The sequence below is a fragment of the Hyperoodon ampullatus genome (genome assembly GCF_949752795.1).
Source record: "Hyperoodon ampullatus genome assembly, chromosome: 13".
NCBI lineage: Eukaryota > Metazoa > Chordata > Mammalia > Artiodactyla > Ziphiidae > Hyperoodon > Hyperoodon ampullatus.
The window spans coordinates 5888578-6032756 of record NC_136926.1 but is presented as its reverse complement, the minus strand read 5'-3'; the positions used below and the strand labels follow the sequence as shown (position 1 = coordinate 6032756).

Genomic DNA, 144179 nt, shown 5'->3' with positions numbered 1-144179 from the left:
TCTCTGCCTGGACGCTGACCTACACCCCCCGCAGCCCGCTGCTCTCTGCCTTCTGTATGCACTTGGCCGGTGCGGAGCCCCTGCAGGACTCTTGGGGAGAGGGAGGTCAAGGGCTCCCTAGGGCTGGCTGTTTGCTTCCACTGAGGGGCACCAGGCCTCTCAAGGCAGCAGATGCTACATCCTCTCTCCTGCTGGTTTCTGCAATTTTCCCTCCTCTCCTCCCTTCCAGCCCCGGGTGATAACAGCTCCTCCATTTCTAATCCAGGATTTCCCCCGGGCGTGCCCACACCTTTGCAAATAGGCCCTTTATTCACCCCTCCTGGAATTACCCTTCTGTGACTGCGCCTCCATTTCCTGAAGCCTGGCTCCCAGAAAAGATGCCGAGAGGAAATCCAGTCCCGGCCGGGACACCTGCCTTCTCCCGTGATCCTCGTGCCCCGGCCCCGCCCCCAGGCACCCCGACCCCACCTGACCTTCCCCAAATCCGGAAAGCCAGTGAGTTGGGGAAGACGAAAAAGTTCTGATGCTGGCACAACAATGTGAGTGTAACAATGCCGCTGAAGTGCACACTTAAATACGGTGAAAATGGTACATTTTATGTTATGTCTATTTTACCACAATTTATTTAAATGCTTGGGCGGGGGAGAGCCAATACACACGAAGCCTTCTCCACCCAGGGGCCCATTTCTGACCTCTCTCCCCAAAGGGGGCGGTTCTAGAGACTCCTGCTGGGAGGCACTTGATGAGGGAGGCGGTCTCCTCTGAATCAATGCCGTATTGATTCTTGTTTTGTGGAGAGAACAAGGCACAGGCTGATTTCCTTCCAGTGGATCTGAACTTCAGATGCCCACAGGCCTCGGGTACGAAATGATGCAAACCATTTCCGCAGCCAACAGGGAGGCGTCCCGGCAACCCGGCCGTGGCCGTCCAGAGGGCGGGAGGGCAGGGAGAAAGGCGTTTGGCAAACCCGACCTGGGAAGGAGCCATGGTGACACGGTCCCATGCGAAGCCCAATTCCCCTTCCCGGCGCGGGAGCTGAGTCACCCTGCCCGGGCCCCCTCCCCCCCCCCCAGCAGCTGCTCTTCCTCCTGTGGGCTGGGAATGCCCTGGTTCTGAGGACAGATGCCCACGGTCAGCAAATGAAGGATGATCCCTTCCGCTGGGAGAAACGAGGAGGCAGACCACACGGCAGCCCAGGTTCTAGATGCTGGTGATAAAGAAGTGAGTCCAGAGACCAGTGGCTGCCTTCACCCAGCTGGCATTCCAGAGCAGCTCGGAAATATAAGTGAGCCACATGCAGAATTAAAAATTCCCTGTAGCCACGTTAAGAAAAAAGGAAAAAGAAAAAAAAAAAAAAAAAAAAGGCAAAAGAAACAGATGAAATTGTATAGCACAGGGAACTCTACTCAATATTCAGTGATAACCTATGAAAAAAGAATCTTAAAGAGAATGAATATATGGGACTTCCCTGGTGGTGCAGTGGTTAAGAATCCACCTGCCAATGCAGGGAACACGGGTTCGAGCCCTGGTCCGGGAAGATCCCACATGCCGCAGAGCAACTAAGCCCGTGTGCCACAACTCCTGAGCCTGTGCTCTAGAGTCCACAAGCCACAACTGCTGAGCCCCTGGGCCACAACTACTGAAGCCCGTGCTCCTAGAGCCCATGCTCCACAACAAGGGAAGCCACCACAATAAGAAGCCCGCGCACCGCCGCGAAGAGAAGCCTCGGCTCTCCATAACTAGAGAAAGCCTGGGTGCAGCAAGGAAGACCCAGTGCAGCCAAAAATAAATAAATAAATAAATAAATTTATTTTTTAAAAAAAGAATGCATATATGTATAACTGAATCACTTTGCTGTACACCTGAAATAACCCAACATTGTAAATCAACTATACTCCAATAAAATTAAATTATAAAAATTTATTTTAAAAAAAGAAACAGATGAAATTAAGTTTAATGTTTTATTTAACCTAATCGATCGAAAATATTATTATTTCAGCATCCAATCCACATGAAAAACTATCAGTGAGATATTTACATTCCCTTTTTTCATGTGAACACTTTGGAATCCACTGTATATTCTACATTTGCAGCCCATCCCAATGTGGATGGTCAGTTCTCCTCGGAAATACTTGATCTATAGTTTGATTTCATAAAATGGACAGTTAGAAAGGTAGATGGACCCACCTGAGTTGCTCTGCAGAGACTGAAGACTTCCAAGCACTGCATATCCAAAAATCCTTTTGTTTTAATATTTGCGTCCACATTTGTCAAAACCAGCTGGGTTTTTCATTTTAAATTTAAATTGATTAAAATTAAGTAGAATTTAAAATTGTTTTGCAGTCTCACCAACCACATTTCAGGTGCTCCATAGCCACATGCAGCTATTGTTTTGGGGCAAGGCAGGAGAGAGATGATTAAAATATATATAAATAGAATCATTTCATGTACATGGAATCACAGAGTAGGTCCTCCTTTTGTATCTAACTTTTTTCATTTAGCATAATTATTTTGAGAGTCAGCCATGTTGCTCCTTTGTGTGTTTATATACCTATAATTTTAACCAAATGGAGGTTAGTGCTAACAAAGAAATAAAGCACAAAAGGCAAGGCTGAAGAGGGGTCTGGAGTTCTTTTAGACAGAGAAGAGACCTGGGCAGGCCTCTCCGTGGAGGTGACATTTGGGCAAAGACTAGAAAGCAATAAGGGTCTGAGCCATGTTTGGATCTAGGGGAATAGGGACTAGGCAGTGCAAAGGTCCTGAGGCAGGAGTATGCCTGGTGGGTCCAGGAAGCAGGGCAGAGGTGGGGGGGGCTGGAGTGGATGGATGAGGGGGAGAAATGAAATCAGAGGGGTCTCAGGGCCAGATCTTGTGGATCCTGTGGGACTTTGTAAGGACTTGGGCTCCCACTCTGAGAGTATGGGTCTCCTCACTGGTCTCCACTGCCCCTTCCCCAGTCCATTCTCAGCCCACTTTGCCCTCTTCCTGTCTCGTTTCTTTCATGCTGCATAGTTATGCTGAGAATCATCCATATTGTTATGTATATCAATAGTTCATTTCTTATTGTTGCAGAAGAGCATTCCATTGTGTGGATGAACCACCGTACGTTTCTCCATTCACCTATTGATGGACGATTGTTCTATTTCCAGTTTTTGGTTATCCCAAAAAAAGCAACTCTGAACATTCACGTACAAGTCTCCTTGTGAACATACGCTTTCATTTCTCTTAGGTAAGTACCTAGAAGTGGGATTGCTTGGTCCTATGGTATATCAGGTATATGTTTAACCTCTTAAGAAACTCCCAGACTGTTTTCCAAAGCAGTCGCACCATCTTCCATTCCTTCCAGCTGTGGATGAGAGTTCCCGTACCTCCACGTCCTCATCAACCCTGGATACTGTCTGTCTTTTTAAGTTTAGTCATTCTAGTTGGTGTGCAGTGGTATCTCACTATGATTTTGGACTACGAGATCTTTCAGGTCCAGACATTCACTCATGCATTCAACAAATATTTGCTGAGCACTCAGAAAGCCCCAGGCACTGCACTATGCACAGTTATGAATGAAAGGAAGCACAATCTTGTGGCATGCTTTGTGTAAGAGACTGAAATTTACCAATTGTTGAACCACAGGAGCTTTAAAGGCACGTGACGCTAGGAGAGTGTGAAGCGGGAAAGCATGATCTGCTCTTGGGGGGAGGGAATCGGGGCAGGCTCCTCTGAGGAAAGGGCATAGGAGTTGAGCTCTGCATAATGAGGAAGAACTACCTAGTTGAGGGGGAAGGAGGCAGGGAAGAGAACTCCACATACAAAAACCATGAATGAACTGGGATGCCTTCAGCTGCCAGTAACGGCTATGAAGAAATTTAATTATCTCATATAATAAATAAGAAGCCTGGAGAGCATCAGTTTCAGGATGATTTTGGCTCCACAGTCAAGGAACTTCCCTGGTGGTCCAGCAGTTAAGACGCCATGCTCCCAATGCAAGGGGCCCAGGTTCGATCCCTGGTCGGGGAACTAGATCGCACATGCTGCAACTAAAAGATCCCGCGTGCCACAACTAAGACCCAGCACAACTAAATAAATAAATAAATATTAAAAAAAAAAAAAAGAACCTAGGAGCTTACCGACTTTCTGCCCTACCAAACTCAGTGGGTCAGCCATGTTTAGACTCATAGCCATAAAAAGGTTGCTGTGGCTCCAGGCAACACTCTCTCACACAACAGTGAACAGAGCAGGAAAGAAGGGTGTGGTAACAAGAAGAGCTTTCTTCTCATGTGCTTCTCTCTTATTAAGGGGGGAAGTCTGTCCCCAGCAGAGTTCCCCTAACATCTCATTGGCTAGACCTGATTCTCATGCCCACCTCAGATCAACAAGAAATAGGATTTCCTTGGACCTATCTGATTAATCTCCTGGGAGAGGGCAGCTCATCCCCCAAATAAAATCCAGGCTCTGTTGGAAAAGAAAAACAGGGAAGAGTTGCTGGCACCTGGGCCTGCCTGGCTCATAGATTACTATTTAACTGAATTGGCTGCCATCTTAGGAATGTTTAGGTTGCTGGCCTGAGGGAATTCACCTAAGGCAACATGGCAAAAACTGAAGGACAGTCCAGGTGGCCTCATTTCATACGCCAAGACTTGTTTCTCCCAAGAGGGCCCAGTGGGAGGCACAGCTGGAAGCAAGGGGTGAGTTACATGAGCCCACCCCGAGGCTTTCTTTCTTTTTTTTTTTTTTTCGGTACGCGGGCCTCTCACTGTTGTGGCCTCTCCCGTTGCGGAGCACAGGCTCCGGATGCGCAGGCTCAGCGGCCATGGCTCACAGGCCCAGCAGCTCCGCGGCATGTGGCATCTTCCCGGACTGGGGCACGAACCCGTGTCCCCTGCATCTGCAGGCGGACTCTCAACCACTGCGCCATCAGGGAAGCCCCACCCCGAGGCTTTCTGAGTGAGGGTCCAGGACCACCCTCTCCATGCACCGCTGAAACATCTGGAGTGGACCTTGGGGCTGGGCTTGGTGGCAGCTCAAATCCTCCTTGGCACTGACCCCAGCCCAGCCAGCCACTGGCACTCAGCCAGTCCCCTCTCTTTCTCTCTTGCAAAACTCTTTGTTTTTTCACTTCCCTGTGGGAAACATCTCAGCGATTCCAGAATGCAGCTCTGAAGAGGAAGGTCAACCTGCAACAGGACTCGTCGAATGTCGGCCCTAACTGCATCCCACCCCCTCCCAGGTGAGGGGAGCCCAGCTGGGTTTGTGTACAAGAGTCTGTCCCCATCTGCCATTATGTGTTCTCAGGGGGAGTGGGTGAAGCGTGTGTGAGTGGGTCTGTGTTTGCAGGGGGCGTGGACAGCCCCTGACAGGTGTGTGCTGCTCTTTTCATGCATTCGGCCAGGATTGACAAACAACCAACCTGGTGCCTGGTGCTTCTGAGTTTCCAAGAAAATAGCAGGAACAAGATTACCCCCAGCTAGCAGGCTTACATTCTCCTGGGGAAAGAGATAACAATAAATAAGAAAAAAAAAAAAAAAAAAAGGGTCATTTTAGATAACACTTCTCCATGCTGGGATGCAAAGAGAGCCTGATGAGGCCTTAGATTCTTGCGTAAGAGGTCAGAGCAGGCCTCTCTGCACAGTTGACATCTGAGCCAAAAACTAGGTAAGAAGGAGCCAGCTGTGCTAAGACCTTGGGGAGGCTGGTTCCAGGTAGAAAGTGCATGAACACAAAAGCCCCGAGGTGGGAAAGTAACCAAGGAAAAGAAAGGCAAGTCTGTGAGTGTGGGGGGCAGCGTGTGTGCCGCCGAGGCTGTGTGTGAATATGATTGGAGGGCCTGGATATTAAGTCAAATCAGACCAGGAGGACTCTGTGGGCTTTGTTAGAGAAGATTTACTCTTTCTGGAAACCCTGGAGGCAGCTGGAGAAGTTAAGAAGCTGTCTTTGACTCTTGGGGCTGGGGGGCCGTGGGTGGTGTGCTCCTGGCTGAAGATTTCCTTTTCCAGCCTCCCTTGCAGACATAGGTGGTCGATGAGTGGTGAGCAGTTGTTAGGACAGACTTCTTGGAAACCGTTCTGTTTTTGTGCTTTTTTATTGTCAGATTTATTGAGGCATAATTTATACACAGTGTTCAGTGGCATTCCAGCAGTTTTCAGGAATTTTGTGCAGAGGTTAAACTGTCGGCATCTTGAAATCGGCAGTGCTGGGAGTATTTACACCACGGAAATGGGCAAGGCCTACACATCAGGACTTCCGGTTACCTGTTCCTACTCCCCCCAACCCAAACTAAAAAACTGACTTAAAAGATGCAACTGGTATACATTTTAGCCTTTTTATGAACAGTTCAATGAATGTTGGCAAATGCATAGAGTTTGTGTATCCATCACAATCAAAATACAGAACCTGTATCATCACCCCCCAAATTCTCTCGTTCCTTTGTAGTCAAGCCTTCCCTCACCCTAGTCCCTACCAACCACTGATCTGTCTGCTGTTCTTCTAGTGTCGTCTTTTCCAGAATGTCATGTAGGTGAAATCACACATCTTCTTTCACTTAGCAAAATGAATCTGAGACGTACCCATGTTGTTGAATGAATCAGTGGCTCATTCTTATCTCACTGTATGGGTACGTTACAGTTTATTTATCCCTTCACCTACTGAACCTGCCCTTGCCCCTGTCCCCTCCTTCCCACCTACATGTGGACATGATGACTGGAGCTACAGCAGCCATATTGTCACCATGAGACAAACAGAGGCCACAATAAGAATGGTAGTGTAAAATGGAAGGAGACACCTGAAGACAGCAGCCCTCAACTGTCTACCTGCCTCCAGACTTCTTATAGTAAAAGAAAAAGCTCTTTTACCTAATCAACTCTTCAATGGATTTTCTCTTACTCAGCCAAATCTAATCCTAACTCAAACACTAAGCAAAGTCTAAACTTCTTTCCTCTCTCTCGCCTTGTGGGTTTCTCCAGGAGAAGGAAGGGATGTTGGAGGGCTATACACTTTAGACAGGGAGGGGAGACCATTACATGAGACAGATTCATGGGTCAGGGTACAAAGGACCCTCCAAGCCAAGTGGCCATTTCCTTCTCACTCCTTCCAAACTGGGATTCTCCCAGAATTCAAAGAGTGTATTCGTTTCCAATGCTGGGTAACAAATCACCACAAATTTATCAGCTGACAACACAGATTTATTATCTCACAGTTTCTGTGGGGCAGGAATGCAGGCCCAGGCTAGCTTGGTCCTCCACTCAGGGTCTCACCAGGCTGGAATCCAGGTGTCAGCGGAGTTGTCATCCCATCTGAGGCTCCGGTTTCTCTTGCAAACCCCCTTCAGTTGTTGGCAGAATTCGCTAGGACTGAGAGCCCCACCTTCTTGCTGGTGGTCAGCTGGGGCTGGCTCTTGGCTCTCAGAGACCAGTTAAGCTGCGCCCAGCGTACAGCTTAATTCCTCAAAGCCAGTGGGGCGGGGCGGTGGGGGGGAGGGGGGGTGGTCTCGCTCCCATCCGCTAATACGAACTTTTGTATAACGTAACCAGGGGGGCGACTATACATTTATTTATTTATTTATTTATTTATTTATTTATTTTGAACGTTTAACATAAGCTAATCAAGGGAACACCCATCCCATCATACACACACCCCAGCAGTGGGGATTGCACAAGGCTCGCACACAAGAGGAGGGAGGGTCTTGGGGCTGTTTTAGGATTCTGCCTACCGCAGAGGACAAAGCTTTTGGTGGAGGCCTGGCCTGATACAGATGCCAAACCCCAAGTCTCGGGAGGGCACAGAGACAGCCCCCCCCCCAGGGTGGTGTCCATAGTCTCACTGGGAATCCCCCACTGGCCGATCTTGAGCAACAAATTGCTGATTCCTCACCCTGCGTGACCCAGATGCTCTTGAAAAATCCAGGAGAAGTGAAGGAAAGCAGGGACAAGCCTGGAGAAAGCCAGACTCAAGACGGAGGCTTAGGACTTCCCTGGTGGCGCAGTGGTTAAGAATCTGCCTGCCAATGCAGGGGACACGGGTTCGAGCCCCGGTCCGGGAAGATCTCACGTGCCACAGAGCAACTAAGCCCGCACGCCACAACTACTGAGCCTGCGCCCTAGAGCCCACGAGCCACATCTACTGAGCCCGCGTGCCACAGCTACTGAAGCCCGCGCGCCTAGAGCCCGTGCTCCGCAACAAGAGAAGCCACCGTAATGAGAAGCCCGTGCACCACAACGAAGTGTAGTCCCTGCTCGCCGCAACTAGAGAGAGCCCACGCACAGCAACGGAGACCCAATGCAGCCAAAAATAAAATAAATTTTAAAAAATAAAATAAATAAAAGACAGAGCCTCAAGAGGGTTAGATAGAGGAGGCACCACCACCACAACCAGAGGACAAAGGGCCAGAGAAATGTAAAGTTAAGAGGTTGTGTGTAATAGAAAATCCATTTACTGAGCAGGGCGTGGATCCACAGGGAATTTCTAGTGGCTGCAGTCTGTAAATACAAAACAAAGCCAGCTGCCCACAGAAGGTTACCTCCATTTTACAGGTTAAGAAACTGACACTCAGAGAGGTCAAGTGACTTGCCCAGGGTCACACAGCTAGTTAGTGGCAGCACTAGGATTTGAACACATTGGATTTGGCTGTTTTTTTAATCAGCCAGTAAGTCCTACTTAGTAGATCGTGCAACCCTTGACACCCACTCTGAGTCAAACCAGGGGGTGAGCTGGCCCTCAATGAGCCCATCCCTTCTCAACAAATGGGCCGAAGTCCCAGCCTTCCTCTGACAGGAACCCCTGACACACAAAGATGGCTGGCGCCCACGCCAGCAAAAGAAGCATGCAGATGGGGTCAGGAGTCACTAGACCACAGACGGAAGGAGCCACATTTCCTTCTCCCATGCCACCAACAGGCCAGGGAGGATTTGCCGAGAAGCTCAATCTCCTTTGAAGTCTGAGTCACCAGATGAAGATTCTATTTTAAAGCCCCGATAAAGCAAAACCACTGAAACCGCTGAAGCTTGAGCACGCACACCCCCCAGGACCCTGGGGTTGGTTTGACGGTAACTGAGGATGAGTCAGAGCTGGCCTGTTACTCGAGAATGATCCAGCCTGAGGCAGTCACAGGGCTGTGGCCATCAGGCTCCTCTTACAGGTGAGAAAACAGGCGACAAGAGAGGTTGCACCACCTACCCGAGGTCACACAGCTCATGAGACAGAAAATTGGGAATAAAACCCCAGTCTCCCAATGCCCCCCCAACGCTCTTTCCTCTTACCTTAGAACCAGGGGAGGATTCTCCCTCCTCTGTTGTAGAGAATGGCTGCTATTTTTAGCTACACTCCCCTTTCTAATAGGAGCAGAACCCTGGATTTCCCTCACCTGCCAAGACTCTTCAGTACAGGATGGTCCTGTGAGGCTCCACCCCCTCAAGGGGCAGAGCCTTGACCCACACCTGGCCAATCAGAGCATTGTTAGCCAGGTGATTGGCTCAGGGATGGGCATGTGACCTAAGCTGGTCCAATGAGAGTAATGACTAGGATTGTTTAGGAGTTACAGGGGAGAAAGTGTTGCATCTTTTCCACTGGACTTGAACCAAGGCAGACGTGAGTTAAAACAACACAGATTTACTACTGTAGAGCACGGGGAACTCTACTCAATATTCTGTAATAATCTATGTGGGCAAAGCATCTGAAAAAGGGGCTTCCCTGGTGGCGCAGTGGTTAAGAATCCGCCTGCCAATGCAGGGGACACGGGTTCGAGCCCTGGTCTGGGAAGATCCCACATGCCTCGGAGCAGCTAAGCCTGTGCACCACAACTACTGAGCCTGTGCTCTAGAGCTCGCGTGCCGTAACTACTGAAGCCCGCGTGCCTAGAGCCCGTGCTCCACAACAAGAGAAGCCATTGCAATGAGAAGCCCGCGCACTGCAACGAACAGTAGCTCCCACTCGCCACAGCTAGAGAAAGCCCATGTGCAGCAACGAAGACCCAACGCAGCCAAAAATAAAATTAAATTAAATTTTTAAAAAAATCTGAAAAAGAATGGATATATGGAGATGTATAACTGAATCACTTTGCTGTACACCTGAAACTAACACAACATTGTAAATCAACTATAGTCCAATATAAAATAAAAATTAAATTAAAAAATAAAGTTGCAAAAACCTAAAAAAACACACAGATTTATTATCTTATGGTTCTGGAGCTCAGAAGTCTGAAATGAGCCTCACTGGGCTAAAATCAAGATGTCAGCAAGGCTGTGTTCTTTCTGGCCATCCTAGGAGAGAAGCCATGCCTTGCCTTTCCCAGCCCCTTCTAGAGGCTGCCCACCTTCCGTGCCTCGTGACCCCTTCCAGCAATGGCATCGCTCTGATGTCTACTTCCGTAGAGTCGCACCTCCTCTCTCTGACTGGTTCTCCTTCCTCTCTTTCACTGATAAGGACCCTTGTGATCATGTTACCCATATGATAATCCAGGGTAATCTGCCCATCTCAAGATCCTAAACTGAATCACATCTGCAAAGTCCCTTTTATCATGTAAGGTACCACAGTCACAGGTTCCCTGGGATGAGGACATGGACATCTTTGGAGGGGTCCATTATTCAGCCTACCACAGAAATCAAAACCATGAGTTCTGAGCTGGAGAGAAAGTAAATCCTGGTCAATGTTTTGAGCCCCTGAGTCAAGCTGTACCTGAACCTTTCAGTTACATGATGACTATCGCATCCCTTTTTTGCCTAACGAAGTTTGAGGGTTTTGCTTTGTTTTATCACTTGCAAACAGAGGCTGACTAATACAATCCTGAACCCATAAGAATGTCACAATGAGTAAGAGTCTTGAGAGTCTCTCTCACGTGAGGCGGAAGTTCTCTGACAGCAGGGACAATACCTTATTTAACTTTGCATCTTCGGACCACGCACAGTCCTGGCATAACAGGCGGTACTGAACAAGTGTTTGCTGATTGAATAACAATTTGCTGATTGAACAACCGTATAAACACCCTCCCATGTGCCCTCCATCAGCGCCATCGCTAGAACAAGAGGGCAGAGAGAAGCCTCAGCAGAATTTTCCAGGGGTGAATTGCAGGCCAGTGCTTTCCTCTCTGGAGGTGGCAGCTTGCTCAGAGAGAGGCCCTGAGAGTGACCCAGACAGAAGGCTCAGAGAAGACCTGACCTTCGTGGGCAGCCAGCAGCCCTGCCATCCTGAGCCAGCACTTCCAAATTACTCCAGGAATGGCAGCTGCAGCCCTCCACCGACAAATCTATCTGAGTCATTTCTGGTCAGGAAGCGCCTCGCTCTTAAATGAGAATCACAGCAGGTCCCTTTGTGCACCCGGAAAAGACAGACTCCTCATGTTCCGTGGCTGCAGGGCCAGCCAGCCAAGGCCTGGGGAGGAGGGTTTTCACGGAGCAAGAAGAGGAAATGAGAGAAGAAAAATCTCCCTGGAAAACCTCAGTCTCTGTCCTCAGAACTGAGCTATCATTTTCATCAACAAAGTCCCTGCAATGTTTGTTCCCACACACGTCTGAGAAATGAGGTCTGAGGGAGTGTGCCTTCTCTCTTTCCTGCATCCCACCCCAAACACACCTGCCTGAACCTTTCCCATCCCACACTAGAGGGTCTCATGTCTCCTCTGTGAACTCCGAAGGGCAGGGCTCAGCCTTTGCCACAACTGCACTGAGCCTTGCACTCAGCTCATAGTGCATTTAGGTGTAGCAACAATGCAAGTCTTTGCACATGCTGTTCCTTCTACCTGGAACACCCTTCCCCACACTGGCTATACCTTTGACTGGCTACTGTCTCCCACTGATGCTCAAAGAATAAGTAGATGTGTCACTTTTGTTTAATCAACTGAGATTGATACAAAGAATTAATGACATATATATATGGCACTTAGGGTGTACCAGACTCCGCTCCATCTATTATAGATACACATAACTTACTTAATCTTCACCAGAAGTCTAAGAGATGAGAAAACTGGCACAACTGGTGAGTGGCAGACAGGCAGAGCTGTCCACAGGGCTGGTTGTTTAACCCCTGAGCTGTACCAAGCTGGGGACTTGTGATCCTCGGGGCAGACTCCCTGGACCCCTGCATTTTAGTCAAGTCCTCTGCTGTGTCCGCCACCAGCCCCCAACAGACCCTGTGCTCCATGAGGACAGGAACTGCCTCATTCAACTCTGAACCCAGCACCATCACTGAATGGATGTGTAAATACATAAATAATTGAGGATGCAGTCAAGCCATGTGACCTTGGGCACTTGACCTTTTTGTGCCTCAGTTTCTCCTTTGTGAAATGGGGAGGATCAGAGCAGCCACCTTGTCAAGGGTGGACCTAAGTCCCTCCTCTTATAGGACACAGGGGGTTCTCAAAAGTGATTCCAACAAGAGACGGGGAGGTGGTCTCAAAACACAACTTTAAGTTTGTGATTGAGGTCACACTGCCCCATAGAGGCCCAAAGCGGTGATGTTATAAATATTAACAGGCTTGCCGGCCTAGGCACCCACCATCAGAACGAAACCGGCCATAACCTTCACCCAGGACAGTGGACTGGCGTGGATCCAGGTAACTGGGCCCCCCGGGCACCTGCCAGGGGATGCAGCTCTGCCAGGTGGGTGCTCCAACCAGCCCACACCTGCATTGTGACAAGCCAGGGGGATCTTAGAGGAGCAGGAACGGTGCCCAGGATGAGTGAGTCACTGGGGCCCCCTGCAGATTCCAGGGGCAGCAGCCAAGCCTGGGAAAAATGGGGTGGGGGGGCACCCTCCACTCTCCACCCAGGTTGTCCTCCCCACACCCAGGGGAGACTCTGAGGCCTGCCTGGTCCTGATACCCGCCAGGCAGAGCTTCTCCCTTGGCTCAGGCAAGCGGCTAGAGGGGTCCCATGGATGGTTCGGGACTTTAGAAGTCCAGGCTGCTGAAATTCACCAAGCCAGGAGTCCCCCAGAGAGCTGGGCTCAGAGAGAGCCTCTGAACCCATGTGTCTCTCTGATTCTGCTCAACAAGTGTAAGATCGTAGGATGACTCCTGGCAGCTCCCTAATCCTAAAGAAGCCAAATCTGGATCTTGACAAATTATAGCCAGGGGTTCTCAAGCAAGCTAGCATGTGTGGGCATACTCTGGCAGAGGAGCGACCTATCTTTGGGGACAGGAATCACAATTGCAAGCTGGCCCCAGCGGGCAGCAGACTTCCACTTGCACACCCCCAGGGACGGGGAGCTCACTCCTTTCTGAGTTCCTGACTCAGGACCATGAATTGAGTTCACCTCTGCAGAGAGGAGTCCAGCAGCCACCCGCTAGCCCAGCTCTGCTCACACAGCTGCAAGTGCATCTCTGTACTTTGTCAAGTTCACCGCTCATCCTCCCCCAGCCCCACAGCCATTGAAATCAGTCCCAAATTGCCAGGAACCCCAGACCCTGGGCCTCCTAGGGCTTTCCTTCTTCATGGAGCTTATATTCTAGAATGAGGAGGCAGACACCCCCAAACAATCAAAGAAAGAAATCTATAGTTACAAATTGTGATAAGTTCCACAGAAAGAAATGGCAGGCAAAGGAGACAGTGGTTACTTGTAAATATGAGTTTTGACACCAAAATATTAGAACTTCCAGGATATTTCCTGGGTTTGGGGGAATGAGGATTTTTGTCCCAAAAAAGAAAGAAAAGAAAAAAGGAAGGAGGGAAGGAGAGAGGGAGGAAGAGGGAGGGAGGGAAAAGAAAAAAATAAGGAGAGAAGAAAGAAGAGATGTTCGGTCCCCATAACTATAATCTAATCCAGGAGTCAGCAAACTATAGCTGCAAGCCAAACCCAGCCTGTTTCTGTGCAGCCTGAGAACTAAGAATGATTTTTCTTTTTTTTTTTTACATTTTTAAAGGGTCGTAAAAAAAAAATCAACCAAACAAAGAAGAACATGCAACAGACCTTACGGCACACAAAGCCTAAAACATTTACCATTTGGCCCTTTTCAGAAAAAGTCTGCCGCCTCTGTATCCCACCCGTTTAAGCTCTAGAACAACTTTCCCAGCCTGGACAAGCTGGGAAATGCAGAACAGACCAGACAGCAGGGACAGACCAGACAGCAGAGAATTTTCCATTTCTGCCCACGAGGCCAAGCATGATCCATCATAAACCTTTCAAAGCCAAGGCCCAGGAGGTTAAGTGATTTCTGCTCCAGCTCCGTGAGGCGAGGTCAGGGGCCGCGGGAAAATGGATGTCCTCACACACCAAAGAAAAAGGAGTGGTCATGCGGCCTCTCTCATTATCCATTTCTCATCAGCTTTTTAGAAAGCAAGGGAATTAATTTTACCTGTTCCGCACATGGTGAGGTAGCATTTCTGTTTTATGAAATGAAGGAAGAGAAAAGACCTAGTTATGAGTCAGGGTTCTTGGTTCCAAGTGATAAAATCCCAATTCAAAAGGATTGAAGCAACAAAGAGAATTTATTGGACCATGTTATTGAAAAGTCCAGGAGTTGCACAAGCTTCAGGCATAGCTGGATCTAGGGACACCATCAGTATTCATCCTCTCCTTTTGTTCCGGGTTAGTTTCATTCTCGGGGAGGCTCTCCCCTCATGAGGCAAGATGGCAGCACCACATCCCTTCCACTTGCCAAGCCCAGTCTAAAGCGGTTCTCTCGTTAATGTTCCAGAACTGAATCTCATTGAATGCTGTCTGGATCATGTGACCCCTCCCAACCAATGACTGTGGTCAGGGGATGGAATGAGCTGATTGGCCAGGTTTGCTCATGTGTTTCTCCAGGAGTGTGGTGGGAGGGACCAGCCCCACCTGAACCACAGCCGCGGAGAGGAGAGGAGAGAAGGGAATCGTTTCCCCAAACAAGTTCAGGGGTCCGTTCTCAGAAGGAGGAACAGGTGCTGAGCCGTCAAAAGCAACTTCTGTTCCCTACAGAAGCCAACTGATATTTCTGTTATCTTTCTTTTCTTTGTTTTTGGCCACGCCGCGTGACTTGTGGGATCTTAGCTCCCCGACCAGGGATCAAACCCAGGAGCCCCGCAGTGGAAGCCCCGAGTCTTAACCACTGGACCGCCAGGGAAATCCCCCAACTCATATTTCCCAGGCACCTTTGCTAAGTTTCACTACCACCCATTTTATAGTTGAGTAAACTGAGATCCTGGAGGTAAAGTCAGTCTCTCAAGGTGACAAACTTAGTTCATGAGGGAGGCAGGGTTCTAATCATCTGAGTCTGACTCATACTCCTGCTGCCAACACTGACCGTCACGCATCACCAATCCTGCCCTCAAAGAGCCTGAGGACCCTGTACACAGTCAGTGTGCAATGAACGCACATCACATCGAATCGTCTTTGAGTGACTGCCCCCCACTGGACCATAAGATGCCTGAGGGTAGAGCACATGTCTGTCTTGTTCACCGCAGCATTCCCACCACCTGTACACAGTAGGTGCTCCAAAGACACTTGGCAAATCAATGCACATGGCCTTCGCATTTAGCACCTAGTAGGTGTTGCACAAATCGTTGGTGAATAAATGAATGAATCTCAATGGAAGTCAAGCTGCCTGGCTGTTCAAACCTTTCTAGATCATTAACAAGACAGATGGAGATAGGGAGATGGAGGAGGGGGGAGGGATGAATGAATGAATGAAGAACAGAAGGCTTTTCTAGAGTCTGAAGCACTCAGAGCAGAATCCATAGATCTTGTCCTAGACAGTAAGAGTGCCAAGGTTACTTGGAGAGCAAACCCCAGTTTTGGAAAGGGACACGGGGTCTTTGTGAGCCAGGAGGGGGTGGGTGGAGCTGGCAGGAGGAAGCCAGGTCAGCCAGAGCCCAACCAACCGGCTGTGCCAGGGACACGGCGCCCCGCCCCACTGCCCCTGACCTTGCTTCATCCCACAATAGAGCATCCATTGTAAGTGGGTAATTGGGTTCCGGCGCATCCCCTCCCCCGGCTGGGGGTGGAAGCGAAGGGAAACACAATCTGTTTTCTATTTGTCACAGCTGCCAAGATGCCACTCCCTCCTCTGTCCCCCACGCCCGCCCCCTGAGCGACAGCCGCGGTGACATTCCTTGGCTGGGGCTGAGCATGGATTAGAGCTGCCGCCCAGGCTGGCTAACCCGGGAGGATCATGACAAAAACCTAAAAACAGCCTAACAGGCCTCCCAGGCTTTGTTCGTACCCTTACCTACGGGGAACCTAAAATATTGTCCTAATTGGACAAAGGAGGGGTTCACGTCCTGGCGCCTTCTCTTTGTAGCTGTGTGACCTTGAGCCAGTCACCTAACTTCTCTGTGCCACAGTTTCCTCATTTGTAAAATGGGGATGATGATAATCCTAGGAAAGGCTATAGGTTGTCTTTTTTATTTTTATTTTTTGTCTGTCTACAGGAAATCCTCTTTCTCTTTTTAAAAAATTTTTATTGGAGTACAGTTGATTTACAATATTGTGTTAGTTTCTGCTGTACAGCAAAATGAGTCAGTTATACATACACATATATTCACTCTTTTTTAGATTCTACTCCCATATAGGTCATTACAGATTACTGAGTAGAGTTCCCTGTGCTATACAGTTAGGTCCTTATTAGTTATCTATTTTATATATAGTGGTGTGTACATGTCAATCCCAGTCTCCCAATTTATCCCTCCCCCACCCAGCCCCCCACAGTTTGTCTTGAATGTGTTCATCCAGGCAGGGTGCTGGGCATGTAGTGTTTGGTAACAGCTGGTGATCGTTGGATTTACTGTTTAGGGAGCTGGCGCTTCCCTGTTTCAGTTTGCAGACTTGAATGTCTTTGCCTCAGACCACTCTGAGGTGGGGGAGTAAAGGGCAAATGCTCAGAGAGGGTCCTCTGTGTGAGCCCCGGGGTTGCCTTCTTGCCCTGAGCACTCACATCCAGAGGACCTACTGGGTGTCTGGTGTGTGCCCATCTTAGGTCGATGGGAGAAAAACAGGGAGGTAAGAGAAGGTACATAAAAAGAACTGCAAGGTTTGGGCTCTGCTCTAACCAACTGAGTTGGGTTTGAAGACAAACAGGCTCTGGGAATGCATCCCCAGGCCCCCAAGTTCTGTAGGAGTTGAGGGAATGCAGCAGGCATGGAGGGCTTCCTGGAGGAGGTGAGCCAGGTTTGAATCCTGCCTCTGCTGGGGATCTTAGGCAATATGTTCACCTCTCCGGGCCTTGTCATCTTTTGGGGACTTCAAGAAAAACAGTCCAAGTGAGCCAAGCCTGAATAGACAGGATTAAGGCCATTTATGAGGAAACCAAGACATCTTGAACTTGGCTTTTGCTGGAGGAAATCCCAGCAAGGCCTTGGCCTGGATGTTCAGAGTGACCCTGCCCCAGCCCCTGAAGGTCCAGCCATAGACAGACCTGCACTGAGGTCTGGCTCCATTCCCAAGCCACTGAACACCTCAGGCAAATCACTTAATCTCTGAGACTCAGTTTCCTCGTCTGTAAAATGGGACACCATGCCCACCAGCGTGACTGGGAGGGCTTAAGCTAATATAGACTTGGCACACAGTAACAGCTCAATAAATCACAGCCAATACTCCTAATTTCTAGGGCCAAGGGATGTCTGAAAAAAGGGGGGAGGGATAACCAACAGGCAGCAGAAGCCAGGGCTTATTTGTGGGACTCATCAAGACGCCCTCCTCCCCTTTTGATGAATAAACTCGGATGTAGCAGTAATAGCCAGCATTAGTTCTGAATGACCTCAGGTGCACAAAACAGGGTGAATCATAATCTCCTGGCTCACTCCCATTGTTGGTGGGTACCTGGCCTGTTTTTATTTTATGGGTTTGTCTATTTCTTTATTACTTTCTGTACCATTTAATTTATTATTCCATAATATAGCGGACACTCATGTGAGTCACTCCCCAATGCAAGAACAAGGTTACGACTCCTACAGGTACCCATGTGTTCCCTCATCTCTCCCCAGGAGTGAGCACCATTCCTTGATGTAATAAGTATTTATTTTGTCCTCACTCCGGGCCAGGCACACAATCCTGAATTTGTGTTTGTCATTCCCTTGATTTTATTTTCTTTTTCCGCATCACGCAGCTTGTGGGATCTTAGTTCCCCAACCAGGGACTGAATCCACGCCTCCTGCATTGGAAGCGTGGAATCTTAACCACTGGACAGCCAGGGAAGTCCCCATTCCCTTGCTTCTTTGGATCAAGGTCACTGGTTGCGGCTGTGGGTACATGTGCCCGCACCAGTGGTCCTCAGGCTTGAGTGTGTTCAGAATCACCCAGAGGGCTCTGAAAACAGATTCCGGGCCCCACCCCCAGAGTGTCTGATTCTGCAGGTCTGAAGCAGGGCCCAAGAATCTGCATTTCTAACACATTTCCAGGGGACGCTGATTCTGCTGCTCTGAGGACAACACTTTGAGAACCACGGCCCTAAATAATATAGTACGGAGTTTTAGTTGTTTACAAACTTCATAACAAGGATGTCATGTTATAGGTGGTCTTCTGTGGCTAGGTTTTGTCACTCAACTCCAGTGATTTTTCTACCAGGGGCAAATTTGCCTCCAGGGGCGGTTGCTCAATGTCTTGAGACATTTTTCTTATCAAGACTGGTTGGGCGGGGTGTGTTACTGGCATCTAGCGGGTCGGCTCCAGGTATGCTGCTAAAACATCCTACCACACCCAGGAAGCTCCCTCCGACAGGATGATCCTGCCCCAAATGTCAACAATCTCAGGAGGAATAAAAACAGTTGTCCACACAAAAATTTGTACACAAATATTCATCATAGCATTATTCACAATAGTCAAAAAGCGGGAGCAACCCAGATGTCCATCGATAGATGAATAAATAGCATACGGTCTATCCATACGAAGGAGTATGACTCAGCCATAGAAAGTAATGGAGTTGTGACACATGCCACAGTGTGGATGCACCTTGAAAACGTGATGCTGAGTGAGAGAAGCCAGACACAAAAGGTCACATATTGTATGATTCCATTTATGTGAAATGCCCAGAAAGGACAAATCCGTGGAGACAAAAAGTAGATTGGTGGTTTCCAGGAGCTGGGGACAAGGGGAAGGGGAGTGACTGATGATAGGGAGGGGGCTTCCTTTCAGGGATGATGCAAATGTTCTAAAACTGATGGTGGTGATAGTTGCACAACTCTGTGAATAGACTAGAATCCATCAAATTGTACGATTTAAGTGAGTGGGTTGCGTCGTATGTGAATTACATCTCAATAAAATTGCTATTAAAAACAATAATGAGGGCTTCCCTGGTGGCGCAGTGGTTGAGAGTCCACCTGCCGATGCAGGGGACGCGGGTTCGTGCCCCGGTCCGGGAAGATCCCACATGCCGCAGAGCGGCTGGGCCCGTGAGCCATGGCCGCTGAGCCTGCGCGTCCAGAGCCTGTGCTCCGCAACGGGAGAGGCCGCGGCAGTGAGAGGCCCGTGTAGCGAAAAAAAACAAAAAACAAAACAATAATGAGGGGCTTCCCTGGCAGTCCAATGGTTAAGGCTCTGCACCTCCACTGCAGGGGGCGCAGGTTCAATCCCTGGTTGGGGAACTAAGATCCCACATGCCACACGGCCAAAAAGAAGATAATAATAATAGTGAGAAAAATGTCAAGAGCGTCAAAGTTGAGAAATTCTGCAATACACTCTCTTACTAAGATTCACCCTGTGTGGGCCTGGAGCTGCTGCTTTTTCATTTTCACTGCTGTGTAATACTCCATGGTGTGAACATACCACGAGGTAGTTATCCATCTTCCTGCCAGTGAGTATTTGGTTTGGTCCCAGATTTTGCCACAGTGAACAGAGCTGCCGTGCACATTCTTGTACCCATCACTCAGGGCCCACATGCAAGAGTTTCACTTTGGCACGTACCGAAGAGAAAAATGACGGTGTCACAAGGAGCAGGAAGGTTTACTAGAAAATGCCAGCCGTTATATTAAGGACTTTCTACTCACGCCAGGCACTGGGCTAACTATCTACCTGTATTCTCACCCATTTTAAGAGATGAGGATGCTGAGGCTCAGAGAAGTGAATGAACTGGCCTGGCCCAGGAGGGGCAGACCAGACATAAGCTCTCAGCCACACATCCTACAGCAAACTCCCCTGCAAGCGTGAGTGACAGGCTTCCCCAGGCAGACGCACTGCAAGCAGCAAGGGCGTGGGGAGAGGGTCTTGCACAGAAGCCGCTTCCAGCCCAGCCTGGGTGCGGAGCTGACAGCAGGTGACAGCTTGTTTAGAAAACAGCCCATTGTTTCTGAGACATACATATGGAAGCGCCTCCAAGAGTCTTCCCAACCTGGGGCCTGATGAACTTTCTAGAACGTGAAGCCAAAACCCACATCACACATCACAGCCCTCTCCTCAGGCAACGAGAATCCTCCACCACCCCAACGCCTCCTTCCTGCCTTGTGTCTGAACTCCGAACGACACTTGCCCACCAAGCAGGGGCAGGAAGGTGCAGCAGTGATGCCCGCGGGGTCTACTAACCGCAGGCCTTGTTCCAAATCCCACTTTTACTACGGACTTGCTGTGTGACCGGGGGACGGTGACTTGACATCTCTGAGCCTATCTCCTCACTTAAAATGGGGACATCGATACAGCAGCTATACATCCCAGGCCCCAAATCCAGGTCTACAGGATAGAACCAATTTTGATTTCTTTCCAATCGACGCAGAGTCAATTCCAAGCCCTCATCCTTCCAATATGATAGAAAATTTAGTCTCAGTCTCAGGATTGTGGGTCCTCCATGCTGGTTCCGGTCAGAGACCAAATCTGAGAGGTCCCTCTGGCCACTGGTTCCCACTGAGGACCCGGGAGATGTTTGGGATCCCCGACCATGTGGCCCCTTCTGGTGGGAAATTCCTCAGCATCTGTGTGGTGGGGCTGGGGGGAGGGAGCTTGCCTGCCCTGGGACCTCTTCGGTCAGGGCACCCTCTTCCTGGTGCACGATGTAACTTCTAGATCCTGTCACCTCCCAGGAGCACCGCGACCAAATGAGGTCATCAGGCCTGCTTCCCTCCTGCCAACTCCAGCGTGTGCGAATCTCCCTCCCTCTCTCTCTCTCCCTCCAGAACCAAAAGCAACTTCACAGCCAGTTCCGGGCTGCCTCCTGTCCTACAGGAAGAGAACTTCCGCTGGGACCTGGCTGCTGAGCCAGAGACGCCCTCACCCAGCAGCTCTTGCTCCCCTGGGGTGCGATCGGGAATGGTTTGTGCAGCTTGCACACCACTTGCTTAACAGGAAGTTGCCTGCCTCCACTTTTTCTCTTTCTCCCCATTTCTGAGAGCACGTGGATCTGGTTTTGACTCTGCTTCAACCATGCCGTGAAAGATCATATCCTAGAGGTGCTGGAATAAGACAGAAGGATCTGGGTCCCCAAATGGCTGCAGAGCTGAACCTCTGGCCCTCCTGGGCATACTCCCCTCCCTCAGACCTCTTACTTCAGAGAGATACAAACTTCTCTCTTGTTTTAATCTATGTGGTTTTTCTCTTTTTTTGGCTTTTCTGGTGGGGGGGTGGGTTTTTGTTACAGCAGCTGAGCTTATACCCTGACTAATACGTGGGGTTTTCACAAAAGGCTTGTGATGGTTAATTTTATGTGTCAACCTGACTGGACCCTGGGCTGCCCAGATATTTGGTTAAACATTTTTCTGGGTATGTTCATGCGGATGCTTCTGGAGGAGACTGACATTTGAATCAGTAGACCAAGTAGAGCAGATTGCCCTCCTCAATGTGGGCGGGTCTCATTCAACCATGTGAAGGCTTGAGTAGAAGAAGAAGGTGAGGAAGGGAGAATTGACTCTCTCTGCCTGACTGTCTTCAAGCTGGGACATTGGTCTTCTCCTGCCTTGGAACTCAGACTCAAACTGGAGCTCCCACCATCAGCTCTCCTGGGTTTCCAGCTTGCAGATGGCAGACTGTGGGACTTCTCAGCCTCCAACACCATGTGTGCCAATTCCTTATTTATTAATTCCTTATAATAAATCTCTTTGGACTTCCCTGGCAGTCCAGTGGTTAAGACTCCACGCTCCCAATGCAGAGGGCATAGGTTTGATCCCCGGTCAGGGAACTAAAAGATCTCGAATGCCACACAGTGCAACCAGAAAAAAAAAAAAAAAAATCTCCTTATAAATAGATGGGTAGAGATGCTAGGGATAGAGGTATACAGTATCCTATGAGACTGTGTCTCTAAAGAGCCCAGATTAATACAAGGCAAATAGACTAGCTTCCAGAAACTTCTACCCTCTACTTGGAAAAAACCAGAAATCAAGAAAATACAAAGGGCTGAAGTCTGCCTTGGAATCCGGGAAAGAAAATTACAGGGTGAATAAACATGAGTGAGCAGCTCCATGAAGAGCCCTGCCAATAGTCCACAAAACCGTATCATATATTTGAAACTTGCTAAGAGAGTAGGCCTTAAAAGTTCTCATCACAAGAAAGAAAAAGTTGTCACTATGTGAGGGGGTGGATGTTAACTAAATTTATTGTGGTGAACATTTCACAATGTATAAATATGTCAAATCATCATGTGGAACTCCTAAAAGGGGAATACTATATTTTATGTCTATTATATCTCAATGAAACTGCGGGAGGGGAATTAAACTTGAAAAACGAAAGAATCCTGCTACAGCCATGCCTACTGTGGAGGGTTGTTTGAAGGATGAAGCGGGGAATGCGTGCACACAGGGCAGTTGGCTCATGAGGCCTGGCCTGCACTGAGTGCCCTGTAAGTGGCAATGAACCTTGGGGCAGGGGCACCGAGCACGTAGGATCCTGCCTTTGATGCTTTCCAGGACATGTGATGCCGGGTACATCATTTCACAATGGCAACAAGTAATTACTGAACACTTGCTGTGTGCCAGGCACTGTTCTAGATTCTGCGGATACAGTGGGGGGTAAGAAATACCTAGTCACAGTCCTCTGTGAGCTGGATTTGGGGGCCTTGAGAGGTGCCAGCCCAGGGGTTCTTAAATGCCAGGCTGACCAGCTTTAAGGCTCAGCAACAGACATGGACGTGCACAGCAGATGGAGTAGTGACGTGGCAGAGGTGGGGGGAGGGTGACGAAGCTGGCCAGGAAATGCATAATGGATTAGACTCAGATAATTAGCATCTCCAGAAGGGAGAAGAAAAACCCTGACTTCTATGATGGCTCAGCAGAACAGCTATCTCTAATAAATACTAACCCTTCTGGCTTTCCTGCTAATGGTCACATGGTAGGATTTTTCTTCTCTCCTCTCACCACCGCTCCAGAAGTCAGGCATGGCCATGTGACTTGCCTGGACCAACGTGATGTGAGTGGAAGTGATGTAAGTTGCTCCTGAGAAGAAGCTTTAAGAACCAGTGAACAATTTCCCCCATGCCCAGTGATGGTCCATGTTGCACAGGGCATGTTCCATCAGTCTGTGTCCCAGAATGAGGAGGCCATGGAGCATAGATGAGACACGAACTTTGGTTGTTTTAAGCCACAGGATTCCAGGGGTTGTTTGTTACTGCAACATAACTGAGCTGACGCTGACCTGTACACCTCCATTTCACAGATGAAGAAACAAAGTCGTACACCTCCATTTCACAGATGAAGAAACAAAGTCTGGAAGAGGTCGCATAGCTTACCCAAAGTCAAACGTGGAAGCACAGCCAAGACTCAAAGCCAGGCCTGCCCGTCTCTGCAACCTTTCCGGAGGTGGGGTGTCTCCACTCTCAACACATCCAGCCAAGCCCCTTGTTGCTAACCCCTTCAATTAAAGCCAATTTCAGGGTCTCCTGGTTTCTAAATGAACAGCCCCGATCATGTTCATTGGAGGCCCTGTCTGCTCAGGCTGCTCATTTTATCAGAAGCCGCCAACAAGATAAATGGCCCTGTAACTTATTGTTCTGCTGCAAAGCACCTCGCAGCCAGTGGCAGCACAGATGCCAGGAATAAATCACATCTGATCTTCCGAGAGTCAGGTCGAGCTCCCTTGAGGGACGTCAGAGGCAGGGGGGTGGCCTGGAGCAGCCACAGACACTGGGGGACTTCACTAAGGACCACAGAGCTGCTGGGAGGTCTTCCTCAGGACCCCAGAGGTCTGGGGTGAGCGTCATTGGTTTTTAATCTTCTCAGCATCTATTTCCCCTTCTTAAGGTTTAACAGCAACACTTTTTCTTTGGGGAAAATCATCTCTCCTCACTCTCAGTCAGTATGGGTCAGGTGGGGTCATGGCTTCCACCCAGCTACAGAGAGTGGACACATGATCTAGCCCAGCCACTCGCAGCCCCACGTCCTGTCACCGCCATGATTGGTTCAGGGTGGGGATATACCCTGGGATGATGGGACTCGATTCTCAGATTTCTGTTGAAACTCTAAGAAAAGAGAAGTTGTCTTTTTTTTTTTTTTTAAATAAGAGGAGTATATTTATTTATTTATTTATTTTCTTGACTATAGAATATTTTATTTATTAAAAAATTTTTTTTTTCACATCTTTATTGGAGTATAATTGCTTTACAACGTTGTGTTAACTGCTGCTGTATAACAAAGTGAATCAGCCATACGTATACATATATCTCCATATCCCCTCCCTCTTGCATCTCCCTCCCTCCCATCTTCCTTATCCCACCGCTCTAGGTGGTCACAAAGCACTGAGCTGATCTCCCTGTGTGATGCAGCTGCTTCCCACTAGCTATCTATTTTCATTTGGTAGTGTATGAGAAGTTCCCTTTTAACAGAGGTTGCTTGCAGAAGGAATGTCTTTTTCATTGTGCTGTCTCTAGCTGCTGGCACAATTACATGCATGTAGTAGGTGCTCAGTAAAAATGGGCTGAATGAATGAGTTAGCAAGGTGGAGTCAAGACAGCTGGGTTCTTGTTTGGACTCGGCTAAATCGACTCTGTAACATCAAGAATCTCTCCTCATCTCAGTTTCCTTGCCTATGGAAATGGAGTTAATAATAGCACTTACCAATAGCTGGTTATATCGGTGAGCTATTGCCACCAATATGCTGTGTAACAAATAACCCCCAAACTCAGTGGCTTAAAACAACAATGGTGCATTATCATTCACACATCTGTCAGTTGCATTTGAGGGGTCACCTGATCCAGGCTGGGGCTTGGCTGGTCAGCTTTGCTCCACCTGTGTCTCACCCTCTTGGATCAGCTGGCTAATCCAGGGTGTATTTGTCACATATCATGGCAAAGGTGCAGAAAAGTACAAAGCCCCTTCAGGGACAGAGCTAGCCCAGAATCACTTCCACTTCTTTTTTTGGCCAAAGCAAGTCACATGGCCACACCCAAAGTCAAAGGGTAGAGAAGTGCGCTCTATCCCTTTGGTGAGCAGAAGTGTCAAGTCACACAGCAAAGAGCATAGATGCAGGGAGGGGTGAAAAACAGAGCCCAAGCGTGCATTCCTCCACGCAGATGTGACCATCTTTGTTTATCTGTTTCTTTGCTCAGTGTCTGCTTCTCCACCGGAGTATAACCTCCTCCTGCGTGTGGCTCCTTACCTGTTCTGCTCCTGGCGGTGGTGGTATCTCCAGCCCCTAGAACAGGGCCTGGGACAGCAGTGGTGTTCAGTAAACACTTGTCAAAAGACGAGAAGCTGTCCCCAACCTCCCTACACTGTCGTGAAGACTAAACCAGGTCAGGCACGCAAGCAACACTCTGGGAGTTACAGAAGCCCTCCCAGAGTCACGATTCTGACCCCACCTCCACCTTAAATCTCTGCAGGGGACAGGGGTGACCGTCCCATCTCCAGGACGGGGTCCAGAGCCAGGGGTCCAGTTGTGGGTGGCGGCGTCACATCCACATCTTGGTCAGTCTGTGTCTCTCAGCCTGGCCCGGTGGTCCTGGAGAGGCCCCACGGTGCAGCTCAGACCCATTCCCTTGGATCGGGAAGTTCAGGTTCCACTGCACGCCGAGGACACAGATCTCTCTGGGGTAAGAAGGAAGTGCCCCGAAAAGCCCCAGGAGAGACAGCCCTCTGTGGCCGCTCGCTTGGCCCAGAGCCCCTGAGGCCACAGTGCCGCCTTGTGTGGTCTCCCTCGAGCCCGCCCTCCCGTCTGCTGGAAACAGCCAAGTCACGGACCCTCTGTGCCCCACCCTGTTTGCCCTTCCTGGGGGAGCTGCCCGCCCCTCACGTCCATCTGGCCCTCAGTGTCTCCGTCCCTCCAGGTGGACTGGGCTCCCACCAGCCCTGCACACAGGAAACATCTCCATTCTGCCCCCGCACTGCACACTTCAGCACAAAAACCTTCTCCAGGCCCAGCCCGAAAGAACCAAATGTTCCTCTATTATGCAAGCTCATTTCTCTCTTCCTGGCGGGCCCAAATTGCAATCTGCACCAGGGGAAGAGAAGGCGACGGAGGCCTGAATCGGGGAGCCGAACAGCTGTGGCAGGAAACCCTCCCCCCCAACCAAGGCTGCACTGTCCCCGGCCCCTCCCCTCCCCAGGACCCAGCCGGACACATCAGCAGAGGGGCAGTGTGTCAGTGCCTGTCACCAAGAACTAACCCAGCTGTCCCAGCTGGGGTTTGCCCAGGACAGATAACCCCTGGCTATGTTCAGAAAGAGAAGAGAAGCATCACTCTTAGCAGTACATCAGGGGTGGGGTCAAAGGCAGGAGCCAAGGCAAGAACTTTGCATAAAACAACACATGGGTGTCATTTACTCTGTGCCAGGCTTGGCTCTAAACACCTTCTCATTTAATCTTCATACTCTCTGAATAGATGCCCATATTATCCCCCTTTCACAGAGGAGGAAACTGAGGCTCAGAGTGGGTGACGCAGCTGAGAAAACACAATTAGGAAGCAGCAGAGCTGGGATCCGAACCAGACAGGCCCCAGGACAGAGCTTGTCCAATTAACTGCTGCTCTGTCAAATGTGTGGATCCGTTTTTATGTCCCAAAGGGTTTCCCTGCTAGGCTAAAAGCCACACCACTTGTGAGCCGGCAAAACTACTTCTGGGTATACAGTTGACCCCTGAACAACACAGGTTTGAACTGCATGGGTCCACTTTTATGCAGATTTTTAAAAAAAATAAATGTACCATGTACACTACGGGGTTGCACGGTCCAAGGCTGGTTGAACCCATGGACGCAGAACCTTGGATACAGACAGCTGACTACAAAGTTATACTCAGATTTCCAACTGGGGGGGGGTCCATACCCCTAACCTCCACATTGTTCAAGGATCAACTCTATACGCAAAAGGATTGAAAGCAGAGTCTCGAAGATATACTTGCACACCCGTGTTCATAGCAGCTTTATTCACAATAGCCAAAAGGTGGAAGCAACCCAGATTTCCATCAGTGGACGAATGGATAAGCAAAATGTGGTCTATCCATACAATGGAATATTATTGAACCTTGAAAAAGGGAAGGAAATCCTGCCACACTACAACATAGATAAACCTTGAGGGCATTATCCTAAGTGAAATAAGCCAGTCCCCAAAAGACAAATTCTGCATGATTCCACTCACATGAGGTCCCTGGAGGAGTCCAATTCATAGAGACAGAAGGTAGAAGAGTGGCTGCCAGGGCCTGAGGGAAGGGGATGGGGAGTCAGTGTTTCATGGGGACGGAGTTCCAGTTTTGCAAGATGCACAACTTCCTGCTCACCCTCCTGCACCTCCGCCATCACCGTGGATCACGTCCAGGCTAGCCTGCTGGTAGAGACACATGGAACACAGCAGAGCTCTCCCAGCAATCCACGCAGAGGCCACCCGAGATCAGCCAACAGCCAGCCACCTCCAGACATGTGCATGAGCCCAGCTGAGACAGAAGAAGCCCCAGCCAAGTCTAGCCCCAACTGCTGACCTGCAGACTCATGAGCCAAATAAATGCTTAGTGTTTGAGGTCATCAATATTTGGGGCGATTTGTTACACAGCATTATTCTGCCGATAGATGACTGATACAAACTCACATAAAAGGCCTCCAGCCCTTCAATCATTTATTCAGCTGCTCCAACACCTACGTTTGAAGCACCTACTCTGTATCCAGGACAGAACAGCTGGCAAGGCCCTCCTGGAGCCCACTGTCGAAAGGGGGGAGACAGACCAAGATCCAAGTACTTATGATGATGTGATTAAGTGAAGGTCTTAAGTATAGGGGCTGTGGGAGAAGCACATGGGAAGGGCACATATCTCAGGCTTGGGAGGTCAGGGGAGGCTTCCTGGAAGAGCAGTTGTTGAAATGAAGGCCTGAAGAAGTGGGAGACGGCCAGGTGACGTTTGTGTGTAGGTAGAATCGGGGAAGGGTGTCCCAGGCAGAAGAACAGGGGTAAAGGCCTTGGCCGGTTGCGGGGACAGAGCCTGGCTGCTTGGAAGAATGGCAAGGTCGTTGAGAAAGTTGTGCTGGAGCCATTTCTGAGCTCGGACTTTATCCTGAGGGCCCGGGGGCGGGTGGATTTCAACCGTATGCTGCATGATCAGATGTGCACTTGAGAAAGATCACTCGGGCAGCGGTGCGGAAGGGGTGTTAGCCCAGCATGCACTTAAGCCCAGCTGTGAAAGCTGCCTGGAGAGTCAGAGGTCCCTGTGCCAGAGTGCAGTGCGGACAGTGCCCGGCTCACCAGGAGTCGCCAGTGTCCCCGCTGTCTCGGCTGCCCTTTCCCGGGCTGGCTCCCTCTGGGGTAGCGATGCAGAAACTGAGGTTGTCCCCGGGCACCAATGAGGCGGCAGAGAGGAGGCCTTCAGCCACATGTCCGCCCTCTCGCCACCCAATCAGCAGGCCACGACCAGCTGCAGAAGTCGCCCAGCCCAATCGGGACCCAGGACACTCCCCACGGGCCACCTCCAGCGCGTGGGTGGAGAGTGAATTTGATGATTCTGGGCAGTGACAGGGCCAGAACCCTCCTGCCAACCCCATCCAAACGTGGCCACCTGGGCCTGCCCCCGGCGCCCCTGCCCCAGCTGGCCTCCCTCTGTATCCGCAAGACCCCGTCAAACACGACCATCCGCTGGCATCCATCACTCCAGAGAAAAGAAATAAAGACGTTGCCGTAGCGTTGTCCCAGGATTAATGTCCCTGCTGTGAAAACAAACGTCGCGTCTTCCCGCCAACATTTATTTTTGATAAATGCTGTGACTTTGCCTTGACATTTCGGAAGCAGCGGGAAACCATTACCCGGTGACAATGTTCTATTCCACTGACATTATCTCTTAATTATAATATGCAAGTAATGCTGAAAAAAATGGCCCATAAATAGCTCGTTTGGAGTTGCTGCATTCTGTCCTGTCGAGGAAATGCTGAACGATTTCATTCAGCGCTTGCAAATGAGGGGAGACAAATGAATCTCTGGGGGCTCCGTGTGTGTCCTGCCTCTTCAATGACAAGGCTGGCAGGGTGGCGGGACGTGGCAGGGAAGTGATGATGTCAGGGCATCAGCTGGGCTTGCACCCCAACCCCGTCCCATCCATCCCCATCCCCAAATCGGAGCGCACTTCACCCTGATCACAATTAATAAGGCTTCAACTCCAGTCCTGCAAAGCGGTTTGCTATGAGCATAGAGGAGAAAGGTAGTGCTTTTTTTTTTTTTTTTTCCCCCAGGAAATTAATTCCGTTCAGGGGCAAAGAGGTCGAGGGAAGAACGTCTGGAGGAAATCCCATTTTGCAACTCCTCTGGGTCCTCAAGAGCCGAAGAAACATCTGCCAAAGTTCAGAGGGAACAGGGCTCCGGGAGGGGGTGCTTGGGGACAGGGCAGGCAGAGGCTTTGGAACAACGCAGGAAAGAAACCTGGACACCCCTGTGGAACTGGTGGACAGCGGAAAGGGGTCAACCAGAAGTCAGACTCATAAGGCTAACATTATGGGAACCTGACACGTTGGAAGCAAAAAGAGTCAAGTGAATTCACGCTTTGGAAGTCTCAGCGCTCCAAACACAAACCAGTGAAAACTCAAACTCTCAACCAGCGGTTCTCAACCAGGGGTGGTTTTGCCCTCCCCCCGCAGGAGGGCATCTGGCACCATCTGGAAACGGCCTTGGTTGTTACAACCAAGGCTTGGGCACTACTGGCATCTAGTGGGTAGAGACCAGGGATGCTGATGCCCAGGATGGCCCCACCGCAAAGAACTGTCCAGTCCAAAGGTCAACAGTGATGGTTGTGAGAGGGGAGGCGTTGGTGAGTTTGTTGGAGACAAAGAGCCTCGATGGTGGTTGAGAAGAATCTAGAAAGAGCTGCCCACTTTGTGAAGAGAATGTACAAATACGTGGCTTAAACATCCAGGGGGAGCCTCTGAAGGGATGGAATACAACCTATAGTTTGTAGATGGCGGGGAAAGAGGAGCCTATGAAAGCCCATCCTGGGACTTCCCTGGCAGTCCGGTCGTTTAGACTCTGCGTTTCTACTGCAGGGAGCACGGGTTGGATCCCTGGTTGGGGAACTAAGATCCTGCGTGGTATGGCCAAAATAAGAAAAGAAGCAAGCAGCCTATCCTGGAGTATAAATACAAAAACCAACCCTGTCTCAGTTAAGTTTTCTCATCTGCCCTTTGAGACTGTTATTATGTTTTCTCTTTATTTTACAGACCAGGAAACGGAGGTTCCCCAGGTGGGCATGCCCAGTCACAACAGCAGTCAGGAAGACACAGGGGTCACGGGAAGAGGGTGGCCTGGGCTCAGATCCTGGTCACTTGCCCGCTGGTCACACTGGGTGAGCAACTTGACTTCTCAGGGCCTTTGTTTCCTCATCTGTAAAATGGGCTCATAAACCTGCCCCACGAGGTTGCCCCAGGAATGAGTTGAGATGGCCGTTATACATCAAGCAGGAACGAGAAGCCAGCTCCAGTGGTTTAAGAGATTTTAATCAAAGGAACCATGGACAGAGACGTGGGCAATGCTGGGCAGGGGTGGTGAGGCAGCCAGGGGCCGGCACCAGTGGGGAGCTGTTGCCAGGGGAACAGGGGAAGGGGCTGGGGAAGGAATATCATGCATGGAGGCGGGGGAGCGACCAAGCCAGGTTCTGGGAATCAGGACGTGGACGTTGTGAGGGAGGGGACACACAGTCATCATCGTCACCGTTGGCTCGGTCCCATGCCCCCCAATCTGGTTTGCTCCCCACCGTTCAATGCTGCTTCTCAAGAGAAAACCTGGAGCGTCGAGGGGTCGTTTTCAAGGTGGCAGCAGGATGGAAATGAGGCGCTGCCCTGCTTCTCAGAACGTGTCCCCGCAGCCTGGACAGCCCCCTGCCAGCTTCTAAAAGTCTGTTCCAAGAGTTCAGGTTCAGTGCAAGGTTGCGGGCTCAGATGCCACCAGGGTACGTCAGCATTTATCGAGCGCAGCTGGCCTGGGCAGTGACACGGAGAATGTCACTCTCAGCCACGACCCCAGGGGAGGGGGACGGGGACAGCTGCCAGGGAGGCATGAGGGCCCAGTGTGGCCAGATCCTTACTAGATTTTGCAAAAGTAGCTGAAATGCAGATTTTTCCATGAAGTCCCTTGCTTTTTAAGTATTGGCCCACTAATTCAGGTCCCACCCCCCTTAAACACTGCGTAAGCCAAAGACAACAAGCCTATAGGCCACGGGTTTGCACCCTCTGGTCTGGTCCACGGCCACTCCTCTCCCTTGGGAGATGACCTCACACTGGCCTGGAGTTACCCTAGAACTCACCTGCCCCGGGTCACGGCCAGAGACACAGCCATGGTGGCTCCCTGCCAATGGGCCCCAGTGAACATGCACCTGAAGCTCGCTGACCCTTTACCTGTCCCCAGAGCTCTGAGCCAAATCATCTCCACAAAGACGCCCCAAGCCAGCTGGCCACCTGGCTAAGTCAGGTCACCTCCCTGAGCCTCGGTGCCCTCATCTGTATAACGGGCCTCTGTGAGGCACTGTGATCATGGAATGAGGGTGTCCAGCAGGGCCCGGCACACAGCAGTTCTCAGTCACCAGGGCAAAAATCATCGAAACCAAAAGGAACAATAAAAGATGGCCTTGGCTGGATCCTCTGGGAGAAGAGAAGGGGCCCCAAGACTGTCTTGTCTGTGTTTTCCTCTTGTTCCCAAGAATATCATGAGAGGTTAGCATAGCACCTGAGGGTAGAAGACCTGGGTTTGAATCCCAGCTGCCCTACAACCCTGCTGTGCAGCTTTTGCCAGCTCACTCAACCTCTCTGAGCCTTGGTTTCCTCACCTGTAATCTGGGATGAATTTCTCCTTGTAGGAGGAATTTGTAGGGACTGAAAGGCATAAGATTAAGTAAGCACTAAGCACATGAAAAGGCACTTGGAATGTTAGCGTCCTCTTTTACCCACTTCCTGGTTTAGGTATCGAAGAGCTTGAACTAAAAGCTTCACACCTTTAGATTTTCTGAGATGTGCGGTGCCTTCCTCCCCAAGTTCGCGCAGATGTGTGTTGTACCAGCTCCGTGTCTCCTGCTCCCCAGGCAGTGTCAATACTGGCCTCTGCCCAAGGCCTGGTTGTTACTGACGTCACGGTGGGCAGCCTGGGGTAACCTGACCACAACCTGCCTGCTTCCTCCTCCAAGGGGAGGGGCTCCCCAATACCTGCTTCCCTGCATCTGTGGACCTTCCTTCAATCCACCTGGAGGAGACAGCCACCGGGTGGCTGGAAAGGAGACTCAGTGGGTCAGAGATTTTGGTCTCTTTTGCTCACTACTCTATCCCCCAGGGCCTGTTTCATTGAATCCTTGAACTACAGATGTAGCACTCACTTTCACACTTTAACATAATTTCACTGAAGTCTTAGCAATAATGGTGTCAACCGTGTACCTTTAAAAATGTTGAAAATGTGCCGGGAGGTGGGTTGTATCAGTCAGGATGGTCTAGGTTATGGTGCAGTAACAAACAATCCCCCATATCTCAGTAGTTTAAAAGAACAAAGGTTTATATCTTGCTCACATTAGAGAAGTCAACATAGGGCCATACTTTGTGGAGTCCTCATTCCAGGACCTGGGCTAGTGGGGCACCCAAAATCTCAGACATTGCCTGTCACAAGGGCAGAGAGAAAAGGAGTTCTGAAGGTTCTCAACCCCACAGTTAAATGCTGCAGCCCAAGAAGTGATACTCCACTCTCATCTCATTGGCCAGAATGAATCACATGATCCTACCCAACCATGCAGGGGCCAGGAAGTACCTTCCTCCCAGGTGCCCAGAAGGTGAAAGTAAAAAGATTTGGTGTACAGACTACCAATGGCTACCACATTGGTATTTTTATTATCCTCATTTTTATAGATGAGGATATTGAAGCTAAGAGAGGTTAAGTGACTTGCCCAAGATCACACAGCTAGTAAACAGCAGATCTGTGATTCAATACCCTCCTCTGTCTGACTCTAGAAACTAGTAACTTAGCCGTTACCATTTATAAACCCCAAAGTATGAGCTGTTCTACCCTGTTTGTACATAAGATAAACTCATTCTGGGAGTTCGCTGGTGGCCTAGTGGTTAGGATTCCGGGCTTTCAATGCCGTGGCCCGGGTTCAGTCCCTGGTCAGGGAACTGAGATCCCACAAGCTGTGCAACGCTGCCCAAAAAAAAGATTAAAATTCATTTCAGTGAATTGGGCTGATGCAAGACACCTACCTACACACCTCCAGAATGGGGTGTATCACCACAGTCACTTATACTTAAATTACACAACTAACAAGCAAAGGCAAATACTGCTCAAAAACAAATAGACGAAGTCCTGTTCAAGGCATGTTTGCTTCGGCCCACAGAGTATTTTATTTAATTGGAATATGTTGCCAATAATTAAAAATCAGGAGATTTCAGGTTTTTAAAAACCATCTTCTCTTGAAATTTAAAAAAAAAAAAAAAAAGTGGAAAGACCTGGCAGCAGTAGCCTGCATTCCCATAAGGCAGCCGTCAGCATGACTGAAGACAAAGCTAGGTTCTCAGATGACAGAAAGGCAGCCTGGACTGGAGTCTGGAAGGAGGGGTGTCAATTAGCCCAGAACCCAAGACACAAAATGCTGCTCTCTTTAACTACAGATGTAACAGCCTCACTTTCACACTTTAACATAATTTCATTGAAGTCTTAGCAATAATGGTGTCGGGCTACCCTGGTGGCGCAGTGGTTGAGAGTCCGCCTGCCGATGCAGGGGACACGGGTTCGTGCCCCGGTCCAGGAGGATCCCACATGCCACAGAGTGGCTGGGCCCGTGAGCCATGGCCGCTGAGCCTGCGCGTCCGGAGCCTGTGCTCGGCGACGGGAGAGGCCACAACAGTGAGAGGCCCGTGTACCGCAAAAAAAAAAAAAAAAAAAAAAAAATGGTGTCAACTGTGTACCTTTAAAAATGTTGAAAATGTGCCACTTTGGGGAGGGAAAGCATCAGCCGTCCCCACGCATACCCACCAGCTGTCTAGCTAAGCTCTGTGCAGGTAAAACCTTCCCCCACTAGCTACCCTACCGCTCAGAGACCAAACATATGGGCTTCTGGGCATATTGACACTGCTGCCTTGCTCTGTGGGCTGAACTCACCTCCACTGATCTACACACACCATTTAAAGAAGATAGTTCTTTGCAGTAGGATATCCACCGGATGATTCAAGTGTGAGAATGTCCATGCCGTGTGTGACAGTGACATCTCCTGATGATGTACAGTTTCACAGCTCGGCTCTACTAGACCGTGTAAATATTTAGATAAACTGAACCCTGAACGTTCGTGTTTGTTTCAAGAGTACTTTGTGACACATTTGAAAGTCTTTTCAGGACTTCCCTGGTGGTCCAGTGGTTAAGACTCTGTGCTTCCACTGCAGGGGACATGGGTTCAATGCCCAGTCAGGGAACTAAGATTCCTGCATATGTGGCTAAAAAAAATTCTTAAATCATAAATAAAATAAAATGTTTTCAAACTATTTTCATCTTGAAGTGCATAAAATGTCCTTCTGTGTGACCCCCATGAGGACCTGTGAAATCAACACAGCAGGAGTTAGAGTGCCTGTTGGAAAGAAGAGAGCAGGGGTGCCGAGGGGGCCAAAGTGACTTGCCTGCAGGACACAGCAGCATGTCCAGGCCTCTTTTGCAAACAGCTCTGGCTTCCCAACCCCACCACCTGCCTAATCTCTGGGGCTGATATCATGGGAGAAACCACATCCTTCCCCCAAACAGCTGCTGCTGCCACAGCCGGAGACCATAGGGCTGAGTATACCATGAACAGGACCAGAGATCTTAGTGTCTCCTCTGGGAGTTCCTGTCCCCTAAAATGGAAGAAATTCCAGCAGCCCAGGGAAGAGCAGATGGAAGAGCAGATGACACACACAGACAGAAGATCCCAGAGACCAGAAGAATGTTCCACAGCTCTGAAAGCCTGCCACAGGCTGGGCCGCCACATGAATGCTTTCCACACCGCCGTGTTCCAACACATCTGCTGAGATGTTTTCCCAGGGGAGTGGAAGTCCCATTTTGTACTGGAAGTTGAGGAGGTGAATGAGATCCAGTTTGCAGAAATGTGCATCGTGGCTAATGTTGCTCACACATCTGTCGCTTAAAGTCAAAAACAAACACCCCCGTCTCGAAGGCCCCCCTTCCCGCTTAGCCGAGGACCTCTGGATGTTGCCAAGTTTGCAGCAGCTCAGGCTTCATGGCAAATGTGTCCATAAAATCTGGAAACATTCATGACTCCAGACTCCAAGACGCAGCCATTTGGCTTTCCCGCCCTGGGAAGACACGCCAGACCTGGAATCCTCAGGAGCTGGCACCTGAGACAAGTCAGAGAAATGGCTCCTACCGAAGCAGTGGACTGTAGCCGCCCCTCTGGCAAAAGTCCTGGGTGGCTTCCTCCAGTCTCCCTTGCCCTCCCTTTGGAGTTTTGTTGTGGGTATGAGAGAGCCAAGCGCTATTTTTAGAAATGTTTATTCTTAATCCTCTCCTTCCCCTCCCATTCTCGACCTCTCTGGAATGAGCCTGGATGTTCCCTGCTGGAGGCTTTTCCGGAGGAGTCAGTCGCTGGTAACATGCTGGATGGAGCTGTTCGGAGTAAATGAGTTTTTCAATCTCAGATTGAATCAGGACCCGTCTGTACAGTTTGCTTTGAAATGACGTTCCTCGAAGCTGGTTTCCCCAGCGTGATTCCAGAGGGGATACAAGAGAGTAGGAGTCTCTGGTGGCCAGCAACAGTCACGAGTCCTGGTTAACTGGACCACGAGGAGATGAAGACTGCAGCCGCTGAGCACACGTGCCTTGGACCTGAGCTTCAAATCTGGACCCTGACATTTTCCAACCATAAGACCTTGGACGGGGACTTCCCTGGGGCTCCAATGGCTACAACTCCCAATGCAGGGGGCCCTGCATTGGGCCAGGGATCAAACCAGGGTTTGATCCCTGGTCAGGGAACTAGATCCCACATGCCGCAACTAAAGATCCACAGGCCGCAACTAAGACCCAATGCAAATAAATAAAAAACAAACAAACAAATATTTTTAAAAACAAACAAACAAAAACTTGGGCGTTTACGTTGCCTCTCTGCACCTGTTTCCTCATCTGTAAAAGGAGGACAGTGACGATAATAGCGTTTACCTGGGTTGTGAGGAAAATGAGATGCACTCAGATCAAGGATTTTAAAAAGTGCATGGCACATAGGAAGCACTCAATAAATGTTACCAGCGACCTGTTTTAGGAGAGGATGCCGGTCCACCAGGGCCAGATGACTGGGCCGAGATGTACCAGCATCAGAGAATTTTTTTTTTTTTTTTTTTTTTCCGTACGCGGGCCTCTCACTGTTATGGCCTCTCCCGTTGCGGAGCACAGGCTCCGGACGCGCAGGCTCAGCGGCCATGGCTCACGGGCCCAGCCGCTCCACAGCACGTGGGATCCTCCCGGACCGGGGCACGAACCCGTGTCCCCTGCATCGGCAGGCGGACTCTCAACCACTGCGCCACCAGGGAAGCCCCCATATCTGAGATTTTGATGGGGATCAAGCCCAGCCCTGGGGGACCAGCCCCGCGGCCTGGGCCCTGCATTCTCCAGGAGCCATTCTCCAGACTGAAAGAATCGTAGTCATTTCCCATCAGCTAATCCTGCCCTCTGTGGACATTGCTCATTAATAACTTTATAGACCCTATTTTTCACACGGGAATGCTACACATATTTTTATGTGTAGAGACTCTTAACATGTTCCATGGAAACATACAAGGAGCACAGGTCATGCAGCCCTGGTCTGTCAATTTTTCTTTTTCTTTCTTTCTTTTTTTTTTTTTACTTTTAATATACCCAGATTCTCAAAATATAGACGTGGCTCAGACGTGGCTCAGGCCCCCGGGCTGGCCAGACAGGCCCAAGGTGAGCCCAGGTCTTTGTACGCTAGACCAAGAGCTGCCTTTCGGAGGGCGAGCCCACAGCGCCCCCTGGTGACCAAAGCCTACACTTCCAGCATCTGGCGGCGCCCTGGGCGGGTTCTGAGGCCTGAATACAGGAGGGGGGTGAAGGGGGGAAAGGAGGGAGCGGTGCGGAGCGGGGCAGCTGCACGTGGGCGGGCCCTGCACTCTCTCCTCCGGCAGCCACACCCCCAACGCCACCACTCCCCAACGAGTCCTTCTTTAATTCCACAGAGACTTTGCACACACACCTTCCAGCCAGGCTCTTGGGGATGCAGCCGGGAGCCTCACAGACCCAGCACCGGCCCTCAGGGGCTTACAGTCTGGGGACGGGACGGGGTGGGGGGGCGGCGCGCAGAGCGTAACCAAATGCTTACACACAAATAAAGATCAAAGCCCAAAGGGCAGGGGCCTTGAGAGTGAAAAGCAAAGGGATGCAGCCTCCCCTAAAGGGACCACTTACGCAGCAAGAAGGACGGAGAAGCCAGGAAGGTGCCTCAGTTTCCCCACTTGTAAAACTGGCCTGATTCTCTTGCCCGCCATCTCACGGGGGCTCCGAGGGTCGCGTGGCAAGAGCAGGGGGCAAGAGAGACTTTGTAAACTGTAGAGTACCTCCTGCCGAGTGCCTCTGCATCCCGCCTGCCCCCCACCGCAATTCCCCACACAGCCAATCAGCGATCACGTTGCTGCCCAGCTTAAACCCTCCAGTGGCTCCCATTGTACTAAAATCCAAACTACAGACCCCTGCTGCGTTTAGCCCCTGCCTAGCTCTCCAATCTCGTCAGCCTCGCAGTTTACCACACTCCAGCCACGCCCCACTCATTTCTGGTCTGCGTGTCGCTACCCCAGGGTCTTTGCACGTGCAGTTCTCAGTTCCTAAACGGGCTCTTTTCCTGATCCCTTCAAAATCCTTCGGGAATCAGCATAAATGGCCCTCCTCAGAGGACACTTCTCTCATCTAAGTAGCACCTCCCTCCCCCAAACGCCTCCTCTCCTCACGCACCTGTTTTCTTTCTTTGCTTGCACCCATCACTCTCTGGAGTTATCTCATAAGTTATGAGATAACTTAATAAGTTATTCATTTACTTGTTCACTGTCTCCCCCACCCGAAGATAAACCCACGAGGGCAGGGACCTCTCCTGCTTTTTCCACCACTGTACTTCTGAGGCAGATAACACTGGTGCTCTAACAAATCCAAATAGACACCTTTTGACTGTTTCTGCGTCCCCCTGGTTTCCGGACACTTTGGCATTCAAAACCCAGTACCTGCTGGTCTTCCTCGGAAAACTGCCCTCTCTGGCTGCTGGAGCCGTTTGCCCTCCTGGGACAGCTCTTGGCCAGGAATCTATGTGTCAGCATCGCCAACCCAAGACAACTCCCAATATATACTCGAGAGTCTGACACATAGTGGGCACCCAGAAAACATTTGTTGAATGGATGGATGGATGGATGGATGGATGGATGGATGGATGGATGCGTCTACACAGCCCTCTGAGTTTGACTCTCTCTCAGTGCCCAGCCAGTGCTCAGCACCCAGTAGGCATCTAATACATGCTCGCTGGAGGCTCAGCATCTGAGATCTTTCACGATAGTCCTGGACCCCGTAGAGAATGCTCACACAGCCATTTCTATTCCACCCTCACAAGGCTTCTTGGGGATTCACAGAGCAGCGATCTTCACTCCCATGGGTGGGAAACCCGAGGCTCAGAGAGGTTACAGATTGCTGCAAGGCTGCCCAGCCGCTGGCACAACTGGATTAGCATGCAGGTAGCCTGCCTCCAAGGCCAGAGCCCTTTCCTTTACATGCTAAGGAAGCGCGAATATGCCATGACCCTGCTTTTATTTTAGGAGTGTCACTCTTGCCCACGGGACCCTTGGAGAGCGTCAAGGTCCCTTTGAAAATCTGAAGAATATTAAGAAAACGCTTCCCAGAAAAAAAAATGCTCAGACATAGGCATAAAATGAAATTTCTGGAGGTTGCAATTTCCTGAAGCCAGACTGTGACCCCAGGTAACACCCCCACCAATGTAAGGAACGTAAGAGGTGATCTCAGCGCCTCTGGGAACGCGGACCTCTGCACAACCTGTGTGCGCAGCTCGCCCCCAGTGGCCGAGCCCGGAATTGCCGGGAATTGCCCAGAAGCCCAGAATCGCAGCCAGAAACCGGGAAGGATTTTCCCAGCAGCCCGCGAGAAAGGAACTTGATCCTCCAGGTGCGGGAAAGCCGCACAAGGATTTAAACAAGGGATGAACCTGCTGATAGTTTACATTTCTGGAAGACCTCTCAGGCCGCTGCTTGGAGAACTGACCGCACAGGACCCTTATGGGAGCCAAGTGGGCCAGGCTGGCAGAGACCCCAGGGGCGTCAATCAGGACAGTTCTGGAACAGTTGGCTTGAATGCAGCGTCCCCAGTGCTGAACCCATCACGCGGGGCCGCCAACTCTTTTGAACTCCACACTGACCCTGCCAGGCAGGTATTAGATTATTCCCCCCCACCTTTTTTTTTTTTCAGACGAGAAAAGCCACCCTAGTAACTTTAGTCACAGTGCATAGCGAGCACTCGATAAATACTGGTGGAAAAAGTGACCATGTGACTTAGCGAAGGAATAGAGAGTAACCATCTCGGTTAAGCAATTTTCCAGTTTCCCGTGCGATTGCAGGTACCAGGGATTACATTACAGGCCCGTGGGGTTTAGGGGCTCCAGCAACTGGAGTTAGGACTTGTAGTATTCTAGAACATTCTAGTATCATCTAGGGTACAGACGCAGCAACCCAGGAATTCCAAGAGGGGGGAGAGCTGAGTGAGCAGAAGTGACCAGGGAGGCTTCCTGGAGGAGGGGGCGTGGTTGGAATTGAGTCTTTGATGACGGCCAGGACTGAGCCAGACAGAGGAGGGGAACCTTCCACACACTTATTCCACAGGCAGAGTGGAAAGATGAGGGAGTGCAGGACACGATAGGCACAGTGAAGTGTTCTCAAATAGGGCAGGTCTGGTAGCACCTGGAGGAACATCTTTAAGCTTTAACAGTTAAGTATTTTTTAAAATATTTTTTTCTTTTTTAATTGAGGTAAAGGATGTACAATATTATGTAAGGTGCAGGTGTACGACATAGTGGTTCACAATTTTTAAAGGTTATAGTCCATTTATAGTTGTTGTAAAATATTGGCTGTATTCCCTGTGCTGTATAGTATATTCTTATAGCTAATTTTTTAATACACAGTAGTTTGTACCTCTTAGTCCCCTACCCCTATCGTGCCCCTCCCCCTCCCCTCTCTCCACTGATAACCGCTACTTTGTTCTCTACATCTGTGAGTCTGTTTCTTTTTTGTTACATTCACTAGTGGTTTTTTTTTTTTTTTTTAATATTTATTTACTTATTTGGCTGCACCGGGTCTTAGTTGCAGCATGCGGGCTCTTAGTTGTGGCATGTGGGATGTAGTTCCCTGACCAGGGATTGAACCCAGACCCCCTGCATTGGGAGTGGGGAGCCTTAACCATTGGACCACCAGGGAAGTCCCACTAGTTTGTTTCATTGTTTAGATTCCGCATAGTTAAGTATTTATTTTCATGGATACCAGAAAAATATAACTTGCCGCTTGGACCCACAAGTTCAGATAAAACTGCTTTTTCAAAAGAAACAAACTTTTTACAGAAAATTTTTCTTTTAAAAGAAAATTTAAGTAAAAAGGTGGATCAAATTGAATAAAAAATATTGTTAGCAGAGTCACATAGTGGGTGGGGTTGCGGTGTAAAGTGAGAGGGTAGGAATCAAGCCTCAGGCTCAAAGACACCCCTGAGAATTCCTGAGGCCACGAGGAGACCTGATGCCATGTCCCTTAAGGTGGCCTCACAGCCCGTCCTTCCCATGTGGGACCAGAGGGCAGTTTCCCTCTGAGACCTGGATGAAGTCATTGTACCAAAAAACCCCCCACAAAAATCAGCTTGAACCTTGCCAAGATGTTCACAAGCAAGATGCTCACACAATGAGACATGTGGAGGGTAAATTCACCTCCCATGTTCCCTTGGGACACACACACACACACACACACACACACACACACACACACACACCAGAATGCTTTATGGAGATTGCCTCTTTTTTCTCTTTATGAGCAGGCAGGGCTGAATGCAAAAGTTGCAAGTGTCTGTGATGCGGCTTGGACACAGGAAAGTCAACAATCCTCTCAGTGGTCATCAGACTCAAGCTGGGGAACACTTTCCACCTTCGGGTCTCCCCGGGATCAGGGCCAGGCGGCAGGCGCCCTTCCCCAGGCCCCCGACCCCGCAGCAGGCAGGCGCAGCTCTCCCCAGCCCTCCAGCCCCGACCTGAGGGACACTCCCAAACACTGGTTTCGAGAACTGATCTAAAGATTGAGTAATCTTTTTGCAGTTCTTTTGCAAGTCTGTGGTTTCCACTTTGCTGCCTTCTACAAATGTGAAGAAAGGTCAGATGGACGTGTCAGCTGATAAATCAGTAAAAATACTTTTTGATGACAGATTGTCACCTGATTTTTGCCCATTACTCAGCAGTATAAGAATTGAGTGACTCTATCGGGATATTCCTTCCACTGCCAGCTATTTACTTATGTAAACAAGGCTTCTCTGCACTTATACAAAATAAGAATAGAATCGATGACAAAATTGGTCGCATCCTGGCAGTAACAGTCATTCATAGATACATAAATTCGTTGGGGGTGAAGAGGAAATCGACATCTCATTAGGAGATGTATTTCCATGCAAATAAAAAACACAGTGTGATACCACTACACATGACGACAGTTTTTTAAAAACTGGAAGTACCAAGGTATCAGCCTGTATGCAGAGCAGGTGAAACGATCATACCTTGCTGGTGGGAATGCAGAATGGTGCAGCTACTGTGAATATTGTTAAACACAGACCTATATCACGTGTTACCATATGACCTGGCACTCTCACCCCTAGGTATTTTACTTAAGAGAAATGAAAATTGGGAATTCCCTAGAGGTCCAGTGGTTAGGACTCGGGGCTTTTGCTGCCGTCAGCCCGCGTTCGATCCCTGGTCAGGGAACTAAGATCGAGGAAGCAAAACAAAAAAAAAAAAAAAGAAAAGGAAAAGAAAAGAAAATATATGTTCACACAAAAACCTGTACATTCATGTTTGTAGCAGCTTTATATTCATAATCGTCAAAAACTGGAAACATTTGAAATGTCCTTCAACTCATGAATGCTTGGAAACCTGTGGTACGTGCCTACGATGGAATTCTGCTCAACAATCAAAAGGGGGGTCGGGGTAGTGGTCCACGTGGATGCTATGCTTTCTAAACAAGAACTGAATTCACACAGAATTTATATAAAATGTTAAATATACACAAGTTTAAATTTTAGGGATTTCCTTGGTGGTGCAGTGGTTAAGAATCCGCCTGCCAATGCAGGAGACACTGGTTCGATCACTGGTCCAGGAAGATCCCACATGCCACAGAGCAACTAAGCCCGTGCGCCACAACTACTGAGCCTGCGCTCTAGAGCCCACGAGCCACAACTACTGAGCCCATGCGCCACAACTACTGAAGCCCACGCACGTAGAGCCTGTGCTCCGCAACAAGAGAAGCCGCTGCAAAGAGAAGTCCACGCACCGCAACGAAGAGTAGCCCTCGCTCACCACATCTAGGCCCGCGCACAGCAACGAAGGCCCAACGCAGCCCAAAATAAATAAATAAATAAATAAATAAATAAATTTTAAAACAAGGGAAAGGCAAGTCTGCAGTCCAGTCCCTGAGAGACACTCATGGCACTAACCAGAAAGGAGCTACTGGCTAAGAAAAGAAGAGCCCAGAACTTCCCAGGGAGCCCTCCCGTCCCCCCTCAAACAGGCTGTCACAGACTCAATCAGTCACTTTTTAAAAAGGTTTATTATTTCAACTGAGAATTATTTTTAAAAGATGATAAAATTCATTTCTCTTCCAGTAGAAAAGAGACAGAGGTTTGCCCCAGAGATCAGAAGCCCCGGGCAGACGGGTCACCCGACCAGACACCCAGGCTGATGGACCCAGGGCCTCTCCACCTCCTCCCCGGCACCGAAGAGCTGAGGACCCTGGTGGGGGGCGGCTCGGGGCACAGGCTCCCGCCACCCCGGCCAGGGAGTGGCCGGCTCAGCATACATGAGGATGTCAGTTCAGGCTGCAGGGAAGGGGCGCAGACACCCAAATCCGGCGCCTGTGTAGACTTCAGGGAGATCACGATCCTGCAGGGAGTTAAGGCTGCGGTCGGAGGCATCTCCGTTTTGAGGCCCAGATGGGTGTCCAGTGGCCACAGCTCTGGGTCCGGGCTGGGCGCTGAGCCACGGCCCACGGCCCACCTGGCTGGGGCACAAGCAGTCTGCACTCCTGGGCTAGGTTTCGGGACACTGGCCAGCCCCTCGGAGTAAAGGCCGTGTCCTGCCTGGGCGAGCCACCAGGTGGGGGCTGCAGTGTTTCAAGACTGATTGAGAAGACCGCTGGGGAGAGGTGACCTGAGTCCTTAAGAGCCCAGGCTTGCTCACCCAAGGGAGGGGACCCCGTGCCCACAACACCTGTGGTCGGGCCTGTGGATCACTTGGAGAGAAGGTTCCGGAACAGTCCTTGTTGACGAGCCTCTCCCCAAGTCCCCTCAGCAGCGGCTCCATCCCTGAGTGTCTGCACACACCTGTGCACACACGTGGACACGTGCTGGGGGTGTGTGCGGTGTGCAACAGGCATGTGGTAGCAGGGGGTGGCTCAGACTTTGGGATTAGTGGGCTGTCCGCTGAGAGAGTCCTGAAGAAGCGGGGTGTAGGGGCTGGAGAGCTGGTCTGGCTGAGTAGCCAGGCTGGGCTGGCTGGCGGCATCCTTGGGACCCTGTGGAGAGAAGGGGAGGGGCTGCATCACTAAGCCCCGCCCACCAAGCCCCACCCGGACCCCGGACCCGCCCCTATACATCCTCCAGCAGCATGGAAACCCCCTTTGGAGCCCCCATCTGCAGCGCCCCCCACTATCAAGCTCGAGATGAGAGAAGACTGGAGTGACCTACAGACTCCTGGGACTCCACTACAAAGGGTCTCCTCGTCTCACGAAACACCATCTTGCCCTGCTCTCACCCATCTTAGAGATGGGGAAACTGAGACCCTAAGAGACTTGCCTAATACAGTGAGAAGGTCAGAGCAAGGAGTCCAGGGCTTATATAAGTAATACCGTTAACACAGGAAAGCTGGAAACCACCTAAATGTCCACGGATATCCGAATGCATTGAAAAGACAGAGTCACGAGATGGTAGTCAACCTACACAGTTGTCACACAGAAAACTGAAGAGGGGAAATCCAGCTGCGCAGTGATTCATAGAGTTGGACACCACGGAGGTAAGCTTTTTAAAGATTATCTATCGTTCACGGATACATAGATACAGATTTAGAGGGGAAGAAACGTGCAAACACCAAATTCCTAGCGATGGATGTCTCTGGGGAGAGGGGGAGGGGCAGTGGGACTTGGTGAGAGGGCCAAGGACACACAGGGAGAAGGTGACACGGGACAAAGTGTTAGCAGGATCGCTGAGTCTGGGTGAGAGGGCGCTCAGAGCGCGCAGTTCATCTAGGTTTACATGTGTAAGTTTCTCAGTTGAAGGGAAATTTTAAAGGCAGCCATGATGATAAGAATTGGGGGCAACTTTTCATCCCCCCAAGCCCTCTGTCTTCCTTCCCCTCGAAGAATGGAGAGGCTTCCTTGCCCAGCAGCTGTGGTCGGGAAACCCCAGACGTCCCTACCCTCTTGGGCCTTGCTCACAACCCCCAGGGGCCTGCTTCACCGCGGGGTGGGGTAAATCAAACCCCACTCTGGGTGGGGAGGGCTGGAGGACTCCTGACTCCTTTCCTCGGGGACAGAGCTCAGGCTTCCCCGGACCGAGCCACATTCCAGCCAGGGGCAAGGCGGGGTGGCTGTGCGCCCCTGCCGACACACCCCCCGACACAGAGGCAGCATGGGACAGCGGGGGTCGGGGGGGATTCTTAGCGGATGTGGGCCCAGAGAGCCACGACTGGAGAAAGCCTCGCTCAAAAGTGCAAAGGGGAGGGCTTCCCTGGTGGCGCAGTGGTGGAGAGTCCGCCTGCCGATGCAGGGGACACGGGTTCGTGCCCCGGTCCGGGAAGATCCCACATGCCGCGGAGCGGCTGAGCCCGTGAGCCGTGGCCGCTGAGCCTGCGCGTCCGGAGCCTGTGCTCCGCAACGGGAGAGGCCACAGCAGTGAGAGGCCCGCGTACCGCAAAAAAAAAAAAAAAAAAGTGTAAAGGGGAAACTGCCTTCCCAAGAAAGACACATGTACAAACCCTCAAGGAATACACTTCCGTTTAACTGAGGAATGAGGACTTGGAATTAATGAGAGAAAGATTCATGAGACAGCAAGAGAGATCCTGGAACGTGTCCCTGAAGGGCTGCCCAGTACCATTGTCCAGGCTGTTCACTGCACAAGGGCACCCAGCCAAGTGGGTATAAATGGGTTGTACTCTGTTTGCCAAGCGCTCAGCCCTAAAGCAGGCCATGTCTGCACAGAGGGGCTGTTTTTTCTTATTCACATAAAAACACCCTTCTGGGCTGGTGGCGGCCCCATGTCCTCCCTTTCCTGGAGCAAAGCAGCCCCTCAAGGCCACCCCCATGCCCAGACGCGGGGCGAGGTATAGGACCTCCCCCAGGGACTCGGCACAGGCTGGAGGCCGAGCTGCAGGGATTCCAGGTCTCCAGGACCACTGCCGCTTCCCAGGTGCCTGGTCCCCTAAAGTAGACCCGACAGGACACTCCAGGACACTGCCTTCCCCAAGTACACGTGACCGGGGGTAGGGGTCTCATCCGGGCCGAAGGCTGACCTGCCTTCCAGAAGACAAGGCAGTAGCATCTCTTTAATCAAAACCTTCCCTACTAACTTGACATTTGGATTCTGTTGGTAAAATCACGAAGAGACTCCAGCTTTGGTTTTGTTTTGTTTTTATTTTGGGGGGGCGGGGTGCAGGACACCCTGGCTGTGTCCAGGGAGGTGCAGCCATGGGGCTGAGACCTCACAAACACCAGCTCTATCTGTGCTAAAAGCGAATAACCCCCATCTCTGTGCCCGAAGACCCCACCGCTGCACCGCAAGAACGCCACGCAAGTTTCTGCAGAAGGGAATCGTGGCTGCAAGGGGGCAGGGGTGCCAATGAGGCCAAATTGTACACAAGAAAGGCATCCCAAGAGGAATTCTGGGAGAGAGGAAGGCAACGGGGGCCTCGTCTCCAGCTAGGACACCCTGCCCCCCAAGCTCAGGAAGACACCCCCTTAACACCCAGCCCTGACGTGGTCGGGCTCTCTTATGCCCAGATCGGCAGGGGGAGCCCCCCAGAGCCTGGCTGGGGACACAGCAGTCCCTCCCTCCCACTCCTTGCAGGGCTGGCAGTACCTGCCAGCAAACACACCCACGCCCAGCGCCCATGTTCTATTTTATCTCCTCCTCCAGCCCTGGCAATCAAAGCAAACTGGAAGCAGCCAACTGGTCCCAAAGAGTAGGGCTGTCACCTCATCCCCAGCCTGTGGCTCTCAAGAAAGCTATTTAAACCCGAGCAGGCCCAGCCCCAGAAGCTGGAGAGGGTGGCACATTTTTCGGAAACCAAAATAACAGGTATAATCAGAGGTATAACCATAGAGCGACTCACCCCTGCCCAAACCTCAACTGTAGGGCCCAGAGCTCTGCCTGTCACATCCCCTGGGGGGACTCGGCTCTCCTAAGACCTCAGACCTAAAGGAACACAGCCCAGGAGGTGAACCCCCAAAGGCACTAGCCTCCGTCTTCCGCAGGTAGGCTGCCAGATGAAGGAGGGCTGCCAGTTAAATGTGAATTTCAGGTAAACAACAAACAGTTTTGCAGTATAAGCCTGTCCTGATCATTTCATGGGACACACTTAGGCTAAAAATCATTCACTGTTTACCTGAAATTCACACGTAACTGAGCATCCGTTTGTTGCTGTTGTTTCTTGGGGTTGTTTGCTTGTTTTTGCTCAGTCTGGCAACCATACCCTCAGACCGAGTCCTAGATCTACAGTTGGTGCCCAGGTGATGCCTAAATTCTTTTTTCTTGGCCAGTCATCCGGATTTATTTAAACGTATCTACATCAGAATCCTGTTAGGGGGCCATTAAAATACAGATTCCTGGGCCCCATCCATGATGCTATTCCAGGAGGTCTAGAAGGATGTCCGTGCATCTGCATTTTTTCACAGACTTTCCCAGAAGAGTCTATATGGCACCAGAGGTTTGAGAAGCAGCTGAGACCTAAACCTCGATCCTGCCTTTCTAAGACAACCCTGCAAATAAGACGCCAGCCCACTAGTCACGCTCCATCGCCTACCACGCCTGGGATCCCTCGGAACGTAAGAAGACAGCAAAATATACAAAGACGTATTTTCAATCTGTAGACACTCCAGGTGAAGCTCAGGCTGAAGAGATGTGTACGATCCAAAGCGTTTCAAGCCGCCAGAGTTCTACTCGCTGTGGGAGGGGATGGGGGGGCGAGAGGTGTTACCTGGTACCCACCTACAGTCTTGCTTCTTGCAGTACAGTCCCCTTGGGAGCTGATGTCATCAGGGATTCAGAATAGGCCTGAATGGCCTCCTTATCCTTTGAGCCCTTTTTACTACTATTCCAAAATAAATAGCACTTCTCCTAGAAGATAACCAAGCTAATTTATAGTTGACGTTGCAGCCGAACACACACGGTTTTTACACGGTTCTCCGATTTTCAAAAAGCAGAGGGTGGGGTACAGGATTGTAGAGTCCGACCACCATTAATGACGGGAGTTGGCTGAGATTTGGGGAGTGATGGTGTCTTTCACCAAAGACAGAAATACGAGCATCTTCAGGAAACGCACTCGGTCAGACGGGCAAGCTGAGCTGAAAAAGGGTTTGTCAGCCTGAAAATTTAGGCCGAATCCAGGAGGGGAGATGGGCCGTGCTGGGCAAGGTGGATTGGCCAAGACTCAGAGAGTTGAGCAAGTGGCATTTTAAGAGTCTCACGCTCTACTGACTGAGCTAGTAGGTGGCATTTTAAATCGACCAGAAACAGCGACATTTCTGTCTAAAGACAAATTTTTTTCTTTCAAGAATGACTTGACAAGAAAAATGTCTTTGAAGAGAAATTAAAATACGTTGAGTTTAACGACATGCCATTCTTTTTTTTTTTTCCCCTATCAGGACAGATACATAAAAACACGTAAGGCCTAACCCCTGCTAAACCAAAAAATACATAATGGGATAAATTTCAAGGACTGGGCCTCCAGCAAAACCTGCGGGGAGGGTGCCTCAACCATGGTCAGTAGACAATGATATTCTTATCGGATTTGGGGGACGCGGATGGGGGATGTGAAGCAGGGAAGCTTTCACATTGTGCATCCTCCCCCCTCCCCCTCCCCCTTCGGATGGACCATTAGGAGAGACAGAGGGCAGAGGCTGTCTGGTCCAGCCCCTCACTGGCTGCTCCCCTGGGCCTCCCTCCTGGAAACCCACGGTGATGCTGGCCCCAGGGAGGCATCCACGGGTTGGGGGCTAGGGCTTCCGGCCCCTGTGTCCTCCCAGCATAATTCGTTCCAAAAACCCTAGGGAGTTCCCTTCTGCTCTGGCTGGGGCAGTGACAGAGGACCGGGCCCCCAGCATTCACTGGGGGCTCAAAACACCAGAGGCCCTGGTACCCTCACACCAGTGCAAACCTTTTCCCCCAAAGGATTGGGAATTTGGAAGAGAAATCAGGTTAAGGGTCTGAAAGCCCAGGTTACGAGCCTGGAAAGGTTTATCCTCGCCCCAGCAAACAAGCAAGCAAGCGTGCGAGCTGCCTCCGAGGAAGAGGAAAAAGAGAAAAAGCTGTTTGCCAGAGCTAAAGCAAGAAAGCAGGCGTTGCAGGTGGCCCGAGGGTCAACAGGGGAGCTGGGCAGCCCCCGGCCGAGGCTGAGGCCTGTGGCTCCAGGACAACTCGGGGGGCAGGGGGCACCCGGGGCGGGGAGGTTCTGGTTCATGGATTCAAAATGGCCTTTCAAGACTCCCTGCCACTGAGCAGTGTCCCCTGTCCACCAGGTAGCTGCCCACCCATCCCCGCTGCCCCGGGGGCCTTGCATCCACAGGCCTTGTCACCATGTGACGGCAGTAACTTGCTTAAAGCCCCCTGGCCTCCAGACCTCACATCCTACTCATGTCTGTATCCCCAAAACTGTGCACAGTGACCCCCCCCCAATAATCTATGAAGGTGTCAGTGAATGCCATGAATGAATGAATGATGCCAAATCAAGAAGGTATTATTTGTTGGAACTTCCCTGGTGGTCCAGTGGTTAAGACTATGCACTTCCACTGCAGGGGGCATGGGTTCGATTCCTATTTGGGGAACTAAGATCCTGCCTGCCGCACAACGCGGCCAAAAAAAGGGGGGGTATTTGTTGTCGCCCCCTCTTTTTCCTGCCTCTGAATGGTAGAGGTCCCAGGGCTGGCTCTTCAGGGCTCTTCTCCATCTGTGCTCCCTTCCCCAAATACCTGCTCCTATCCTGGTCCAAGCCACCATCCTCGCTCACCTGGGCCTCTTCACTGGTCCCCCTGCTTCCGCTCTCCCATCTGAAGACCAAGTGGCCACACGTTAACTGACCCAGTCACTCCTCTCCTTTACAGCTTCCAACAGCTTCCCATCACCCCCAGAATCAGTTCCGAGCTGCTCACCCTGCATTACAGGACCAGGCATGACCTACGTCAGCCTCTCAGACACCACCTCCTCCCCCGCTGCCCCCATGCCCACTCCCCTCCAGCCACCCTGGCCCTGCGGGAGCCTCCAACACACCTCACCCACCCCTGCCTCAGGGCCTTTGCACTGGCCATTCCTCCACCCGGAGCACTCTTGCCCTGACTCTGTGCTGAGCATTCACTTCTAAGCTTAAGTTCAACCTCTTCCGAGAAACCTTTTCTGACATTATCTCTATAGTTGTCGCCAGCCTCCTTGGATGCTGCGGTGTCCAGCTTGGTAGCCACATATGGCCATTGAGGCTTTGAAAAGGGGCAAGTCCCAGTCAAGACCTGATGTAAATGTAAAATACACACCGAATTCCAAAGACTTAACCCGAAAAAAAATGTAAAAAATTTATATTTTTTATATGGATTCCAGGTTGACACGGTCATATTGATATTTTGGATATATTCGGATAAAATAAAAGATATGATTAAGATTAATTCCCTTTTACTTAAGGTGGCTATTAGAAAATTTAAATTTAAAATCACACACATGGCTCATGTTGTATTTGTATCAGACAGCACTGCCCTAAGCCCATCACATTTTCTATGATCCTTATCATCGGTGAAATCATCTCTTCTGTTTATTTACTTGGTTTCCACCTGTCTTTCCAACTAGAATGCTAGTCCCCGCACCCCCCTTCCCCCCGGAGTAGGAACTGCCTTGTTCACTCTCGTATGCCCTGTACCTGCCAGAGCCTGAAAGCCAGCAGCTGCTGACTTGAAGAACAAACCACTCAAGTACCAGGTCTCATGATCCAAAACCACCTGCAGCCCCTCCAAGGGAGGGCCCCCAGGCCTCCCAGAACAGGCAGAGGAGTGATAACAGAATATGCAACAGAAGCAAGGATGCAGCAACAGCTCCCCAGCCAGGCAGAGACCTAGGACTGCCGCCCGAGGTGGGCTGCAGGCTGAAGGTGTCCGTGGGCACAGCAGGAAGGGACGGCTGGGGAATCTGATCTGAGCCCCTCCTTCCCCGAAGCAGGCAAGCAAGGGGCCACTTGGCCCCGGCCACGCTCTGGCCACCACCTACTTGGCTCCGGATTTGGTAGACGATGGGGATGAGCAGCAGGACGCAGCCCAGGGCAAGGAGCACGTACTGGGCGTAATGCAGCACCTTGGGCATCAACACCAGCTGGGTGTAGAACGTCTGAAGGGTCTCACCCTCCATTGCCCCGCTCTGGGGAAGGAGAAGGACAAACAAATGGACTGGTGCCACATACTGTGGGCTGAGGGTGCAGATGCCACCCCACACCACACCCCTCTGTCCCCCAACCCCTTTCCCATCTCAAGCCCACTGGCCAAAGCATGCGATGGATGGAGCCAGCCATGCCTCTATTTCCTCTGGGGTCACACAACAGGACTACATTTCCCAGACACCCTTGCAGCTAGGCAGGCCCATATGACCTGTTCTGGCCAATGGGATGGGGGCACAGTGAGGCTACAACTTCCACGCCTGGCTCCCATGTGATTGTCTCCATCTCTTTCCCAATTTACTGAATGGAGACGGATTCTGAAGGTCTCCAAGAGGGCAGGACCAGAAGATGGAAGGAGCCTGGATGTCCCTGAATGTCTGCGTGGAGCAGAGCTCCGCCCGCCCCCCATCAGACTGTGATGTGAGTGGGAAGTGAAATTCACATTTGGAGCCTGTCTGTTCCAGCTGTTAGCTCACCCTGATTTAAAACGAGCTAAGCCAGAAGGAACCCTGAAAAGCTGGGAGAGAAGAAATTTCAATAACAAGTTGACACCCTGAAAACCAGCTTCCCTTCATCTCAGGAGAAGGGGCCACGTGCATTAACAAAATTATTTTACACCCTGACCAGGGACTTTACAGTTTCATGCAGCTCCTGTGTTCCTCATCTCATGTGATCCTTTCAACCCAGTGGGAAAATTGACATAAAGTGCTTGGAGAGGGCGAAGTTTCTAACAGATTGTTCTGCATTACCCCGTCCAGCTACCCCAGCCCAGCCTCCCCACCACACACAGCCTCCTGCCCCAAATGCCCACATCAACTCCTCACTGAGGCATCAGACACCACGCCCTCGGGTGCCCAGTACCCAGGGAGAGGGAAGCAGCCTTACCTCTCCAAACCACATCAGTGGCAGGATCACCGGCTCGATCTTCCCAGTTTGTCTGGAAATAAGCAAGACCAAGCAAGTGAGAAGTTTTGTCGGGGTGTCTTAGATCAGACAGCTCTGGACCTGTGATCGGAAGCCCTAGGGTCAGGAGGGATTTGATGTTGCAGCAACTTGATCGGCATGGGCTTGAGGAATGGGCATCTCCTGACGGGGCGCAACCTGACAATCCAACAATACCTTTTTAAATGAAAAATTCTTATGTGGAGGGGCTGCCAGGGACCTAGCTGATATCCATTTGTTCTTTTTTAGAAACAGAATCCCAATTTTATTCAGGATGGCAATACGCCCAGCTAACACACAACACGGTTTATGCTGATCACCTGCTTTCCTTTGGGGAGTCTGGAATCTGGGTCCATGCCAAGCAGAAGGCGCCTACGTGACCAGCCCCCAGTAAACACCCTGGGTGCTGAGTTTCTACTGGGCATCTCTGGTAGGAGACACTTCACACATGTTGTCACAAGTTGTCACTGGGGGAATGAAGCGTGTCCTGGTGTGACCCTCCTGGGAGAGGGCTCTAGAAGCCTGTGCCTGGTTTCCCCACACTTCACCCTGTGAGCCTTTTCCCTTTGCCAATTATGTTTTGAATCCTTTCTCTGTAATAATTCACAGCCGTGACTATTAACTACACGCTGGGTCCTCTGAGTCTTCCCAGTGAATCATGAAACCTGAGAGTGGTCTTGGGGACCCCCGACACAGTCAGCTACTAGATAGCTGTGTGACCTTGGGCATGCTATTTACCTTCTCTGTTCCTCCTCTGTAAAATGGGGATTATAATGGAACTCCTCACAGGGCTCTAGTGAGGACGGAACGCGACACCATGAAAAATACCCAGCATATAAAAAGTGCTCTAGGGGAGCTCCCTGGTGGCCTAGTGGTTAGGATTCTGGGCTTTCACTGCTGTGGCCTGGGTTCAATCCCTGGTCAGAGAAATGAAATCCCACAAGGCGCGTGGCACAGCCAAAAAAAAAAAAAAAAGACATATACTGCTTGATGTTTATTATTGTTGTCTTGTTGTCAAATGCCAGCAAACAACTGGACAAACAAGTATTCTGTAACGTCACCATTCTTGGGTCTGCTTAAAGAAGGCACAGCTGGGGCCTCCCTGGTGGCGCAGTGGTTGAGAGTCCGCCTGCCGATGCAGGGGATACGGGTTCGTGCCCCGGTCTGGGAGGATCCCATATGCCGCGGAGCGGCTGGGCCCGTGAGCCATGGCCGCTGAGCCTGCGCATCCGGAGCCTGTGCTCCGCAACGGGAGAGGCCACAACAGTGAGAGGCCCGCGTACCGCAAAAAAAAAAAAAAAAAAAAAAAAAAAAAAAAAAAAAAAAAAGAAGGCACAGCTGGAGGGGAGCTGGCACTCTCTCAGGGGACAGGCACCAGAGTCAGCACAAAAGGTCAAAATCCTCAGTCACAGTTCTCAAACAGTGCTTATTCAGTAGAGTATTGTGCAGTGAAATGAATTTACACCGTATCACCTACAGAGACGGACACAGACACAGAGAACGCTCTGGAAATACAACGGCACATCCCCTTCACTTCAGCCTCTTTAATCTGAGTTTGTAAGAACTGATGTAAATTGAATGCACAGCGTGTGCAACCCTGCTGCCCTTATCTTGTGAGCAAACAGCACAAAAGTTCCTCAGACAAGTCACAGCTAGACAGCTCTGCTTCCAGGCGGTGGTGTCTCCGGACTTTTCCCACATGGGTTCCTCAACAGCCCTCGGGGATGCTGATAAGCACTGCTGTTAGACCACCGCCCTTGAGACCACCATCCCAGCCCACAGGGGCAGCCAGGCAGCTGTGTGGCCTTGGTTCCGAACAGATGGGAACACAGAGACCCAGAAACATCAGGGTGATGGCTCAGGGCCACCGGCAGGCAGAATCCAGCCACCCAGATAGACTGCCGGCTTGAGCAGCATTTGTCAAAAATCTGAATGAACTCCCAACAGGTGAAATTGAGAGAGCGTGTGTTAACATCCAGATTTTGAAAACTGCATTTGCAAATGCATAGGATGTGGCCACACTGCGTGCATGGGCCCTGGTGCTGGACAGAGGCTGGCCCTCGGCCCCACCCCCACGGGTTCCACTTAGTCATCTGCCGGCCCTGCACATCCAAGTTAGCAGACCAGGCACTGAGGGACGGGAGCCCTGTGGAGCTCAAGTCTGGGCAGCAGACGCCTAATGCACGCGTGGGGCCGTTTCACCAGCCACAAACGCTTCAGGAACAAACTCTCTGAGCAGGCTCAAAATGTAAAAATGAAAAGCTAGTGGGGGAGTGAGGATGAGCTGCGCTGACGATCCTCTCCACGCTCAGACAAAGTGCTATTCTTTCCAGCTGAGTGGTGTCTCACAAAGCCAAACAGATGCTCACATTCCTGCAGCCCAGGAATCTTTCTGGGGGAATTTTTTTTTTTAAATGAAACTATTTCAAATATGCTAAGAAGTACAGGGGACTTCCCTGGTGGTCCAGAGGTTAAGACTCCGTGCTTCCAAGGCAGGGGACACGGGTTCGATTCCTGGCTGGGGAACTAAGATCCCACATGCCACACAGTGCGACCAAAAGAATTTTTTAAAATAAAGAAGTACAGACCCTGACATAACGACCAGCGTGCTCCCTCACCCAGCTCTATCCTAACTCAATGTTATAACAAGAGCTGGCAAGGATGTAGAGACAATGGCACCTCCCACGCTGCTGGTGGGAGTGTAAAATGTCGCAACCGCCCTGGAAACCAGTCTGGCAGCTCCTGAAACTCTTAAACATAGAGTCACCATATGACCCAGCAATTCTGCTGCAAGGTATCTACCCAAGAGAAAACATACATCCACACAGAAACTTTAAATATTCAAAGCGGCACTATTCATAATGGCCGAAAAGTAGAAACAACCCAAATGTCCATCAACTGATGAATAAAAACATGGTCTTTCCATGCAATGGAATATGATTCAGCCATAAAATGGAATGCAGCAGTGACACAGGCCACAACATGGATGAACTTTGAAAACATCATGTTAAGTGAAAAAAGCCAGACACATATTATATAATTCTATTCACATGATATGGCCAGAAGAGGTACATCCACAGGAACAGAAAGTAAACTAAGGGTTGCCTGGGGCTGGGGAAATGGGCAGTGACTGCTAAAGGGTGTGGGGTTTCTTTCCAGGGGGTGGATGGAAATGTTTCAAAATTGATTGTGGTGATGCTGCCCAGCTCTGTGAATATCCTACAAATCACCAAATTGTGCAGTTTTAAAGGGTGGGTTTTATACTATGTGAATTAAATCTTGATAAAGCGGTTACTGAAAACCAACTCAAAAAAAAAAAAAAAGAAAAAGAAAAAGAAAACCAGTGCTTAAAGAATTCTTCCCGTCAAGTGAATGGTCTCACTTCAGAAGACTGTTTGCTAAGTTTCCACTTTCAAACACTTGGTTTTGGCAGGATTTAATTTTTGCTACTCTGTCGAATGGGAAACAGCTTGGATGGAAGAGTCTGGCTAATTGGGGGGACAAATGTCAAGAGAGAACAGGGCAGGGATGTCAGGATGTAGTTTGGGCTCGGCTGAGAGCTGAGAGCCCCCTCAGGGGTTCAAGGGGCAGGGACCAGATTCCATATCCCGAAGGACCATCTATCTCCCCAGATGCCAGGTTCCCAAGGACATGGCCAGAGTCCCGAGTCTCTGATCTCTCAACAGCAAGGCAGCCCGGGGCTCCCAGACCCCACTCACCCGATGCCTTTCACAGACTTAATGTAGAGGCTCAGCTGCAGTTTCACAGAGCAGTTCATGGGGATTCCAGTGACCTGCAACAAAAAGAGCAGTGAGGGGTCTGGCTTCCCTGGAGCCCTGGGGACCCCTTCAAACAGCCCTCTCCCTGGTCACGCTCAAGAGGGTGCGTATCCCAAATTAACTGCCCATCCGATGGGGCTTCCGCTACCTATTCAAAGCCCCGATGGGTAAACACATGTTCCCCAAATGGCTCTTATGTCCACGACCTCGAGGGATCCCCTCTGGTGAGCCAGCCTCGCTCTGGATGGAAAAAAAACTAACCCTTTCCATCTGTTCCCTTGCACGATGCCTCCCCCAGTGCAGAAGGACCTTTCCCAGTCATCGCCCCTCCCTCCAGCCTCCAAATAAAATAAAATAGATTTGCATGTTAATAAGGTCACTATCTTCTCCATTCACCCCCCATTCCCTCCCCACCAGCGTCTCAGAGAGAAAGCCTGCAGGGAGCTTGCTGGGCCCCTAGTGCCTCTGCAATACACCTCCACCCAATCTCCATTGCAACAGATCTGGCCTCAGGCTCATGCCAAGGGCAGGCGACGGTATTTTACAGAGAGCCTAGTGATATTTTGCGTTCTTTATTGGAGATTTTTTTTTCTTTGGCGGTGCTGCACGGCTTGTGGGATCTTAGTCCCCTGACCAGGGATCGAACCCGTGCCCCCTGCTGTGGAAGCGCGGAGTCCTAACCACTGGACCGCCAGAGAATTCCCTATTTAGAGAAATTTTTAATTTCCAATTTGAGGTCATGATAGAAAGCTTCCTTTGTGCAGGATTTTTTTTTTTTTTGATGAGATCATTTTTTTTTAAGTAGTAAGTCAATAACACAAAAAGTGACACACATATAGGACCAAAACCAGGAAGGTGCTTCCAGAATGATGTCAGGAAATGAGAGTGGAAAGGAACCTAGGTTTGAGGACAGACTGCTGCTTCTTAGCTGAGACTCTTCTGGAAAGTGGAGACAATTCTCCCCACCTCACAGGGTTTCTGCAAGGGCAAAATAGGGGATGCAAGACAGCCACACTCAGAGCCATAAATGTTGTGTTGTTATCACATACACCAGTGGGAGAGGACATTATCTTCCAATATAGCCTGGCATCCTGAGGTCTTTTGGGACCCCAGGGGCACAGAGCAACTGGCCAAGGGCCATGCTCCCAGGACTGGGGAGAGCTTGAACTTGAGAACCCGGTGGGACGGGAGTGAGATCACCCGTGTGCAAAAGAGCCAGCAGGGGTGAGGCCGCCCTGCTAGCAAGGTTGTCCCTGGCTGGCGTCTGGGATCCTGGATTTCAGGAGGGCTCCCACCTCTCCCTGACAGATAAGAGGGGCTCACTGTACCAGGACAGTTTGTACAAACACTGTGGTTTATGCTGACACCTGATTTCCTTCCGGGAGTCTGGAATTTCGGTCTGTGCCAGGTAGACGGCGCCTATAACGACCAGCCCCAGTAAGAATCCTGGGCTCTGAGTCTCTACTGGGCGTCCCTGGTAGAAGACACCTCACACAGGGAATGAAGGGTGTCCTGTGTGACCCCCCTGGGAGAGGGCTCTGGGAGCCTGTGCCTGGTTCCCCCAGACTTCACCCCATGTGCCTTTCTCTTTGCTGACTGTGCCTTGTGTCCTTCACTGCAATACATCACAGCTGTGGGTACCACCATATGCTGGGTCCTGGGAGTCCTCCTAGCAAATCCTCCAACTTGGGGGTGATCTTGCAGACCCCGACACATCCTGCTTTCTAGACTCTACATTCTGGGGTCTCCACTCAGGCCACTTCCTTCTCCAGGAAATGTGTCTCCTTCCTTCCTTGGCTGTCCTTCCAGCTGCTGTCCAGCCACCTCTTCTTGGGCAAAGCCCCGCCTGTCCCCCACCATCCCGCAATCTCAGAACAGAAACTTGGACCCGTGAGCCCACGTCTGTCACCACACACCACCCCCCCCCCCATCCCGGTTTCAGGAGCAGAAAAGAAGGCACCAGAGAAGCCACTTCCAGCAGGCATTTTGTTTTCCGGGCTAATGAGATCAGAAATCAGCAAATCGACCCCATGATCATCCTCCCCAAATGGACAACAAAATCCAAGGCCACTTCCTCTCCCCGTCTGCCTCTGACCTGAAATGAGAAGTAGGAGAAGTCTACTTCTGCATCAGCTGAGGGGCTGCTGCTAAACAGCTGTTTGCATCTCTCCAGCCTCCCAAACTTAACTGTTTCTTTCTCAATGTGGGGAAAAAAAGAAAATCCACGCAGCACAATGAAAGTCACCAGTGAGAACAGAGAAAAGATCTTGCTCTTGCTGGAATGCCCAGAAGCCAACAGAGAGAGAGAAAGAGATAGAGAGAGAGAGAGAGAGAAGCAGTGAAGTGAATGAACTAAAAGAGACAGTGGAAAACCATTTGTTAGCTTTATAATAAAAGCCTTTTAAAAACTGGTTAAAAGTTTAAGACAGTATGGAAAAGCCTTAACACATCTAACAATAAAGAATGAATTTAACATAGAGCACGCAATAGATTCATATTAATAAATGACTATCAATTCATTAATACCCACTTAATTAACTACATATTAATACAGGACAGAATGTAGTGGGCATTAAAACAACTGTTTGTACAGCCAATATTTTAAATAACTGTAAGTGGAGTATACCCTTTAAAAATTGTGAATCACTACATTACACACCTGTCACTTGTATAATATTGTACGTCAACTATACTTCAATTTTTTTAAAAAGGCTACATACTCTGTGGTTCCAACTATGTGACATTCTGGAAAAGGCAAAACTACAGAGACGGTAAAAGATCAGTCACTGCCAAAGGTTGGATGGGAGTGAAGGTAGTAGGGGGATAAATGGGTAGAACACACGGGATTTTTAAGGTAGTGAAACCATTCTGTAGGAGACGGTAATGGTGGATACAGGTCATGATGCATTTGTCAAAACCTATAAACCTGAACAACACAGAATGAAGCCTAATGTAAGCTATAGTTAATAATAATGTTCATTCATCGACTGTGACAAATTTCGTGCCGGGGAAAACGATGTCTGGGAACTCTCTGTATTTTCTGCTCAGTTTTTCTGTAAGCCTAAAACTATTCTAAAACACCAAAGTAAGGACTTCCCTAGCGGTCCAGTGGTTAAGAATCAGCACTTCCACTGCAGGGGGTGCCGGTTCGATCCCTGGTCGGGGAACTAAGATCCCATATGCCGCGTGGTGCAGCCAAACAAACAAAAATGAAAGTATATTAATTTTTTTAAAAAACAGACATATGCCATTGAGTATTCAGGTTTAGAGAAAAAGGAAATTTTAAAATAATAAAAAAAATTTTAATTAAAAAACAAAGAAGACCTGTGTTTGAATTTGGCCTCATCCCTTACTCACTCTCAAGCACTAATATCTCAGTAAATCAAACCCATATTTACTGAGATACTAGTACTTCTGTGGTAACTACTAGAATCCAAGCGATTAACAAGACAGAACAGACCTTTCCCTTATGGAGCCAAGAATCCCATTTACTAGCTGTAGCACTTAAAGTATTTGGGCTTCAGTTTCCCCGTCTGTAAAATGGGAATAGCAATGCCCACCTCTCAGATTATTGCAAAAATTAAATGAGTTGGTGTGGGTGGAAGAATCTAGAATTATGCCTGGAGCATAATGAGCATTCTAGAAATATTTGCTGAATGTGAAGTGTGTGCAGTCATAGCTGACTTCACTAGCTGGATTTTTATTTATTTTATTTTATTTTATTTTGTTTATTTTTTTAATTTGGCCGAGCCGCACAGCTTGTGGGATTTTAGTTCCCCGACCAGGGACTGAACCCGTGCCCTCGGCAGTGAAAGCATAGAGTCCTAACCACTGGACCGCCAGGGAAGTCTCAGCCTGGATTTTTAGTGAAAAAAAAAAGAGAGAGAGAGAGAGAGAGCTAGAAGGTGGAGTGCTGGGGGCTGGGGATTGAGTCAGCGGCTAAGAAAATCTGAAGAGTACCAAGGAAAATGGGATGGAACGGCACCAGGTAGAAGAGCTTCCAGAAAGGCCTGTGGAGGAGACCACAAGTGTCCACTCAGGAAACAGAAACCCACAGAATTTATTTAATCAATGATAAAAAGCCACCAAGTCCAAATGGGCAAATTTCCAGTGAACGGAGGTGCTAAGAAAAGAAGCAACTGGGTAAAAACATGCCCACGGGAGGGCCACGTGTACAGGTCTGATACCTTCCTTGTCCCTGTTTATAGACAAAACAACACACAGGACCAATTCCCCAGAACCCAGTTTATCCACAAGATGCTCCAGGCTCTTGTCGGTACCTAAAGATCTTTATGGTATATTGGCACAGCCAGAGGGCTGCCTCTGGCTAATTTGCAGGCTGATAATTCCTAATTAATTTACTTTCTTATAATCCTTTTATAGAGACAATTCCCTTATAAAGAGAGAAAGTTCTTGCACTATGAAGTCTGGGCAAAATTTGAAGGCTTGATAGCCTAGAAGCTATCACTGCCAAAGAAATCCAGGCTTCCCATCACCCCCACCCTGGAACAGCTTGGCGCCTCGTGGGGAGAGGAGAAAGCCAGGTGTGCACCAAACAGAAATCCCCGCACCCACCCACAGGCTGACAGGCAGGGGCTCACCGGGTGGACGTCCAGGAACAAGGAATGCTCTTCTGGGTTAGGGTGGAGGCCAGACACTGCCTCTGCCAGGACTGGGTCAGCGTTGTAGAAGTGAGGATGGGAGAGAAATAAGGGTGCGTCTAGAAGGCAGAGGGGCAGAGAGGGGATGTCAGACAAAGACAGCATGTTGGCACATCCAGAGACCTGCCCCCGCCACACCCTGAGCTGGGCAAGGGAATGCGTAGGTGATGAAACACAGCCACTGCCTGCAGTGCACCCCCTCCTGACGATGACAAGATGCAAACATCAATAACTAGACAGAGAGAATGCATTCAGGCTGCAAATATTTACCAAGCGCCCAAGAGGCACCAGGGACTGGAACCCACCCAGCAGGGGACAAGCTCGGTGCCACAGGAATGGTAAAATAGGAGCTGCTGCTTCTGCCAGGAGAGATCAAAGGAAGGAGAAGAAGCTGGCTCAAAGATGCCAGACAGAGAAGGTGAGGGAATGGCGTTGCAGGTGGAAGGGATGGCAGAAGCAAACGCAGGGAGGTGGGAAAACGCGCAGTGCATATGGAGCAGACAGTGCCTGGAGGGGAATGATGGGAGTTGAGGCTAGAAAGACTTGAACTTGGGTGAGAGGAGGGGTATCTGGATTGCCAAGCCAAGCAGCCCGGACTGTCTTCTGCACGCAACACGGCAATGATCAGAGATGCTCAGGTGTGCACACCTGCAGCCAGGTCTCCCTAATGTCCACGGGAGGGGAGAAGACACACCTGTTTTGCTCCTTCTCTCCCAGCAGGTGGTCTGTGGGATGGATGCCAACGTGTGAGAACAGGGACTGACTTGGGTCCCTCTGAGTGGGAAATTCACACCCAGACACCCGAGGCTGAACCTCTCCATCAACTGACCAAGCAAGGGAAACACCAATGCATCCTCGTGTGCTCAGGTCAACATACAACAGGCCTGATGGACAACGAGTCAATGAGGAAAATAATAAGCCTCTCTCAAAAACTGACAAGGATCAAGAATGGGCAAATCATAGAGACAGAACGCAGACTGGTGGTGACAGGGGCTGGGGCAGAGAGATGGGGAGTGAGTGTAAATGGGTACGGGGTCTCCTTTCGGGTTGATGAGAATGTTCTGGAACTAGATTGTGGTGGTGGCTGCACAGCGTTTTGAATGTATTAAATGTCACGGAATTGTGCACTTCAAAATGGCTAATTGCGGATTAATGAACTTCACCTCGATACGAAAAAAAGAAAGAAAAAACAAACAAAACTCACAAGGTCTTCTTCCTAAAACCAGCAGCCCATCTGCTGCCAGCCAGGTGACCCGCATTCCTGTCTATGTGTGTCTGGCAACCTCAAATGTCTAGATTCTTTCTGCTTTTCTTAGCAAAGCCAAGCACTGGTTTGGAATAAAAGCTGGGATTTAACTGCTGTCTGACTTCATTTTTCCCAGAGTCCTTTTACATTCATTGCCTTAATGCTTCTCGACATTAATTTATTCAGCCTAGTACCTCTTTGATGTGTTGTCATATCCAGATACCCCCTGCCCTGTTACATAATGTGCTTCTCTGAAGCAACTGCTATTGCTTTACATAAACAGCTATATTTTAAAGGAGGAGCTTGCTATCGGAGGCATAATTGGCAAACACACGCCAGAATTAGAAAATAAATATAGGAATAAATACAATGCGAACGAATGAATGTTGTAGATTGTAACTAGAGACTGTTACCTACATGAGGCTTGGACCCTGAGACTTGCTCTTTCTCTGTCAAAAAGAAAGACAGACGAGTGTTAGAAAGGTACTTTCTTCTGGAGGTGATCAGAAGGACAGAAAGAGAATGGAGAGCAGACCTCTCTCACCATGTAAGTCAATGGTATTTAATGCTACCTCTTTGGACCTTTGAAGTCTTGGGCACCACCAGGGACAATGTTTCACAATTTGGAAAACCCTGTTTCCCATTCTCCCATCTCACTGTGAAAGGAGATCAACAGAGCAAACACAAGGCCCCCCCCACCTCGGTAAGGGAAGAAGTCACCGAGCCAGGCCCTTGAAGGCGGCGAATCTCAAACAAGCCCCATCATGCCTCCAAGGCCAGGGTGGCAGGGTTAGGGGGAGACTGACATGGGCTGGGCCAATTTGCCATCACCTTCCCTTGCTTCCGCTTGCTTGGTTGTTTTTTTTAAATTAATTAATTTATTATTTTTTTTGGCTGTGTTGGGTCTTCGTTTCTGTGTGAGGGCTTTCTCTAGTTGCGGTGAGCAGGGGCCACTCTTCATCGCGGTGCGCGGGCCTCTCACTATCGCGGCCTCTCTTGTTGCGGAGCACAGGCTCCAGACGCGCCGGCTCAGTAGTTGTGGCTCATGGGCCTAGTTGCTCCACGGCATGTGGGATCCTCCCAGACCAGGGCTCAAACCCGTGTCTCCTGCACTGGCAGGCAGATTCTCAACCACTGCACCACCAGGGAAGCCCAACTTGCTTGGTTTTTTAATAGTATGCATGCATGTATGTGTTTCTTTCTACTTTATTTCCAAACAGACTGAGAGACAACACCCAAGTAATAAGTGGTAATTAATTTATAGCTTTATGGCACATCTAACCAGATCTAATTGCCCAGGATCACCACAGATTAAGGGCCTCCACTGAGCAAGTCTCAGGACCCTACACAGCACAGAGGTTGGAGGAGAAAGAGTTCTCTGGGTCCAAGAACTGCTCAAGGCCCAGAAAGGGAAATGTGTGGGTATTTCTTATCTTCAGATAAAATGCCACAGAAATACAGACACAGGTGCACCCAAAGACATGTATGAGAGAATGTTCTTAGCAGCCCTAGGGTAATGGTCAACAAGCAGAACCTCGTTGGATGCCCGTGAACAGCAAAAGAGGTAAGGCAATGGAGGTGTGGTCCCACCGTGGAATACTATACAGCAAGGAAGAGGGCACCCACAACAACAGGGATGGACCTCACCAATGCAAAAATGGGTGAAAGAGGACAGAAATAGAGAAAAAGGAATATATGCTTTATGATTCCGCTCACATAAGCACCAAAGGCAAGCAAAGCTGTGCTGCCAGAAGTCAGGCCAGTGACTGGGGGGGAGGGGGTCACTCCTGTCCTCTTTCTGCATCACTTGGTGGAATTTCAAAGTGCACGTGTCAGTTGGGCATCTCTCTGTATATACATCTATTTCAACGTAAAAGAAAAATTTTTATTTGCATAATACATACATAATTCCCTTGCACTTTTGAAGTTCTTTTGGCACATGTGCTAAGATGAGGCAGTGCAATTTTCATCCCTAGCCCTTGGCAGTGAGTGGGTGGATATGTAGTTTCTGCCTGTCCAGCACCCACTCTTTCTCCTGGAACCTATACCCCGATAAAGCCCCTCCCCTATTTTCAGCCTCCTGTCATGTGGGTGCTGGCCCCACCCACTGGAGCCAGGGGCTGAGCATGTGACACAGCCTGGCCAATCAGCATAGGCCACCCTTGGCCACTTACTGGTTCACAGCTGGTCATGTGATGCAAGCCAGTCCAATCAGAGCAAACTCTGGAACTTTTGCTGGAGTGAAGAGGAGCCAGTTGTCCCCTTTCTGCAGGACCCAGAGCTGGGAGGAGGTGAGCCTGGAGGCTGGAGGGGAGAGCCTGCCTGGCAACAAACCAGTCTGGAGGAAAACTGAGCTGGCACATGGCGAAAGGCAGCTTCGGACAACAGCTGAGCTCTAGAGCTATGCCTAATGCAAAAGTAAACCAAGAAGTGCCCTTTTAGGCCTCATCAGGCTGGTGTAGCACCTGCCACTTGCCACGGCAACTGTGTAGCACACAGCCTACCAGGTCTCTGCACTGTCAGCTCACCTACGAGCAGAAATTCCTGTAAACACCAGTGAAGAAAGACTTAAGCAAATAGGGGACAAGGGCAGGTGGGCCAGAAGAGGCCACGGCAGAGGTGGGCACTCCCAGGCCCCAGCTCCAAGCCCTTCACCCACGGAGCACCTCATCCTGCCCGAACTTGGGGAACCCGTCCAACCTGCTGACAGTCCTTCCCCCCAACCCTGCAGCAAACTACCCTTCCCAAATTCCCATCTCCAGCTGGAAATGTGGTTCCAACCAAACAGGCCCCAGAAGGCAAGACCTCGGAAGATAAGGAGTGGCTTCTTGTCCTACCAGCTAGGGTGTCACACCCTAGCCTTGAGCCTCAGTTCCCTCAGTGCAAGATACACCCACACATCCGTATGTTCCCATACTGTGGGAGCACCCACTACATACTGGGCCCAATTCTAGAAGCTAAGGACGGAGCCCTGCATAGAGTATTTACAATCCAATACAGGAGACAGACAATAAGTAAAATAAAAGACACACTCAGTGATTTCAGGGAGTGATGAGCACCAGGAAGACAATCAAGGGTGAAATGACAGGAGCGGCTGGGAGGTGGGCAGGGGAGGGACTTTAGGACGGGAAGTCAGAGAGCAGGCCTCCTTGAGGAGGTGGCATCCGAACAGACCAGGAGCGGGTAAGGGAATGATTCACACAGATCTGCGGCAGCCTGGGGAACAGCTGATGCAAAGGCCCTGAGGCGGGACCAAACGAGATATTTCCTAGAAACAGGGAGAAGGTGGCGGGGCTGAAGAATATCAGTGGGGAAAGTACGGGAAGAAATGACATTAGAGGCACTGGCAGAGGCCAGATCCTGACAGCACTGGGGCCTCTGTAGGGATGTGGCTCTAACGCACGGGGCGCTAGTAGACATTTCAAGCAAGGGATTGGGTGGCAATCTGAGTTTTTGAAAGGTCCCCTGGGCTGCTCGCTGGAACAGCGAGTCCAACAGAACTTTCTACGAGGATGAAAATATCCTCTTTTTTCACTGTCCGTCCCACAGGGCAATCACTAGGCACGTGTGGGTGGGGGTCCTTGGAAATGTGGCCAGTGCGAGGAACGCACTGCCTTTTTAATTTGAGTTCATTCAAACCAATTTCAATTTATTTTATTTTATTTTATTTTGGTGGGGTGGGTGGGTGCCGCACTGTGCAGCATGCAGGATCTTAGTTCCCCGACCAGGGATCGAACCTGTGCTCCCTGCGGTGGAAGCGCAGTCTTAACCACTGGCCCGCCAGGTCAGTCCCCGATTTCAATTTAAATAACCACACGAGGCCAGCGGTGACCGCACTGGACAGTCTGGGAAACGGATGGTACACAGGACGGCCACAGTGCAAGAGGAGGGCCAACTAAAGGGCCCTGGACCACGAGGCGGCGGGGGAATGGAAGAAAGCAAGGATGCAGGAGTTAATTTGGAGGCAGGGCGCACGGGGCTTGCTGGCGACCCGGATGAGGGTTGGGAGAGGGAAATCGAGCTGACATCCAAGCGTCCAAATTGAGCATGTGAGGCGGGGCCGTCTCAGGGACTGGCACAGAGCTGGAAAACACTGACGATGTCAGAGGGCAGTGTGCCAGCGCCAGGGGCCACATCCAAGCCCACAACTGCACACTGCGGAACAAGATTTCACGGAACCATCGGGCTGCTGCCAGCTTCCTCCCCTCCCCAGGTGGAGTGGAAGGTCCTCCCCACGAAGCCTCCCCCTCAAGCCACCTATCAGGACCTGGGATGCAGAACGATGCCTTTCCCAAAGATGTCCGCGTCCTCATCCCCGGGACCTGTGCATAACCTGTTAGGTTACACGACAAAGGGAATTAGGTCGCACGCAGGAGGAATGAAGGCTGCTAATCCGCTAAAAATAGGGCGCAGTGGCCTAGATTATCCAGGTGGGCTTGATATAGTTTCCAGGGCGCTGAAAACTGGACAAGGGAAGCAGGACAGCTTCAGGAAAAGAGGCGGGACCACAGGCATGGGATCAAAGACTTGTGATGTTGCCGGTTTTGCAGACAGAGGAAGGGAAACCTGAGCGCGGAATTCTAGGGGCCTCTAGAAGCTGGGAAAGGCAAGAAAACGGAGTCTCCCCGTCAACCTCCAGAAAGGAACGCAGCCTGCTGACACCTGGATCTTAGCCTGGAGAGGCCTGTGTCCGACTCCTGAACTACGGGACTGCTTAAGATCATAAACTTGAGCTGTTCTAAGCCACCAGGTTTGTGGGAATTTATTACAACAGCAACCGATATACCCAAAGCATATTTTTTTTTCAAGTTATCTTTCTGCTGCCCTCTTTATCTCCAGCCTAATGGGATTATCAGAGGCCATGGAGTAAAGAGACAGATAAGCCCCTCATCACGGGCCACACCCTCCCGCCCTCCCATGGGGAATGACACATACTGAACCTGCAGGTGCTGACATTCTGAATTCCTGACTCCCGGCAGGGGCAAAAGCCCTCATTGGGCGGGTAGACGGACCCGTTGGCAAATAAGGTGTTCGGAGCCACGAAGCGAAAGGTGGGGATGCCTTCGAACACCCCCTGCTCCTTGTAGATGAGCTTCATGGACCTGCGGGGACAAACGATGGAGGATGACACCCCAGAATGAGGTGGCTGGAAGTGGGTGGCCCGAGTTGAGCCACGCCCCACGGGCACGGCCGCCCCCCGGGTCCCAGCAGCCGCCGTCTCTCGCCTGGCGAATTGCAATGACCTCCCTTATGGGTCTCCCTGCCTCCCCCGCCTACGCCAATCCATTCTCCGCAAGCAGACGGAGCTTTAAAACAAGGACAGCATATATCACGACCCCACTTAACCCTGCAATGGCTTCCAGTCTAATCTAGAATAAGATCTAATGTCCTCACCATGGCCCACGAGCTTGTAGAGGGTCCACCCCCTGCCTACCTGTACTGCACCCCACAGGTGGTATTCCTCCCACATGCTCCATCCTGTCCCAGGGCCTTTGTATCTGCTGCTCCTGGAGCCTGGAATGTTCCTCCGTCTCATCCCCACATCAGACCTCAGTTCTCCACTCAGGTCACGGTGCGGCTGTCAGCTCCGTAGGCAGCAGCAACGTGGCCGACATGCTATTCTCTCTTCCTCCGCTCACCCTGCCGTATTTCTCAAAGGCACTTCTAACCTCGAACATGGTCTGTGGATCAGAACTGCTCCACCCGCGCTGTCCACGGGGGCCACTCAGCACACGTGGCCTTAGAGCCCTTGAAACAGGGCCAGTCCAAGCCAGGATGCAGCTCTACGTGTCAAATGCACTCCACATTTCTACGACTTGATACCCCCAAACAATGGAAAACAGCTCTTCAATATTTTACATCTGTTTACGCATTGTGAAATGATACCATTTTGGATCTCCTGGGTCCAACAAAACATCATTAAAATTAATTTCACCTATTTCTCGCTCCTTTTCTTCAATGTGGCCACTAGAAAGTTTTAAACTGCAGATGGGACTTGAATTATATTTTTATTGGAGAGGGCTAGCCTAGACAATAGTATCACGTCAATGCTAAATTTCCTCATTTTGGTGACATGATGGGGTTATGTAAGAAAATGTCATTTTTAGAAAACACCCACTGAAGTATTTAGGCATCCAATGTACTCTCAAAGGGTCCAGGAAAAATATACAGAAGGAGAGAGAGAGAAAGAGAGAAGTGTGGGATAAGGATAAAGCAGAAGGGGCCAAAGAGAAACAACTGGGAAATTGGGGAAGGCAACGCGGAGAAAATTGCACATTCTCACAACTTTCCTCTAGGTTGAAATTCCTAATTTTAAGAAGTGAACACACACAGAGCAAAAGCACCTCCGCTCTCTGACACTCCCCTGGGGTGCGTGGGCCTGAGTCCCCCGCCAGGACATGACTCCCAGGGAAGAGAGACGGGGCCCAGCTTGTCTCTGCGGGGACCCCAGTGTCTCGCACAGACAGGGCTCCATCAAGGTTTGCTGGGGAGGCAGGTGGGTCGGAGTTCACATCAGTGAGATCCCAAGCAAAGGGTTTTTCCAGAGTGGCCTGAACAGAGAAGCCAAGGACAGGGCAGCAGCCAGAGAAGAGCTCTAGGAGCCACTGTCTCTTCTCACCCCTCGGCCGGGGCCACTGCAATTGTTCAGCCACAAGCTGACCTCCGAGGCTGCTACTCTGGAGGCTGAAGGGGCTTCAGGAGAGGCATCCAGATGTCACAGCATCCAATGGGAAATTAGGGCAGCCAGGCAAACAGCACAGGGAGCCCCGCCCATCACTTGCCTTATTGCGCGGTCCCCTGCAATCCTGCCCATTTCCTGCCCACCACGACCTCTCTCTGGGCCTTGCAAAAGCACAAGCAATTGGCGTTTGGCTCTTCATGGTGCAACCAAAGAGAATTCAGGATGGCACCAAAGAGAATTCAAGATGGCGCCAAAGGCCGGTGGACACACAGAGAGCCAAGCGCTTTGCAAGTTCACACCACAAGCCACTTGATTCGGCTCTGAGCAGCCACAAGGCAGATTTCCCAGGAGGCCCAGAATGTCCCACGTCAGGGCAATTACCGGCAGGCCTCGGGGCTGTAGAATTCCAGCGAGGATTCAGGAGTCATAAATGGTGCCCACATCTGCCCGGAAGTCCCATTAATCATGTTGCACTGATCGGAATGCCAGAAGTTGACCTGTGGGGATGCAAGACCTCTTAAAGAAATGCTCTTGGGCATTTCCTACCTGACGTGGAGCTGTGACTTCACGGGCCATGTGCCCTGGGGGATGTCACTACCCAACTGACAGAAGCCTGTCCCCGTGGAGAGACAGCCTGGTGCAAGGTGAGCAGGCTGTGTAGACAGCCAGAGACACTGTCGACGGCAGCTCCCCACTCCCTAACCATGGATCCCTGAATGTGCAACTTTGTTGGGGACTCAGTTACTTCATCTGTAAAATGGACCTGTCACTCACATCTCCAAGGAGCACAGTGAGCAGGGGACACTGACCTCCTCACCTCTCAGAGAGGAAGGACACTTCCTGAAAACAGATCAAGTTAGAAGGTAGCCCAGTAAGGAAAATATTTAAAATAATAATGGTGGCTACCAGATCTCAAAACAGTAGTTGCCTCTGGGGAGTGAGACCTGGACAGAAAAAAAACAGACCTCTCACACTCTACCCCTCTGTCCTAGGAGAAGGTTTTTAAGCATGTGTACATTTATATATATATATATATATATATTTTTTTTTTTTTGGGGGGGTCCCATGTGGAATCTCAGTTCCCCGACCAGGGATCGAACCCAGGTCCCCTGAAGTGGAAGCACAGAGTCCTAACCAACGGCTCTCCAGGGAAGTCCCTGTACATTTTTATATTGAAAAAGCAAGTCAAAGAGAAGTTCAGTAGCGCCCATTCGGAACGGTTATTAATGGCTGCAAATGGTAACCCTGCCACTCTGGGCACTGATGGGGAATAACCTGTCCCCCCTGCCTCAGGTCTTTGCCACCATCACCCAGATAAGCGTTTGGCAGGTGTGAGCACCACCACTGCACAATCATTCTTGTGCATGATAACAAAAGGCCACCAGGTAAAAAAAGCAAGTTGCAAAACAATGCACATAGGATGATTTCACTCTGCTCCAAGAAGAAAAAAAAAAACAACGCACGTGCAAATCGATACAAATAGACAGGAAGAATATACCCAACGCTGATAACTCTGGGTTTCCTCTGTGACTCAGGTGGCAGTGGGGCTGGGTGTGTGAAGTCGTACAAAGTGCACTTTATATCTATTATTTTATTTTTTCATGCGAGTGTCTTCCTGTGTTTCTAGCGTAATTTTTTTTGTTTACTCAATAATCTTTTACTGCAATGGATGGTTATATCATCAGTGTAATATTTTTGAAGCATTCTTGTAAGTGAAGCATCAAAGAAACACTTCTGTTCCTAGCATACACGTAAATAATCAGTGTCTGTGCCCCCCACACACATCTGGAACAAAGAGCTAGGTTTTTGGGTTTTTTTTTTTTTTTCGTTTTTTCGTTTTTGTTTTTAGCCGCATCTTGCGGCATGTGGAACTTCCCCAACCGGGTTGAACCCGTGCCCCCTGCAGTGGAAGCCTGGAGTCTTAACCACTGGACCGCCAGGGAAGTCTTAGTTGAGCCTTAAACATAGGTAAGATCCCCAACTCTGAGAGCATCTCCCCTGCGGATGCAACCCCCTCCTGTTTTTGTTTTGTTTTATTTTTTTAATTGGAGCATAGTTGATTAACAATGTTGTGTTAGTTTCAGGTGTACAGCAAAGTGATTCAGTTCTACATATACGTGTATCTATTCTTTTTCAAACTCTTTTCCCATTTAGCTTATTACAGAATATTGAGCAGCGTTTCCTGTGCTATACAGTCGGTCTTTGTTGGTTATCTGTTTTACATATAGCAGTGTGTACATGTCAATCCCAAACCCCTGCTTTAAGAGGAAGAAGGTGCACTGGGTGGCCTACCCTGGCAGCCCCTGCCATCCCTACCCGGCCCCTGTACAGGACGGCCGGTGCCTCTTGCCCTCACCTTGCTGACCCCGTTCCACTTGTCCACGAGGTGGATCCTGCTGAAGTTTTTGACCCCCGTGAACACCGTGAAGAGCCCGGAATCAGAGTTGTTGAGCTGCAGACAACAGCAGAGAATGATACCTTTAAGCCCCAGGATGGAGGCAAAGGACCCGGGGACCAGTAGTCAAGCCAGCCCGCTTAGTTACAGGCGGCTCCCTCTTCACCCGGAGGACAGGGGCCTCGTCATCTTGTTCACCACTGCATCCCCAGCACCTGGGGGTCAAGAGGAGGAGGACTTGGGGGCTTTCTAGGAGGGACACTCCCCTGATGACAGCATCCATCCTAGAAAGATTCCCACCTTCCCTCCCAGACTCTAGGAGAGTCTGGTTCTCCTCCTAGGTGAATGGTAGGGTCACCCCATTACTCTCCCCAAATTAAATAAAGCATGGCCACGTGACCTCTTTGATCAGTGAAAACGATCAATGAGGAGAGAAGTGGTTTGTCACTTCCAGGTGGGAGCTTTAAGAGCCGGTGCATGCGAACTTCCCCGTGCTTTCTGTCGCTGCTACAGAAACCAGGGAAGTGTGTGTCCAGCTGGAGCCTCCCTCAGCCTGGGTCCCTGAGTGACAGCAAAGAGCAGAGGCCCACGGGTCACCCGCACTGGACATGGCATATAAGCAAGAGATACACTTTTGTTGTTTTAAGCCACTGAGATTTGAGGGCTGTTAAACCTGGCGTATCCTGAAGCATACAGGCACACAGGACCTGATGTTTATCAAGTACTTTCTAGACAGGCTTTGGCACCCTGAGGGTATTTCTTAGAAAAAGATTTCTAATTCAAAGCAAAAACATGCAAAGCGTACAAAGAAATGAGTGGCTGCTGGGTAAAATCTAGAAAGCACCCTTTTACCTCCGAGGACGCCATACAATGTAAGGTGTAGCACCCCTTAGGAACTCAATAGGGGTCGTTTGGTGGCCGAAGAGCTACCTCGATTACTGACTGGTTAAGCCAACAGGGCCCAAGTTCAAAGCCTGCCCTGGCTTCCTAATATCTGTGTGTTCTGTCACCTGTCCATTTAGAGCTTCATGAGCCCAAACTTTAGCCAATATAAGGGGACTGTAACAGGAGCCACTATTAAATATGAGAATATTAAAAGAGCTAATGTGTAAAACTGCTGAGCACAGTGCCTGAGAGATGATAAGAACTCAAAATGCTTTATTATTATTATTGTTATTATTATTAATAAATGCTCACCCAAAAGGATACTAACACAGTAATTATAATAGACAAAGTGTATCAGAGACTGCTAGTCACTACCCAAAGTCCATTCTCCCCTTTCTCCTTCAGAACAAAACCCAAACCTTACTCAGGGCACCAACACACCAGCTAAAAGGTAACATTTTCCAGCTTGCCTTGCAGCCAAGTGTGGCCACATGACTAAGTTCTGGGCAATGGAAAGCAAGTGGAACTTGGTTTTCTCCCTGCTAACGAGGGAAACAACTGGTACATGCTGTTTTGTCCTCAACTCCCCTGACTGCCCCTAAAACCCCCACCACTTCCTACTTCCTGCTGTTGCCTAGAATGTGGATGTGATAGCTGGTGCTCTGGCAGCCATCTTGGACCATGTGGTAATCTTGAGTATGGAAACCACACCCTCAGGAGGGCAGAGCAGCGTAGTAGAAGAATTCTAGATCCCTGAAGAGTGTGAAACCACCACAGGAACACTGAACAGTCCCTGCTGGACTGTTATTTTGGGATTTCCACTATAAATACTCAAAAATAAGTTTTAACATGCTACTCAATTGGTAATAACTTTCATTTGTTTACAAGCTTACAGTTTGCTTTGACAAGAATCATGTCACTTACCTTAAACTTGCCAACTTACCCACACACCCAGAACCTGTCATCCTAGTCAAAAAGGTACTGAGCAGCTATCATGTGCCCAGAACAGAATCACGATTTCTCCCTCCCACTGCCCCCAACACCAGGTCAGCGGAGCCCCAAAAGGAGGCTGAAGCTGGAGCAACTCAGAGGGCTGGTTACAATTCGTGGTTGAGGGAGCCAAAGTCAGGGATCTGACTCTACATCAGATCATGATTCAGGATCCCAATCACTGACCCTACTAGGTTACCAGGGGTCAAGATTAAGAAAAAGCAGGCAACTCAGAGCAATGCTATAGTTGACATGTGTGACCCGCCTCCCCAGCAGCCACTCCCTTTTCTTTCAGCAACAGTCACATCATTTGAGCCTGGATCAAGCTGCATCTGAAACCACCCCTAGAGTTTTCAATTATATAAGCCAATGAATTCTCTCTTTTGCTTAAGCCAGTTTGAGTTAGATTTTCTGTAATTTACAACCCACAGCTCCTGGGCCCCCAGCCACCTCCAAGAGCGAGCTGGTAACCGGTTCCCAGGCTGTGCCAGTGGAGGACAAGACAGAGGCCCTGAGCTTCTCACTGGGCCACACTTACCTCAGCAAATAACCCGAACTTGCCCTTGAAGGGGAACATGTTTGGGAAGTACTTATTGATGAGGTGGATGAGGGGATCCTCGTAGCCCCACATGATCTCGCTGACAGTGCGGTTCATGAAGGCACGTTCACCAAGGGTGCTGAATGCCAAGGTCATGATCAGCTTCAGGCTCATGGGCCCATTCTCCATCATCATTGCTGCACTCTGCAGAGCCAGGGGACACCATGGGTTAGACGCCAGACACAGCGGGTCTGAGCTCCCTGAACTTCAAGCCAGGCTTCAAGGCACAGCCCATCTAGAGAAACGTTCAGGCCTAGAAGGGTCCCTGCAGTGGACATGCAGGGCGTCTGGGTCATCCGGAACCATTCCCTGATCCTTCAGGAATAGGGCCACCTGTGCTCTTGAGTTCAGGCCGAGTTAACTCCAACCCTAGCCCCACAGGCAGGCATGTGCCTTAGGCCTGGCCAATAAGAAACGTTCCTCTCGGGACTTCCCTGGTGGTCCAGTGGTTAAGAATCCGCCTTCCAATGCAGGGGACGTGGATTCGATCCCTGGTTGGGGAACTAAGATCCCACATGCCGCAGGGCAACTAAGCCTGTGTGCTCTGGAGCCCGCACACCACAACTAGAGAGAAGCCTGCGTGCCGCAACGAAAGACCCCACGTGCCGCACCAAGACCCAATGCAGCCAAATAAATAAGTATTTTTTAAAAAAACAGTAAGAAAGAAACGTTCCTCTCTATGTGTATGTAGCCCAATCACAGCCAACAAGCCCCAAGGAGCCAGTCGGCAGGGACTGTGGGGTAGAGAGGGGAAGTGCCTGTGGCTGTCCTTGAACGTGGGGTGTGCAAGGCTGTAGCCACCCTGAGGGGCAGGTCGGCCAGAGCATGGAACCATCACAGATCCGGGCAACCTTGTTTGCACTCTGGATCAAGCCACATCTGAAACCAGACCAACTCCTGCCCTTTCAGTAACAAGAGCCCACATATGCCCTTTTTGCCTATACCAATTTAGAGCACCTTTTACTATAACCTTGTAACCAAAAGAATCTTCATGGAGACTCGACTTCCTTAGCATCTCCCACCCAAACTCCAAGACCCCAAGTACCTGTTCTACCCAATATCTGGGTGCTTAGAATTTAGGTGAATTTATTTTCTAATTTTTGCTTTCCTCTGGAGATACTGTCTTGGCACTTGGTTTATTTTTATTTATTATTTTTTTTTTTTGCGGTACGCGGGCATCTCACTGCCGCGGCCTCTCCCGTTGCGGAGCACAGGCTCCGGACGCGCAGGCCTGGTGGCCACAGCTCACGGGCCCAGCCGCTCCGCGGCACGCGGGATCCTCCCGGACCGGGGCACGAACCCGCGTCTCCTGCGTCGGCAGGCGGACTCTCAACCACTGCGCCACCAGGGAAGCCCTGGTTTATTTTTTAAAGGCACCTCATCCAAAAGCTAATCTCCACCTGTAGAAAAGGGAACAGAACCAGCATTTCCTAAAACACAGAGGTCTGATTCCATGGGAACTCACAAGGGTCTCCTTAACATTATGATTTTTTAAAGGTAATAAATAGATGGTTTTTAAAAATCATAAAAGGATACAAAACAAAAGTCCCTCTCCAACCCCTGACCCTCCTCTTCCTATTCTTCTCCCCCAAGGCAACCCACTGCTCTGGGGTCTTGAGTATTCCTGCAGAGAGAATCTACACCAGAAGTCAGCAAACTATGGCCCGTGGGCCAAAGCCAGCCCACGGCCTGCTTTTGTACAGTCCGGGAGCTAAGAATGTTTTTTTATATTTTCAAATGGTTGAAAGGAAAACAAAAGAAGACTACTCTGAAAAACATGAAAATTATATGAAACTCACATTCCCGTATCCATGAAACAGTTCCATTGGAATATAGCCACACCCACTCATTTATGTTTGTGTCTTGGGCTGCTTTTGTGTTATACTTTCAGAGCTGATCAGCTGCAACAGAGAACATCTAGGCATCCAAGGCTAAAATATCTATCTGGCCTTTTACAGAAGAAGCCCACTCTGGTCTAGGCACGTAAAAGCACTTGTGTGGAAGTGGGTATGTGCGTGCAAGTATTTCTCCTTTAGAAATATTATAAGTAGGGGCCTCACACATGTGTTCTGCACCTTGCTTTTCCCCAGTTAGATTTAACTAAGAGACTGTTCCATGACACACCCTGCGGCCCTGCCTCCTTTTGCTGGCTGTATACTAGTCCACTGCCCACCCGCAGTAGATTCTCACAACATAACTCCACATAACACACGTTTAGGTTGCTTCTAGACGTTTGCTCTGAAAATGTTGCTGAAATAAATATCCTTGAGAACAAACATCTTTGCCCACATGTGTTATTCTGTCAAGAGGACAAATTCCTACCTATGAAATTTCTGAGGTCAAAGCCACGTGCAATTTATATTGAAAATCACTACCTTCCAACACCTCATACCAGTTCCGTGGCTAACGACACTATCTGTTTCCACACACGCTACTAAGCCCTGGGCGTTATCACACAGTCTTTGCCAACCGGCTCGGTGGGAGAAAATGACTTCACTGCCAAAACATGCGTATCTCTGAGGCGGGCAGCTGCAAGGCTTTGGGCTGCATTTTCTGAGCTTCTGTTCCGTCCACCCAACGGACTTACCAGGTGCCTTCACGTCTGATCCTGAGCCCAACCCGGGGCCAGGCCCAGAGCAAATGCCGGATGACCTTCAACTGGGTGGACAGAGGATTGAATGGAGGGCTGAGTGCCACAGAGGGCAGACTCATAGCCCAAACTTCGCAGGTTCAAAACCCTAATCTGCTACTCAGTAGCTGAGCGACCTTAGGTAAGTCACCTAACCTCTCTGTTCTTCAGTTCTCCTCCTCTACAAATGGAGAAAATAATGGTCCCTAATGACCATGGGATCGCTGACAAGTAAACAAGGTAACGTGTACAGCCTTAAACACGAGTTCTAACACGCAGTGTTAGCAGGATGCTCATCCAGCAGGCCTGAGACTCTCTAGAAAGGCCTGCTGGCCAGGCTGGCCTTTGGCTGGTGTCTGAGATCCTGGCTTTAGGAGGGCTCTCACACCCCCTAACTAAGAGGGGCTCACTGCTCCTGGACTGTACCAACGTGGTTTATGCAGACCACCTGCTTTCCTGGAACCTGGGTCTGTGCCAGGCAGAGGGCACCTACGTGACCAGCCCCCAATAAACACCCTGGACGCTGAGTCTCTAGTGGGCGTTCCTGGTGGAGGACACCCACCTGTATTGTCACGAGTCACCGCTGAAGGAATGAAGCGTGCGCCGTGTGACTCCCCTGGGAGAGGGCTCTGGAAGCCTGTGTCTGGTCTCCACCCCACGTGCCCCTTCCCTCTGCTGAGTCTGTTCTGTCTCCTTCCACTCTGCCAAACCATAGCCAAGAGCAGGACCACATCTGCTGGGTCCTGTGAGCCCTCCTAGTGAGTCAGCGAACCTGGGGGTGGTCTTGGGGACCCTGACACTCACGGCAGGCAGTAAATCCAGCTACTACCATGACTCTCACCTGCAGAGAACGGACGACCTGCCCCTAACCTCCCCCTAAACACCACAGACGACGACACGGACCCCCGTTCAGCTCCCCCCCGCCAGTACCTCCTTTTGGAGATTTTAGATTTACAGAATGGAAAAGAGGAAGACCATGACTTTGGCCAATATCCCCAAACCAGAGCCCAGGATGCGCCCAGGAAGCCCACTGGGCTTAATGTCACCGCAGGAGCCACAGGCTGTGCCCTCAAGGGACTGACTGGTGCAGGGGGCAGACAGAGAGACGGAAGGGGCGCCTCACCAAGACCAGGATGTTAGGCATGACGATATTGTCGCTCTCCAGGCCGCGGGACTTGTCAGGCTGGAACTGGAAGCTGCGGTACTCGAGGAAGGACACCGTGTCATTGTCGTTGAAGGTGATGTTGCTCTTGTGTCTGAACTCCCTGTGGGCGAGGAAGCCGGTGGGTCAGCTGCCTGGGAGCCAGAGGCCCTCGGATGTCTGCACCGAGCTTGGCCGCCTCCCCTGCATCTGTCCTCCCGCCGCCTGCCCACTGCAGGACACGGCACCAAAGCCTCTGTAACCAAATCCCAACACGCCCCCCTCCCCCTGGCCAAGCCGCCGCTGTCCCTCATCAGTCTCTTCCCGGGCTTCCCTGCCCCTCCAGGGTAGGCGGGGAGGATGGTGGTTAGGGATACGCACTCTGAAGACAGAGGGTGGGGACCTGAATCCCGTCTCCATCAATTACTACCCCAGCCTCAGTTTTCCCACCTATAAAATGGGAGCAATGGGACTTTCCTGACGGTCCAGTGGTTAAGACTCCGCACTTCCGTTGCAGGGGGCACGGGTTCAATCCCCGGTCGGGAACTAAGACCCCACATGCCGCAGGGCGAGGCCAAAAATAAAATAAAATAAAATGGGAGTAATAACAAAACCTACTTCATTAGGTCCCTACTTGTGAGGATTAAGTGAGTTAATGCACATCAAGCAATTAAAATGGTTGTCAGATGCAAAGAAAACATTACAAAGCAGCGGCAAGTTTCACTGCTGTTATGCTGTCATTATTCTCTCCTGTTCTGCAAACTGTTCTCCACAGAGCATCCAGAAGAATCTTTGGAGAGGGGAAAGCAGATCGCGTCATCCTCTTGCCCACAACTCCTTTGCACACAGGATAAAATCGAGCTCCTACTGTGGCCTCCGGGGTCCTCACCATCTGACTCCATCCCGTTCTCGGGCTTCCTCTCTCCCACTATCCCCCTCACTCCTAACACGCCAGCATTTACGCTGCTTGGTTTTACCTTACTTGTCCACTTGTTTATTCCCTCCCCGCTCGCTCCCCATCGGAATGTCAGCTCTGTGAGGCAGGGGCTTTTGTCTGCCTTTGACAGTGAACTGGGGGACTTCCCTGGGGGTCCAGCGGCTAAGACTCTGCACCCCCAATGCAGGGGGCCTGGGTTCGATCCCTGGTCCGGGAACTAGATCCCACATGCATGCCACAACTAAGAGTTTGAATGCCACAACAAAGGAGCCCGCTTGCCGCAACTAAGACCTAGCGCAGCCAAATAAATAAATAAATAAATGTTTAATAAAACAAAACAAAAACAGTGAACTGGCATAGTGCTTGGCACACAGGAGGCACTCAATAAACGCTTACGGAACGAAGGAATAAATAGGAACTTTGGCAAACCAGACTCAGCTCTGATATAGAAGCTTTTCATGGGTGAGCTAAGCCAGGATCACAGTTTCCTGAAGGCACAACAGGCAGAACAAGAAATCGGGCCTCCTATTCCAACAGGCCTCCCTGCCTCTTGGAAAACTGCTCGGGCCAATCCAACAAGCTCAGTAGCCACTGGAGATATGCACCCTCCCAAAGAAAACGATCAAACGAAGAGGCTGTGGCAGCAGTGGTCAGAATGGAACGGAGCAGGACCCCAACATACCCTTTCCCTGTCCCCCATTTTTTGTTTGTAGGAAATAGGCTTCATTCAGCTTCCTTGACCTCCCCTGAGTTCCAAAGGGCAGGTTCAAACACTTGCTAATCAGGGGAGGGAGGGGATGCAGAGATAAGGGAAGAACAGTCTGGAGACAATAGTGCTGCCTTGGGGCAGGGTCCTGGTTCCCCTTCAAGGGATACACAGAACAATATCTTTGAGTTCTTCTGCAGGAACTAAAGCCCCCACCCAGGTGGAGGATGGTAACTTCAGGCCGAGCACAAGATTCCTGGGACACCGCCCTGTTACCTCACCACCAACCATCAGAAGAAAGTTTTGCACACAGTGGGAGGTGATGAAGGCTCTGACCCGCTCCCCAAATGATTTCCCTTTAAAAACTTCCATGGTCAAGCAGAATCTTTGGAACTGGTTTTTGGACATGAGTCTGCCTTCTCCCCAGGTTGCCGGCCTCCTGAATAAAGCAACCTTTCCTTTCCAACCAACACTTGCCTTTTTTTTTTTTTTTTTTTTTTTACTTTTTGGCCGCACCTCACGGCATATAGGATCTTAGTTCCCCAACCAGGGGAACTGTGTCCCCTTCAGTGGAAGCTCAGAGTCTTAGCCACTGGACCGCCAGGGAAGTCCCAACACTTGCCTTCTGAGCAGCGAGCAGCTGAACTCAGGTAACAATACTGTGTTAACAGCTAATGTTTATTGAGCACTTACTACATGCCAGGCACTGTGCTGGGCTTTCCGCTAACCATCTTATCCAATCCTCATAACCACCCACAGTGCGTACCGTCATCCCCATTTTACAGAGCGGGAAACTGAGGCACAGGGAAGGAAAGGCCTGTGCCCATGGTCAGAGAGCTGCTGAGTGGCAAAGCCAGGCAGTCACGCTCCAAGTCTCAAGCACTAGAGCACCAGATTGGGAGAAGCAGATTGACCTTGAACAAGCCCCACTGCTGCGAGGGGCCTGTTTTCTCATCTGTAAAATGGGGTGATGACCTGAGTGCCAGCCCAGCCCCCTCCATCCTCACCTGTACACATAGGGTCCACGCTCCCGCACCTGCGGCTTCTGGCCTTGGAGGATCTCCTTGGGGTTGACGACATCAAAAAAGTAGACAGAGAGGTAGAAGGGGACGGGGATCTCCTTCCACATGTTGAAGGACAGGCTGCTGGGGTCGATGCGCACATTCTGTGGGGGATGAGACAAACAGGTCCGTGAGCAGGAGGGCCAGGGCCCCCGCCCACCTACCCACCCGGCTCCGAAACAGCTGCCCGGTGCCAGCCGGTGCTGCAGACTCCACAGGCACATCATGGAAGGGGCTCCCTGGAGGGGGGTGCTCTGGGGACAGGAGGAGGTGGGAATGCTGCTCTGGAGTTGACATAATTAATGTTAACAGGTAATATTATTTTTACATGGTATTTTTTTTAATAAATTTATTTTATTTTTTAGTTATTTTACTTTTGGCTGCGTTGGGTCTTTGTTGCTGCGTGTGGGCTTTCTATAGTTGCGGCGAGCGGGGGCTACTGTTCATTGCGGTGTGCGGGCTTCTCATTGCGGTGGCTTCTCTTGTTGCAGAGCACAGGTTCTAGGCACGTGAGCTTCAGTAGTTGTGGCGCACGGGCTTAGTTGCTCCGCGGCATGTGGGATCCTCCTGGACCAGAGATCAAACCCGTATCCCCTGCATTGGCAGGCGGATTCTTAACCACTGCGCCACCAGGGAAGCCCCTATGTGTTATTTTTAAAATGTGTTTTCATAACGGCAGCCTGACTGGGGGACCAGGAGGTGGCTGCTGCTTGACCACAGCACTTGGCACCCAGCGGAAAGTGGGCCAAATGTGTCATTCATTCATTCACTCATTCATTCAACACACATTTTTTAAAAACTTTAGTATAATTGATTTATAATGTTCCAGGTGTACAGCAAAATATTCAATTTTACATATATATATATTCTTTTTCAGATTCTTTACTATTATAGGTAAGATATTGAATATAGTTCCTCGTGCTATACAGTAGGTCCTTCTTGTTTACCTACTTTATATATAGTAGTGTGTATCTGTTAATCCCAAATTCCTAATTTAGCCCTCCCCATCCCACTTCCCCCTTTGGTGACCATAAGTTTGTTTTCTATGTCTGTCAACACACATTTGTTGAGCAGTTACTACAAGTCAGGCCCTTTTCTAAGAGCTGGGGATAGGAGAGCGAACAAGACAGACCCAGATCTCCAACGTCGTGTGGCTCTTATTCCAGTAAGGGAAAGGTCTTCAATAATTAGGGTAAAGTGCATGCTATGTGACAGGGCATAGTGAAAACAGAGCAGGGACAGGGAAGAAGACTGCAATTTTAAACAGAGGAGTCAGGCAGGTGAAATGTAAGGAAAAACAAAAGACCAAAACTAAACCAAAATTAAAAACTAAGGGCACTGAGGGGAACACGTGTATTTGGTGGTGGTGGGTAAGTCCATGAAGAAGCCACAGCCCGTGCAAAGGCCCTGAGGCAGGGAGGAGCTGAGACCGAGCATTCAGGAACAGCAAGGAGGCCAGCATGGCCAGAGCAGAGTCTATGAGGGGGAGAGCAGAAGGAGATGAGACCAGAAGCAGTTTTCCACGAAAAGCCAGCAAAGCAGAAATTTATATAAGCTATAAATCTCCAGATTTATAAAGCTTGGCCAAAATTTGATTTCCTTAAACGGTGGAAGATAACAGGTCTGAAGCTCACTCAGAGAGTCTGTCAGATACACTGGCCTCTAATCCCTGCTTCGCTCCTCAGCTCTGAGCTCCCTGCCCCAGTGACACAGGAGGTCCCCCCAGTGCCACCCAACCCCTCCCCCACCCAGCCTGACCCAGCCCATCAGATAGAGGCTCAATGTTGCAAAGCTAGATGTCTGGGCAGCTTGCGTCACCCTCACCCTTTCTTTGAACGTGGTCTTCCAGGACAAGGACAGCCACCCCCGCTGTCCCCAAAGAGACTGTCCCAGAACCAATGGGCAGCAGCCCCAGAGGAGGCAGAAGGCTGGAGCTGGAGGTCAGGCTCGGCCCCATGTCCCCAACTGGCAGGCTCTGGGAAGGAGCAGATTGGAGGGAGTCTGACCCGAGGGCCCTTCGAGCAAGTTGGTCGGCCCTGAACCTCAGTTTTCCCATCTGTACAATGGGGCCAGTGACTCTATAGCCTCAGCTGTGCCTCATTTGACCTACGTGGCATTTAAATGAAGAAAAGTTGAACTCATTGCCAAGAACAAAAAACTGGGAGATTGAACATAAAATCTGGACTTCAGGGTTCTCTTGAAAATATCAGGAGATCAGAAACTTGCCTTCAGGTGTAACAATCCTTTATTGATAAACACGTCTTCCTACCAGCTACGGGAGTCACAAGGATCATTTTTATAACCCGAGCATCCAGTACCTGCAAATAAAGGTGACTAGTAAACACGGTTCGTACAAAGCAACAAAAAAGGGTATTTCCCTGCTGGAGAGGGTGTGGAGAAAAGAGAACCCTCCTACACTGTTGGTGGGAATGTAAACTGGTGCAGCCACTATGAAGGACAGTATGGAGGTTCCTCAAAAAAACGAAAAATAGAACTACCATATGGTCCAGCAATCCCACCCTTGGGTATGTATCCAGAGAAAACTCTAATTCGAAAAGATACATGCACCTCAGTGTTCACTGCAGCACTATTTACAATAGCCAGGTCATGGAAGCAACCTAAATGTCCATCGACAGAAGAATGGATAAAGAAGATGTGGTACACATATACAGTGGAATATTACTCAGCCGTAAAAAAGAATAAAATCATGCCATTTGCAGCAACATGGATGGATCTAGAGATGACTATACTAAGTGAAGTAAGTCGGACAGAGAAAGAGAAATATCATACATATCACTTATATGTGGAGTCTCAAAAAAAATGATACAAATGAACTTATTTACAAAACAGAAACAGACTCACAGACACAGAAAACAAATTTACAGTTACCAAAGGGAGATTAGGAGGTTGGGATTAACATATAGACACTACTATATATAAATCACTTAGTTGTACACCTGAAACTAACACAACAGTGTAAATCAACTATACTCCAATATAAAACTAAAAAAAAAAAAAAAACACGAGCATTTCCCAAGCGGGCCTGTGTGTCAGGTGCTTGTTCTAGACTCTTCGCTGCATTGTCCCTTCCCTGACTAGCACCACGATCCTTCGAGGCAGCCACTATTATTATTATGATGATTATAATAATAATAATAATTATTATTATTGGTTTCCTTTGTCAGTTTTAATGAAGACGTAAGTGAGGGAGTTCGGTGCAGGGTGCAGAAGGGTCCACTGTGACAGGTGACTGCTGACCTCTTCAGTGCGAGGGAAAAGGCCACAAGACCCTGGTGGGGGCCGGCCCTGAGCGCGCCTCTCCCAAGTTTAAGGCAGGGAGGGGGAAGCCAGCATCCGGGCCTCCCAGCCCCCAGCTCTGGAGCTGCAGAGCCCAGTGAGGGCACATCCCGGGGCCGGCCAGAAGGGGAGGAGGAATGGAGTGGCAGTCCCCGTGTACAGCTGTAGGCAGGGCCCGTCCCCAGCTCAGTCCTGACACATACAACCAAGAGGGCAATTCGCGTGAGCATGGAGGTGGGGAGGACATGGTGGACGGAAGGGGTCACCCCCCCTAAAACAAAGGCAGCAGCTGCAACTTCCCTCCAGGCCCCTGAGGTCCCCGGGGCTTGGGTTTTTCCAGCTCTTCCCATGTTTTGTGAGCTGCCATAAATCCAGATGTTTCTATGGCATCTCCCAATTGTTTCAATGGCAGCAACTTATTTTTCCAAATCAAACACACCCGGGGGCTTCCCTGGTGGCGCAGTGGTTGAGAATCCGCCTGCCAATGCAGGGGACACGGGTTCGAGCCCTGGTCTGGGAGGATCCCATATCCGCGGAGCAACTAGGCTCGTGAGCCACAACTACTGAGCCTGCGCGTCTGGAGCTTGTGCTCCGCAACAAGAGAGGCCGCGACAGTGAGAGGCCCGCGCACCGCGATGAAGAGTGGGCCCCCGCTCGCCGCAACTAGAGAAAGCCCTTGCACAGAAACGAAGACCCAACACAACCAAAAAATAAAAATAAATTAAAAAATAAAATTTTTTTTAAAATGTGCAGTTCCATCACATTAAAAAAAAAAAAAAACACACACCCAGGAGGCAGATCACACATCTTCAGGCCACGGCTGGACCGCCGGGATGCCCCTTTGTTACACCTGCCGGAGCACCTCACCTGCACCATCTCCCGGAGGGGGTGACCTCTCTGTGTTACGGCGGGGGCGGGGCTGGGGCCTGGGAGGCTGGGTAGCTCTCCCCCTCCCCACTGACCCACAGCAGGTCCCACCCCAGAGGCCATTCCCCCAGCTCCCTCCCACCAGCCACAGGCTTGGAGAGTGGAATTCAAATGTCAGCCTGGAGGCTGCTCGTGGGGTTGCAGGCATGGGAGGGGAGCGGTTGTTAGTCATGCAGGATGGAAATCTTTAACCCAAAGCAACAAAGACAGGCCCACGGGGAGGAGCGACAGACGGGCGGTGCCATCATGCCCTCTCTCCATCCCCCATCCACAGAATAGGTACACCCGGGGCTAGTAGGTAGGGGGCCCGCCTGTCCTGGCTTCAGTCAGCGCACTCGGCCAGGAGAAAACGCGACATCAATCCAGTTTCCTTCTTTTGACGTGTTTGGGATAAAATGTAACAGGGAAGAGCCAAATCGGACTCCATGTTGGATCTGTTTCTTTTACTTTAAACTTTGCTTTCCGCTGCTTGTGTTCACTTAAAGGACTCTGTCTACACAGAACAGCCTGCCTCGGGGAACCCGGTCCCTCTGCCTGAATGTTAAACCAAAGTGTCTTTGTTCAGGGAAGCATCCTGACCCTGTCCACCTGTGGATGGCTGCAAGAAAGAAGAAATGAACACATCCCCTCCCTGAGGCTGGCCATTCCAGGGGATATTCGCAAAACTTATGGCCTTTTTACTTTACTTCCTCATCTCCTCCCCCTCTCTGTGCTATAAAAGAAACTAGCATCCAAACCCTGTAAGATGGTTACTTTGAGACATTAGTCGGCTGTCTTCTCCGTCTGCTGGCTTTACGAATGAACAGTCGTATAGACAATGGACTCGAGGACACGGGGAGGGGGAAGGGTAAGCTGGGACGAAGTGAGACTGTAGCATTGACATATATACACTACCAAATGCAAAACAGATAGCTAGTGGGAAGCAGCCGCAGAGCACAGGGAGATCAGCTCGGTGCTTTGTGACCACCTAGAGGGGTGGGATAGGGAGGGTGGGAAGGGGACGCAAGAGGGAGGAGATATGGGGACATATGTATATGCATAGCTGATTCACTTTGTTATAAAGCAGAAACTAACACAACATTTAAAGCAATTATACTCCAATAAAAATGTTTAAAAACAAAAATTCGTATTGCCTGCCTCAACACCTCGTCTCTGATTTATTGGCCTGTCGTGCGGCAAGCAGAGCGAGCTTGGACTCGGTAGCAAAAATATATAACATGAGATCTACCCTCTTAGCAAATATTGAAATATACAACGCAGTATTGCTAAGTCTTATTCATCATGCATAACTACTATTACTACTACTACCAATAATAACAAACATAAATAAAGAGCTTGGGAGGAAACTTTCGGAGGTGATGGACGTCTTGATCGTGGTGATGGTTTCACAGGTGTATACTTCTCTCCAAACTCAACGAGTTGCATAATTATATACATATAGCTTTTTAAAATGTCAATGATACCTCAATAAAGTGGTTTAAAATAAAAAAAAGTTTCCAGTTCCTGCCTCCCTCCCCCAGCCCTGTTTCTTGGCAAAGGTACCTTGACCCGGACAAGGCTTTTTTGGAATTCCGGAATCCCTCTGTGCTTTCCTAATCTCCTGGCCTGCCCACCCGGTTCAGGGATAAATCAGCGCCAAACCGATGAGTCACCAGATGAAGCCATGTGTCTCTCCCTCCAACAGAAGGGGTTTTGGGGCCCTGGAGTCCCACCCCTGTTCATTGGGCAATCTCCTGTGACCCAGCTCTGCCTTCTGGGATAAGTCACTGATCCTCTCTGCACCTCAGTTTCCTCATCCATAAAATGGGTATAATGATAGCGTCCAAAATAAGTGGGTATGTAGAGGTAAAGTGCTTAGAACAGGGTACAGTAGAGCCTGGGGACCCAGAAGATCAGCCATGCAGTTACCTGGCACGAAGTGACCACCCCTTCCTCCTCCCCCTGTCACTGCCCCACCTCCAGTGGGGGTTGGACTTTGCACTGCTTGCGATCCACAGGATAACTTTGTTTCGGTCACAACGGACCAGAGGCATCAGGACCAGGCAGCTGATTAGATAACAGTGCACAGGCCAAGCTCAGGGCCTTTTGACTAACAACTGATTCTATCCCTGCCCCCTCCCCTAAGGTCAAAGATCACAGCCCGAAAACAAAGGCTGAGAGAGAAGGCCAAGGTGATCCCTCGCTGGACGCCACTCTCTTGTATCCAACCAGATTCTCCAGGCTCATTCTGGACAGTCAGGAGGGCTGCCTGGAAGAGAGGGCATGTGAGCTGGGGATTGAACAAAGGAGTTGGGCTTTGCCAGGGAAAGAAGATGGGGAGGGCGGTCCCGGCAGGGGCCCAGCCTCTGCAAAGGCTAGGAAGCCTTTAAGAGCATGACTTACCTAAATGTCCGTCAATCACAAATATGTTTTTAAAACAACTCAAACATCCACAATGGATAAACCAACTGCTGTGCATCCATACAATAGAATAAATGCTCGGTAATAAAAAGGAACCAACTGCTGATAAATGCCACAGGGATGAACCCCAAAAGCCTATGTTAGGGACTTCCCTGGCGGTCCAGTGGTTAACCCTCTGAGCTGCCAAGGCAGGGGGCACAGGTTCGATCCCTGGTCGGGGAACTAAGATCCCGCATGCCGCATGGTGAGGCCAAAAAAAAAAAAAATTAGACAAAAAAGCCTATGTTAAATTGAAAGAGCCAGATACAAAAAGCTACATACTATATGATTTCACTTATATGACATTGTGGAAAAGGGAAAACTCTAGGGACAGAAACCAGATCAGTGGTTGCCAGGGACTCAGGGGAGGGAGGAAGCTGACTGCAAAAGGGCACCAGGAAGCTATTTGGGGTGATGAAAATGTCCCATCCCTTGATTTTGGTGAGATGTATACATCTGATAAAGCTCATCAAACTGCACTTAAAAAGGATGAATGTTATGGATGAACCTTGAAAACACGACACTAAGATTTTCTGACAGTTTTATTGAGATCTGATTCAGATACCACACAATGTATCCATTTAAAGTGTACAACTCAATGGTTTCTAGTCTATTCTCAGAGTTGCGCAGCCATCACCACCGTCTAATTTCAGAACATTTCATCACCCGAAACAGAACCTCGTTAGCACTCAATTCTCTCCCCTAGCCCCTGGCAACCACCAGTCTACTTTCTGTCTCTACGGATTTGCCTTTTCTCCGATAAAGAGAATCATACAAGTCTTCAAATGTGTCCATAATTCTCTATTTCTTAAAAACAAGCAGAGACACAAAAGGCCACATATGTCTTCTTTCACTTAGCAAAATGTTATCGAGGTCCTGATCATTCATCCTTTTTATGTGTAGTTTGTTGAGCTTTAATCCAATGTATATACCTCACCAGCGTGGCAACTAAAATCAGGAGAAGGGACATTTTCATCAAGCCTTTTTTAAAAGGGGGTATATGAGCACATCTATGTTCACAGCAGCATTATCTACAATAGCCAACAGGTGGAAGCAACCCAAGTGTCCATCGATGGATGAGTGGATAAATGCAATGTGGTGTATCCAATGTTATTCAGCCTTTAAAAAGAAGGAAATTCTGGGCTTCCCTGGTGGCACAGTGGTTGAGAGTCCGCCTGCCAATGCAGAGGACACGGGTTCGTGCCCCGGTCCGGGAAGATCCCACATGCCGTGGAGCGGCTGGGCCCGTGAGCCATGGCCGCTGAGCCTGCGCGTCCGCAGCCTGTGCTCCGCAACGGGAGAGGCCGCAACAGTGAGAGGCCCGCGTATCGCAAAAAAAAAAAAAAGAAGAAGGAAATTCTGACACAGGCTATACACCATGGATGAACTTTGAAAACATTACTAAGTGAAATAAGCCAGTTGCAAAAGGACACACACTGTATGATTCCATTTACGTGAAGTGTCTAGAATAAGCAAGGGAGTTCCCTGGTGACCTAGTGGTTAGGATTCCGGGTTTTCACTGCTGTGGCCCAGGTTCAATTGCTGGTCGGGGAACTGAAATCCTGCAAGCTGCGCAGCGCGGCCAAAAAAAAAAAGAATAGGCAAATCCATAGGGACAGAAAGCAGCCTGGTGGCTGCCAGGGGAGCATTGGGGAGGGACTCCTTTATGGGTATAGGGTTTCCTTTTTGGGTGATGAAGAAGTTCTGGAACTAGACAGTGGTAATGGCTGCACAACATTGCGAATGGACTAAATACCACTCAATTGTACACTTTTTAACGGTTTAAATGGTGAGCTTTATGTTAAGTGAAACTTACCACAATTTAAAAAAGAAAAAAGATTAGCTGCAAATTAAAAGGAGATATTTCCCAAAAGATGGACACAAATTAAGTCACCTGAGAAAACCAAGTGCGAGTAAAGGTGTGGGGAAACAGAGGTGCCCCAGAACGTGAGGCACGCCCCCATGACCCTGCGGTCTCCTGCTCTGCACACTGGCTCTCAGGCACTGCTGGCCCCGCCCAGGACCACAACCTACACACCTGGGGTGACTGAAACAAGCTTCAGGAAAGAACACCCACCTTTCCAATATGATGTCACACTCCCAACGGATTATTTGCTCCTCAGACATTCTCTCCCAGTCCATTCTGTTTTTACAGTGTTGGTCCCCACTGACCCCAGTCATCTCACATCCCTCTATCGGATCACAGCCCACAGCTGGACAACTCTGCCCTAGAGATAGTCCCACGTGTGTGCGAGAGGGCTGCAAAAGAATCGTCGAGGGACTTCCCTGGCGGTCCAGAGGTTAAGACTCCTAGCTTCTACTGCAGGGGGCACAGGTTCGATCCCTGGTCGGGGAACTAAGATCCTGCATGCCTCAGAATCGTCGAATCTCAAAAAGGATCAGACGGTTCAGCAGATTCTCAGCCAGAGATAAATCGGGCTTCCGCACACAACTATATCACGCAAAATGAATGAAAGGACCGGGTCTACCTGGATAAGGCTCAGAGAAAGAATCTTGAGTGAAAAAAAAGGCAAGCTGCAGAAAGGTAACAGTCACTATTGGCTCTTCACATGAATTTTTCAAACACACAAAATAATGTGGAACATTTTATATCTTGGAAATGATATTAACCTAAAAGCTGCCAGCTCAGCATTGGTCTATACGTCCCTCCATCTGGTCTGGCCCCTGTGGCCTCTCCAGGCCCCACATCCTACCATGTCCCTGTCACTCACTCAGCCCGTCCATGCTGGCCTCCTTGCTATCCCCTGTATATGCAGGCACACTCCTGCCCCAGGGCCTTTGCATGGGCTGTTCCCTCTGCCCTCAATGTTTTTCCTGAGGTAGCAGCATGGCCAAATCTCTCACCCCTCCTAATCTTTCCTCATATGCCCCCTCTCAGGAAGACCCACCCCATCCACCTTCAAATTCCTGAACACCCCCCAACCTGCTCTGGTTTTTCCATAGTCCTTGTCACCTTCCGGCATAATTATAATTAATTGTGTCTATTGTTCTTCATCTGTTTGCCCCGCTAGATCATAAATCCACCAGGACTGGATCCTCAGCTGCTCACTGGTGTATCTCCAGGGCCTGGAACAGTGCTTGGAACTCAGCAGGTGCTCAGCAATGTGAGCTCGGGAACAAATAGAATCAAAGTAGAAACGTCTAGGGAGCGGTGATCTGCTTCCTCCTTTGTGTATGTTTTAAAAAGCTCGTAACTGAGGGAATGTGGGGAGGCGGGCGTGCTGCATGGCTTGCAGGATCTTAGGTCCCTGACCAGGGATTGAACCCGGGCCCACAGCAGTGAACGTGCAGAGTCCTAACCACTGGACCTCCAGGGAATTCCCGAGATAATTTTTTTTTTTAAATACACAGGGACCATGGCCTATTTGGGGCCCAAGCAGCTCAGTGGACGTGTGATGGAACAAATGAAAATTTCATGTTTCAATTAAATACATCTTAAAAATTACCATTTTAATAAAAATGTGAGCTGCAACCTCACAGGCCAGGCCACAGCCTCAGGACTGGGGTAAACGAATGATGAGGCTCAGACCACTGTCCCATCCAAGGGTGGTCCCACCACCAACAGACCCCATCTCCTTTCCAGGCCAGGCAGTGAGGACCCTGACCGGGGACAGGGCAGAGCAGATGTCCTGAGGTCCGGAGGATGCAGGGTGAGGGACACCAGACCAGCCTTCTGCTTCGCAGAGAGGCCAGCGGAAGGCACGGGAGAGGCCCAGGCCTCACACGGCTGTCCCTCCAGGGGCCTCAGGTCAGCCAGGCAGGCCTCCTGCACATGCATGGGATGAGCTTGGAGTAGAGAAGCAGGCAGAGGCTGAGAGGGGCCCCATGACTCCAGGGACCTCTACCTTCACCCTCAGGAGCCAGCAGCCAGAGCACGGGACCTCAGCTGAGGCCAGACAAAGCATCTCTTGCAGGGTCTCGAGGGCCAGGAAGTCCGCGACCCCGGTGAAACCACCTACCAGGAAATCTCCTCTTGCCCATCTCCCGAGCAGTAAAGCATCTGCGTTAGGCCCCTTGGGCCACTGGAACAAAGTCACACACTGGGTGACTTAGAATATGTATCCTCTCCCAGTTCTGGAGGCCAGAAGTCCGGAATCAAGGTGTGGGCAGGGCCGTGCTCCTTTGGAAGGCTCCAGGGGAGGCTCCTAACTTGCTCGTCTAGTTCCTGGTGGTCTCGGGCTTTCCTAGGCGCATCCCTCCAACCTCTTCCTCTGTCATCACTTCCCCCCCACCACGTGTCCTCTTCTTATAAGGACGTTCGTGTTGGACTTGGGGCCCACCTGGCCCTTACCTTAATCACACCTGCAAAGACCCTATTTTCAAATAAGGTCACCTTCGCAGGTAACGGGGGTTAGGACTTGGACGTACCATTTTTTTTGGGGGGGGACCCTATTCAGCCCAACCCAGGGGCAAAAAGCCAGGGCAAAGCGAAGTGATCAGGGTGTCGCTTGAACCCACAAGTGGCCACTGCCCTCCCACGGCACTCTCCCTGCTCCCAGGATGGCCCTGACTGCCAAATCCAAAACCCCACTCTCCAGGTGCCACCTCCTCCACGAAGCCTTTGGGGAGCTAACTACAATGAGCCTGCTCTGACCTACTTAGGACCCAGGTCATTCTGTGGACAGTCACCCACCCCGTGCTAGATGATATGTTCTGAATTTAAAGATGAACAAGACGGGGCCCCTGAGAAGCTGGGGGAGGGTCGGGGAGCTGGAGAATCCTATCCACCATCTGTAAAGCACGGCTCAGGTAGCAAAACACTTCCACCTACTCACCTCATTAAATTCTCAAAGGCCCATTGAACAGACACAGACACAAGCTCCAGGGCCAAACATCACCCCGATGTCACAGGTGCTGGAAGAGACCAAGCCACAGGTCCTGCATCAACATGCAGGCCAGTGTCCTCACATTGCTCTCCCACTGGGCTCAGAGCACACAGGACAGGAGTTTCGCAAATTAATCATTAATTTTGACCTGGCCATTGAATTGCAAAACCCAATCCCTCCCCCAGTGATAACAGGAAACACACGTCTGACCAGATGAGCCAGGAGGCTGACTCACCTGTCTGAGGCCAGGTTCTGGGACAGGACCAGACCCTTCCCACTACAATCAGTCACTTCCTACCCCCTGCACCCGAGGGCTCCAGAGATGTCCCCAGCCCCGTGGGGCCCATGAACTCAGGGAAGACTGCAGCATGGGCTGATTCAGTCTGGAATTTGGGAACACCACACCCTTGGCTAATGTTCCAACTTCTTTTGATTTTAAAGGAAGAAGAATAAAAGAAAAGGTTTTTTATAGAAAACCCAAGCACGTTGCTGAAACAGCGGGGTGAGCTGCTTAAGCTAAGAAGTTGTCATGCTTGATTCCTCCATTTCTCTCCCACCCAAAAACCATCCATCAGGAAGTCTTGCTCTAAGATGCACCAAAAATCCATCAAACCACCCCAGCTCCTATCATCATTTGCTCTGACAGATGCAGTCACCTCTTCACTGGTTTTCTCACTTTTGCTTTTGTCCCTAGTCTATTTCCCGCATAGATCAGAGTTACCTTTTTTTTTTTTTTTTTTTGCGGTACGCGGGCCTCTCACTGTTGTGGCCTCTCCCGTTGCAGAGCACAGGCTCTGGACGCGCAGGCTCAGCGGCCATGGCTCACGGGCCCAGCCACTCCGCAGCATGTGGGATCCTCCCGGACCGGGGCACGAACCCGTGTCCTCTGCATTGGCAGGCGGACTCTCAACCACTGCACCACCAGGGAAGCCCCAGAGTTACCCTTTTAAAAGGTACATCTGATCATGGTATTCCCCTCACTCAAACACCTCCCACGGCTCCCTACTTATCTTGGAATTAAATCCAAATCCCTGACAGTGACCTACAGGGTCTTGCACCATCTGGCTCCCTGCAGCTATACCAAGCGTAGCTCCCTTTGCCGTCTACCTCCCTCACTCTGATCCAGCCACACTGGCCTCACTGTTCCTGAGCCCATTGGGCAAGATTCTGCCACAGGGCCTTTGCACTGACTGTTTGCTCCTCCAAGGGCAATCTTCCCGCCGATGCCCACATAGGTGACCCCCTCATTTCTCAAGTCTGAAGTCACTTTTTCAACGAGACCTTCCCTCAACAATATTTACTGGTTTCTCACTGCATGTCAGGCTCTGTTCTAGGTCTGGGGACTCTAGCAGTGAATGACATGGACAAAGAAACCACCCTTTCTAAAGTAGCCCTTCCCCCATCACATTCTATCCATCACCTGTTTCGTCTTCCCAGCATCATCAACATTGGCAATTCCTACATATTTGTTGACAAGTCCCCCTTCCTGCTGCCTGGACTGCAGACATGATGGACTGAGCAACAGCAGCCACCTGGGATCATGAGGCAGTCTTGAGAATGGAAGCCACACACAAAGGATGGTAGAGTAGAAAGATAGGAAGCTCAATCCCCGTGACTTCACAGAGCCACCCCACCTGCCCTGGGCAGTGTAGTCATCAGAGACAGGTCCATTAGACTCACAAGGAGATCCTACACCATACACCAAAAAGGCTAACATGAAAAAGACTGACCAAAAAAAAAAAAAAACCTATTGGGATAAATAAGGAGTATGCGATTAACAGTTATACACTACTATATATAAAATAAATAAGCTACAAGGATTACTGTATAACACAGGAAACAACATTCAATATCTTATAATAAACTATAATGAAAAATAATCTGAAAAATATACATAAAATAATAATCAAATACATATATATAACAGAAAAAAAAAAGGATAAGAAAAAGACTGACAATAACAAATGTCAGCAAGGATGTGCAGCAACCAAGAATGCTCACACACGGGCTTCCCTGGTGGCGCAGTGGTTGAGAGTCCGCCTGCCCATGCAGGGGACACGGGTTCGTGCCCCGGTCCGGGAGGATCCCACATGCCGCGGAGCGGCTGGGCCCGTGAGCCATGGTCACTGAGCCTGCGCGTCCCGAGCCTGTGCTCCGCAGCGGGAGAGGCCACAACAGTGAGAGGCCCACATACCGGAGAGAAAAAAAAAAAAGAATGCTCACACACTGCTGGTGGAAGTGTCATTTGGTACAATTGCCATAGAAAGCACTGTGGCATTATCTCCTAAAGCTAAATACGCAAATGTCCACAAACAAGTGGATGGATGACAAATGCGGGCACCTTCATACAATGGGGCATCACCCAGCAAAGAAAGGGAGTGGACACAGATGAACCGTACGAGCACAACGGGACGAGGAGATGCTCGACACCCAGGAGAACTCGCTGTATGAGTCCGTTTCTGTGCTGTTCCAGGGAACGGGCAAAGCTAATCTCTGGTGATAGGGGTGGGCGTTGACAGAAAGGGGTGCAAGAGAGCCTTCTACAGGTGAGCGTGGCAAGTGTGCACACCCACGTAAAAATTCATCAACCTCCACACCTGAGGTTGTGCACTTTCCTGTATGGATGCTAAAGTTAGATATTTATTTATTTATTTATTTATTTATTTATTTATTTATTTTTGGCTGAGCCACGCAGCTTGTGGGGTCTTAGTACCCCAACTAGGGATCATACCCGTGCCCCCTGCAGTGGAAGCACAAAGCCCTAACCACTGGACTGCCAGGGAATTCCCTAAATTTATATTTTTTTAATGAAAAAGAAAATGAAAGCAAAAAATTTTAATATGGAGGTGAGGGTTTTTAAGCCATTTATCACTCCCTCAAGGGGAGCCTCAGCCCACAAAGGCTCAACAAGGGGGCTGCGTTCCATCAAATCTGACCTCTGAAGCTCTCTGCCTGCCCCCTGGAGAACAGCGAGGAGACTGCTGGGGGCACGGGGAGGGGGTGCCAGGAGCGCCCCCCAACAAGCAAGGAGACCCAGCCCTACGTGTGCAGCAAGCTGCTCCCTACCTCCTAACTTCCTGCCCTTCTCCTCCTACCAGCAGGGGCCCGACACAGCTTCCCGTGCCTCGGTTTCCTCATCTGTAAAAAGGGATTGGAAACAGGACCAGCCTCAACAGGGGCGTCATGTTGACATAATGGGATGAGCGCGGCACTTGCCCTCTGTGCACTTCCTCCCCAGACCCAGAAACCACAGTCGAATCATGAGAGAAACATCAGACAAATCCCAATAGAAGGACATCTGACAAAACCCCTGACCAGTGCTCTTCAAAATCATCCAGGTCACTAAGACCAAGGATGGTCTAAGAAACGGCACGGCCGAGAGGAGCCTGAGGGGACGCAGTGACTAAGTGTGACATGGTGTCCTGGACGGGATCCTGCGACAGAAAAAGGAGGTGAAATAGAAATTAAGGAAATCCCAACAAAGTGCAGACTTTAGTTAATACTAAAGTATCACCACTGGTTCATTCGCTGTAATAAATGGACCACACTAATTAAGATGCTAACAACAGGAAGATCAGGTGTGAGGTACACTCTGTACGATCTCCTCCATTTTTCTGTAAATCTAAAACTGTTCTAAAATAGGAAGCTATTGAAACACAAAACAGGACCTGTCTCACAGGGCTACCGTGAGGTTCAAATCAGTGCCTGGCCAAGTCACATCAGAGCTTGAAGCAAAGGAAAAATGTGAGCCCCTCGATACATTTTTCTTCCAGAACATTAAAGTCGTTGAAAAAATACTGAAATGGGGCTTCCTTGGTGGCGCAGTGGTTGAGAGTCCGCCTGCCGATGCAGGGGATACGGGTTCGTGCCCCGGTCCGGGAAGATCCCACATGCCGCGGAGCGGCTGGGCCCGTGGGCCTTGGCCGCTGAGCCTGCGCGTCCGGAGCCTGTGCTCCGCAACGGGAGAGGCCACAACAGTGAGGGGCCCGCGTACCGCAAAAAAAAAAAAAAAAAGAAAAAAAAACTGAAATGTTTAAAAGTAGATATATTAAAAGAATATGATTTTACGTTTAAATATTTTACTTAAACGGGAACCAAAATGTGTTAGAATTTTACTTCCCTGGCTTTAATGGAAGCAAATTCATTGCATTCGTTTCCTATTGCCGCTGTAACAAATGATCAAAAATGTACCAGCTTAAAACATCACAAATTTAGTACCTTACAGTTTGGGAGGTCAGAAGTCCAAAATAGGTCTCACCCCGAAATAGGGCTAAAATCAAGGTGTCGGCAGGGCCCGTTCCCTCTGGAGGCTCTCGGGGAGAATCCAAGTCCCTGCCTTTTCCAGCTTCTAGAATCCTCCTGCATTCCTTGGCTGTGGCGCCCTTACCACTTCAACCTCTGCTTTCATCATCACACTTTCTGACCCCCCTGCCTCTCTCTTACCCTCAGGATGGCACTGGTCCCACCCAGATAATCCCGGACAATCTCCCCATCACCCAAATCCTTAATTTAATCACATCTGCAAAGTCCCTTTTGTCACGTGGGGCAACACATTCACAGGTCCCGGGATCAGGATGTCTTTGGCAGGGGGGGGCGGGCATCGTCCCGCCTGCCACACCCACTGAGAGATGCGGGGCTTCCTCCCATACAGCCCCGTCCACACCCAGGAGCACCCAAATGCCGCGGAAGAGGGACATCTGTTCCTCATGTACCGCTTCCTTTCCAGAGCATCCCTGTCTGTAGCCAACAGGCGGGGCCCCCGCCGGGGACACGGTGGACCAGGTCCCACCACGGGAAGCCCCCTGTCCTGAAGTGCAGCCCCACGCCCGGCCCAGGATGCTCGGTCCACCCCTCCTTGTTTGAACCCCTGCGCTTTATTTGCAGCCCGAGCTTCCTTAAAAGAAACACAGGGCTGAACACAATCTGGGTGGGACTTCGTGCAAGTGCTGCAGTGCGGGGTGGGAGGGACCTTGTTCTCAAAGCTTGCATCTGCAGAGAAGCCCTTTTTGGGCTGCAGACGGGCCCCTGCCGCCTCCCAAATTCTAAGACCAAAGGACAGTCTGGCTTCACGGTGACACAAGGGTGTCCCTCAGAACAGGAACTGAGACACCCCCCAAAGAGCTCAGCCAGCTGCAGTGTCAGCTGGAAACACGGGGCAGGAGGGACTGAGGGGCCCTGGAAGGCCAGCCTCCCCTCTCCTGGGGCAACATCAGAACCAGGGGGGGCGTCTCCCCAAAGCAGGCCTCCAAAAGCCAACAGGTTCCCACAGGACAGGTTGGGGGGAGCAAAGGTCAGAGGACAGAGTGATTCGGGATGCTACGGGGGCCTCGGGAAGCTTCCTGGCTGGGCAGAGACTGATCGACCACTGAGCCGCACTTCCTCAGCCCCCCAAAAGGGACCCAACTGCAGGGGGTGGGGACGTAGGGCATTTCTGAGTAGCTGATCAGGTTCCTCATTTCAAAAACTCATCGCTATTCCTTGGAATTTGTTTTCACGGGATAACAGCATCGGGGCAGCATCAGGGGCAGGGGGTCTTCTGCTTCATGTCCTTGTTTACCATGTACCTGTTCAAGCAGTGGTTCTCAAAGCGTGGTCCCTGGACCAGCAACATCAGCATCACCTGGGAACTTGATAGAAAAGCTGGCTCTCAGGCCCCATCTCAGACCTGCTGACTCAGTAACACTGGGGGAGGGGCCCAGACATCTGTGTTTTAACAAGCCCTCCAGGGCTTCTGCTGCAGGAGACAGTCCGCGAACCACCGTGTTAGAGACTCAGACGAACCGACGTCAGATACATGCTTCAGAATAACTCGGGGAAGGAGAAATGGACGCAGGTGGTGGTACACATGAAACCGGAGGGCGCGGGACTCAATGTCCATTAACGCAGACGAATGGCACAGGGCAATCATACTGTTCTCTCTCTCTCTTTTCTTTTTTTTTTTTTGGCCACACCCCGCGGCATGTGGACCAGGGATCAAACCCGCGCCCCCTGCAGTGGAAGCGCGGAATCTTAACCACTGGACCGCCAGGGAAGTCCCGTGTTCTCTCTTTTTTTCATGGACATTTGAAATTTTCATAACAAGTTTCTTTTAGACCACTTAAAGATTCGAACCCCTCCCCCACCCCCAAAGAAAAAGACAGGTCTTCTGTCTTCCTGAAGACAACACCACAAACTGTCCGATTTGGCCAGTGGATGAGTTTTGGATCACATGGTATTTCAAAATATTTGAATTTGCTGACAACATCTTAAAACGGCAGATAGGGCTTCCCGGTGGCACAGTGGTTAAGAATCCGCCTGCCAATGCAGGGGCCACGGGTTCGAGCTCCGGTCCGGGAAGATCCCACATGCCGCGGAGCAACTAAGCCCGTGAGCCACAACAACTGAGCCTGCGCTCTAGAGCCCGTGAGCCACAACTACTGAGCCCGAGTGCCACAACTACTGAAGCCTGCGCTCTAGAGCCCGCAAGCCACAACTCAGCCCACATGCCACAACTACTGAAGCCCGCGTGCCTAGAGACCATGCTCCACAACAGGAGAAGCCACTGCATTGAGAAGCCTGCGCACTGCAACGAAGAGTAGCCCCCGCTCGCCACAAATAGAGAAAGCCCGCGCGCAGCAGTGAAGACCCAACACGGCCAAAAATAAATAAATAAATAATTTTTAAAAATAAAAATAAAAATGGCAGATAAATTCTGAAAAACCAGATGTGCCAGCACTGGGCCTGCCTCCCCACATGGCCCAGCCTGCTGAGCTGAGTAGCAGCTGCTCCTGGTGTGGGATCTGCTCTCCAGGTTACCACAGGCCTCACTGCTCCCTGTCGCCTCACACCAGGTGGCTTCACTCACTGGAGTTGCTGCATGGCCCTCACGGGTATCTGAGTTTGCAATCCCTGTCCTACAGCAACACAGGGTGAGAACATGGTACTCATTCATTCATTCATTCATTCCAACCCTGCCTGAGCATCTAATATGCTCAAAGCTGGTCCTCAGTGTTATGGGGGGCAAAGTTCATCGGAGAGGAGCTGAGCAGGGGTTGGAAAAATGACCGGTTACTCACAAATGACTCAGACACACGATAGGAAACTCAGACACACGATAGGAAGAGCTCGGCTCATCAAATGTATTTATTGGCAACCACTGGCCAGCACCAGACATCGTTTAACATTGGCAGGACTGTCACTAGGTACAACCACTTTGGAATATTGTTGGGGCACTAGCTACCAAAGCTAAAGTCCATGCCCTACAGCCCAGTGATTCCATTTCTGGGTATCACTTAAGAGAAATGAAAACACATGTCCACACAAAGACTTGTACACAAATGTTCCCAGCAGCTTTACTCCTCAAACCAGAAACAACCCAAATATTAACCAGACATCACTCTATATTCACACAGCAGTGAGAAAGAACAGCCATGTGCAGTGTGGGTGGACCTCACAAGCCTAATGTTGAGCAAAGAAGCCAGACCACAACAGTACCCACTGGCTGATTCCATTTTGATAAAGTACAAAACCAGGTAAAACTAAGCTATGCTGGAAGAAGTCAGGGTAGCGGTCACCCTTGGGGCTGGGTAGCAACAGGGGATTCTGGGGGTGCTGCTGATTACTTGGGGATGTTAAGTTGTGAAACTTCTGCCTGCCCGACATGTACTAGGCTAACGTTGACACTGATGCCAGCATTTACTGGGTGCCAGGCCATATGCTAAATAAGCATTCGATGTGGCAGGCCCAAAGGCCACCTTTATCCCCTCCTCCCACTAAGTGAACCCTGACTTGCTTCTAGTATTGGGGAGGAAGCCCTAAGTCTCAGAGAAAATGGGCCCAGACTGTAGTCCAGGCCCATGAGCCTGTCTAACCAATGAGAAGGAAAAAGAAGTCTGCTGGCAGCTTCTGAGAAAAGAAAAGATCCTCTTCCAATAAGAGGAAGAACTGAACAGAGCCCTCCCATTGCACCATCCCTCCTTCTGGCTTTGAATGATGTGTGTGACAGTGTGATGTCCGGCACTGTGGCAGCCATCATGAGGCTATGAGGGCAAGGCTGAGAGAGTTGCATAGACACTGACCCAGTCCCTTGACATCACTGAACAGCTGAATAAATCTGGAGACATCCACCACCTCCAGTCTCTCATGAAGCACAATAATAAACCGCTGTATTATACCAGCCACTTGGAAGCAGCTTTTCTGTTGCTTGCAGCCCAAAACATCCCATTCGATGCAATGCTTGCTTTCATCTAAATATGACAATTAGTCCGTGAGGTAGGTACCATTATTTGCTTTGTTTTGTTGATGAGGAAACTGAGGCACAGAGAGATTAAACTACTTACTTGCCCAAGGGCACAAACCCAGTAGTGACAGAGGGTCCTTAACTCCAGTCTGCCCCCAAAGCCTGAGCTCTAACACTCTACTGCCTCCATAAGGGCTCACCGCAGGTGTGGATAGATAAGGATCACAGAGAAGGGAGATGACTGCTGGAAGGCGCACGCAGTTCCGATCCCAGGCTCCCAGGCAAATCAAGCACAATCTCACCCTCCACCTGTAAGCCGGGGTCTCATCTGGACCCACGAACTACACTACCGTGATGGGAACTCCAGGCAGTCTACCTGTCTGTGCTCTTTAGGACGAGCACAGGGCTGACTTGTGCCCCACTTTCTCCACATAATTCAGGCAGAGGACAGCCCTTCCTTCAAACACCACAATTTCACCCCAATAATAAAGCAGCCTGTTTGCACGCAAGAAAGGGCTCAGCAAACTACAGCCTGCGGGCCACATCTGGCCTGTTTCTGTTCATCCCGGGAGCTAACAACAGTTTTACATTTTTACATGTTTCAAAAAAAAAAAAAACAGAAGAATACTAACTCAAGACACATGAAAGTTACATAAAATTCACATGTTGGTGTCCACAAATAAAGCTGTGTGGCACTCAGCCAGCCCCCTCACAGATATATGGTCCACGCAGCTTCTGCACCACGGCTGCGGAGGTGAGAGGTGGAGACAGAACCTGTTTGGCCCGTAAAGCTGAGAATATTTACTATTTGTCCTTTACAGAGAGTGTGCCAACCCCTGTCCTCTGCCCCTTGGTCCCCTGACCGGCCACATGGAGACGTGAGTACCTCCCCTTCCTCCTTGGTGGCAGTACCGAGAATCAAGTGACAAGGACATGCACTGCTCTGAAGAAGGCACCCGGGTGTACATGGGCCACAAGGACACTTGCTAAATGAGCTTTCCGCCACTCACCTTGGCCCTGGTTCCAGAACGCGTGCGGAAGCTTGCCAAGGTCTCGTAAGATGGCGCAGCAGTGGTTTGAGCCTGGAGGAATCAGGGGCTCGGGGCTGCCTCCTCCAAAAGCTCAATCTTTTGCAAGAGGCTCAGCGTGCTGTAATCACCCTGGCCAGGGGCTGGGCAATCCGGTCTACCACCTACGAACCCGAACCCGATCCTTGACGCCCGGATTGGCGGGGCGGGACGAGGGGCGGGAGGGGGACCGGTACTAAATCCCCCTCAGGTTAAACCCCATCATGACTTCTTTTTTTGGCCAGCCACTCGGCTCGCAGGATCTTAGTTCCCTGACCAGGGATCAAACCCGCACCCCCTGCGATGGAAGTGTGGAGTCCTAACCACTGGACCACCAGGGAATTTCCCCCATCACTTTTTAAAACTGTGGTCAAATACACATAACAGCACATGTACCATCTTTACCATTTTTAAGCGTACAGTTCAGTGGCATTAAGTACATTCACACTGTCGTGCAATCATCCCCACCATCGGTCTCCAGAAATTTTCATCTTCCCCGACTGAAATTCTATTCCCATTAAACACTAACTTCCCTCCCCCAGCCCCTGGCACCCACCCTCTATTCTCTGTCTCTATGAATTTGCCCCCCCCATAGGGACTTCATATAAGTAGAATCACACAATATTCTACTTCATATAAGCAGAATCACACAATACGTGTCTTTTTGTGACTGGCTTTTTTCACTTAGCATAATATCCTCAAAGTTCATCCATGTTATAGCCTGTGTCAAAATTTCTGTCCTTTTTAAGGCTGAATCACATTCCAGTGTATGGATGGACCATATTCTGTTTATCCATCCATCTAGTGATGGTCACTTGGGTTGTTTCCACCTTTGGGCTATTGTGAATAGTGCTGTGATGAGCATGAGTGTGCAAATATCTCTTCAAGTCCCTGCTTTCAATTATTTTGGATATGTACCCAGAAGTAGAATTGCTGCATCCGATGGTAATTCTATGTTTCAATTTTTTGAGGAACTGCCAGACTTGCCCACAGCAGCTGCACCATTTATATTCCCTCCAACACTGTACAAGGGTTCCAGCTTCTCCACAACCTGACTAATCACTGTCATTTTTTGATAGCAGCCAGCCTGGTGGGCGCAGGGTGATGGTTCACTGTGGTTAGCATTTGCATTCCGCTAATCATGAGTGATGCGGGGCGCTTCCTCGTGTGCCTGTTGGTCACTTGCATATCTTCTTCGGAGAAATCTCTATGAAGTCCTTGGCCCGTTTTCTAATCGGGTCGGTTTCTGTTGTGAATGAGCTGTCCCACCAAGATTTTAGGACCAGATTTACGGCCCACACTTTCCATCTGCTCTTGACTTCCCTCCCGGATATTTCCATCTTAGAAAACAGCTCCACCAGCCACTGAGTCCCTCAGATAGAAGTTCAAGAGACTTCTTTCTCTCCTCCCCTCCCAGCCCAAGTCTAACGCAGCGGCATACCTGGTTCACGCTCCCTACAAGAGGAATCGTGACTCTGCTCCCTCCTTCCAATTATACTGCCTCTGCCCTGGCCTGAGGCACCCCCTGTCTTCCCTGCCTCCTCTCAACCCCCCAACACTGCCTCCTCGCCCCGCAGCAGCCAGAGGGCTCTGTAAGACAGGCATCAGATCATGCCCCGCCCCCCACTCAGAACCCTCCACTGGCATCTCAAGGAATTGAAACCCAAATCTCACCACCTCCCCATGTCCTACAAGGTCCCGGCCCGCCTCTCCCCTCTCACCACCCCCTTCTCCCCAAGCCCACCGGCCTGCTTATCACATTAGAGTGATAAGTTGCTGATCACTCCAATGTGATAGCCACTTCCCACCTCCGGGCCTTTGCACTTGCTGTGCCCTGTGCCTGGCGTGCTGTTCCTACGCCCAACTCCACATCAGCTCCAACGGCCCCTCCTCAGGGAGGCCCACCTGACCACCCACCCAAAGGAGAAGGACCCGGCCTGGGGTGTCCAGGACTGCAGCTCCCATGCCTGGTACAATGCCCAGCACACAGTACGAGCTCAGAACACACGCGCTGAAGGCTGCTTACGTCCCAAACCACAAAGAGGAGTCAAAGAACACCCTCCCCACGCCTACTCCCCCGCCACCGGGGTTGAAGGACTCCTGAAACCTCAGCTGGACGCTGCCCCAGTCCCCAGCCTTTCTCCCTCCCCCGCCAAGGACACAGATGGCCAGGACTGCTGACAGCTGTACCCCACTTATCTGGGCTCTGTGGCCACACACAAGCTGCCGGAGCCCAAGGGAGCACGGAGGTGACGTCATTCTCCTGCAGCAGAGGACAGGGAGGGCCAGGCTGCCCCCAAGAACAGGCTCCCCCCCAGGCCTATGGCCACAGCCACCTCCATTCCCACGCCCCCAGGCCATGAGCTCCAGGTGCCTGACACACCCTTCATCCCCACCGCCCCACCATCCCCACCCCCACCCCCACCATCCCCACTGCTCTCACCAGGAGGGGGCAACACTCAAGCACTTTGCTTCCTGAGTCCTCACGACGCCCCATGCAGTGGATGCTAACATATCCCACCTTACAGTTGGGGAAACTGAGGCTCAGGAAGATTAGGTCGCTGCCGAAGTATGGCCAGTTTTCTGAATCCTCAACTCTCTATATACTGCCACATATATTAAAATAATAATTACAGTCAAAAATTATATTTTTAGGGCTTTCCTGGTGGCGCAGTGGTTGAGAGTCCACCTGCCGATGCAGGGGACGCGGTTTCGTGCCCCGGTCTGGGAAGATCCCACATGCCGTGGAGCGGCTGGGCCCGTGAGCCATGGCCGCTGAGCCTGCGCGTCCGGAGCCTGTGCTCCGCAACGGGAGAGGCCCGTGTTCCGCAAAAAAGAAAAAAAATTATATTTTTAAATTCCTTTCATTATTCCCTCATTTGAGCAGGTAGAAAGAACAGGTGCTGCTAGAGATGAGGAAACTAAGGCAGGAGGCTTACAATGAACCTCAGGCCATAAGCTGCATCAGAACCCCGAGGGGCTCCCGACTCCCCGGTTTTCCTCTGTGATGAACGCGTCCATGACCCAGGACCCTGGACGGCCTCCATGAACTACGTCGGAATTTATTCCAAAAGCAGGTTGGTAATTAACAGCCACAAGGCCAGCCTGATGCAGGAGCACTCACTCACTTCCCATTTATCAACCCACTTATCCGTCGCAGCAACAGCCATGAGGCCAGGCCATGATTATCCCCATTTTACAGATGAGGAAATCAAGGTCTGGAGGGGCCAAGTCACTTGCCCACGGCCAAGGAGCTGGGAAGCATCAACCTGGTGAGAATGAGATCTGCCGAGGAAGAGACCTCATCCAACGGGGGCAGCCCCCGGCCGACAGCTGCCGTGTAGAGTTTCCAAACTGTCAGGAGTGCCTCAAAATGTAGATTTGGATCTAAATCTGCCTGTCTTTAAATGCTGGCGACCGATATAATTTTTTTAAATACCAGCGTGGGCCACACAAAACACCTCTCCAGCGAGGTCTGGGTCTGGGAGAGGCTGGGCTGTAACCTTGGGACAAAAGTGAGGGTTCCAGGTTCCGCTTCTACCACCAGCTGTGTGACCTCAGGCAGGTGCCTCAACCTCTCTGAGCTACCATGACTCCAGCCAGAAAATAAGCATAACCACACCTCGGAGGGGGTTATGAAGACAATGAACCTGTACCACACGCAGCTTGGTGCCTGGCACATACTAAGTTCTGCCCCAAAACCTATGAATGTGACCTTATTTAGAAAAAGGGTCCTTGCAGATTTAATTAAGGCTCTCAAAGTGAGATCATCCAGGATTATGCGGGTGGACCTTAAATCCAACGATGAGTGTCCTTAGAAGAGCATACACAGAGGCAGAAATTGGAGGGATGTGGCCACAAGCCAAGGAATGCCTGGAGCCACGAGGAGCAGAAGAGACAAGGCAGGATCCTCCCCTAGAGCCTTCAGTGGGAGCACGGCCGACACCTCGATTTCAGACTTCTGGCCTCCAGAACTGGGAGAGAATACATCTCTATTCTAAACCACCCATCTCTGATCACGTGTTACGGCAGCCCCAGGAAAGATATGCTCCCTGAGAAAGCTCCAGAAGACACACAGGCATCTCCAGCAGGAAGATTTTTTCTAGAATGGATCCCGACCTGCACCTTCCTTTGCCAGGTCCCAAGGAACGAGGACTCCTTCCCGCACAGGGCTTGCATCACTGCTCCAGCAGTAACAGGGAAACAACCCCGTCCTTTGCAGCGCTCCGTGTACAAAGCCCGCAGGGCAGAGAGGCAGGCCCACAGGCCACAGGAGGGTGAGCTCTGGGCCAGTACAAAGGTCTCCAAGATCCACCCCTCAGTGCCAAACCCAAGGTGGAAAAAGGCATGCAGGGTCCTCAAGGGTGGACCTGGGACAGGAGGATATCCCGGTCCCCGTGGACACAAACAATGTTTTTCAGGAAGGAACTATTAACCCAAGTTGCCTTTGGAGCCAAGACCCACTGTGGGGAGAGACAGTGGTGACTTTTCACATTGTGCCCTTTTTTTTTTTTTTTGAGGTTGTAACTCTCTGCACGCTTTCAATCTTTTTTCATTGTACCCCTACTGTACTTTCCTTATTTTTGATGCCAGTGGGGGCTGTCTGGGCAAGAGCTGGCCCTGCCAAGCACATCCCATCCAGCTGTCATAAGTGACGCGACCATCCGAGGCTGCTCTACCTGAATTTTCATCTGTGGGAGGTAAGAAAATCAGCCCCAACTGCAAAAGAGGACATCGGCTTTTAAAGAAAATCAAGTTCCCAGAGAACCCAAGAACTAGGACCTGGATTTGAACCCAGAGTTCTGTGGGTCTGCAGGTCGGGCAAACACTTGGTCGTGGGTCAAATGGCGTCCCCCAGAATTCATGGAGCCTCAGAAGCTGACCTTATTTGGCAATGGTGTCTTTGAAGATGTGAACAACTTACGGATCTCGACATGACGTCATCCTTGATTTGGGGGGACCCTAAATCCAATGACAGGTGTCCTTATAAGAAGAGGCAAGGACACAGAGGGGACGGCCATGTGAGGACAAAGGCCTCGGAAAGTAATACACACATTATAGTTACACAGCAAGGAGGCCACAGGCCCGCCCTTAGCAGGAGGGGACCCCTAAGCCGGTTGCAGACAGCAGGCGGGTATGTGGGGTCAGCCACATTCCCTCCCCGTCCTGCACAAGGCTGACCTCTCCCTCTGAGCCTTTTCAGCGGAAGAGAGGCCCCTCACATCCACTGTCCTCTCCCTGCAGCTGACCTCAGTCACCGAGGACCAAAGATTTCTGATGAAACCAAGTCTAAGTCCCGGGATCTATCCCTAGCTTGCTGTGTGCCCCCCCGCACCCCGCAAGCCCCTCCAACTCTCTGAGCCTCAGACCCCATCCCCCCACTGACTTAGAAAAGGAAGAAGGCTCAAACACACAACTCAGAAGTACAAATCAAAACAACACCCATCACAACCACACACAGACTAGAAAGCCAGACGGTATCGGGCGATGGAGCAGATGTGGGAGGGAACGGCAACGGCCCTTCTGGAAGACACATTTGATGACACTGGCTCCCTGCCTCCCCCCTCCCGTGCCCTTGGACCTGGCAGCTCCACTCCCCGCACATCCTGAGGAAATTCTTGGGAACTTTAAGATGGAAGGTTCCAGGATGTCTGCTGTCTGGGGCGGCAGGAGCGGACGGAACCAGGTACTGGTCACGAAAGGAATAAACAAAGCATGAGGAATGTAAACTCGGAAACCCAGGCAGTAGCAGGAAGCCATGAGCCAGATGAGAATACGGCACCATAGATAGATTTCCAAGAGCGTGATGGGAGAAAAGTAGGGCTCAGAGCAGGAGTCGGGTACCGAGGGCAGAGGTCGCCCTCTCCCCAGGCTCTGGCAGCCCATGTGCTGCGCGTGGGGCCTGCTCGGCCATGCCCAGCTCAAAGCACTTACCACCTATTAGCCTGCTCAATTCTCACCTCAACCCTGCGGGAAGGTGTGGTTTGTCCCATTTTACAGGAGCCTATCCAAACCCGAGACCCGAGGAACCTACCCCAGGTCACCCGCAGGCAAGTGGCAAAGCCAGAATTGGCCCCCATGCCCACCTGGCTCCAGAATTGAGCTCCAGCCCACTGTTCTGTGAGCAGACTCCTGGCACCACCTGTGGCACAAGGACACACATGTCCTATTTAAAGACATAGCACCCAGGGAATGGGTGCCAGGGCAAGGAGGGGTGAGACATGAGAGGGATAAGGGGAAGAGGAAATAGAAGGAGATAAGGGAAAGTAGATAAACAGGCACACGTACGCACATATCCGGAGCAGCACTATTCACAATGACCAAAAGGTGGAAATAACCCAAGTGTCCCTCAACTGACGGATGAGTAAACAGAATGTGGTCCATCCACACAGTGAAATATGATTCAGCCATAAAAAGGAGTAAAGCACATAGGGCTTCCCTGGTGGCGCAGTGGTTGAGAGCCCGCCTGCCGATGCAGGGGACAGGGGTTCGTGCCCTGGTCCGGGAAGATCCCACATGCCGCGGGGCGGCTGGGCCCATGAGCCATGGCCGCTGAGCCGGCGCGTCCGGAGCCTGTGCTCCGCAATGGGAGAGGCCACAACAGTGAGAGGCCCGCGTACCGCAAAAACAAACAAAAAAAGGAGTGAAGCACTGACACAAGCTACCATCTGAAGAACCTTGAAAACGTGATGCTGAGTGAAAGAAGCCAGGCACAGAGGACCACACAGGGTAGGATTCCATTTATAGGAAATGTCCAGAACAGATACATCCACAGATACAGAAAGCAGACTAACGGCTGACAGGGAAGGGGGGAGCTGGAAGGAAGAAAAGATGGAGAGTGGGGTTTCACTTTGGGGTGACCAGAAACATTTTAGAAGCAGAAAGAGGTGATGGTTCACACTGTGAATGTGCTAACTGCCACCGAATGGATCACTTTAAAATGATTAATTTTATGTTCTTTGAATTTCATCTCTATAAGTTATTAATTAAAAAACTTGTGGACTTCCCTGGCAGTCCAGTGGTTAAGACTCCACGCTTCCACCACAGGGGGCACGGGTTTGATCCCTGGTCCGGGAACTAAGGTCCCGCATGCCGCAGGGCAGCTAAGTTCGCGCACCACAACTACAGAGCCCACACGCCACAACTAGAGAAGCCTGTGCGCCGCAACAAAGACCCAACGCAGCCAAATAAATAAATTAATTAACTAATTAATTTTTAAAAAGATGGGGTGTGGTTTATTGCAACAACACGGATGGGTCTCACAAATATAATGGGAAGCAAGAACAAGACAAAATAAAAAAATACAGAGCATGTGCCTTATTCCATTAGGGCTGGGCTGCTGTAACAAAACATCACAGACTGGGTGGCTTATAAACAACAGACATTTATTTCGTTCGGTCAGGAGGCTGGAAGTCTGAGATCAGGGTGCTGGCATGGTCCAATGAGGGCCCTCTTCTGGCTTGCAGACTTCTCGCTATGTTATCACATGGTGGAAGGGGTGAGGGAGCTCTCCGGGGTCTCTTTTACAAGGGCGCTAATCCTATTCACGAGGGCTACACCCTCATGACCTAATCATCTCCTAAAGGCCCCACCTCCTAACACCATCCCTTTGGGCATTAGGATTTCAACGCATGAATTTTGAGGCATTCAGACCATAGCAATATGATTCCGTTCAAGTGAAGTTCAAAACCAGACAAAACTAAGCCCAGTGTTTAGGGATATAGATGGGGTAACATGATAAAAAGCCAAGCAAGCTGGGAACAAGTCTCCTCTGCAGGGGCTACTGGAGGGCAGATGAGGTTCTGCTTTTTCATCTGGGGATGATCACACTGGTGTTCGTTTTAGTTATTTATTTAATTGCGTGTGTCTCAGGCACTTTCCTTGAAGTGCATAAGATTTCACAATAAAAAGAAATCAAAGTTGAAAGTCCAAAGCAGGAGGTTGCAGCAGGTGGAATCCGGGGACCCTGGGAACAAGCGGTCAAAGGAAGTCCTGAGGCCTAGAGAGTCTTTCAAAGCTGCCAAGGGATTCCAGCTACAGCGGGCTCCCAGCCGAGTAAAGCCACAGTGACCTTCCTGTGCCAGCCAAAAGGCCAGATGGGGCCAGGGGGACCTGGCACAAGAATTTCTGCGAGCCTCAGAGGGACAGGCGGCAGAGATGAGAAGCCCCCCCACCTGCCATCCCATCTCCACAGACAGGCCCTGACACCCCAGGGCTGCAACGCCTTCCCAGCCCAGAGGATGAGGCAGCATCCGACCCAGCCCGTGGTCCTCAAGTCCATGGCGCTGGGAGATGGGGAGGGCTGGAGGGGAGGAGACAGGCTGGCCGAGGGCTGCTGGAAGGATCCGCACGCCTGGGCATGAGGGCAAGGAATCAGAGCTGAGAAAATGAGGAAGCAGATGGAGGAACAGCTGAGCGAGGCAAGGCCTGATGGATTCACTGGCTTCTTCCAGTCCGAGGGGAGGTTCAAACTCGCCTGGGGGCGCAGGCCTGCTGTGGGATGGGGTCACCAAGCTGGGATGCGGGTGGGGTCCAGGCGCCCATCCCAACTCAGCCAGGAGAGTTCTACTCCCATCTGACTCACACAAGGAGGCTTTTGTGTAGGACTCCGTCGGAAGAAGACGTGCACTCACGAGGAAACAATTAGACAAATCCAAATCGAAAGGCATTCCGCCAGAAAAACTGGTCTGGTCCCTTAATAAACGCCAGTGTTGTGAAGGACCCAGTAAAAAGAATATGGCTGGAGGACTGGTCTGGATTAAAGGAGGAGAAATAAACAAGGCAACTGGACACAGGACGTGATTTAAACAATAAAAACCAAAAAACTGCTATAAAGGGTGCTCTTGGGTCAATAAGAGACTCTGATTGTAACCTGAGCATCAAAGATGTAAATTATTACGAGCTTTCCTGAGTGTGACTGTGGTCTGTGGTTACAGAAAAAAATAGTCTTGTCCTTAAGACACGCACACTGCAGTATTCTGGGGCGAGGTGTCCTGGCGTCTGCAAGCAACTCTCAAATGGTCTGGCAACGAGAGAGACAGACAGACAGAGACTGAGAACGAAAATGCAGCAAATTGTAAACATTGGTGGAGCTCAGGAAACGGCTTACAGGAATTCGTTGCACTGTTCTTGCGATTTTTCCAAAATAAAATTTTTCAAACCGAAACATCGAGGTGGGAAAAGAACACTTTCGGCTGCTTTATGGATTATTTCACAAGTTTGAAAGTTCCCTCCTGGGAATGGCTCGTACATCGACACCGTGGGATGTTCAGTCATCTAGATACCCAGTCAGAGCTACCCAAGCAACCGGGGAAAGTTTAGAGAAGAGACGCAGTGAGAAAAGCAAGATGCGGGAAAGTGGGCGTAGTATGGTCCCCTTTCGGTAAAATGACAGACTAACTAATCCTACTATAGGTGTGCGTATAAGGTTAAGATGATGATAACAGCAAACACTTATGTGACACTTGCCAAGCTGTTATTCTAAGGGCTCTACATGTGTCAACTCCTCCATCTTCATAAGAGCCCTGTACAGGAGATACTAACATTAATGCCATTTTACAGAGGGGGAAATAAGGCACAGAGAGGTTAAGTTACTTGTCCAAAGACACACAGCTGGAAAGGGGCAGAACCAGGATTTGAACCCAGGCTGTCTGGCTCCAAAGTCTATGCTCTTGGGTCCACCTAAACTCCTGGATGCCAAAACCCTGGCCAAGGGCTAGAGAGAGCCATGCGGGTTTGAGAACCCATGCCTGACCTTGAGACGGTGACATGCCACCACTGCCTTCCAGCTCCCCATGTTCCAGTCTGCCTCATGCCTCTCACTCAGGTGGAAGGTTATCATGTGGGCACACAGGGCTCTCTCAGCACACAAAGGGATGCTCCCAGAGGCCCTGGGGGCCTGGCTGTCCAGGCAGGTGCCTCTCACACACAGCTCCTTGCTGTCCTAGGTGAAGAAGGGTGTGCCCCAGAGTTTGGGGCAAAGGCCAACGAGCTGGCAGCCGTTCATCCGGGGGACTGCTGATGACAGAGGTGCTGGTTCACACTGCAGAACACACCTGCTGGCAACAGGGATTCCAGATCAACTCCTCTGCAACTGTACCTGGGCAGATTATGATAAAGGTCAGAGTCTTCACTCATCCCTCCTCTGGCCCATCCCCTCCAGGGCACACCACTGGCGCCTCCCACCCGGGGCAGACAAAGCCTGCACTTTGGCACACCCCAGCCCTGACACCTCTCCCAGTTTACAACAAACACCTCCTTCCCATCGTGCCAGGAGGTGGGCGGACAGGAATACAGACAGGGGACCCTGGGGACTTTCTGCCTGAAGAATGCTAGCTAATGACTTGCTTTTACAACTACTTGGCTTCTTCCAAGCCCTGCTCCGGGGGCCCATCTGACTTCCACCTACTTCCCCCGCCCACCTGAGACAGTCTTCCCTGCCAGTACTCACTGCTAATTTGCTCTGTGGCCTTACTTAAATCTTTGCTCCCTTTGGGTTCTGGTTTCCCCAAAGAAAAAATAAAAGATGGAACTGAGTAAAACCCAAGCTCCAGGTCTAGCAATCTGAGTTTATGAAACCTTCCCTGATAAAAACAATTAGCTGATAAGCTACCATCTCCTCCAGAGGTCTTGGGTCAAGCCAAAGAAAATAATCTCTAATACTATAATAACAAGAAGCAATGAGATGAAGTGAGAAAGCTACTCTGGGGAAAAGGGCACATCAATCATTTTTGCTGCCTGTCACCCTTTCCTCCTTCTGCTAACAGTGCCCCCCCTTTTCCTTTAGGGCACCATCCCACCCCACCTCAGTCCCTCTGCTTTGGGGAAAAAAGTCCTCCTTCTCCAGCTCCAAGAATGGGCATGTAATCCAAGCCTGACCAGTCAGAGCAGTCCATTTCTCAAGCTACAGGGATTGGCTCAGGGATAAGCATGGGAGACAAGCCCAGCCGATCAAAGCCCATGAGCATTCACACCACAACTTTTCCCAGCCACTGGGAAAATTCTCTAATTATCTTTGAAGGTCCCTCCATAAGGTTCCCTTTGGAGACCTCTGGGGAAATTCAGAGGGGCCAGTTTCTCCCCCATGTGGTACAGACGGCCATCTGAGCCCCAGATAAAGCTGTTGGCCAGTGATACGAAAGCACACATACAAAAAATGAATTTTTAACTGTTGGATTGCATTCAAGCGGGACCCATTATGGGACCCCACAGGAGGAAGAGCAGGGCCACAGGAAGCTCCCTCCCCACCCTCTCTGCACTCTCCAGGCCAACACGAACCCAGTCGACTTGTGGTTTACTGAGTGCAGGTGAAAGATTTTGCCTGGTTGAGCTGATGTGCGATCCTGTACGTACAGAGCAAGTACGTATCACCAGCAAACGGGACCTGGGTCTCCCAACTCCAGCCTCAGGAGGTTTCCACTCATAAGGACAGGAAACGCAAGTGGTTCCACTTTAAGGCTGAACTTGGGCTTGAATGCAGCCGGAGGGAAACACCGCCACACCCCCAGTCCAAGCCACCCAGCTGAGGCCAAGATGCCAGCATGAAGATCCCCTTCTCCTTCCGAGAGGCCGATCGAGGCAGCCCCAGACCAGCCTCCACGCCTCCCCTGGCCCCTTGGACAGGACAGATGCTCCTTGTTTACCCACCACCCCCAGATGGCCCCAACGACATCTTTGTAAACCTGTGTCCCTTCCTTCTGGCGACTCCGTCTTCACGTTGGGACGGAGGAGGGGTCAATCAACACTCAGCCAGTAGAAACACCCAGTCACTGGAGTCAGAGAGACGTCTCTGGAATCCAGGCAGGGCTTGTTAAGACTCAGGCCCTGAATCCATGAACACATCATGGATAGCAGGCTCCCGGGTGCTCCCTGGTGCCAGGCACCCAGATAGGAGGGGAAGAGCCAGTATTGGAAGCCAAGGAGTCTGGCTTCAAAAATCCATGCTTTTGAGGATCCCGATTGGAATCGTCTCACTGCCTCGACCCTAAGTCCCACCCCAGCCAGGTCTCTGCCCTGGACCAGGGTCCCCAACCATGGAATACAGTCATGAACGAGACAGACAAGGCCCTGCCTCATGGAACCTCAAGCAAGTGAACCATATAATTCCAGAGCATGGTGACGGCTTGGAAGACAGTAACACGGAATGCTTATAACACAGATGGGGTGGGGTTCATGGGGGGAGGGGGGTCTCTTCTTCAAGAGGTCACATTTGAGCTGAAACATAAGAGGAACCAAACATAAAAGCCAGGAGAAAGGAACAGTCTGTGCAAAGGTCCTGAGGCAGAAAAGAACATAGTGTATTGGAGGAAAAGAAAGGCCTGTGAGGCTGTAGCAGGGCAGAAGTGCAGGGAGTGGAGGTAAGTGGCTTACAGGCCATGGTGGGCAGACGGGTTTCAGACCACACGCAAGAAGGTTTTCATCAGGGCTGTGAAATGGTCCAACGTGCATTATTTTAAAGAGCATTCTAGCTGCGGCAGGGGAAACTGACAACAGAGGGGGCAGGAATAGGAGCGGGCAGGCCGGAGAGGAAGCTCCTGCAGCAGGTGAGAGGTGGAACGGCTGGATGTGGAGTGGGGGCCGTGCAGGGGGAGGGGCGCGGTCCCCAGGTCCCCGCACAGGACGACAACCTGACACTCATCACGGACCTCCCTGTGAAACCACCCTCATCTTCTAAACATCCGTTCAGTAACTACTTGAGAACCTACCATTATGTGCTAGGCGTCGTTCCAAGTGCTTGGGACACAGAGATGAACAAACACGAAGGCCCCTGCCCTCATGGGCCCGACATTCTCACAGGGAGAAACAGACAATAAGTGATAAACAGGATGCCTAGGTAAAGTCGGCCGTATCTCAGCAGGCGACAGGACTACAGAAAAACACAGCGGGGTAAGGAGGGTTCGGAGCACCAGGGAATGGGAAGGGAACTTGCAATATTCAAAAAGAGAGATCCGTGGGCAAGTGAGATCTGAACAAAGGCCTAAAGGAGGTGGGAGAGTGAATCACGCACATGTCACATCAGGGAAAGAGCTGTGGGCAGAGGGAGGAACTTAGTAAGGCAGATGTGCCAGTGAGTCTGAGGAACTGCCAGAAGGGCCCTGTGCAAGGTCAAGGTGAAGGGGAGGACAGGCAGGGTCAGGATCAGATGGCACAGGCCTCAAGGGACAACAGAAGGGCTCACCTTGACTCGGAGGGGACGGGGCAGGTTCACTGCAGGGCTTTCAGCAGAGGAGGACGGGGCAATTTTCATAGGATTCCTTTGGCTGCTGTGCTGAAAAACCTGACCAGGGAGCAAAGGTGGGCGCAGGGATCCTGCAGGAATCCAGGTGAGAGCCGATGGCACCTTGGACCAGGGGAGTGGCCGTGGGTGTGGAGAGAAGCTGGATTCTGGTTGTATTTTGAAGATGAAGCCATAAAATATCCGATGGTTCAGGGTGAGAAGTGAGACGGAGTCAAGGCTGACTCCGAGGCTCTCAGCCTGGGTAGCTGGGGAATGGACAAGCGACGGCCTGAGATGGGACTGTGGGTTTCACGGGGAGCGATGGGAAGTCAGGCGCTGGCTAGGGAAAGCGTGAGCTGCCTTTGACCACCCAGGTTGAGATATGGAGTTGGCCACTGGATGCTTGAGGCTGGAGTTCAAGGGGAAAGGTCTGGGTCTGGGATATCAATTTGGGAGGTGCCAGGACAGAGATGGCATTTGACACGTGAGACCGGGTGAGCGCGGCCAGGAAAGGCCTGAGCCCTGGGACGTGCCAATGGCCGGCGGTCAGGGAGATAAGGAGACACCAGCATCTGAGTCCAAGAGCGGCCCAAGAGAGCACACATTAAAGTGTCTCAAGAGTCCTTCTAGAAAAATGGTACAGATGAACCGGTTTGCAGGGCAGAGATAGAGACACAGATGTAGAGAACAAACGTATGGACACCAAGGGGGGAACGTGGCGGGAGGGCTCGGGGGGTGGGAGGAACTGGGAGATTGGGATTGACATGTACACACTGATATGTATAAAATGGATAACTGATAAGAACCTGCTGTATATAAAAAAAAAAGAGTCCTTCTAGAAGCTTCCAGAAAAGGTGGAAGGAACTTCACCCAAAATGCCAGGAAGTAAGCATAGGTCAGGGCACTCCTGTTCCTTCCTCGCCCCCAGCACGAAGCAATCGGGGAACAGTAGGAAACAGTGGGGCGGAGGTGGGGGGAAGGAAGCAAGACAATGAAGCCAGCTGTGCCCTGAGCCATCAGGGGCCCGGACCTCTGGGTTTGGGGAGGTTCTGAGCAAAATGATCCTGAGCTTCAAATCAGAACCACCTATAACTCACCAGCTCCTGGGCCCTGGAAATCTCTAAAGCCAAGAATTAACTTTTGTGTGCTGTTTTTGTTTCTCTTTGCATTTCAGCTCTGGTGGCCACTCCCAGGGCCAGTGGAGGCCAAGGTCGCATTTGACCAAGGGGGAGGGAGACGAGGCACATGAAAGGACTTCACCTTTTGTCTTGCTTTTGTATTTCTGGCCGACTGCTACAGCTGAATTCTTTGCACCATAAATGTGTTTATGGGGACGAAGCTGCTAGATCTCTGTGGCACAGAAAGGCCGGGGTGTGAGAGGGAGGTGGGTGCTCAGGGTGGACTCCCCATAACTGAATTCTCTAGTTCTAAGATTATGAGCCAGAAAAGTCAGCCTTGTGGCTGAAACCAGCCTTGGGGGTGACTTATGACCCCAGGGGCCTCTCTGCTGTTGACCAAGGGCATAGGATCACCCTTCCGGGCACCATGACCACCGGGAGGACCCACGGTCTTTGATGGAGCGGACATGCCTGTGCTGGGGCTCCAGCGGGACCAAACTGCCCAAGGGAAGCTCTTCAACAAACAAGTCCTCGACACTGACTCACTTCTGTCCCGTTTGCTGGAAGTTGAAGCCAGAACGGGATGATTCCAGGTAACTGTCACCAAATTCTAGCTAATCACATGAGTCATGGAGCGGAGGCCCAGCCAGTATGAGTCATTCTAGGAAGGGATGGGGAACTTGTCCTGAAATGGGAAGAGCCAGGCGCACTGAACACAGCCCCGTGCCAGGCCTCAGGAAGGCCAGACCGTGGTGGGACACATGGCCACACGTGTGTGCACACACCCCAACACATGCGGATACGTGTGAACACGTGTGTCCACATGTCCCCGTGTGTAACTATACACTCAACTAGTGTCAACACACGTGTGTGAGCCCACACATAGACACATACATAACGGCACGTGTGAACCCGTGTGTGCCAGGCTACCACACGTGGGCTCACGTCATGTGTGTACACATGTGTCATGCACATACACTGTATGCCATCACAGACACTGTGCTCCATGCCAACACATGCTGACACACAACACTTGTCTGTGTGTGCGTGCTTCAGCACATGGCCACACGCAGGCGTGCATGGGCACATGCCGACACATGTTCCTGTGTCACCAGTCAGCGTGCACAGCCGGCACATGTGTGCACACACATGAAGCCGGAGGAGCGAATCCGTCAGCAGCAAAGAGGGGAACAAAAATAACCAACGCTCGGGGAGACTAAAAATAGCCCGTATTTTCAGCTGTGGCTCTGGAGGGATAGGAAGCTCCCGGCAGGAAAGAGGAAGAAAAACACAGCAGAATCGGAGCACACCTGCGACCCCACTGCCCCCCGAGAAGGGAGCACCGTCCCCCCGTCCGCGGCCATGGGTCAAGTCCGCAGCCAGATGGAGCCTGATGTGGTCAGAGGCGGTCAGCCCGCGGACGCCGTGATGCCCTCTGAGACGCAACCCTGGGGCTTTGTGGAGGCCCAGACGGACGGCAGGGCACAGAGCTGGCCGAGCAGACCCTGCAGGACAGGCGGGGTCACCCTGAGGGTCGCTGGGACCAAGGGCCAGGGAGAGGCTGCCCTCCCCAGCTTCCCTTGGCATCTGCGATTCTAGAGCTGCCCGGGCCTAGCAGACAGCCCTGGAGGGAAGACCTCAGGACGTACTCTGTAATCGCAGTTTGGGGGAGGTGATTATCAGGGGAAAGGCCTGGGAAGGACCCCACTGCCCCACTGTCTGTGCAGGAAAAAGACAAGGAAAGGTGGACCCAAGCAGAGAACAGGGGAAGGGCCTGCCCTGCCCCCAAATGTCAAGTCGAGCTGCTCAGAAATACTGCCCGGAGAGTGGGGAGGACGGGGTCCACAGGGGGCGGACTCGCTGGAATCTTGTTTCCGCCACGTCAGCTGTGTGACCTGGGGCAAGTGTCCTTCCGGCTCTGTGCTTCCATTTCCCTCAATAAAGGAGAGGCAGAGGGAGCTATTTAGATCCTAAATGAAGCGACTGAATCCATGTAAAACACACAGGACAGCGTCTAGTGCATAATCAGCTTCCACTGACTGTCTTCTCTCCCCAACCCCTGCCTTTGAACTGACAGGCAAAGGAGATTTGCCAGAGGGCACGAAGCACGGGGGCAGGGCACAGTGTTCCTGAAGGCTCTCTGGGTGGCCCTCGCCAAGGGAGGAGTGGGCAAAATAGAGTCAGAGGCTGGGGGTTGGGGTGGGGAGAGGCTAAGGAAATAGCCTGACCTCCAAGTGCTCACCCCACCATCCTACTGTGAACCCAAGCACTGCTCTGGTCCTGGGGACACTGCAGGGACAGCGACAGGACAGCCCGCGCCCCTGCTCATGAGGCAGAAAGAGAATGCACAAATAAACATATAACGTAAGGGGGTGACTTTTAGGGACATGAGGGGTGAACTGTGCCGATATCTGGGGATGAGCCTTCTGGGCGGTAGAGAAAGCAAGCCAGAGTTTGGTGGGACCAGGCTTGCCGGGTTCAAGGACGTCAAAGAGATAAGCATGGCAGGTGAGCAAAGGAGCCAAGAGGGGGTGAGAGAGGGAAGGAGGGCTGCCTCGTGGCGGGGGGACTTCAGGCCACTGAAATGACCTTGGTATTCACTCAGAGTGAGACGGGAAACCTCAGTGGGTTGTGAGCAGAGGGGGCACATGATCTGGTTGTCTATGGAGACCAGAGGTGAGACTACTGCACTAGTCCAAGCAGTGGATGGAGGAGGGCAGAGTGGCGGAGACGTTGACAAGGGGTCCGAATGCAGATATGCCTCTGAAGGTAAGCCGGTAAGATGTGCTGATGGACCAGATACAGGGGTATCACAAAAAGCATGCAGTCAAGGATGACCCAAGGTTTTTGCCTCTACTCTTGGAGGGAACGAATGGAGATATCACTTATTGAGATGGGGACACAGATGGGAGAAGACCTTGGCAGCTGGAAAAATTCATGGAGATAGCACCCAAGGCTGATTCCAACTAGAAAACATAAAAGACAGCAGAGGGGGACTCAGCTTCCCACCCCACCCCCGGCCGTGGAGAAGGCCACCAGGCCCATCATGGCACATGGTGGCCCAGCGAACGAACCCCTTCCCCTGTGGCCCAGCGGGGCCTTCCCTGGTGTACCAGAGAAACCCAGTAACTTGGAAATACACGACCTGGACTGTGCTTCCTAATCCATGCAAACACAGAGGGCCACGCATGCCAGGCTCTGTTCTAGGCTGTGGATATAAGAGCGCCCGTCCTCCTGGGGTTTGCCTCAGGATTTTTTCACACACACACACACACACACACACACACACACACACACAGCAGCAAGGTAACTTGGGCAAATTACTCTCTTAAACTTCTGTTTCTCTAACGGTGGATGATGAGAGTGAGACGTGTGTCCCAGAATTCTCCCAGGACTAAAGGAAATGATTAACATTTACAAAGATGCCTAGCACACCATCACCCTCGATTATACTCCTGAGCGCATTCGGTCTGAACACCTCTTGCCCAACCCTACCCACTGGGGGAAAGGAGAAGAAATTAGTCTCATTCTCCCCCAAGGCCTCTCCCAGCTACCTCCATCTCCAGGGCCCCTCCACTGTGTGCCTCCTGCATTCTGCGTCTAACTCATTTGGCCATTCTTTGGGGAAAGCTATGGATTCGTTACTAACTTTTAACTAAACACATAATACGTGAATACATTCTCCTTATTTACAAAGAAAAAGTATGAGCCTTACAGATAATGCATAAATATTTCCCCTGCCACACCCCTAGTCCCCTGAGAGTAACCACTTTTGTCAGTCTGGTGCACACCCTTCCACACCTTTTTCTGTGCTTTTACATGCACTGATAGAAACCCAGTGAAAAGAGAGAGTATCGTTTTGTGGAGTTTTGGGGGGGTTTTTTTGGTTTTTTCTAACAAGAGTAGCCTCAAAGCTTTTTTTCAATTAGTAATGTGTTTTTTCTACTTTTCTGTGCCCAAACGTAAATATCTAGTTCCTTCTCTCTAACTTTCACCTAGAAATCCACTGGATGAAGGACTCCTGCTTTACTTCCTATGCCCCTACTGAAATGTAGACCAGATTTGGCAGTCAGGATTCCTGCCCGAAACTGCCACAAGCTGTGTAAACCGGGTACATCCAGAGCAGTTTCACACACAGGTCACCGCCTTTGTACTTTATCATCCTGCCAGGAAACAAACTAAATCCAACGCCTGCCTCAGAGCTGAAGACACATGTCCTGGCTCAGAGGTGAAGTAACTGGCCTGAGGTCCCCAGCCAGCAAATGGCATAGCCAGGTCTGCAAACCCTGAGCTCTGGAAACTGACATCGGTTTCAAAACAAGCTACACCCCTGTGCAACCCCATCAGTAACCTGAGAAATGTAACTCACACACATCAGATTAACCCCCGCCCCAAAATTATAATAAGAAATCGGTAATCCCAATAATGGCAGAGATGCAGGGGAGTGACTAGTTTCATACTCTGTGGATGGGACTATAAATGCCCTCAGTCTTCAGAAGGGCCATTAGGCTGTGTCCAAATGCAAACTGGACATGCCATCTGGACTAGAGGCTTCTCTTCTAGAAATGTACCCGGTGGAAGTGTTCATCCAGGTACACAGAGATGTATGTATGAGAAAATTATCAGTCAACGGAGAAACAGGTAAGTAATTAAGTGTACAGCCACTCAAAGGAATACTATGCAGCAGTGAAAAGTGTGACTGATTTATATGTTTTGACACAGAAAAATTCCCAAGCGATATCTGTGAATTGAAAAGCAAACTGCAGGCTATTTTGACATAGTTTAGTTCAATATATGTAAATATATATATATTAATGTGTCTAAATCCATGCTCGTGATGTGTATCTCCATAAAAATCTAGAAAGATACTCTCAGATGACGGTGGTACTATCACAGGAGGGGAATAAAATGGGGGGAACCTTTTTTTCCTTCCACTTGAATTTTTTTTTTTTTTTTACAAACAAGAATCCATGTATTTTATATACACGGACTTCTTTAACCCCAAAGCATTAAAAAAAAAAAAAAAAAAAAAAAAAAAAGTAGGGCTTCCCTGGTGGCACAGTGGTTGAGAGTTCGCCTGCCAATGCAGGGGACACGGGTTCGTGCCCCGGTCCAGGAGGATCCCACATGCCGCGGAGCGGCTGGCCCCGTGAGCCATGGCCGCTGAGCCTGCGCGTCCGGAACCTGTGCTCCGCAACGGGAGAGGCCACAACGGTGAGAGGCCCGCGTATAGCAAAAAAAAAAAAAAAAAAAAAAAAGTAGAAATCAAAGCACAAGCCCTCCCATTCAAGTTGTACGTGGACACGTGCAGCCAAAGAAAACACCAGCGGGCCATCCCTCCCTCTCCTAGCATCCCACCCACTCGGTCCCCTGAACACAGATGCTCTTCTTCCAAGGGAAGGCGCTTGGCCAGGGCTCAGCCTGAGCTGTCCAAGAAGAAACTGTCACAGGCTGGGCTCGCCTCCGTGCCTTCACGCCACTCAGCCACAAACCAATCACCTTTGGGATATTCACGGAGAACGCTGGGTGGCTCTCACTCAAGTTTAAGCCCAGAAATCTTAGCTCCGGGACAACTGAGGACAGTGGCGCTTTCCTCTTTGGAAGCCCTGAGGAGGAGTGGGAAATTAGGTAGGGCGTGCAGGTGTGCCTGTACACGTACACACACACACACACACACACACACACACAGACATCCTTCATCTGATTGAGAGCCGTGAAAAGAAAATACCTGAATTAAGTCCAAGAAGGACTGGGCTGACAAGATTCTGCATCAGCTATAAATCCCACTTATCCCCACACCCCCAAAAGCAACAGGCTCTCTGCACGGGATCACGACGGGCTTGCCACGCTTACAGCACCCAAGTGATGGTCTCTCCAGGGCTCACACAGTACAGAAACCACAAATTTGGCGGGCGTTTGCCGCCGGCTTTCACTGAGATAAAGCTCTCACAGCTACTTTGAAAAGCAAAACAGATACAGCCATTGGCCACCACGGGAGAGAAAGAAGCAGTTCTGGTCACTCTCAGGTTTCCCCAAGAAACTTTTTCCCGCCACTTCACAGGCGAGAAAAAAAAACCACTAAGAGGAGCTCGGGGCTCAATGTCACCATCAGCCAGGATCTCCTTGCAATCAGATGACAGGATTTAATGGGACAAGATTTGACAACAAAACAAAGGACACAGTGTGGCCAAGATGACTCAGACAACTGCTCACCCAGAGACCTCGAGAAAAACCAAACGTTGCTCCATCTTTAAAGCCAAAAAATGGCAGCCGGGTCCAAGCAGATGCAGTCTTCATTCATTCGCTCATTCATTCATCTCCCAAGCATCCTGCGCTGGGCACGGGGCACAGACACGAAATGGGGACAAGTCCCCATTCTCAAGAAACTCGCCTAAAGAAGCCGGTTAAGGGGAAAAGCGAAATCAACTAGCAAGTGATGACAGCCACATCTTTATGCGTCTGGCTGGATCTTGGGCCAAGGTGAGCCTCAGTTTCCCCTCCCGGCCCTGCAGGTGCTGGCCTTTCCTTCAAAGAGCTGAATGCTTTTACCTCAAGTGTGATACTCTGCAATCTCCCTGTCTTTCAGTGACTCCAGGCTCATTCAAAAATGCCACCAGACACCCAGGGCAGAGTCTGACGGTCTGAAGGCCAGCTGACAGCCTTAATTTGTCTCCCTGGTTGAAAGGGCAGTGGTGTATAAGGTTAGGACCGCAGGAAAGCTCTCAGGCTGTGGACTCCCCAAGGACCCTGCTTATGCAGCCTTGGGCTTATGCCTGCCTCTGTGTGGATCTGGGGAGAAAAGCGGCTTATCGCTGCCAATCTGCATCAGGAAGGCAGCTCCGGGAAGGACAGAGCAGCCCATTCCACCTCTGAGAAGGGGTTCGTATGGGGAGGTTCTGGACAGCAGAGACCGCTCTCCTGAGCACCCACCGGCCTGGGCACCCATGTGAGTCTCACATGCACGTGCATGGAGGGTTCCTGTCCTCCTGTGCTCACAGGAAACAAGCAAAGTGCAGCCCTCGTTTTACCACACGCTGTCACAGGCTGCCGTAGAAGAGGCAAGAAGCATGCGAGCCCGCTCCTGGGCTCCTCCAGGCAGTACCAGAAACGTGGCCACACTCCAGGCCCGCCTTGGACCCCAGACCCTTAAGGTGAGGTCAGGCTCCCAGGTGGTCTCTAATTCAGGCTTCCCCAACCCGGGCCTGCGCCTCCAGCAAAAGCCCTGGATGCCCTCCTTGGCCCCCAAACTCAGCCTGCGTCCTGGGTCGGGGAGGTTCCTGGGAAGGTGGCCAGCTGCCCCTCCTCATGCCCTCTGGTCTCTCCGGTGCTCAGGGGCCCCGGCCCTCCTCGGCGCCCAGCGTCCTCCAGCCCCGGCGGGGCCCGCGTGCACTGACCCCCGGGCCCCTCACCCACCTTGAGGACCTGCTGCTTGATTATCGAGGGCACCATCACGATCATGATAACGCCCAGCACGGCGCACAGCAGCCCGGCGAAGCCCAGCGTCGCGGCCGCCCGGCGCGCTCTAGAGCGGCTGCCCATGTCTGCGCGCCCCGGCGCCCGTGCGGTGCTCGCGGGGCTCCGCGCCTGTGGAGGGACCGAGGCGGGGACGGAGGTGACGGAGGCAGCGACTCCGCGGACGCGGGCCGCAGCGGCACGGCGGGCCCCGGACCGCAGCGCACGGAGGAGCGGCCCGGCAGGTGGCCAGCGGCTTTATGTGCCATCGCCGGGGCGGACCGCCCCCGGGACGCCCTGGGCACCAAGATCTGGGCGGGCGCCAGCACCTGGGCGGGCAGCAGCGGGCGGGGGCGGAGGGGCGGGGCCTAAGTTCGCAAGGGGCGTGGCCGGGGCGGGGCGCGGAGAGATGGTCCGATTGGGGCGGGGCCACGGCCACCGGCCCCAAGCTCTAGCTTCCGTTTCCGTGGGAGGGAGGCTCGGAGGTCTCGTGGGCTGCGTGCAACGTTGGGCTCGGCTCCCCTGCACCTCGTAACCCTTCTCCCCTTCCTCACTCCCAGCTGCTCCCCGCTCACCCCTTTTCCTGCTCCCGCCTCCCCATCTTCTCCCCCCTCCTCCAATGTCTCCTCGTCCTCCCCCGCCTCTCCCTCCTCCCCCTGCCTCCCAGACCCTCCTCCTCCCCTCTTCTTCTCCCCTCCTCTCCTCCCACTTCCTCTGTCCTGAGCGTCGTCACTGTTCGTATTTAATAGGAATTGCCCAACTCTGGCAGGGACTCCAGAGCGCCCGCCCCCAGCTCTGCGACCTCTTCTCCCCGCAGGGCGCCACACACACCTTCCCGCGTGTGCGCACACACATGCTAGTGCAGCCTCTCTCTCCGTGGAACAAGCCCGGCGGACTCCCGCCTCAGGACCTTGTACCCCTACGACTTGGAATTCTGTCCCCCCCAGATATCTGCCCGGCTCCTTCCTTCACGACTGCTCCGCCACCTTATCAGAAAGGCTCTTCCCTGCCACCCTGTGTGAAATAAAATAGCGGCCAGTTCTCCCCTCACCCCTCACCCTTATCACCGGGCCACCACCTGGCCTGTTCCACGTTCATATGTTCTTGCGTTCTGACCATCGCCAGGCGCTAGAATGCTACAGGCAGAAGCTTCGTCTCTTGACAAAGCTTGAGCGCTGCCTGGCTGGGAACGCCTGCTCACAAGGAACGTTTTAGAATGAATCAGCGAGGAGCCTTCTAGGTGGGGTCCTTGTGCTAAGTGCCTGGCCCACAGCGACTCCATTCTACAGATAAGGAAACGGGCACAGAGGGTTAGGTCAACAAACCCAAGTCCCTGCTTTCTAACGAACAGGGAGACAGGCGATTGGCAAGTGAACAAATGAAAGAGGGATTGCAGATAAGTGCTACAAGGAATGAAACCTGGGTGCGCGCTCCGCTGCAGCCCTCAAGCCCCACACACCTGCTCCTAATGCCTGCAGCCCTCCTCCCCACCTGGACTTCTGGACCCCTGATGTAGACCAGTCCCCTCAGTCTCTAGTGGGGGCCACGCAGGGATAGGAGGGCAGTGTCCCCAGCACCTGCGTAAGGCAGGCCAGTCCCTGAGGGCTCAGAATGAGGCCTTCTGAAACTCTTCTTCAACCCTGGAAGGAAGCAGCCTTCTCCCAGGCCCACCCTTAAGCAACACAGCCTGGCCTGAGCCAGTATTTATCAGGCACCTGCTGTGACTAGCCAGAGAGCCTTGCCTGGCATTGTGTTCCCCTTGGGAGACCCAACATTGTCCAGGGCACCAGGAGCAGGGACCCGACCCCTGACCTAGATCCAGATGGCTGGGGCAAAGGTGGCTAGATGAGGCGGCTGTGGTGTCAGATGGGGACAGCTTCCAGGAAGTCCATGCTACAGGATTTCCTACCCTAGAGTCCTGGGGAAAGTGGCTTGGCCCGTTCTGTGCCTCAGTTTGTTCACCTGTCAAATGGGGATAATAAGAGCCTCTCTCCAAGGGCTATTGCGAGGATGAAATGAGTTGGGAAGATGTGACCGTGGGTAGAATAGTGCTCCAGGGTGAGAGCACCTTGAAGCTGGCTGTTCTTTCTGCTGCCCCGAGGTCCTAACTGACTTGGCTTCCGCTCACCTTTCTGCCCCCATGTCCCAACCTCCGCCCCTTGTTCTCTCTACCCCAGGCTTCTGGGCCTTCTTTCTGTTCCTAAAACAGCCCCAGCTTCTTCCAGCCACAGGGTCTTTGCACTTGCTGTTCCCTCTGCTTAGAATACACTTCCCCGGGCTTCCCTGGTGGCTCAGTGGTTGAGAATCTGCCTGCCAATGCAGGGGACACGGGTTCAAGCCCTGGTCTGGGAAGATCGCACATGCCACAGAGCAACTAAGCCTGTGTGCCACAGCTACTGAGCCTGCGCATCTGGAGCCTGTGCTCCGCAACAAGAGAGGCCACGACAGTGAGAGGCCCGCGCACCGCGATGAAGAGTGGCCCCCGCTCGCCGCAACTAGAGAAAGCCCTCGCACAGAAACGAAGACCCAACACAGCCAAAAATAAATAAATAAATTTAAAAAAATAAAAATAATACACGTCCCCACACCTGACGCCTTCTCCTCCTGCAGGTCTCACTTCAAAGCCTGCTCCTTGGAGAGGCCTTCCCTGTGTAATCTGTCCAAAATGAAAGTCCCAACCCACCAGTTGCTCTCTATCAAATCACCCCATTTTATCTAAAATTGTCTTATTCGTTTATCTCTTTACTTCTTTCTCTCCCCAGCTCCCAAGAGAGAGAAAAGCTGGTCTGTTTTTGTGAATGGATGTATCCCCAGCACCTGGAACAATGCCTGGCACCTAGTACATACTCAATAAAGGCTTGAAATAATTAACCTTCAATTAATTAACCAACTCATTCATTAATTAATATAATTTCATTGAATTCCTTAAGGCCTTCAGCGGCTATCAGCTATGGGGATTGTTTTATGTTTGCTGACTTTTGTAGTTCTTGGGAATTAACAAATTAACTAAAATCTGGGGTCTGTGCTCTCCCTGACGCCACCCCATTCTCTGATACCCAGCTTCCCTCGGCAAGGACTGGCTCGCCTTGACCATCTCACCCAATCTAACTTTCAAGTCTTCAAGGTCCAAATGTACGTGATGCTTACCCAAGAGAGCCCCCAAGGCCACAGCAAGAGTGTTCTCATGTCACGCCACACTGTCACTTGACAAGAGAGAAAGCAGAGATGAAAGGATGTCTGAGACACGTGACCAGCCGTGACCTCGCTGTGGGGAGTCACATCCACTGGGGGTGTAGGGGGCGGTGACCTAAGAAGCCAGAGAAAAGACTTCGTCATGTTTCAGAGGGAGGCTTTGCCAGGACGAGGCAAGACAATGATGCAGAAGGAAAAGAAAGATTAAAGATAGCAAAATATTATCAACGTGCATGTCAGAGAGATCCTGTAAACGCCAAGTCAGATGACGTTCCTCCTCAGCTCAAAACCCTCCCACGATCGAAAGACAGTTAGTGGGAGTGTTGGCAAAGAGGTGGAGAAATGTAGACCCTCATACACTGCTGGTGGGATTGTAAAATGGCACGGCCACTGTGGAGAACAGTCTGGAAACAGCTCCTCCAAAGACTAAACACAGAGTTGCCATAAATCCCCGCAGTTCCCCTCCTGGGTATACATGAGAGAAATGAAAACTGTGTCCGCACAAAAATTTGTACATGACAGCACTCTTCATCGTAGCCAAAAGGTGGAAGCAACCTAAATATCCCCCACTGACACATGGATAAATAAAACGTGGAATATCCCACAATGGAATATTATTTAATATTAAAAAATGAAGTACTGATCCATGCTGCAACACGGATGACTTTGAAAACATTACCCTAAGTGAAAGAGGCAGTTACAAAAGACCACATACAGGGCTTCCCTGGTGGCACAGTGGTTGAGAGTCTGCCTGCCGATGCAGGGGACGCGGGTTCGTGCCCCGGTCCGGGAGGATCCCACACGCCGCGGAGCGACTCGGCCCGTGAGCCGTGGCCGCTGAGCCTGCGCGTCCGGAGCCTGTGCTCCGCAACGGGAGAGGCCACAACAGTGAGAGACCCGCGTACCGCAAAAAAAAAAGAAAAAAAAAAGACCGCATACAGTATGATTCCATTTCCATGAAATGCCCGGAACAGGCAAATCCATAGAGACAGAAAACAGGTTAGTGTTTGCCCAGGCTGGGGGGGTGGATAGAAAGAATCGGGAGTGACTGTTAAGGGTTCTTTTTGGGGTGACAGAAAGTTCTAAGATCGATTGTGGGGATGGTTGTACTGCTCTGTGAATAGACTAAAACCCATTGAATTGTACATTTTACATGAGTGGGTTGTGTGCTGTATGAATTATAGCATATTTCCTGTGGTTCCCACCTGACTCAGAGTAGAAGCCCAAATCCTCACCACAGGCTCTGTGAGCTCTGTGGGTCACCCTCATCTCCCTGACCTCGCATCCCCCTGTCCCCCAGCCCACTCTGCTCCACCTCCTAGGTGTTCCTCAAACCTGCTGCCTTGCCCCTGCCTCAGGGCCTTTGCACTTACTGGTCCCTCTGCTGGACCACTCTTCTCTCAAACCTCCATGTGGTCACCTTCCCTTCCTTCAAGTCCTTCTTTATGTGTCGTCATCTTCTCAGCAAAGACTTCCTTCCTATCAACCTCCTCAAATTACAGCCACACCCACAATCCCCCCATCTCCCTGCCCTGCTTTATTTTTCTCCATTATGCTCACCACCATCCAGCACTACATTATTCCTGTATTTGCTTGTTTTATTGGTTCTCTTCCTCCTCTGGAATGAAAAAGTCTCCATGAGGGCAGGAATCTGTCTATTTTGTTCATTGCTGTATCCCCAACTCCTAGAACAGTGCCTGGAACACGGTAGGTCCTTAATCAATAGGCATTGATAAACAACAGCTATAAGAACCCAGTGGTTAAGAACCTGCAGCCAGGTTACATAGCTGTGTGACCTTGGGCAAGTTGCTTAACCTCTCTGTGCCCTGGCTTCTTCCTTATCTATGCAGTAGAGATAATCTCAACAGTGCCCACCTCCTGGCATAGTCATGGGATTAAATGAGCTAATCCTGGTCACACACTTATCGAGGTGCCATCCTTACATGGGATCCTCACTGCGTGCAGGCTGCCACACTTGGTCCGCCCCACCTCAGCCCAGGAAGAATTCTTATTACCTCCTGGGGCAATGCATGAGCGGTATTGCATGGAAGCTGAATGGCTTGATTCAGAAGAGTCATAGCTGGTTAGTGGCAGAGCAGGGATGGAACCAAGTCACTCGGCTCCAGAGCCCAGACATGAATCATTACTCCCTTTGCTGAAGAAAAAGTGGAGAGAGGGAAAAGAGGAAGTAGTTGGGGAGAGTGAGAGAAAGCACAGGGAAAAAAGAAAAAGCCAACGAGGAAGAGGAAACAATCACATTTGGCCACATCTGCCACCTAGGTCACCACTGGGTGAAGACAGACCCAGAGCTCACATTTGCTGCTTTTATTCATTCAGCCGATATTGACCTACTATATGCCAGGCACTCTGCTAGGTGCTGGGGACCCAGTAGTGAACATACAAAGCCTTGCTGATCTTCTATTCCAGCAGACAAGCAAGATCAATAAATGGTAAACATAATCATTGGTAACTTTTATTACATGCCAGGGCTGCGCTGCCCTATACGGTAGCCACTGACCACGCACGGTGACAAGACACTCGAAATGATGTTCACGTGACAGCTGCTGTGTCCTACACTCGCCAGGTTTCAAGGACCTACTGTGAAATAAAGATCATAAAATATCTCAATATTTTTATGTTGATTACACATTGAAATGACAACATTGGGATATGTTGGGCTAATTAAAAATATACTATTGAGGGCTTCACTGGTGGCTCAGTGGTTGAGAGTCCGCCTGCCGATGCAGGGGACGTGGGTTCGTGCCCCGGTCTGGGAAGATCCCACATGCCGCAGAGCGGCTGGGCCCGTGAGCCATGGCCGCTGAGCCTGCACGTCCAGAGCCTGTGCTCCGCAACGGGAGAGGCCACAACAGTGAGAAGCCCGCGTACCGCAAAAAAAAAAAATACTATTGAGATTAATTTCTCCTGTTTCTTTTTACTTTTTAAAATGCAGCTACTGGAATTCCCTGGTGGTCCAGTGGTTACGACTCCACACTTTCACTGCCGAGGGTGCGGGTTCAATCCCTGGTTGGGGAACTGAGATACCACAAGCCAAAAAATAAATAAAATGCTGCTGGTAAAAATTTTTTTTAATTGCACGTGTGGCTCCCATTGCATTTCTGTTGGACTGCGCTGTGTTAGAGGATGATACATGATTTAGCAGGAAAAATAAGAGAACAGGGTAAGTGCCCCCAGTGGGCAGGGTTGCAATTTAAATGGGGTGGTTGGGGGAGGGCCTCTGTGAGAGGATGACATTTGAGCAAAGACTTAAAGTAAGTGCAGGAACGAGCCACGTAGATTTCTGGGGAAGGTCTTTCCAGGCCCAGGCAACAAGTCAGTGCAAAGGTCCTGAGGCAGGAGTGTGCCTGGATAGATGTTCGTTAAGATGCTATAATATCCCATTGATGCAAATGACTTCTTAGGAGCTGTTTTTCTTCAGTAGGTGAAAATGACTCCTGCAATTTTTTTTTTTACAATCCTTTTTTTTTTTTTTTTTGGCCATGCCAGGCAGCTTGCTTGCAGGATCCTAATTCCCCAACCAAGGATTGAACCCATGCCCCCTGCAGTGGAAGCACAGAGTCCTAACCACTGGACTGCCAGGGAATTCCCGGAACACTTTTTTAGAATTTAGGAAAGTAGATTTTATTTGACACAGAGTACAATAGGGCTGCAGGAAGAGCAAACTGAAAAGACAAAGCAGGAGAGACACAGTTCTATTGAACAGTTAAGTAACAGGAGGGCAAGTCATTAAATGAAGAACAAAACAGTTGAGCTTGATCAACGAATGCTCTTTTTCTAATGCCCATGCTTTTGGAATTCCCGCTCTCTGTTGTGCAGCGGACACAACTACTGTGTTTTGAGGCAGCAGGAGATGCAGGGGAAGTGCTTAAACTCCCCCGTGCAACAGCACATCTTCAGAAGTAGCAGACACCTGGGTAGCTTGACATTCTATGCAAAGATTCATAACGTGGTTCCTGCAGATGGCACAGTTACCAACAACGCTATCCCAGGCTCAGAGGGCTACCACATTTCCCCCTTTTCATGTCAAAGCGCTTCTTGCCTGCACTGATGCTGGCGCCACCCCAGGTATCCACATCCATCACTGCCGCCATTTTGGAAACACACAGACCCTTGCAGCTGTGTGCATATTAATGTTAGTGGAGGTCTCCAGAGTCTCACCACCACCACCACCACATCCCCTAGGAGACTCAGCCAAGCCCCTACAAAACCCTGACTTCCTGCAGAATCATCCACCACCTTGGGAGTCTCCAGACGTCTTCCTTCACTAAAAGCTGCCAGTTGAACTTCACCTTTGCCCCTGCCTCTCAGGACTTGAGACATGTACGTCTCTCTGGCAAGAGCTAAGTCTCCAACACAAAACCACCTTCCATCTCAAAGGTGTAAGTGTGTGGGAGGGCTCAGCTGGCAACCAGGAGCTAACAACTCTGTTCTGTGTCTGCCGGATCACAAGAGAAAAGCCTCTGCCTGTTCCCACAGCCCAGATGGCTGGAGACGTGAGGATGGTTCCAGTCCCAGGACCCAGGAGGCTCCTCTGAGGTCACCTGGTCCTGCCGGACCTGCAGGGATGAACATCCATCCATCCATTCATATAGCAGATATTCACCCAGCACCCACTCTGTGCCAGGCCTACTGTGTGCTAGGGGCAGGGGATAGAATAGTGAACAAGACAGACAGGTCCCCTCTGTCCTGGTCTCACGTTTCAGCAGGGGAGAGAGATTTTAAAACAAAACAAAACACCCCTAAGCAAATAAATAAGGATTTTGTATGATGCTAAAGTGCCAATGAGAGAAACAGATGAGGTAACACCCCAGAGAAATGAGGGGGTGGAGGGGTGAGACCAGAAGGGTGAGACCGGGGAGGACATTCTGGCAAAATACCCAGTAAGTGCAAAGGCCCTGTGGCAGGGAGATGTCCCATCTGTTCAAGGAACAGATAAGCAGAGACGGTGCCATGAAGAGCAGGCCCCTCAGATAGCATGACCGCCCAGTTTCTATCTCTTGTCCCAATATGATTATTGCTAGCACCCTCCCCCTTTTACTCACAAAGTTTGTGCAATAAATGAATTGCTAGGTTTTTCTTAGGCCATGGTAAAGAATTCCAATTTTAGCCGTGGAGATCTCATAGCAGAAGAATAACCTAAATCAGAGTGATCTGATTTAGGTTTTAAAATACCTTTCAGGGAATTCCCTGGCGGTCCAGTGGTTAGGACTCTGTGCTTTCACTGCCGGGGCCCAGGTTCAGTCCCTAGTCGGGGAACTAAGATCCCACAAGCTGCGCAGCACGGCCAAAAAATAAAAAATAAAAAATATATATGGGATTTCTCTGGCGGTCCAGTGGTTAAGACCCCACGCTTCCACTGCAGGGGGCACCCGTTCGAGCCCTGGTCGGGGATCTAAGATCCCACGTGCTGTGTGGTGCGACCAAAAAAACTAAACTTTCAATGATTGCTAATTTTGAAGGGGTGATAACTGTTACGTGAAGCATTTTCGAGGTGTGTACTGCAGGATGTACGGGAGAAAGGCCATTGTGTCTGAGAGTAGCTTCAAAATAATTCACTAAAAGAGAAAGTGAAGAGGATGGATGAAGCAGCTGTAACAAAAAAGCTTGATAGGTGTTGAATCTGAAAAATGGGTCCATGGAGGTTCATGGTACGACTTTCTCTACTTTTGTGTCTGTTCCTACTATAGACTGAATGTTTGTGCCTCCCACACACACAACACACACACAAAAAATTCATGTGTTAAATCTTAAGCCACAGCGTGATGGTATTTGGAGATGGGGGGTCTCTGGGTGGTGATTAGGTCATGAGGTTGGAGCCATTTTGAATGAAATTAGTGCTCGTATAAAGGAAACCCCAGAGAGCTCCCTCACCACTTCAGCCACATGAGAACACAGGGAACCTATAACCATCTATGAACCAGGAAGTGGGCTGTCACCAGACACAGAATCTGCCAGCCCCTTGGTCTCGGACTTCGAGCCTCCAGAACCATGAGGAAAAAAAATATCTGTTGTTTATAAGCTACCCAGTCTGCGGTATTCTGTTACAGCAGACACAGCAAACTAAGATAATTTCCCTTTTTTTTTTTTAAAGACTAAAAATACATCTCCCTGACTGCTGCTTGAGGGTCAAGAGTAAAAAGTGTGGCTCAGCTAGGATGAGAATGAGGTTGCCCTGAGCAGCCTGGGTTGTAGTGACTTGGGTTGGGGAAGCCAGGGAGACCTGGACGGATGGAAGGTGTATTTGGGACAGATGAATCGGGAGTGAGGGGTAAAGGCAGGGAAGAAATCTGTGTCATGTCAGGAAGGGCTCAGTCATTCAACAAATATTCATTGAGCATCTACCCTGTGCCAGACACAGTGCTGTGCTGGGGGACCCAGTGCTGGGCGAAGCAGCCATGGTCCCAGCCCTCTTGGAGCTCACAGTACTGAAGGAGAGACTGAAATAAATAAGCACAGAGGTCTAGAATTACAAACTGCACAACAAAGGAAAAAGAGAGAGTTCTTGCAGAGCTTGAGAGTGGGAGGTCCTATGCCAGGATATTGTCCTGTCCCTCAAGAACCACCTTCTGCTTCTCCATCCTGATGTCTTCCCTAAGAAGGTGACCCTCAGAAACCAGGTCAGCAGCCTCCCTTGTCCTCTGGTTTCTAGCTGGCTCTGGCCACTGGGAGGTAGGAGATCTGAAGAAGTTGAGTGAGGGAAAATGAGATGTTCCCCAGCCTCCTCTGGTGCTATGTTCGTAGTAAAGATACGTTCACCCTCCTTTGCTGCTCCTCTTATCTAGAATCCATTTTCCTTCCCCCAGAATCTGGGCTGACACTGTGACCTCTGTCAACCACAGGTTGACTGTGGCAGAAGTGACCCTGGGTAGCCTCCAAGAGTGGACCTTAATCCATCAGCAGCTCTGCCTACGCCTCCTAAAACACTCCTTCTTGAACTCGGCCACCATGTTGTGAGGAAGCCCAAGCAGCTGTGTGGAGAAGCCATGTGAATGAGGACCATGCCCTCAGCCACCAGCCCAGCTGAGCTCCCAGCTGGCAGCCAGCATCTGTGGACCTGCCAGGCATCCTGGCATTCCAGAACTATTCAAGCCAGAAGATGATAAGAAATACTAAATTTTGTTGTTTTAAGTCACTACCTTTTGGGTTTGTTTTTTTTTTTTTTTAGCAGCAACAGATAACAGAAACGCTCAGGCTGGCCACGACCCTTGCCAAGTAAGGCAGCCCCTCTCCTTCCAGGTTCCAAGGTCATTCCCTCCCCTCCAACCTTCAGCCCTAGGAGTGAGAACAGCTTCACGACTCCTTTTGTTTTCCTCACACCTTTAAAACAGTCCCTGTATTAAACCCTCTTCAAAATCTCCCAGTTTTAGTGCACTGTCCCCTTCCTGCTTGGACCCTGACAGATATGAGAACTGATTCTGTGGTGAAAAAGGAATTAATTAGAGAAGAGGAAGAGAATCCTAGAGATAGCGTTCTGGGGCAAAAGCCTGGAGGTAAGAAAGAATAGTCATTAAAAACAGCAAGTCCCGGGCTTCCCTGGTGGCACAGTGGTTGAGAGTCCGCCTGCCGATGCAGGGGACACGGGTTCGTGCCCCGATCCGGGAAGATCCCACATTGCCGCGGAGCGGCTAGGCCCGTGAGCCATGACCGCTGAGCCTGCGCATCTGGAGCCTGTGCTCCGCAACGGGAGAAGCCACAACAGTGAGAGGCCCGCGTACCACACACACACACAAAAAAACAGCAAGTCTGGAGCCAGATAATCCAGGTTCAAATCTCGGCTCACCTGTGGGCATGATACTTACTTCTCTGGACTTCAATTGCCCCATCTGTAAAATGGCGCTAATAATACCTATTTCAGAGGTCTGTGGTGTGAATCAAGTGAGCTCCTACCTGTGAAGCCCTTAGAACCTTAGCGTGCTTATTTAATAAAACAAACAAACTGAAAGATCTCAGGTTGGTAGAGGGGAGAATGTGAGATGTGAGGTCAAAAAGTAAGCAAAGGTGGGACTTCCCTGGTGGTCCAGTGGTTAAGACTCCTGGCTTCCACTGCAGGGGGCGCGGGTTCAACCCCTGGTCAGGGGACTAAGATCCTACATGCCGCGCGGTGAGGCCCCCCAAAAAAAGCAGAGGTGAGGCCCTCCTTGTCCACCATATGTCAATTCAGAAAGCCTTCACTGGCTGGCCCAGATGGGGTCAGGTCCCTCAATCGTTCATTCATTCATTCCACAAACCACGGCATGCATCGGGCCCTGCTGTGAAGACAGGCAATGTCTTTGCCCTCGTGGTGCTTTCATAGCAGTGTGGGGGACAGACATAAGCAATCAGACTGGTAAAATTAAGAGTGCCATGAAAATAAAACAAGAAGACGTCATAAGGAGAGTTACTTGAGATGGGCCGTCCAGGGGAGGCCTCTCTGAGGAGGTGGCATTGGAGCCAGACTTTGAGGGAGAAGGTGGGGACCCGTGAAAAGTGCTTAGAGCAGTGAGCACAGCACATGCCAAGGTCCTGGGGTGAGCACAGGCTGGACACATCAGCAGATCCACAAGAGGCTAGGGAGGCTGCATCTCAGGGAGTGGCAGGAGGAGAAGTGGGGGACCTGGACCAGCGCCAGAGCTGCAGGGCCTTGTGGGCCCTGGGGAGGGGTCTGGGCTTTATACCTGGGCAACGGGAAGCCAGTGCAGGATTTAAGCAGGAAGTAACTCGATCCTGTTTGCTTTGAAAAAGGTTCACTCTGCGACTTCTGTAATACACCCTCCCCCAAGCAGATTCCTTTCCCTGAGAGCATTTTTCTCAGGTGCAGGTGGCATTATAGACTCAGTGGTGTGAGAATAATATCTTTGTCCCCACTGGTCTGGGACCTGTGTGAGACCGTGTCCCCCTTGCTCACAGGAAACTCTCAGTAAACACAGTTAAACAAAGAACCCTGTGAGTGAGTGTCCTGTGGTCCCTCTCGGCACCACCCCATCTCTGCCCAAATGGGAGTTTCTGCTGCTGGCAGCCGTGTGCAGAATGGTGTTGCCATCCATTTCTTGCCAAAGAATATTTCCGGAACCTGCTTGGACCTGGGTTTCAGCCACCCCCGGCACACACCTCAACCTGGTGTCCAGAAACAGTGTCCCCACTGAGGAAAGAAAATGGCAACTTTGCTGTTCTACAGTTGAGTGAATTTTTTAAAAGGGCAAAGGCCTTTTCTATCCTAAAGGATTCTTTGTACCAACGTTGGCCTCAACAACACTCCTGCCTGGTGGCACAGCGGCCGTCCTCTTGCTCTGATGCTGTGGGATGTGTCCCCAGGCGTCAGCAGGCCCCAGGCAGACAAGGTGGGTGTTGTAAAGGAAGGGGCCGTGACAGGAGCTGCAGTTTTCTGGGCAGGACAGAAAATGTTCTGGCAGGAAAAACAGCTAAACAGATGGGGACCTGCTGCAGACAGAGCTGTTTAGTTAGGCTGAAGCACGAACACTTGGCTTTCATTGAAGAAAGCCGATGTACAGCAGGCCACACACGGTGAGAGGTTAAGCGGTTCTCTTGAGTTAGGAAGAGAGGCCTGAAAAACTCCGCTCAGATTTCAACAAACCAGCGCTAGTACACTTTGGACCTGAAAACAAAAGCCCTAAGAAATTGAGAGAAAGAGAGAGAAAAAGTTGGACTGTGGGGCTTTTGTGTGCTTTTAGATACTTCCCTGAAGGCTGCTGGCATAATCATGCCACCTTCACATTCCACATTTCAGTTCCTTGAACAAAGTGCACTCCCACCCCAGGGCCTTTGCACCTGCTGTGCCCTCTGCCTGGAATCCTTCCCCTGCCCCTCTTCACACAGTTGGCTCTTCTTCATTCAGTTCTCTGCTCAAATGTCACCTTCCCAGAGAAGCCCCACCCTCTCTCCCTCTCCAGCAAACCACTCTATTTTCCTTCTTGAACGCTGTCTGAAATTATTCTGTTGGTTTATTTGTGGGCTTGCTGTTGTGTCTGGCTCCACCCGCTGGAATGCAGTTCTACGACAGCGGGGACCTCTCTCATGCTCTGCAGTACCCAGAACCATCCTGACACATAGAAGACACTCAGTAAACATCCACTGCCTAAGTAAATCAATAAAGCTGTTGACTGTGGCTGCTGGCTCCTTGCCAGAGGGTTTCACATCTGCAGCCATTGAGATGCTTCTGGCTGAAAGTACTAGAAAGCACCAACCTGAGCCGTTTAACAATGAAGACATTTATTATTTCCACAAAAGGGGCAAGTCCTGAGATGGAGCAGCTTTGGGGTTCTCAGTTTCCGTGGTCAAGGATGGACATCATCGAGCACCCACGTTCTTTGCATCTTCCCGGCCCAGCATCTGCGCCAGCGCAAGGCGGCAGCCATCAACCCGGAAGTCCCCCAGCACACCACCCCCGCGTCTTATTGGCCAGAATTTGGTCACGTGCCCACTTCTCAGCCAATCATAGTGAGGGAATGGTGTCAACCTCAAACTTAGCTGACCTTTAGAATCCTGGGGGGCTTCAAAGTCAGAGCTCATGCCCCATCCTCGGAGATTTTCGGGGTCCGGGGTCCAGCACTGGGGTTGGTGTTTTTAACTCCATGTGTGACCCCCACGTGCAGCGGGGGCTCAGAGCCATTCATCTCGGGCTGTGGTTCTCCGTTCTGAGAGATGGGAACAAAATCGAAATGCAAATTCTCGGTCCTTACCCCAGACCTGCTGAATCAGACACTCCAGGGTGAGGCCCAGCGATCTGTGTCTTCACAAGCCCTCCAGGGGATCAGAACCCCTGGGGACTGCGAGAAGGGAAGAGAAGAATCTTCCAGAAGAACAAATGCTTTGAGTGCAGCCTGTGGTTGGGAGGGAGGGACTCCCACGCTGACGGGTCCCCCAGCTCCTCTGCCCGGAGACAGGCCCATGGTCTCCCATTCCACCCTTTCCTTTGAGGCTGCTGAGACCTGCAGCAGCTTCAGATGTCCCCGGGCTCTGTGACCTTGATTTTGATTTGGGCTCTCAAGTGTGGCCTGAATTGAAGTTAGTGCAATCAGCTGGGGGCTCCATGGGCCTTGAAGGGCATCTTCTCTTCCAGCTCCTCTCTCCCCAGACCTGCCCCGCGGGGAACGGAGACAGGTTCTCAGGCGGGAAGGAGTTTATTTCAGCAAGGTGTTTACCGGTCATAAGATACTGGAGTCAAGTTCCTGAAACTCTACCCTAAGGAACTCATTCAGAGTGGAGCAAGACACCAGCGTCAGTCCAGGCTTCGTTATTGATGTAAAAGCGTTTGAGTCATTTTTCCTCTTCGTTCTGTTTTCTCTCCCTCCTACCCCTAGCTAACCATTAAGATTTCTCTTGTCTTGATATTTCTCAAATCCTTTTATTTCTCTCCATCTGTAGTGGGTAGAATTGTGTCCCCCCAAAAAGATATGTTCAAGTCTTAACTCCCAGGACCTGTGAGTGTGACCTTATCTGGAAATAGGGACTTTGCAGGTGTGACCAAGTGAAGATGAGGTCATCAGGATTGGGGTGGGCCCTAAATCCAATGACTGGTGTCTTTATAAGAGGAGGGGACACAGGGGAGGCTGGAGTGATGGGTCTACAAGCCAAGGAACACCAGCAGAAAAAGCAAGGAAGTTTCCTCCGGTAGAGGCTTTGGAGAGCATGCGACACCGTGATTTCCAACTTCTGGCCCCCAGAGCTCTGAGAAATACATTTCTGTTGTTTGAAGCTGCCCAGTTTGTGGTACTTTGTTATGGCAGTCCTAGCAAATGAATGCCCCATTTCCACCGCCTTGGTTAGACCAGTGGTTCTCACACCTGAGGCACTTGAGAATCACCTGGTGGGATGGGGGTAGGGGGGACCCAAAGATCTGCCCCCTCCCAACCCGGGGGCCTGATTCAGTAGGTCTGGATGGGCTTATAATTTTGCATTTCTAGCAAGTTCCCAGGAGACACTGATGCTGCTATTTTGGAGACCACACTTTGAGAATCACTGAAACACCATCATCCTGCCTGGACGACAGACCCATCCCCCAAATGGCCTAAACTGTCTTCTCCATCCTCCACCCGCAGGCAGGCAGAGCTTCTTAAAACTCACCTTGGAAACTGTGTCTCCCAGATTTAAAACCTCCAGGAGCTTCTCAGGACCTGCAGGACAAAGTCCGAACACCTTCACAAGCCACCCTTACTGCCTGGTCTCAGCTGTGGGCACTCGGAACTGACACCTCCACCTTGCTCCAGGGCACAAGAAGAAATAGAGGAAGAATCGCTTTTAAGCACCGCTTTTCTTTGACTTTATCAAGTAATTTTCAATAGATATTGTATTAGTCTCCTTGGGCTGCTGTAATAAAGTACCACAAACGGGGTGGCTTAAAATACAGAGATGTATTCCCTGATAATTCTGGGGGCTAAAACCTGGAATCAGAGTGTGGGCAGGGCCACGCTCCCTCTGAAGGCTCCAGGGGAGGATCCTTCCTCTCCTCTTCCAGCTTCTGGTGGTCGCTGGCTTCCTTGGTGTTCCTTGACTTGTAGACACATCTCATCCCGTGGCCATCTTCTCCCTGTGTGTCTTCAGAGGCCCTGAACAGAACACCCAGCTAAGCTGTACCCAGATCGCTGACCCACAGACACGTTAAAAGGTGTCTCACCAGTCACCTTGGATTAGGGGCCCACCCTATTCCAATATGACTTCATCTTCACTAATCTGCCATGACCCAATTTCCAAATAAGGTCACGTTCTGAGGGGGTTAGGGCTTCCGTGTACCTTTTTGGAGGACACAGTTCAACCATAACAGATATTGATCATAATAAGAGCTGACATTAGGACTTCCCTGGTGGTCCAGTGGGTAAGACTCCACACTCCCAATGCAGGGGGCCCAGGTTCAATCCCTGGTCGGGGAACTAGATCCCGCGTGCGTGCCGCGATGAAAAGCCCACATGCCGCAACTAAGACCTTCGCACAGCCAAAATAAATAAATAAATATTCAAAAAAAATAATAGCTGACATTTAGGGACCCTGAACTGTGCCGGGCGCTGTTCTGAATGCTTTATATCTTTGCTCACTGAATCCTTACACGGACCCTCTGAAGTCAGAACCCATAATATCCCTACTTTCCAGATGAGGAAACTGAGGCACAGAGCAGTGAAGTGACCTGTCCAGGGTCACACAACCAGGCAGTGACCAAGCCTGAATCTGAACCCAGGTCTTCAGATTTCAGAGCCTAAGAGCTACAAAATTCAAGAGAAACAGAAAGGCCTATTTGATGAAGCCAGTCCCCTCCCTCGCCTGTCCCCCAGCCTCCTGTTCCACTCGTACAATTCTGAAACGATTCTGTATTTAATATTTTTAAAATGCATCCAAGTGGCCAGCGTGAGAAGATCATCAGAAAGCTGTTAGAGGACTTCCCTGGTGGTCCAGTGGTTAAAACTCCGGGCTTCCACTGTAGTGGGCACGGGTTCAATCCCTGGTCGGAGAAGTTCCTCATGCCATGAGGTGAGGCCAAAAAAAAAAAACAAGCAAGCAAGCTGTTAGACTTGCTTTACCCACTTTACTGCTGAGCCACGTGGTTATTTTGAATCACTTCTTTGGGAGAGGGCACCATAATTTTTTTCAGAATTGAAAACCTCCAAAAGCTCCCCTGCAGACTCTGACAGCAGAGGTCTGCCCAGCAGCCATTCCTCGGCCCCTCCTCCCCAGCTCACAGGGCCCTGACTGTGCTTGGCCAGCAGAGTTTGCAAAGCCCTCCTCAGGCCTAGAACCTGGCATCCTTATGATATTATATGTTATCGTTATAATGTCAAGGTAAAACAACGGAAGTTGTTTTTTTTAATATTGGAGTATAGTTAATTAACAATGTTGTGTTAGTTTCAGGTGTACAGCAAACTAATTCAGTTATACACATACATGTATCTGTTCTTTTCCAAATTCTTTTCCCATTTAGGTTATTACAGAGCATTGAGTAGAGTTCCCTGTGCTGTACAGTAGATCCTTGTTGGTTATCTATTTTATATATAGCAGTGTGTATATGTCAATCCCAAACTTCCAATTTATCCCTCCCTGCTAAAAACAACGGAAGTTTTAAAACACACACACACAGTTTGCATCTCTCTCTCTATTTGTGTGTATATATGAAAAAACAAGGCAATGTTGAAGACAGATTTTGAAGGATGGTGAGGAAAAATAGGGTGGGGGGACCGTACAAAGTCAGATCTCAGTCATTGTCAAAGCCTTGGTTTTTATTTTGGATGATGGATTACTTTAAAATAACAGGGGGAATTCCCTGGCGGTTCAGTGGTTAGGACTCTGCGCTTCCACTGCAGGGGGCACAGGTTCAAATCCCTGGTGGGAGAACTAAGATCCCACATGCTGTGCAGTGTGGCCAAAAATTTTTTTTCCGTTAAAAAAAATAACCAATTAACTTTTCTTCCCCTGCCCCCCTTTTGGCCGCATCACATGGTATGCAAGGTCTTCGTACCCCGGCCAGGGATCGAACCCGGGCCCCCTGCAGTAGAAAGGCAGAGTCTTAACCACTGGACCACCAGGGAAGTCCCTTAACTTCCTCTTAAAAAAACAATTTTATTGAGTCACACACCATAAAGTTCAGCCTTTGAAGGCATGTGATTCCATGGGTTTTAGTACGTTGGTACTGTTGTACAACTCTCACCACCATCTAATTCCAGAACATTTTTATCTCCCCCAAAAGAAACCCCATACCCTTTAAAAAGTCACTCCCTGCTCCCCCTCCCCCAGCCCCTGACAACCACTAATCTGCTTTCTGTTTCTGTGGATTTGCTTATTCGCACAGTTCATATAGGTGGAATCCAATTAACTGTTAAAAAGAACATAAGCAGGACTTGAATGGACCAGATGATGAGATTGTGGTGCGAACCACGCATTACAGTTCATTCAATTCTGTGCTCTAACAGCCAGCGGGAAAAGCCAGAATCTGGGTCCTTGTGGCGATGTTCAGGTACTAAATTAACCCCTACTGGAGCAGCCTCATTTCTGGCATCTTGTTACGCAACGTAACAAAGGTCTCTATTGTTCGAGTCGCTTTTTTTTTCCCCCCCGAGTCGCTTTTGATTGGATTTTTCCTTACTTACCACCCAGAGCCCTCAAAGTGATATGACCCAGAAACCCACACCCCTACGGCTGCAGCTCCTTCCAGCCATGAGCCTTTGCACATGCTGTTCCCCCGCTGCCTGGAAAGACTCTCCGACCAGCTGTGGCTTCCCCGTCCTTTTGACTTCAGCCTCTGTTTAAAAGTTACCAGAAAGTCTTATTTTAGGGGCTTGCTGGAGACCCTGTCTACATCTTGCTGGGTGGGCCCATCAGCATTCACGCAGGACACATGCGTTGTAGAGGAGGGGGTTCTACCCCAGAGAAGGAAGGAGGAGAAAGATCCTGGCGGGGCAACCACCAGTGCCACCTGCATTTCCGTGGGATTGAACACCCAGCCCTGAGCCCGCTGGATCCAAAGTATGCACCTGTTTCATTTTGAAAAGCTTTCCCAAGCCAGTCTCCAAAAAGAGTATCACCATTTATACTCCCAGTGACAGTATACACAAGAACCTTTTCTGTATCCTCAACAGTTGGGTATTTTCAAACTCTTCATTTTCGCACACTGGAGAGGTGAAAAATTACTAATTGCTTGGCTCTGCACTTCTTTTCATTATAAATGAGGCCAAACATTTTTTCGTATAGTTATCAGCCATTTGTGAACTTCACGTTGACCTCCTGTGATCATTTCTTCTACTGGCTTGTTTGTTAGCACTCGCTCTTTGTATATGAAGGACACCAATTCTTTGCCTAACATCAGAGTTACAAATATATTTTCCAAGTCAGCTTTGCCTTCAATATTTTGCAAAAGATGAAATTTTATTTTCTCGTGATCAGATTTACTTTTTCTATGAACTCTTAGTCTTGTGTTATATTCAGAAAAGTCTCCCAAACCAAGAATTTTTTTTAAATCTGCATTCTCTTCCAGGGATTTGTAGGTGTTTCTATTTTTATATCTCTGCTCTATTTGGAATTAATTTGTTTTCAGCTATGGAGTAAGAAAGGAATCCAGTTATGCCAATCCAATGTATTACAAGTCCTTTCTCCACTGAATGAAGTCACCATCTTTAACAAGCCGGTTTCTTTGTATACTTTCATCTCTCTCTGGATTTTTCTCTTATGACAATGCTCAATCCAGCCATTCCTTCTCTAGGGCCAACTGTATCTAATACTCCATCTTTATAATTCATTATAATATTTGGTAAAGCTAATCTCCCCTCTCTAGTCTCCATTTCCAGAATTTTCCTGACAATTCTCACGTATTCATTTTTTTCTGTGTACTTCAGCACCATTTTCTCAAAGTCCCCCATAATTTCCTGTTGGTTATTTAACTGGGATTGCACTGATTTCTGGCTATATTTAGGGAACTCTGACATCATTCCAAAATGGATTCTTCTTCTCTAAGAACTAAGATCATCTCGCCACTCATCCAAGCTTCCTTTTATATTTAATAGTAGAATTTTAACACATTTTATATTTATATCCTCCGCATTTCTTGAGAAGTTTCCTGCTAAATATTTCATCATTGTGGTTGCTATTGTAAATTGGATCCTTTCTTCCATGATAAGTAAAGTTGTATATTTATAGCCAAGTCCAAAGATTGATTTAGCAGGTATGGATTGAAACTCCAAGAATTCTGCATTGTTAATCCACAATCCAGCCCATCATGACACTTACTGGAGTCTGAGAACCTTTTTCATTCAACACTATGAATCTCAGATTGGAGAAGAATCTTAGGCCAAGGCAGCAAATTTGTTTCTTCCTGTGTGTGTGTGCCACGTTTCACATCCTTTGCAATTTCAGAAAAGTAAGAACTGAAATTAGAGTTTTGCCCAGCACGGAACTGACAAGAGGAAATGTGTTCTTCTTTAAGTGAAACAAAACACAAACTCTTAGATTCCCGTGAATGAGCAACTCAGACTCTGCTCAGAGCAAATGCTTTCTCCTTTAAGAAATCGCTTCCAAGGCAAGACCAAACCTCCATAAACTGAGTGAAAGGAGGCTCCAGGAGCACATGGGAAAGTGCTCTTTTCCAGCAGGTGGCCGGTGTTCATCCAGGATGTAGGGTCTTTGCAAATCACCCACTCCAACTGTCCTATGTTACAAATGAGGGTCATGAGGTCCCGAGAGACCTGTTCCAGAGGATCCAAGGTCCACCTCATAGTTCATTTTGCATAAATACAAACTGTGCACAACTTCTATGGAAAATTTACATCACAAAGCCTCAAAGAAAACCTCTGGAAAGCTGCACAGGAAACCAGTAACAGAGGTTATCTCTGCGGAAGGCAGTCAAAGCAGAGGGAGACATTTTTTACCCCCCCAAAACCCTTTCATGCTTGTGGTAGCTTTAAAACATGCCTGTGAATTCTTTGACATTTATCCATGAAAAGGTGGAGCCTGTTATGCACCAAAGGACACGGTCAACAGAGCGAAAAGGCAACCTACAGAATGGCAGAAAATATTTGCAAATCATATATCTACTAAGGGGTTAATCCAGAATATATAAAGAGCTCTTACAACTCCACAACCCCAAAATCAAATAACCCAATTTAAAAATGGACAAGGGACTTGAATTGAAATTTCTACAAGGATGTTATACAAATAGCCAACTAACATATGAAAAGATGCTCAACATCACTGATCATCAGAGAAATGCAAATCGAAACCACAGTGAGATATCACCTTACACACATTAGGATGGCTACTATCAAAACAAAATGAACAAACAAACAAATAAAACAGAAAATAACAAGTGTTGGGAAGGATGTGAAGAAATTGGAACCTTGGGCACTGTTGGTGGGAATGTAAAATGGTGCAGCCATTATGGAAAACAGTATGGCAATTCCTCAAAAAATCAAAATAGAACTACCATATGATCTACCAATTCCATCTCTGAGTATATACCCAAAAGAATTCAGAGCAGGACCTCAAAGAGATATTTGCACCTCCGTGCAAATAGCAGCATTATTTATGACGGCCAAGAGGTCGAAGCAACCCAAGAGTCCACTGATGGATGGATAAACAAAATGTAGTATACACATACAATGGAATATTATTCAGCCTTAAAAATTAGGAAGGAAATCCAGTCACATGATACAACATGGATGAACCTTGACGAGATTATGCTAAGTGAAATAAGCCAGTCGCAAAAAAGACAAATACTGTATGATTTCACTTATATGAGGTACCCAGAGTAGTGAAACTCATAGAGACAGAAAGTAGAATTCTGGTTGCCAGAGGCTGGGTGGAGTGGGGTGGGAAGTTGTTATTCAGTGACTTTTAGTTTTGCAAGATGCAGAAGTTCTGGGCACCTGTTGTACAAAGATGTGCATATAGTTAACACTACTGAACTGCATACTTAAAAATGGTTAAGATGGTACATTATATGTTATGTGTTTTTTAACCACATTGGGGTGGGGCGGGGAAAGAAAGCAAAAACCAGAACAAAAAAGTAGAAACTAATTCTCTTCCCCTTGAATGTTTAGGCAGCTGTCTCGCTGCTCTGCCGTACACTTACCCCGCCCGCGAGGGTCAGAGCTGGCTCACTGGCAGCCTGTCCCCATTCCAGCCCAAGGGCAGAGGGAAAGTGAGTGGAGGACAAC

General features: G+C 50.4%; 1 protein-coding gene across 2 annotated transcripts; it reads right to left on the bottom strand.

Moving 5' to 3' along the window:
- Positions 1-43041: 43041 nt before the first annotated feature.
- Positions 43042-122430, bottom strand: SCARB1 (scavenger receptor class B member 1; the record flags this gene model as incomplete). Of its 2 annotated transcripts, XM_079717395.1 has the most annotated exons (12): positions 43042-44007; positions 50948-51094; positions 51996-52047; positions 55772-55845; positions 60433-60551; positions 66674-66840; positions 68802-68917; positions 70777-70872; positions 73229-73432; positions 77041-77182; positions 79709-79866; positions 122305-122430. In XM_079717395.1, the coding sequence occupies 12 exons, from the start codon at positions 122428-122430 to the stop codon at positions 43888-43890; spliced, it is 1521 nt and encodes a 506-aa protein (XP_079573521.1). In that variant the 3' UTR covers positions 43042-43887. The 2 variants fall into 2 exon arrangements, with proteins under 2 accessions (XP_079573521.1, XP_079573522.1); XM_079717396.1 differs by lacking the exon at positions 50948-51094.
- Between the last annotated feature and the right edge of the window lie 21749 nt (positions 122431-144179).